Source organism: Lutra lutra, chromosome 6 (assembly GCF_902655055.1).
Source record: "Lutra lutra chromosome 6, mLutLut1.2, whole genome shotgun sequence".
Taxonomy (NCBI): Eukaryota; Metazoa; Chordata; class Mammalia; order Carnivora; family Mustelidae; genus Lutra; species Lutra lutra.
Window position 1 is genome coordinate 81,643 of NC_062283.1, and position 135,773 is coordinate 217,415.

Here is a 135,773-nt window from a genome sequence, read left to right on the forward strand (position 1 = left end):
GTGGCTTCAGATTTTTCTAGGGTATATTTTCCTAGGGTCATGGTTGATATTTTGGACTCTGCTCATTCGCTCACCCATCCTTCTCTGGACAAAATGACTAGAAGGTGTAATTAACAACAAAAGAAGGAATTAGAGGCAATATTCCCTGATACAGAGCTAATCGTTATGGCTATAGGTAAGATATCAGAGATGGAATTCAGTAGTAATTATCAAGTTAATAGATAGGCTTGAAAAAAGCATAAATGACAGTACAGAATCTCTAAGGGTAAAAATAAGATTGAATCATGTTGAAATTTAAAATAATATGAATGAGATGCAGTCTAAATCGGATGCTATAACAGCTAGGGTCAATGAGGCAGAAGAGAGAACAAGTGATCTAGATGACAGGCTGACTGGAAGGAAGAAAGAGGAGGAAAAGAGAAAGACAGCCAATAGCCCATAAAAAAAGGCTTCGAGAATTTAATGATGCCTTGTAAGGAACCAATGTCAGAATTAATGGGAACCCAGAGTGGGTGGAGGGGGGGGGGGCTAGAAGATACATTGGAGCAAAGCATGGCTGAGAATTTCCATAATCTGGGGAAGGGAACAAGCATTCATGTCCAAGTGGCAAGTAGAACCCTCCCAAAATCAATAAAAATAGATCAACAACGGGGGAGCCTGGCGGTGGGTATTATGGAGGGCACATATTGCATGGAGCATTGGGTGTGGTGCATAAACAATGAATTCTGTTTCACTGAAAAGAAATTAAATAATAAACAAATAAATAAATAAATAAATATTTTTTAAATTTAAAAAAAGAAAAATAAAAATTAGGAACCACTGTTTAAAAAAAAAATAGATCAACACCCTGACATGTAATAGTAAAACTTGGAAATATTAGAGAAAAAAAGTTATCCTGAGAACAACTAGGGAGAGGAGGTTTCTTACATATGGAGAGAGGAACACCAGACTACTATCAGGCCTGTCCACAGAAACCAGGCAAGCCAGAAAGGGCTGGCAAGACATATTCAGAGTACTGAATGAAAAGAACGTGCAGCCAAGAATACGTTAGCCAGCAAGGTTCCCATTCAGAATGGAGGAGAGATAAAGAGCTTCCAGAACAGATAAAAACCAAACAAATATGGGACCACCAAGCCAGCCCTACAAGAAATATTAAGGGGGATACTGTAAGTGAAGAGAGACCCCAAGAGTCACAGAGACCAGTAAGAAACATATAATCTACAGAAACAAGGACTTTACAGGAAACACAATGCCAGTAAATTCGTATCTTTCAATAGTTGCATGAATGTAAATGGGCTAAATACTCCAATCAAAAAGCACAGGGTATCAGATTGGATGAAAGAGCAAGAACCATCCATACGCTGTCTATAACAGACTCATTTTGAAACTAAAGACCCTCCAGATGGAAAGTGAGGGGATGGAGAACCATTTACCACACAATGGACCTCAAAAGAAAGCTGGGGTAGTGAACCTCGTATCAGATAAATTAGATTTTAAACCAAATACTGTCATAAGATAGGTAGAGAGACACTATATTATGCTTAAAGGGTCTACCCAACAAGAAGATCTAACAATTGTAAATATCTCTGCCCCCGAAGTGGGAGCAGCCGATTATATAAAACAATTAATACCCAAAATAAAGTAACATGATGATAATAATACATTAATACAAGGAGACCTCAGTATTCCACTCACAGCAATGGATAGATCATGAGACAGAAGATCAAGAAGAAACAAGAGCTTTGAATGACACATTGGACCAGATACACTTTGTAGATATATACAGACTATTCCATCCTAAAACAACAGAAAACTCATTCTTCTCGAGTGCACATGGGACATTCTCCAAAATAGATCCCATGCCGGGTCACAAATCAGGTCACAACCAGTACCAAAAGACTGAGATTGTCCCCTGCATATTTTCACACCACAATGCTTTGAAACTGGAACTCAATCACAAGAGGAAATTTGAAAGGAACACAAACGCTTGGAGGTTAAAGAGCATCCTGCAAAAGAATGAAGGGGTCAACCAGGAAATTAAGGAATTTAAACAATTCACTGAAACCAATGAGAATGAAAATGCATTAGTTCAAAACAGCAAAGGTGGTCCTAAGAGTGAAGTATGTAGCATTACAAGACTCTGAAGAAAATTAGAAAAATCCCAAGTACACAAGCTAACCATACACCTAAGTGATCTGGTGAAAGAACAGCAAATGAAGCCTAAACCCAACAGGAGATGAGAAATAATAAAGATTAAAACAGAAATCAATGAAATAGAGACCAGAAGAACAGGGGAACAGATCAACAAAACTAGAAGGTGGTTCTTTGAAAGAATTGATAAGATTGAAAAACCTCTGGCCAGGCTTATCCAAAAGTAAAGGACACAAATTAATAAAACCATGAAGGAAAGGGGAGAGATCATGACCAACACCAAGGAAATACAGACAAGTATAATAACACATTTGGAGCTAATACATCCCTCCCAAAAACTAGGCATCTGGAAGAAATGAATGCATTCTTAGACATTTATAAACAACAAGAATGAAATTGAAAGAAACAAAAAAACTTGAACAGACCCATAACCAACAAGGAAATTGAAACAGTCATCAAAGATCTCCCAACACACAAGAGTCCAGGGCCAGATGGCTTCCCAGGGGAATTCTACCAAACATTTAAAGAAGAAATAATACCTACTCTTCTGAAGCTGTTTCAAAACATAGAAATGGAAGGAAAACATCCAAACTCATTCTATGAGGCCAGCACCACATGACCCCAAAACCAGACAAAGACTCCACCACAAAGGAGAATTACAGACCAATATCCCTGATGTACATGGATCCAAATATTCTCACCAAAATACTAGCCAACGGGAGGCGCCTGGGTGGCTCAGGGGGTTAAGCATCTGCCTTCGGCTCAGGTCATGATCTCAGGGTCCTGGGATCAAGCCCCGCATCGGGCTCTCTGCTCTGCAGGGAGACTGCTTCCTCCTCTCTCTCTCTCTGCCTGCCTCTCTGCTTACTTGTAATCTCTATCTGCCAAATAAATAAATAAAATATTAAAAAAAAATACTAGCCAAAAGGATCCAACAGTACATAAAAAGGATTATTCACCATGGCGAAATGGGATTCATGCCTGGGCTCCAAGTCTGGTTCAACATCTGCAAATCAATCAGGGTGAGACAATACATGTATAAAAGAAAGGACAAGAATGATATGACCCTTTCAACTGATACAGAAAAAGCATTTGATCAAATACAGCATCCTTTCTCTAAAGATTTTATGTATTTATTTGACAGAGATCACAAGTAGGCAGAGAGGCAGGTAGAGAGAGAGGAAACAGACTCCCCGCTGAGCAGAGAGCCCGATGCGGGGCTTGATCCCAAAACCCTGGGATCATGACCTGAGCCGAAAGCAGGGGCTCTAACCCACTGAGCCACCCAGGCCACCCATACAGTTTACTTTGTTGATTAAAACCCTTCACAATGTAGGGATAGAGGGAACATACCTCAGTATCACAAAAGCCATCTACGAAAACCCCACAGTGAATATCATTCTCAATGGGAAGAGAATGAGAGCTTTGCCCTTAAGGTCAGGAACATGGCAGGGATGTCCCCTATCATCACTGCTATTCAACATAGTACTAAAAGTCCTAGCTTCACCAATCAGACAACAAAAAGAAATAAAAGCCATCTAAATCAGCAAAGATGAAGTCAAACTCTCTCTTTGCAAATGATGTGATACTTTATGTGGAAAACCCAAAAGCGCCACCCCTAAGTTACTAGAACTCATTAGGCAATTCAGCAAAGTAGCAGGATATAAAATCAATACACAGAAATAAGTTGCATTTCTATACATCAACAATGAGACAAAAGAACAGAAATTAAGGAGTCGATCCCATTTACAATTGCACCCAAGACATAAGATACTTTGGAATATACCTAACCAAAGAAGCAAAGGATTTGTACTCAAAAAACTACAGAACACTCATGAAACAAATATGGAAGACACAAGGAAATGGAAAAACATTCCATGCTCATGAATTGGAAGAACAAATACTGATAAAATGTCTATGCTACCCAGAGCAATGTACACATTCAGTACAATCCCTATCAAAATACCATCAGCATTTTTCACAGGGCTGGAACAAACAATCCTAAAACTTGTATGGAACCAGAAAAGACCCTGAATAGCCAAAGAAATGTTGAAAAAGAAAATCTGAGCTGGTGGCATCACAGTTCTGGACTTTAAGCTCTATTACAAAGCTGTGATCATCAAGATGTATGGTACTGGCACAAAAACAGATATATAGATCAATGGAACAGAATAGAAACCCCAGAAGTGGATGGTCAACTAATCTTCAATGAAACAGGAAAGAAGATCCAATGGAAAAAAGATAGTCTCTTCAATATATGGTTTTGGGAAAAATTGGACAGCCACATGCAGAAGAATGAAACTGGACCATTTCCTTCCACCACACATAAAAATAGACTCAAAATAGATGAAAGACCTCAATGTGAGACAAGACTCCATCAAAATCCTAGAGGAGAACTCAGGCAGCAACCTCTTCAACATTGGCCGCAGCACTTTCTTGCTAGACATGTCTCCAAAGGCAAGGGAAACAAAAGCAAAAATGAACTATTGGGACTTCCTCAAGATAAAAAGCTTCTGCACAGCAAAGGAAACAGTTGTCAAAACCAAAAGGCAACCTAAGGAAAAGGAGAAAATATATGCAAATGACATATCAGATAAAGGGCTGATATCCAAAATCTAAAAAGAACTCAAACTCAACACCCAAAGAGTAAATGATCCAGTCATGAAATGGGCAGAAGGCATAAACAAACATTTCTCCTCCAAAAAAGACATCCAAATTGCCAACAGACACATGAAAAAATCATCAACTTCATTCAGCATCAGGGAAAACGAATCAAAACCACAATGCAATCCCACTTCACCCCAGTCAGAATGCCTAACATGAACAAGTCAGGAAATGACAGATGTTGGCAAGGATGGAGAGAAAGGAGAACCCTCCTACACTGTTGGTGGGAATGCAAGCTGGTGCAGCCGCTCTGGAAAATGGTATGGAGGTTCCTCAAGAAGTTGAAAATAGAGCTATTCTATGACCCAGGAATTGCACTACTGGGTATTTACCCCAAAGATATAAATGTAGGGATCCAAAGGAGCACCTGCACCCCAATGTTCATAGCAGCAATGTCCACAATACCCAAACTATGGAAAGACTCCAGATGTCTACCAACAGATGAATGGATAAAGAAGATGTGGTACATACATGCTATGGAAGACTATTCAGTCATCCAAAAAATGAAATCTTGCCATTTGCAATGATATGGACAGAACTAGAGGGTATGATGCCAAGTAAAGTAAGTCAATCAAAGAAAGACTTTATCATATGATCTCAGTGATATGTGGAAGTTAAGAAACAGAACAGAAGATCAGAGGGGAAGGGAAGGAAAAATAAAACAAGATGAAACTAGTGAGAGACAAACCATAAGAGACTCTTACTCATAGGAAACAATCTGAGGGTTGCTGGAGGGCAGGGAGGTAGAAGGATGGAGTAACTGGGTGATGGGCATTAAGGAGGGCATCTGGTATAATGAGCAATGGGTATTACCTAAGACTGATGACGGACACCTGGGTGGCTCAGTCATTAAGTGTCTGCCTTCAGCCCAGGTCATGATCCCAGGGTCCTGGTCAGCGGGAAGCCTGCTTCTCCCTCTCCAGCTCCCCCTGCTTGGGTTCCCTCTCTCGATGTGTCTTTCTTTGTCAAATAAATAAGTAAATAAACTCTTTTAAAAAAAAGACTGATGAGTCACAGGCATGTACCTCTGAAGCCTATAATACATTTTATGTTAATTAATTGAATTTAAATTTTAAAAATGCTTTTGAAAAAGAAGTTTTACTACCATGTCTAAGGGACCATGTGGAGAGGTCCTGAGAGAACAGGTGGGTCAAATGGAATCCAGAAGAACCAAGACTTACGGTTGAACAAACCAAGGTACTAATCATAGGAGTAAAGCTGCCTTTGGCTCTGGAGCAGTCCATTTCCTGGCCAAACCCCTCCAAGTGATCCCAGCTGATGCTACATGAACAAAAGAAACACCAGCCAAACATTGCCTGTGTCTGGCTCACATGATGAGATACCATTAAATAGTTGTTGGCTTAAGTCACCAATTTTGGGGGCAGTTGGTTACGCAGCAGTAGGCAACTTGGAACACTCCCAGGGCAGCCACCGGTGTGAGTAAAGGGAGGGGTAGAAGCAAGAATGTGGAGGGCGAGGAGATCTGACCCACCTGCTCACAGGCCTTGTGCAGCTCTCGGTTCTGCTCGTTTTTGATCTGGGACATGGTATTTCTATCCAACGGTAATTAAAGCTGGAACTCCTGACCTTATCCCTTGATTGGTTTGCTAGAACCCAGCTCATCATGGGCAGTTCCCAACGCCCCCATGGATACTCGCTGTGCCATGTCAGGAGCCCTGTCTCTGCTAAAGCCCAGTAGTGGGCCAGGAGCTATCCCCTAATAGGACACACCTCTTTGCAGGAGACAGCACGGCTCCATTAGGAACATGGGGTGTGTGTCGTGACTCTCTGTTGGGGCCTTACCAGCAGGAACACCACTCTGCATCTTGTCCCACCTCAGCGACCTCTACAGCCTGGGCGTCTCTTGGCTGTGGTGCAGCTACTCCAGAGCCCCGTTCTGTTCTGGGCTCCGGTCAGTCACTGGAAATGGTCTCATGAACGCAAACATGTTGCCTCTGGAATAGAAGGAGGGTGTCCAGACGTTACTGGTGTTACCATTAACTGTGTTAAATATGACAAGGAATAATCTGTTCTTTACCTTAGAGCAATGATCTGGCATGCTCCAGACCACTGGCCCTCTAGAAACTTCAGGGATGTGGAGGGCCTTGAAACATAACAGGGTTTCTCTCCCAATGTCAGGAGCACACTGCCTTACCAATACCACCAACCTATTCACCAATCCTGGCTCATCCTGCTGGTGTAATTATATATCATCAATATGGTGGAACCAAGTGAGGTTCTGTGGCATGTCCATAAGGCCCATACCCGGAGGCCACCCGAGCTGCCTCATATTTTCTCATGAAAGCAGTTAGATTTTCAGGCATTCTGCAAACCAGTTGTTAAAACAGCCACTATTAAAAACAAGTCATTATAAACTTATAAGTTGTATTAAAAGCAGAGATAATATTTTAAAGTGATCATTTCCTAGTTATTTTACTATATTTTGTGATTTTTTTTTGCTTTAATTTGTATTTATTTTATGTAGAATTTACTCCCAGCCCATACACTGTTGCTTCTTCAGTTCTTCTGGGATAGCTTTTTCTTCTGAGCAGCCTCCTCTTCTGCTTCAGGAGCAATCTGCTCTCTCTCAGTAAGGCTCATCTCAGTGTGGCTGGCAGAGCTTATGTGTGGTTGAATCTGACCATGAACCCAGTAAGTTCTGTATCACATCTTGGGGCTTTGTTCACCTGGATGTGCTCAGGGACCAGAGAATCTACTAAACTCTTAAGTTCAGCATTACCCTTTGCATTTTTAAGCATGTGCAGTAAAATCTGGCACTCTTTTTGGGCCACCGGCCCTGTGTCCACCCCTCTGTTTGGCCTGGGCACACCTCCCAATGCCACCATTGTACCCAGGGAGTGGTGCATGCTGCTTCTGCAGTGACGTCCTTCAGATACGTGGTGGCTTTCCAGATATGCATATTTCTGATGGCCTGGGCAGTTTCAGGTGTGATCTTAAAGTGGACACGAAGATTCGAGCTTCTTGATTTGCATGATTTTGTAGGGTTTTCTGGGTCAAGTGAATAGTGAACTATTTTCAGAGATAACCTCAGACTGTTTATGGGACGAGCTATATTTTATGCTAAACTATGCTTATTGACATCTATTGTGTCTGTATGATTAAAAAAATACAATAATACACTGTATGGGGGTGTGTTACTGTGTACAGCTCTCCAAATCTGCATTTTCAGCAAAGTCACACTTTTACTCACAGCTTAAAATCAGATGTGGTAGAAACAGTCACACTACAAGGGCGCCTGGGTGGCTCAGTGGGTTAAGCCTTTGTCTTCAGCTCAGGTCATGATCCCAGGGTTCTGGGATCAAGACCCACATCGGACTCTCTGCTCAGTGGGGAGCCTGCTTCCCCCTCTCTCTCTGCAAACCTCTCTGCCTACTTGTGATCTCTCCCTCTCTGTCAAATAAATAAATAAAAATTTTTTTAAAAATAAAAAAAAAGAAAACAGTCACACTACAGAAATCAGCAAACAGGACAAATCATACTTTTCCACCTGTAGTACCAACACATGCTGTCCACGTCCCTTTGGGCCACATTACGATGCCAGAGTTGATACAGTAACATAAATGTATAGTTGTACACATGTCATGCAGAGGCAAACTGCTCCTCGTCCTCCATCCTGACAGTATTTAAAAACACATTCATCAGTACCCAAGAGCCACATGTCAGAGCCCCAAACTGTGTTTATTAGGCATGACAGCTACTGTTAGGACAACCACCTGTTTGAGTTCCTCATGGCCTACTGTCACCTTCCAGGATCTGGTCTGGTATTTGTAGGGACCAGAGGGGTCAATGAAGGAGACAGGATAGGAACAACCAGCTCCTGCATCCATTTAAGTGGCATCAACCTCCACCATTTCCTTTGGACTGTGATATTGCTCTAGACTTAGTGTCTTTGTGGAGAAGGGGATATAGATTTGGGGCTCCCACTCAGCCTCCTCCTACCATGTCACTTACTCCACTGGTCCAAGAACAAATGTGGTGATTCTGCCAAATACCGGGTGTTCCAACTAGACATTCAGGGACTATAAGAATGACTACTAAGGGGCGCCTGGGTGGCTCAGTTGGTTTGGGTGACTGTCTTTGGCTCAGGTCATGATCCTGGAGTCCTGGGATTGAGTCCCGTATTGGGTTTCCAGCTCCATGGGGAGTCTAATTCTCCCTCTGACCTTCTCCCCTCTCATGCCCTCTCTCTCAAATAAAGAAATAAAATGTTAAAAAAAAAAAAAGAATGACTACTAGGTAGGTCCACAGACTTCACAGAGCCACTGTGATTTGGGCCAGGGTGCCACTGGATCAGCCGATCCCATGATCCCCTACTGCAATGAAGGACAGGCATGTTCATGACTCAGCTACGCTGTATGACCCTTAGACTGTTCCAGCCCTAGGGTTTTGTAGTTCTGTGCTGCTGCAATCAGTCCAACTCAGAAAGAAGTTGATGGGACAGAAGGAAGTTGAGCACTTTAAAAGTAGGATCCTACAGAGTTGGATCAGAGTCTTAGAGGAATAATATCTAGAAGCCTGGGGGAGTCTCTGGAGTGGGAGGGTGGAGACCTCCTTGTTCTTCCTGACAGAAAGAAGCAGTGGGGGACCTCTTTACCCTCCACGGGGATAAATGCTGGTGCAGTTCCTCTAGATAGTCCCCTGCCTCTCTACAATAATCAGGGGCTAATTGTCTTTTGACTATGGGACCCTAGGGTCTTAATAAAATTAATGAGCTCTTTCCCCCATGGGATGGGAGTCATGCAATCTCTCCCTCCAGCACCAGATCAACACTTTCACCTCCTTTGCCCATGAAATAGCCTACCTTCTCCCCAGCCAAGGGAAAAGGCTGTTCACAAGCAGGGGCCTCGGACCTCTGGGGCCTCCCCTTCCCTGCAGAGATGTGGTAGGCTGAGGTTGGCACGCAGCCCCTGCTGCCAGCCCACTTAAGGTTCAGATGTCAGCTCTTGTGCTCACTGATCGGACTGGGGCAAGGGATCTCATCTGTCTCTGCTTCAGACTCTACGTCAAAGGGAGAGGGCGCCCAGAGTCGCTGTGTGGGTGATAAGAGGCGTGCTGGTGTTTGGCAACCAGCTTAGCTGGGGCAGATACAGCCCCCCATTGAAGGGCTGGCCAATTTCTATGGCATAAATATTCCCACAATGGCTAAGCCAAGCTACCAATGGTTTAACTCTCTCTCACAAAAGTCCCCAAAATTTAACAGTCAAGAGCTGTTATGAGCCAGTTCCAGCACATCTCATGTCCGTGTGCCTAGAGAAGTGCCTGCTGGCAAGCATTAGCAACCCTCCATAGGACCAGGGACCCAAGGGCCCATTCCAGGCTACCCACTCCTCTCTGGTACGTCTCCCTCTTCATGTCCACAAGGAGGCACCAGTGGAGAGTTTTGCCATCACAGGCAGCAGAGGAGACTTCTTTTTGCCCTCTTAACATTTTTAATAACAATAAACCACTCAAAAGAAGAGATAATAGAGCTTACACTTTTATATTACAAAAGAATTTCATTTCTTCATCAATATTGGTATTTACATAATAGCCTGGAATTGTAAAATGAAAAATCAAGCCAAAGCAAAACAAAAGAGAAACCATGTTAAAGTAAAAGGCAAAATGGTGATACTTTACATATGAAATAGAAAATGAAATTGATGGGCAGACAAATTCTGATTCTGCAACAGATGAATACAAAGCCTTCTAAGGGATTCACCTCAATCGAACATGTTAATTAATGAAAATAACAGCATTATCTGGAGGCAAAAGTTCTGGACTCAGTAGGTGGAAGTAAGAACCACAAATCAACCAAACATCATCATCAGGACCCTGCTTCCCTTCTACTATCTTTGAAGAAAGATAGTGAAGGAAGTAGTGAAAGAGGTGGTAATCCATCTTCAGGATGGGTAAAAAAGTTCAGGACCCTTAGCAGAAAATGTTGGAAATTCCAAAAGACACTTCACGCCCTTGCTTATTTCTTATTTTGTTACCCTTAGCCTATCCATACAGACAACCAGACTATGCTCCATGGCCTATCAATGAACCTATAAATTACTATATACTGGTGCTATGGATGATAAGTATTATTTGGGATATACAGATACTAATAAGCAGGACTAAACCACAGAATTTATGACAAATCTCTCAGCCTTCCAAAGGCAGTAAGTTTTTAAAACATATTCAGGGTAGTGAACCATGAGAGACTATGGACTCTGAAAAACGATCTGAGAATTTTGAAGGGGTGGGGGGTGGGAGGTTGGGGGCACCAGGTGGTGGGTATTGTAGAGGGCACGGATTGCATGGAGCACTGGGTGTGGTGCAAAAATAATGAATACTGTTATGCTGAAAAAAATAAAAAAATTAAAAAAAAACCATATTCAGGGTAAATATTAAACAAAACAGTTTAATAAAACCATATTCATTTTTATTCCCAGCTAAATTTTATTTCATTTTTTTATTATGTTCAGTTAGCTAACATACAGTACATCATTAGTTTTTGATGTAGTGTTCAATGTTTCATTAGTTGCATGTAATACCCAGTACTCATCACAACACGTGTCCTCCTTATTGCCCGTAACCCAGCTACCCTATCCCTCCACCCACCTCCCCTCCAACAACTCTTTGTTTCCTAGGGGTTAAGAGTCTCTCATGGCTTTTCTCCCTCTCTGATGGCTTCCCGTTCAGTTTTCCCTCCCTTCCCCCATGGTCCTCCATTCTATTCTTTCTGTTCCACATATGAGTGAAACTATACAGTTGTCTTTCTCTGCTTGACTTATTCAACTCAGCATAATAACCTTCCAGTTCCATCCACGTCAATGTAAATGACAAGTATTCATCCTTTCTGATGGCTGAGGAATATCCATTGTATATATGAACCACATCTTCTTTATCCATTCTTCTGTTGAAGGGCATCTCAGCACCTTCCACAATTTGGCTATTGTGGACATTGCTGCTATGAACATTGGGGTGCAGGTGCCCTTTTGAATCAGTACATTTGTATCTTTAGGGTAAATACCTAGTAGTGCAATCCTGGGTCATAGGGTAGCCTATTTTTAACATCCTGAGGAACCTCCATACTGTTTTCCAGAGTTGCTGTACCAGCTCTGTACACTTACCAACAGTGTAAGAGGGTTCCCCTTCTCCATATCCTCACCAACATTTGTTGTTTCCTATCTTGTTAAATTTTGCCATTTCAACTGGTGTAAGGTGATATCTCAATGAGGTTTTGATTTGTCTTTCCCTGACGGCTAGTGATGTGGACGATTTTGTCATGTGTCTGTCGGCCATTTGTATGTCTTCTTTGGAGAAGTGTCTGTTCATGTCTTCTGCCTCTTTCTTGAGTGGATTATCTGTTTTTGGGGTGTTGAGTTTGAGAAGTTCTTTATAGGTCTTGGATACCAGCCCTTTATCTGAAATGTCATTTGCAAATATGTTCTCCCTTTCCATGCGTTGTCTCTTTGTTTTGTTGATTGTTTCCTTTGCTGTGCAGAAGCTTTTTTTAAAAAGATTTTATTTATTTATTTGACAGACAGAGATCACAAGTAGGAACAGAGACAGGCAGAGAGAGAGGAAGGGAAGCAGGCTCCCCACTGAGCAGACAGCCCGATGCAGGGCTTGATCCCAGGACCCTGGGATCGTGACCTGAACTGAAGGCAGAGGCTTTAACCCACTGAGCCACCCAGGTGCCCCTGTGCAGAAGCTTTTTATCTTTTTGTTTCCCTTGCCTTTAGAGATGTGTCTTGCAAGAAGTTGCTGTGGTCAAGGTGGAAGAGGTTGCAACCTGTGTTCTCCTCTAGGATTTTTATGGATGCCTGTCTTACAGGGAGGTCTCTCATCCATTTTGAGTTTATCTATGTGTATGGAGTCCGAGAATGATCCAGTTTCATTCTTCTTTATGTGGCTGTCCAATTTATTTATTTATTGAAGAGACTGTCTTTTTTCCATTGGATATTTTTTCCTGCTTTGTCAAAGATTAGTTGACCATAGAGTTAAGCATCCATTTCTGGGCTCTCTATCCTGTTCCATTGATCTATTTGTCTGTTTTGTGCCAATACCATGCTGTTTGGTGACCACAGCTTTGTAACAAAGCTTGAAGTCAGGCATTGCTATGCCCTTAGCTTTGGTTTTCTTTTTCAGCATTCCCTGGCAATTCAGAGTCTTTTCTGGTTCCATACAAGTTTTAGGATTTTTGGCTCCAGCTCTGGAAAAATGTCAATGGCATTTTGATAGAAATGGCATTGAATATGTAGTTTGCTCTGGGTAGCATAGACATTTTCACAGTGTTTATTCTTCCAACCCATGAACACAGAATATTTTTCAATCTCTTTGTGTCTTCATCAATTTCTTTCATAAGTGTTCTGTAGTTTCTAGATTATAGTATGTTTACCTCTTTGGTTAGGTTTATTCCTAGGTATCTTATGGATTTTTGTGCTATTATAAATGGGATGGATTCATTAATTTCTCTTTCTTCTGTCTTGGTGGTGGTGTACAGAAATGCAACTGATTTCCGTGCATTGCTTGTGTATCCTGCCACATTGCTGAATTGCTGTATGAATTCTAGTAATTTAGGGTTGGAATCTTTAGGGTTTTCTACATAGAGTATCATGTCATCTGGGAAGTGTGAGACTTCTTGACTTCTTCTTTGCTGATTCAGATGCATTTATTTCTTTTTGTTGTCTGATTACTGAGGCTAGGACTTCTAGTACTATGTTGACCAGCAGTGATGATAGTGGACAGCCCTGCCATGTTGCTGACCTTAGGGAAAAGCTATCAGTTTTTCCCCATTGAAGATGATATTTGCTGTGGGTTTGCCATAGATGGCTTTTATGATATTGAGGTATGTACCCCCTACCATACACTGTGAAGAGTTTTGATCAAGAAAGGATGCTGCACTTTGTCAAATGCTTTTTCAGCACCTATGGAGAGTATCATATGGTTCTTGTTCTTTCTTTTACTAATGTATTGCATCACATTGATAGATTTGCAGATGTTGAACCAACTTTGCAGCCCAGGAATAAATCCCACTGTACTGTGGGATCCTATTGGCTAGTATTTTGGTGAGAGTTTTTGCATCCATGTTCATCAAGGATATTGTTCTGTAATTCTCCTTTTTGACGCAGTCTTTGTCTGGTTTGGGGATCAAGGTAATGCTGACCTCATAAAATGAGTTTGGAGGTTTTCCTTCCATGTCTATTTTTTGGAACAGTTTCAGGAGAACAAGTGTTAATTCTTCTTTAAATGTTTGGTAGAATTCCCCTGGGAAACCGTCTGGCCCTGGGCTCTTGTTTCTTGGGAGATTTTTGATGACTGCTTCCATCTCTTTACTGGTTATGGGTCTGTTCAGGTTTTCTATTTCTTCCTGATTTAGTTTTCATAGTTTATATGTCTCTAAGAAGGCATCCATTTCTTCCAGATGGTCAAATTTGCTGGTGTATATTGCTCATAATATGTTTTCATAGTTGTATTCCTTTGGTGTTGGTTGTGATCTCTCCTCTTTCATTCATGATTTTATTTATTTGGGTCCTTTCTCTTTTCTTTTTGATAAGTCTGGCCAGGGGGTTATCAATCTTATTCTTTCAAAGAACTAGCTCCTAGTTTTGTTGATCTGTTCTATTGTTCTTTTGGTTCCTATTTCATTGATTTCTGCTCTGGTCTTTATTATTTCTCTTCTCCTCTGGGCTTCAGCTTTCTTTGCTGTTCTTTCTCCAGCTCCTCTAGGTGTAGGGTTAGGTTGCATACTTGAGATCTTTTTCGTTTCTTGAGAAAGGCTTGTATTGCTATATACTTTCCTCTCAGGACAGTCTTTGCTGCATCCTAAAGGTTTTGAACAGTTGTGTTTTCATTTTTGTTTGTTTCCATGATTTTTTTTGGAAATTTGTTTCGATGATTTTTTTAATTCTTCTTTAATTTCCTGGTTGACCCATTTTTTCTTTAGTAGGATGCTCTTTAATTTCCATGTATTTGAGTTCTTTCCAATTTTGCTCTTGTGGTTGAGTTCTAGTTTCAAAGCATTGTGGTCTGAAAATATACAGAGAATGATCCCAATATTTGGTACCAGTTGAGTCCTGATTTGTAACCCAGGATGTGATCTATTCTGGAGAATGTTCCATGTGCACTAGAGTACAATGTGTATTTTGTTGCTTTGGGATGGAATGCTCTGAATATATCTGTAATGTCCATCTGATCCAATGTGTCATTTGAAGACTTTATTTCCTTGTTGATCTTTTTTTTGAAGATTTTATTTATTTCTTTGAGAGCGAGATCACAACTAGGCAGAGAGGCAGACGGGGGTGGGGGAAGCAGGCTCCTTGCTAAACAGAGAGCCCAATACGGGGCTTGATCCCAGGACCCCAAGACCATGACCTGAGCTGAAGACAGGGGCTTAACCCACTGAGTCACCCAGGCCTCTCTCCTTGTTGATCTTTTAATTAGATGATCTGTCCATTTCAGTGAGGGGAGTGTTAAAGTCTCCTACTATTATTGTATTATTGTTGATGTGTTTCTTTGATTTTGTTATTAATTGGTTTGTATAATTGGCTCCTCCCATATTAGGGTCATAGACATTTAAAATTATTGGTGTCTTCTTGTTGGATAGACCCTTTAAGTATGATATACTGTCCTTCCTCATCTCTTATTATAGTCTTTGGCTTAAAATCTAATTTATCTGATATAAGGATTGCCACCCCAGCATTCTTTTGATGTTCATTAGCATGGTAAATGGTTTTCCACCCCCTTACTTTAAATCCGGAGGTGTCTTTGGGTCTGAAATGGGTTTCTTGCAAACAGCATATTGATTGGCCTTGTTTTTTAATTTAATTTTATATATTTATTTGACAGAGAGAGCAAGAGACACAAGCAGGCAGAGCAGCAGAGGGAGAGGGAGAAGCAGGCTACCCACTGAGCAGGGAGCCCAATGCAGGGCTCAATTCCAGGACCCTGGGATCAGGACCCTGGGATCATGAGCTAAAGGCAGTCATTTAATCAGCTGAGCCACCCAGGTGCCCCTGGGTCTTGGTTTTTTTTATCCATTCTGATACCTCATGTCTTTTGATTGGAGCATTTAACCCATTTACATTCAGGGTAACTACTGAAACGCATTAATTTAGTACCACTATATTGCCTGTAAAGTGACTGTTACTGTGTATTGTCTCGGTTCCTTTCTGTTCTTAGGCTCTCTCTTTGCTAAGAGGACCACTTTCAATATTTCCTTTTGGTGTTTGCAAATTCTTTTCATTTTTGCTTGGCCTGGAAGCTTTTTATTTCTCCTCTGATATTCAATAACAACCTAGCTGGATATATTATTCTTGGCTGCATGTTTTTCTCATTTAATGCTCTGAATATATCATGCCAGTCCTTTCTGGCCTGCCAGGTCTCTATGGACAGGTCTGATTCCAATCTAATATTTGTACCATTGTATGTTACTGACCTCTTGTCCTGAGCTACTTTCAGGATTTTCTCTTTGTCACTGAGACTTGTAAGTTTTACTATTAGATGATGGGGTGTTGACATTTTTATTGATTTTAAGGGGGGTTCTCTGTGCCTCCTGGATTTTGATGCTTGTTTCATTCCCCAAATTAGGGCAGTTATCTGCTATAATTTGCTCCAATATACCTTCTGCCCCTCTCTCTCTTTCTTCTTCTTCTGAGATCCCAATTATTCTAATATTGTTTCATCTTATGGCATCACTTTTCTCTTGAATTCTCCCCTCGTGATCCAGTAGTTGTTTATCTTTCTTTTTCTCAGCTTCTTTATTCTCCTTCATTTGGTCTCCTATATCATTAGTTCTCTCTCTGCCTCATTTATCCTAGCAGTAAGAACCTCCATTTTTTATTGCACCTTCTTAATAGCTTTTTAAATTTCAATTTGGTTAGATTTTAGTTCTTTTATTTCTCCAGAAAGGGATTTTATTTCTTCAGAAAGGAATTCTCTAGTATATTCTATGCTTTTTTCAAGCCCAGCTAGTATCCTTTTTTTTTTTTAAGATTTATTTATTTATTTATTTGACAGACAGAGATCACAAGCAAGCAGAGAGAGGAGGAGGGGAAGCAGGCTCCCTGCCAAGCAGAGAGCCTGATGCTGGGCTCGATCCCAGGACCCTGGGATCATGACCTGAGCCAAAGGCAGAGGCTTTAAACCACTGAGCCACCCAGGCGCCCCCAAGCTAGCATCTTTATAATCCTCATTCTTAAGTCTAGTTCTGACATCTTACAAATGTCCATATTGATTAGGTCCCTAGCAGTCAGTACTCCATCTTGTTTGTTTGTTTTTAAGATTTTATTAATTTATATTCCAGAGAAAGCTCAAGATTACAAGCAGGCTCCCTGCGCTTGTGGGACTTGATGTGGAGGAGCCCAATGTGGGACTCAATCCCACAGCCCTGGGACCATGACCTGAGCTGAAGGCAGATGCTTAACCAACTGAGCCACCCAGGTGTCCCTCTTGTTCTTTTTTTTTTTTTTAGGTGAGTTTTTCCATGTTGTCATTTTGTCCCCAGAAGAATAGATGAATGGGAGAACAAAATGCTAAAATGGTAACAATGACCCCAGAAAAATATACACTAACCAAATCAGAAGAGACTCAAAACTGGGGGCAGAAGAAAGGGGAAGAAAAAAAAATATTTAGGCTGGTGAATAGAACAGAGCCACATGCTTGATTTTGAATGTATTATGGTCTGTTAGAAGAAATTGCCTCCCAAAATTTTAAAGAAAGTAAAACTTAAATATATACAAAAATAAGGGTAAACATGATGAAGGGATAGATTATGACTGTAAAGATGAAAATTAAAAAGATTTTACAGGGGCACCTGGGTGGCTCAGTGGGTTAAAGCCTCTGCCTTTGGCTTGGGGCATGACCCCAGGGTCCTGGGATGGAGCCCTGCATCAGGCTTTCTGCTCAGCAGGGAGCCTGCTTCTTCCTCTCTCTCTGCCTGCCTCTCTGCCTACTTGTGATCTCTGTCTGTAAAATAAATAAATAAAATCTTTTAAAAAAAAGATTTTATAAAAAGAATTGGAAAAGAAGTTGGCTGAAAAAAGAAAAAAAAAGTAGAGATTGTGACCAGGCTAGAGACTAGACCAAAGCCATACACTAGATTTAAGGTATATTTTGGCCTGTTGGAAGAAACTGTATCCCAAAATTTAAAGAAAGAAAAACTTATAGGAATACAAAAAATAAGGTTAAGTACAATGAAGGGATAGACTATGACTATAAAAATGAACATTATAAAAAGTATCGATAAGGGATGCCTGGATGGCTCAGTTGGTTAAGCAACTGCGTACAGCTAGGGTCATGATCCTGGAGTCCTGGGATCGAGTCCTGTATCAGGCTCTCTACTCAGGAGGAAGTCTGCTTCTGCCTTTGACCCTCTCCCCTCTAATGCTCTCTCTCTCACTCTCTCAAGTAAATAAATAAAACGTTTTAAAAAATAAAAAGGTATTGATAAGATAAACTAGTTAAAATAGGAAAGAGGAAAAATTCAAAAAAATTGAAAAAGAAAAGTAAAATTTTTAAAATTTTAACTTTGACAGACTAAAGGATCATGGGGGAATATCCATGAATTCTATGTGTTGCATTCCTGTATCTCTGGAATTCCACCATTTTCATTGATCTGTGAACTTGGTCCTGGCTGGATGTTCTTGCTGATCTTCTGGGGGAGGGCCTGTCACCGTGACTCTCAAATGTCTTTGCAGAACTGCACCGCCCCTGCCAGGGGCCAGGCTAAGCAATTTGTGCGGTTATGGTCTTGGGAGCTTTTGTTCCCTGAGCACTTTCTGTAGAGTTCCGGCGGACAGGAAAGAAAATGGTGGCCTCCCAGTCTCCCACCTGGAGGAGCCAAGAGCTCAGGGCCCCACTCCTCAGTGCGCCCTCAGAGAAAAGCGTTCAATCCCTCCCGTCTCCCTGGTTTCTGGCCACGCTCTGAGCTCACCCGGCATGTAGCCAAGAGTTGCTGTCTCAGGCACATGGCCCTGTTTGGAGTCTCCAGACCCAGCAGATTCCTGCCACGCCCTCCCACGCCACTCCTCCTGGAGAAGGAGGGGGTGTCCCCAGATCTGCCACTTGTGGGGTTCCTGCTCCAAGAGCAGTGGCCGAATGTGCCTTGGATCACAGTTTAAGGTAAGCCCAAGGTGAGAGCCGCCGCCTCGGCTCCATCTCTGCAGCCAGCTTCCCCACTCTGATACCTGAGGGCTCTGTCACACTCAGACACCCCTGGTCTTTCTGTGACCCCACGGGTCCTGAGACCACACTGTCCCCGCAAGGGCTCCGCCCCCACTTAGCCTCTGGGGCCACGTCTCTCAGTGGAGCAGACTTCTAAAAGTTCAGATTTTGTGCTCCGCTGCTCTACCACTTGCTGGGAGCTGGCCCCTCCCCCACCCCGAGGTCTATCTTCCTGTATTCGCTTTGGCTTCACTTCATACATCCTACCTACCAGAAAGGGGTCGTTTTTCTGTTCCTAGAGTTGCTGCTCTTCTCTTCAATCTCTTGTTGAGTTTGTAGGTGTTCAGAGTGGTTGGATAACTATCTAGCTGGATCCGTCGGACCAGATGAAATTTAGGTCTCCTACTCCTCCGCCATCTTGCTCCTCCTCTGAAAAGCTCTCAGCTTTTCCCTGTTGAGAACGATACTTTCTGTGGGCTTTTCATAGATAGCTTTTATGTTATTGAATTTTGTGCCCTCTATCCCAATATTTTGAAGAGTTTTAATCAGGAAAGGATGCTGTATTTGGTCAAATGCCTTTTCTGCATTAATTGAGAGGATCATAAGGTTCTTATATCTTCTTTTGTTAATGTGACCCATCACACTGGCAGAGGGGATTTTAATCTGACTGACGGTGAGTAGAGAATTTGTTCTTTTCCTAGGAGACATCAGCTCCTACCAGCCCCCAACAGTGGAGCACCAGAGTGGAAGTTAACCACCGTCTACACTCCTGGCCCTGGTACCCACTGGCTGAGTCACCTCAGCCATGTCTTAACCTCTGAAACTGTTTACTTCCTGATACAGATGGAGTAAGAGCATCTTGTTTGCAGGGCTGCTGAGAGATCCAGGTGATTGGGCAGCTGTGAGGCATGTAGGGAGCATTCCACACCTCCTGGTTACTAATAGCTCTAGATCATCACAAACTCCTTTGTGTTGGCCCCCTCCCCCCACTGGTGCCCTGGCTCCCAGTACACTGCTGGCTGGTGCTCGTGGAGCCCAGGGAAGGATCAAATGCAGAAACCACTGGATGACTGTGTCAGGGGGAAGAGCCAGGAGCAAAATGGTAAGTGAGAGAGTGGAGAAGACAGAGACAGGGAGAAAAGGTGAGGAGTCACTAAGGAGAGGCCATTCTACAGAGACTCAGGAAGGAGGTAGGGGAGCACCAGGAGAATGAGAAATTCAGAAATGCAAACAAAGTGATTAGGGTGAGAGCTGAGGAATAACAAGAACCATGGGCTGCTGTTTCAGTGATAGTAACTGCATATCACAAAGAAAGCAAAGGAGGGGAGACTGCTTCTTGGCATGAGGTTTTGTTTGGGGGTGATGAGATGTTCTGGAGGCTGATAGTATTGGTTGCACAATAGCGAATATACTAAAACCACTAAATTATACATTTTTAATTGGGTCTATGTAAACTCTATCTCCAGATAGAAAAAGGAATAACAGGAAATGCAGCGTGCTGGTCCCATCTGGGGTGTGCGCACGAGGGAGCACCGAAGATACTTGAAACATGTCCTCGGTTCTTCATGGTCATGCCAGGGGTTGATTTTCTTACTCATTAAACTGTAGAGATGTGCTTTACTTATGCTTTTTTGAATGTATAAAAATATGACAAAAATTTAAAATGTGTCCTATAAGGGAGAAAAGCATGGGAGAAAAAGAACAAACCGAGGAAGATACTGGAGCAGAAATATCTAGGAGAAGGAGATGCAGCGGGATGGGAGCCTGTGTCAGGAGATGCTCAGGCCACCCTGCAGGCTGCCCAGGCACTTCTGCCAGCCGGCCCCACCCCAAGCCCTCCCTGAGGCTGGAGGTCGGCTCTGGCTGGGGAGCTGCCAATGGCCTCAGCCTCCTGCCCCAGCTCTGACTTGGCCTTCTATGCCCAATGTTCCTCCTTTTTTATAGAAAACATACAGTGACCTCCCCCAGGATGCTTTCCCTGATATAGCCAACCAAACTGGTCCTTCGCCGCCTCATAGACCCTATTCCCTCACTCAGTATGCTGGTATCCCAACCTTGAAGGCTCAGGGTCTTTGATAATGTCTCTGTGAACTGCTCAGTGATTTTAATATGCTTGGAGTCATGCCTGCCTCCCACCTGTAAGCGTCTCAGGGCAGTGACTGAACATGTGGGCCAGCCCCCCCAGCCAGACAGCTGGCTCAGCTACTTGAGCAACCAAACTGCTCTATGAATGGGGTCGTTACACACAAAGGGAGAAACTCTCTCACAGACACAACACTGTCTCTAAGGCTCCCCTGCAAAAAAGATGCACAGAATATATGTGGTATAAAGAGCTCCGCAACAGTCACCTGACAGAGAAATGATGAACTCTACGTAGATAGCTTATCATCTGAAAATCCACTTGAAAATACATGACTTTGCTGGCTCTTCCAACAAACATAAGGACAACGAAACACTCAACACTTAGAACAGGACGCAGAGGCGCTCCGTACAGGCGGTGCTGAAGTGCTTCGTCAGCTCGTGCCTGCATGCTTTCCACCAGCCTCCTTTATGCTCAGCCAGCAGCCCAAGGCCACAGCAGACAGTTCTGTCCATCTGTCAGCATGTCCTGCTGCCCTCACGCCTGCTAGACCACAGTGACCAAGAGGGACGGGAAGGAAAGGAGCTGCTGAGGGTGGTGTGCCAGCAAAGGACACTAGTGGGAAGAGGGGAAGAGAAAGGTGCACCTGCTGTGACCTGACCAGTACCAGCTGGGGTCTCAGACGATAGCTCGGAACATCCCTCCAGACTGGGGCAGGAAGAGGTCATGGCCACCCAGAGCTCCCCTGGCGGCTTCCTCCTTCTGGGTTTCTCTGGACGCCCAGGACTTGAAAGAATCCTCTTCGCGGTTGTCCTCCCTTCCTACCTTCTGACTCAGGTGGGCAACACCCTCACCATTCTGCTGTCCATGCAGGACCCCAAGCTCCACTCCCCAATGTACTTTTTCCTCTCTGACCTGTCCTTCTTGGACCTCCACTTCACCAAGAGTTCCATCCTCCAGATGCTGGTCAACCTCTGGGGCCCAAAACCCATCAGCTTCCTTGGCTTCTCTGTTCAGCTCTTCATCTTTCTGTTCCTGGGGACCACTGAGTGCACCCTCCTGACAGTGATGGCCTCCGACTGCTATGTGGCCACCCGCCAGCACCCCCACTACACCACCATCATCCAGCCCTGCCGGTGCCAGCAGCTGGCATCCGTGGCCGGGGTCATCGGGCTGCTGGAGTCAGTAGTCCAGACACCACCCCCTCTCCACCTGCCCCTCTGTCCCCATCGGCAGATGGATGACTTCGTATGTGAGGTCCCAGCTCTAATCACATTGTCCTGTGGGAACACCACCTACAATGAGACCCAGAGGGCTGTGGCCAGCGTCCTCATCCTGGTGGTGCCCCTCAGCCTCATCCCTGTCTCTTACTGTGCCATTGCCCGAGCGGTGCTGAGGATTAACTCCGCGAAAGAGTGGAGGAAGATGTTTGGGACCTTCTCCTCCCATCTCACAGCGGTCACCCTCTGGTACAGTTCAGTCATTGCCGTCTACCTCCAGCCCCAGAGTTCCTATGCTCGCAAACGGGGCAAGTTCTTTGGTCTCTTCTATGCTGTGGGCACTCCAGCACTTACCCTCTCACCTGAGGAACAAGGAAATCAAGAGAGCCTTCAGGAGGTTGCTGGGGAAGGACAGGGACACAAGGCAGAGCTGAGTGCTGGTCCATGAGCTTCCCAGTCCAGAGGAGGTCCTCATGCCATTGGCAGGAAGCCTGGGTTCCCCACGCCGGTGCCCTCCCCCATGGTGCCACGCTAGTGGATGATGGCCACGTGTGTGCATGCAGGTGTGCTTGCATTGCCCTACCTGTAAGGCAGGGACTGGAAGTGGGCTGAGGTGGGGAAGGCACCGATATGTGAAACAGGAGAGATTTCAGATTATCTCCTCTTTGATCTATTTTGTCTTTAATGGTCTTTGCCTTCACCATGATGTGCCTACACCATCGGTCCTAATGGTTTCACACCCATTTCTGATCCCTGCCACACCATTTTGCTTCTCCCTTCAGTTTTTCACACTTCCTTCTGTGTGTTTTGCATTGTTCATTCATTTCATCCTCCCAAATGACAGCAGGAGGGGGAGCTGAGGCCAGGCAAGCTCTGAAACCAGACCAGGAACACAGACTTTAGATCTAAGATCTAAGCCATGCAACCTCTCTTAGGGTACTCAGATGTCCCCGCACCTTCAGCCTGGGAACAGAGCAGCCTCGGGACAGAGAGGGGACAGTCACTTGAGTGCCTGCATTTCACACACACACACCATGGGTCACATCAGCACCTGCATTTTACCCCTCTATCCCCACCTTAGAGGTCACCTCGGCACCAGCATTGCTTTCCCTGGTGTCCATGGGACACCTTGGTGTGGACATTCCTTCCTCCAGCATCCACAGGTCACCTCAGTGTGGACATTCCTTCTCTCAGCGTCCACAGGTCACCTTGGTGCCTCCATTCCTTCCCCTGGCATCCATGGGTCACCTCAGTGTGGACATTCACTCCCCTGGTGTCCACAGGTCCCCTCAGTGTGGACATTCCTTCCCCTGGCATCCACAGGCCACCTTGGTGTGGACATTCCTTCCCCTGGCATCCATGGGTCACCTCAGTGTGGACATTCACTCCCCTGGTGTCCACAGGTCCCCTCAGTGTGCACATTCCTTCCCTTGGTGTCCAAGGGTCACCTTGGTCCCTCCATTCCTTCCCTCAGCACCCACAGGTCACCTTGGCTTCTCCATGCCTTCCCCCAGTGTCCATGGGTCATCTCAGTGCAGGCAATCCTTCCTCCAGCATCCATGGGTCACCTAGATTTCTCCATTCCTTCCCCAGCACCCATGAGTCACCTTGGCATGGACATTCCTTCCCCCCACATGCACAGGTCACCTAGGTGCAGGCGTTTTCCTCTGGGCAGAGGGAAATCTCAGAGCCAGGAGCGCCCCACCATGGGAACTGAGCAGGAACGTGTCCACCAGGTGGACCCACAGGGCTTCTCCTGGAGGTCATCATCAGCCCCGCAGTCTGCTCAGACCGATGGAAACGGAGACATTGTTGTCACTGAGTGTGCACTGATTAGGGCACTTCAGGTACCATTTACGTGATTTACACGTATCGATGCATTTAATCCCTGTCACACCACGAGGTGGATCCTAGCTTTTTCAGAAGCACAGAGTCTTTTTCATAAGACACAGAGCTAAGCAGCAGCTTCAGGTCAGTGATCTGTCCCCAGGAGGCCGACTCAAGTCTCTACGTCCTTAACCCTGTCCTTTGGTAGAAACAGTGCTTCTACTGCCCAGGTAAGAAGTCTCAGCTTCTCAGTAAACTTTGAGAAACTCATCCCAATCTAGAAACATATCTAAACCAATTTTGCATCCAAAGGAAGTTTCCTTCCTGGGAATAAGAATTTATTGAAGGCCTCAAAGCATCCCATGTGATCAAGACACAGTAAGTGGTTGGACATTTTGTTACGGCTCATGGTATGTGTTCCTGGCTTAGATGTCCCAGAAGGCTTCAGACTCCCAGAAGGCAAGGGCCAAAATGTTGTGGAAAATTGGCACCCAATTAATTCTATGAGTGAATGAATGAATGAATGAATGAATCTCTCCAAAGAATGCATATGGCTTTCTGGAGATCCTAATTGCACACATGCTGTCTCTCAGCTTTTCCGCAGCAATGACAACACCAAATTCTCTTTGGTGCATGCTGATGAAATAAGAAAATGGGAAAATCCTACTTTTATTCTAACCCCAACACAAAATGGCTTTGGCAGAACATTTTCTCCCTGCATCAGCACACAACAGCAGACTTAACTCCATGTTCATCCTAAGCCTCCCAGCAAGCCACGGGCAGTAACTTTATTGTCCCCTCATCCTCCTATCAGACCACGTCCTGATCTTAATGTAGATCCCCCAGCTGATATTAATATCCTAATCTCATCCCTGCAAGTACTACTGACCCTGATCTCACTTTTCAGATCATGTCATTTCTTTTTCTCATGACCCTCCACCTTTTCTCACCCACACCTGCTCTTCAGCTCTGGTCGCACAGAAGCCTGTGGGGAACACAACAGAGCCTGACATGAAGCAGTCTGAAAGGAACTGTTTTAATGAAACCTGCCGTGTTGAATAAAGGGCTTAACACAGGCTTTAGAACTAGCATTTCAGTCTGAATTAATTCTCCATGTGACGTTATCTACTCAAAACGTCAGGAGAAAATCTATGCTAAACTTAACAATAACCCTCCAAGTGTGCAGGGAAGACAGAGATGGTCGGAGACAGATTTCCAGTTTATGTAACTGAGTGTGAGGCTGTTAGCCTTACGAGTCAAACCCACCAGTTATCTCACCAGCACGAGATGGGTTTACTCAAGGATTAAAAAAAAAAAATGCAGGGGTGCCTGGGTGGCTCAGTGGGTTAAGTCTCTGCCTTCGGCTCAGGTCATGATCCCAGGGTCTCAGCAGGGAGCCTGCATCCCCCTCTCTCTGCCTGCCTCTCTGCCTACTTGTGATCTCTGTCTCTCAAATAAATAAATAAAGTAAAAAAAAAAAAAAAAAGAATTGTAATCTAGGACAAATGAGATTCAGCAAAATGGTACACAAGTCCAGGAAACACAGGAGAGTTACACTTTTTTCTTCTTAAGGATTAAAGGACTGAGTGGAGAATGCTGTTAGGAACTACCAGTCCATTGCGGTAAGCTGGGGATTCGAAGTGTGGTTGCTTTTCACTGCCTGAGCGGCTCCAGGGGCAGGGCTGAGAAGGCTCCCTCCAACCTGCTGGAATAGTAGAGGGGCGTCCACCCGAGAGCACCCCTCCCTGTCTTCCTGTCAGGTCTGCTTGTCACCAGGAGAGGCGGGGCTGACAACTCGTACTGTTGGCCTCCCAGCCCAGTTGGGGTGAGCTCTCCTATCACCCCTCACAAGAAGCCCAGAACAAAAGAACAAAGTGCATGAGTGCCTGGGTGTGTGGGAAGCAGAGGGTTCTTCCTAGAGGTCTGAACCTCTGCAGAGGGAACAAAATTAATACGAAATATTTGCCAATGCCTCACGTGTAAAGAGCTAAACGGTCTTGTGCATGAGTGACGCAGGAGCAGCAGCCAAGCTGAGGACAAAGCGGGCACTGGCGCCCCACCATCCCCCCACCATGGGTATGTGTGACATCCTCAGGCACTCCAGCGGCCCTAAAGGAAGAACAAATGGTTAGCTTGTAGATCACAGTCCCGCAAGACGAGTCTCCCTCAGTTTACAAATGTCTTAGCGATCCACAAGAACAAAGCATTTCTATCAATGGCTTAGCTTCCAGAAGGAAATGTGGATACAATTAAATGGCCTTGGAACCTGCAGCCCATGACAGATTCATGAAGCAGGCAGAGTGCAATGTTTCTCCAGGAAGCTTCCTACTGTCTTCTTGTTAATGCCTTGCTAGAGGGGAAACAACCTTAACTTGACAATGGCAAGGCCTCCCGGTATCCTGCGAGTCTTCTTTAACACAGGAAAATCCTTTTGAAACCTCCCTTTTCCTTACCTCCCCAACCCCATAGTATATAATCACCAGCCCTCCAAACCCGAAACCCCGGGAGAGCAACACTTTCTGCCCATGGGTCCTGTCCCTGTGCTTGGTACCGGCACAAAAACAGACATGTAGACCCATCATTTTGCACCAAAGACGTCTCAAGAATTCATTCTTGGCTCCAGACCACACTCCAATGAACCCCACCTATATTCCAAAATCCCATCATGAGGCTGGGACGCTGTGGGAGAAGGGTCACCCCAGGGAACCGAATGATTGAGGAGGAAAGTAGGGATTGTGAACTGGATGAAATTGGAAAAAGGGATCCCTCCCCAATGCTTGAAGCCTGTAAGACTTAGGTCCCATGAGGACAGGCACATACCTGCCCACCTAGTAAAGCACTTGAGTTGGAAACCTTTAAGGGATGGCCTTCAAGAACTCGGTTTTAGCTGCCTACTCAAGTAGGGACAGCAGCTTCTTCCAACGGCCTCACTGAATCATGAGTAGACACAGGTGCACAGAGCCCAGCTCGCACTGCACCCCCCGGCCACGGGTGGAGCCAGGCTCCTATTCTCCTATGTAGAGTTAATCATGCACCCCTGGAAGGTACCAAAGGTCACCTCCAAAAGAGGCCTCTTTGGGATGTGGATTATTTTGATCTAAGGCCTGTTGAGGGTTCAATAACAGGCAAAATCTCCCTTTTGCAAAGCAAAATCACATTTCTAAACGTGCCTTCCTCCCTGAACTCCCAGAGGAATCTTCACACCTTCTGTCAATGGGGAAGTCATCAACTTAAATCTGGGTAACAAACTGAACTATGCAACCCCCCTTCACTACTCCTTCACTGACTTCCTTCCTTAGCTGTCCTCAACCACCCTTTCCCTTTGTTTGGCCTAAAGTGGTTAAGCCCCACCAATAACTGGCCGCTAGGGTCCCTCATCACTGGGGCCCCGTGTGTGTGTGTGTGTGTGTGTGTGTGTGTGTGTGAGAGAGATGCAGTGTTCAAGATGTGCTTGACCATAGCATTGAGGGTCCATATCTGGGCTCTCTACTCTGTTCCACTGGTCTATGTGTCTGTTTTTTGTGCCAGTACCATGCTGTCTTGGTGATCACAGCTTTGTAATAGAGCTGAAAATCAGGCAACGTGATGCCCCCAGCTTCAGTTTCTTTTTCGACATTTCCTTAGCAATTCGGGGTCTTTCTGGTTCCTTACAAGTTAGGGTTGCTTGTTCCAGCTCTATGAAAAATGCTGTTGGTATTTTGATCGGGATGGCATTGGAAGTGCACATTGCTCTGGGAAGCATGGACGTTTTCACTGTATGTATTCTTCTGATCCATGAGCATAGGATGCTTTTCCATCTCTTGTGTCTTCCCCCTCCATGTCTTTCATGAGACAGATCCTTTAACTCTTTGGTTAGGTTTATTCCCAGGTATCTTAGCTATTGTAAATGGAATTGATTCTCTAATTTCTCTTTCTACAGTTACATTCTTAGTGTACAGGAAAGCAACTGGTCCCTATACACAATGGAATATTCCTCAGTCATCAAAAAGGATGAATACTCAACTTTTTTATCGACATGGATGGGACTGGAGGAGATCATGCTGAGTGAAATAAGTAAAAGCCTGGAAAAGGGACTCCCGGTCCCTGTGCCCAAGCATGCAGCACCTGCCCAACAGGGCTGCCCGGGGCCTGGGAGCTGATGACTGCCAAGCCCAGCACCCCATGTCGCTCTCCCACCTACCTTGTTTCTGAACTTGACCTGCTTGCACACTTCTTCTGCCTTCCCACATCGAGAACCGGCGTCCCATGAAGCCCAGAGGAGCAGCTGCCCCAGCAGCGTCCCTAGTCAAAACTCACTTATTGAGAAGACAATGAAACCAAGGCAGCACAGAGTGCTCCGAAATGCTGTTAGTGACCGAGTAGGCAGACAGGCTCCAGGTGGCCCCACGTGCACTGCACACTCCCGCTGGCTCCGCAGTCCGAAAACCGGCTGAAGCCTGCCGGCAGCTGAGTCCCCACGGAACAGAGGCAGGGAGGGAGGGTGGCTGGGTGCTGCTCTCACCACCGCCCGCCGCCCCCTGGGGCCTCCGCCAGCCCCCTCCTCTGCGGTTCCGGACTCCTGCTTACAGGGGAGTCCGGCTCCCCAGGCCACAGCAGGACTTCTGATCCCGTGTAATGTACACCCAATCAAGTGCAAAGAAAGCCGGAGGCTATAATTCTGGTCTTCTCGCATCCACCGCGGGGCAGTTCTGAAGTCCATGGTTCACTTTCCAGTTGGCAGGCTTACCTACTCCACAGGCCTCTTGAGAACAGGACACGTGGGAAGAGAGGAACTCATACTACGTCCAGTCAGCCTCAGCCAGAGAGTCCCGGCCCACTGGTTTTCAAGCTCGGGTCTGGTACTTCCTCTGCACGAGGTCTACGGAACTTCAGAAACTGGCTCCTGAACAGGCTGATGAAATGGCAGGACCCACCCAACCCCTCAGCTCTTTGCAAAAATGGGAAAATAGCTTAAGGAAAAAAAAAAAACAAACAAAAAAAAACAGTGCGGAAGAGAAAGAGGAAAGTCCAGGTGCCAAACACCTTTCTCTGCGAGGACACAAGATCGTAAGAGCCTCAGCAAGCTTCCTTCCTTCGATGACCACTCAGTACGCTCTTTCCTAGGACAGTAATCTCCTTCCCAGCTGCTCAGCTCTCCCAGACTTTGCAGGCTGGGAGCGCTCGGGGGCTGTCCCAGGGGCCATCTCCTCCACTGTCCCCAGCAGCACCCATTTTCCTGCTGTTCTTGGTTCTTGGGAGGGAGGGTCCTCACGTCTGAGCAGCCACATGCTCAGGTCCCCCATCAGAGGGCTCATTCAGCAGGAGTGACAGGGGCCAGCACAGCCGAGCACACTCCCGGGGCAAGGACAGTCGGAGCACCAGTCCTCGCACCTGGCGTGGCTGCAATCAGTGGGATGTCTGCTGTTCTCTTCACAAATGAGGCCACGGAGATCAGAGATCAAGAACTTATTCCCACGCAGTGGAGACTGACCCGGGCCAGCGGACCCCACACTTGGAAGCTCTAATGCTGTCACTCACTTGTATCAGCCTAACCCTGTCCTGCGTGGCCCTGCGAGGCCCTCAGTAGACCAACCCAATGCCTCTTTGAACCCCTGCACCCCAGGGCCTTTTTCCTAACCTGGAGACCCCCGAGCCTCCCTCCTTGGACCGAAGCCCATTCTGCTCACAGTAAGGGACGAGCCGCTGAGTCACACGGTTCACTGGTTTATTGAGACTGGGGAGATCCCTCCCCAAGAGACACCTTGGCAGCAAGGGGATGTCCCCTCCTGCCCGGTGATTCCCTCTGTCCCTGACAGCCATCGGGGTTGGGGGAGCCTTCCTGTGGTTGGGATTCTCACCAACTGTCTACTGGAAGCAGCTCCCCAAGCCTGCCCCCATTTCTTCTCCCTCAAGTCCCCCCAGAAAAACACAAAACCAAAGGGAGCAGCCCTGGGAAGGAGGACGGGGAGCGTGGACATAGTGTGTATATGAGCACAAAGGTGGGGTGGGGGTTCAAGCAGAAAGCATGTGAGGGTGTGAGCTGCGGAGAGTGCATAAGGACGTGTAGGGTGCGCGCCTCGGGCTCTGCTAGGAGGATACAATGGTCTTAAGGTGCAAAGGCAAGGTACCCAGGTTCCATGAGCACACACAGGGGGAACACACGGGGAAACACGGATGTGCGCTGGTGGGGAAGGCCTCCGCTCAGCACACGAAGGGCGCAGGGGCCCCGAGTGCAGGAGGGAGGCAAGGACAGGGCACACACGTGAGCGCCAGAGGGAGAGGCACATGTGAGCACACATGCACACGCGCGTGTGTGTTGGGAAGTGTGAGCACGCACAGGGCAGAGGCGGAAAACTCCAGGGGGACGAAGCTGGCAGAGCGGTGAAGGGTGGGCGGGTGGAAGGAGACCAGGCTGCGGCCAGCACTGGCAGGAGGGGAAGGGGCGCAGTGCGGCGGGGCCAGGAAGCTGCAGCCAGGCACAAACCGGACAGCGTGGCGGTCAGAAAACTGCAAGCGCACGAGAGCAAACGCGCCGGGTCTACAGTCCTGGGGACCCAGCCGGTCCCAGACTCACAGAGGAGGCCTTCCTACCAGCCCCTCCCCAATCCCTGGGGCCCTCACTTGTACAGCAAATGAACCCGGCTCCCATCACAGCTGAGCCTGTCAGGGGGCTCATGGGGCCCCCTAGGCAGGCCCCCCGAGGGGTCTGGGGGCGTAGAGGGGTGGCGCCGGGGACGGAGCTGCTGACGAGACCGAAGCTGATGGCGCAGCTCGGAGACTCGCTCCTCTTTCTGCAGGAAGAGAGATTGGGAGAGGTTGGAAGAAGGGGAAGTGAGGCGGGGCCTCGCAGAGAAGAACGTGGGGTGTGAGCGGAGGACGGGGGAGGGACGCCAGGATGGACAGCAGACGCGAACATGAGGCACCAGGAACGATGGAGGAGAGCCAAAGAGCAAAGAGGGGCATCAGGTGAGGAGGGACCAGGGGAATGAGGAGTGGGAGGCGGGGGAGGGGAGAGAGGCCCATGCCCACAGATTTGTGCCAGTGCCCCTCACCCCCCAGCACCCCCACACCTCAGCAATGATCTTCTCCAGCTCACGGTTCTCCTTCTCCAACAGCCGGGACTTCTCCTCCTCGTTGTTGTTGGTGGATGAGCCTGTCTTCATGGTGTCCTGCGCCTCCGACTGCCACTCACCCCGGGTGATCAGCCTGCGCATCTGGGGACCAAGGATTGCACATGAGACGGGGGAGAGGACTGTCCATGACCAGCAGGTGGCGAGGCAAGCGGGGCCCCTCCCAAGGGCAGGAGCAGGAGGAGGCTCCCAGGAAGCAGGGCTGGACTGCGGGGACAGAAGCGGGGACCGCCTCACCTTCGGCACGAAGAGCACGACCAGAGTGATGTAGGAGGAGAACACTATGGCAAGGGACGCAAAGGCGAAGGCTGCATCCTGCTGGCTGGACAGGATCATGGTGACCGGGGCAGTGATGAGGCACAGGACCTGTGGGTGCACCCTGTTTGGGACCTCCAGGCTTTCCTCCCCCAGGAGAGAGCCCATGAGGACAGGTCCTGGGGGAACTTCCCATCGCTAAAGGCTCCAGACCCCAGGCCACCCTCAACTCCAGAGCGGGAAGAATCCCAAACCACGTCCTGCTCCAGGTCAACCCCCCCCTCAAGGCAGACGTGCTGGGATCCTCACACGGGCCCATTCAGAGTCCCTGAGCACTGAGCGTCTGGGAACTCTGGCCGGAAGCTGACTCGGATTCCAGCCAGGGAACCGGAGATAAGGCATCTCACTTCCCCACTCTGCTTCCTCACCTGTGCAGGGGGACAGTAATGTCTGCTTCGTGCACTCACGGGCAGAGCTGTAAAACAGTGTCTGTACAGGGCTTTACCCGCTGGGAAGTGCTTTACAGACCCGAGGCACTAAAAATCTTCTTCAGACTCCCGCCCACTGATCCTAGTCCCGATTCCTCCCCAGCAGCCCTAGGGTCAGCACCAGGTGTCCAAGGCTCACCGCCACATTGTAGATGGCCATGCCCACAGCCCGGTGGTCATTGATCTTCTCCGTAGACACACTCTTGGTCTCGTAAGCAAGAAAGATACCAAGCAGCAGCAGCAGCCCCTTGTAGCCGTAGAAAATGCCTGGAGCGGAGGCCACGGCCACTTGGCAACAAGACCTCCAGGCACCCACTCACCCCCCGGGCCCTCCACGCCCTCCACCTACTGCTGTTCCTGCTTTGAGCTCCACAAGTGAAGGGCCTCCTTTCTGATCGGCCCCTCTGACCTAGCACACCCGTCTCTGTCTGTTCCCCCAACTTGTCCCAACGTCCCGCTTCCTCATGGGACAGAGGAGGAAGACTGCGGACGCTATGTCCCCGCCCCTTACCCTCCAGGCTGAGGGCGGCTTTGCCCTTTCTGATCCTGCACCAGTGTGCAGGCCCTCCCCAGGCCTCCCCGTCCTGCTCTCACTCTAGGCAGCTGGCCAGACAGATGGGGTCAGGCGGTCCCACGGGCCACTCTGCCCCCAGCTCTGCCCCAAGCCTGCTTTATACCCCCGGCTCCTCACGGAAGAAGACCGGCTCTCCCTCCTTCCCAGAAAGGATCAGGGCAAAGCCACCCTCCTCCCTCGGGCCCTTCCGCACCGGCCCTCCCCTGACCCGCGCACCGAGCCACGTGTTCATCTTCCTGGAGCTGCAGTGCTCCAGCTGCGGCAGGATGGACACATCGATGTCTTCCTTCGGCTCCTCCTTGGCGAAAGTCTAAGGGAGAAACGGGGCCCCAGGGAGACACCAGTCACCCTCCCTGCCCTGCCTCTGCTCAGTCCTGATGCCCAGCTTGGCCTCCTCTTTCCCAGGTGGCCCTCAGCACAGATGCCAGGCCCCACTCTAGGCCCAGGAGTGCTTTCACGAGCACCTCGGAAGGGCGTGTTCCCAGCTTTCCATGATGCCTGGGACATCTACACACCCTTCCAGGATCCCCACCACCTGCCTCCCCACCTGCACTGGGCCTCCTTAGGGCACGGAGAGGCGGCTCTCCTCCTGGGTCCCCAGGCATGCAGAGGCCCCGACCCCCAGGGCCTCCTCTCAACGGGTACCTCGATGGTGCGGTGCAAGGGGTCCACGATCTGCCAGATGGCGAGAGTGAGGACGTCCATGCCCACCAGCAGGCCCACGGTGGCGTACAGCTTCCAGGGTTCCAGGGTCTGGGTGGACACAGAGCACAGGCAGGTCGGGGAACCCTCTGAACCCCGAGAGCCAAGGACCTATGGGCCGAGGTGAAGAAGCAGCTCACCTTCCTCCACTCCTTCTTCTCCTCCTTCTTCGTGAAGACCGTGTGGACCCACCAGATCTTAGTGAACATGGAGCCATAGCCCAGACTAAAGCCCAGACCCAGGAGCCAGAGGCGCGCCTAGGACAGGAGAGGGAGCAGGGCACAACCGTGCACAAAGGAGTGCAGTCAGGAGCCACGGGGGTGCACACAGGGCCAGAGAGTGGGTCTCTCTGCCTCCAGCAGCTTCCTCCCACCCACCTCCTCCTCTGCCAGCAGGGCCTCCTTGCTACACCCTCCTGTGCGAATCCCCAGCCCGGGTGTGCGGTGTGGCAGTACACCCTCCACCACACAGCCCCAGCTGGCCCGGCTCCTCGCCCTTTCCTCCCCCCAGGCTCCAGCCACGCCGACGGCTCACCTCATCTACTGGCTGTTCGACCCCCGCAGGCCACCTGAGTGACCGCCCCCCCCGTGCCTCCAGCTGAGGAAGGCCCGCACATCCTTGATACTCCAGTGCCAGTCCAGCTACTCCTGAGCCAGTCCTGAGCGGCCCCCGCCTGCTGCACAGACCTCTCACACATCCCGGAGGTCAGTGTGCCCCCTCCCACTGCTCTCTCATTTCCCTGGGGGCTGACAGCCTCTGGGGAAGTGTGCTTGTGTGTGCCAATGCCACGTGCCCAGCTGCATGGTCAGGACAGGGCCCAGGATGGATGAGTACAGACAGGCAGGGACAGGGGCTGTGTCCCACCAGCATTAACAGAGCTGCACATGTGTGGCCACGGAAGTCAGCCTTTCCCACAGCCCCGGGACCTCCCACACCCCAATACCAAGTGTGTGCCTCATCCCCGCCCCCCCGCCCTCTGCTCTCAGGTCCAGTCCCTGCTTCTACCCTTTCCCCAGGAGCTCACAGTTCCTGGGCTCCATCCTCAGCCCACAGCCAAGATGCCAGTGTTGAAGGGTTCTTTGTGCAGACCCTTCCTGCACCCGAGCGCCCCCCTCCATGAGGCAGGCCATGGCAACCTTGGAACTGGCTAGAGCCACCCAGCAGAGAGGTCTGGAGGGCGGGAAGAAAGGTCGCAGCCCACAGAGACTGGGGGAGCAGGGACAGTGCAGGAAAGGCCGTGCCCGGTGCCTCCAGGAACGGCTCCCAAGCGGGGAGGGCCAGGGTCCATGGCGAGTCTACCCGCCTCCTCCTCACCTGGCAGACGAAGGGGAACTGGCTTCTCCCGATGTGGTAACCATCCAGCCCGAGGGGGAAGACAGCCGCCAGCGCCAGGGAGCAGCCCACAGCAGTCAGATTGTTCAAGTTGGGCTGGGAGTTCTGGATGTAACTAGGGCAGAGGCGGGAGAGGAGGAGGGCGAGGAGCAGAATTAACCTCTTCTTCGGGGAGGCCCTGCTCTCCAGAGCCATGGGGCCTGCCCCAGCTGGTGCAGCCTGGGCCACAGCCCAGCGGGGGCAGGCAGAGGGCTCCCAGCACCCCCACCTGTACACATGGAGCAGAGCCCCCGTGGTGTCCCCCAAGAACTTGGTAGTTGTCGGTGAGCTGGTCTGGAGCTGGGATGGGACTTGCGTCTGGTTTCCCCCTTTGGTGGTCACGGTCACTGGGAATGCCAGAGTGGATGCCTCGCCCCCCCACGACCTGGCAGTTACACCAGTGTCATCTCAGTCCCTGCCAGGGGCATCACGGTCTCCGAGGGGCAGAGAGGAGGAGGACAGCATCCGAAAAGAAACTTACCGGACGTGAGAGTTGTAGATATTAAACGACAGACACACCACAGCCAGGACGATGCCCAGGCTGGACAGCACAGAGACCGAGATGAAGAGTTTCTGGGACATGAAGCGAAATGTCTTGATGACAAGGGTCTGGTCAGCCGGGGGGGCCCCTCCTGCATGGCATTAGGGGTAAGGGGAGGTCTAGTCAGCTGGGGGGGGGACACTCCTGCATGACACATTGGGGAGGGGTCTGGTCAGCTGAGGGGTCCCTCCTGCATGGCCCTGGGGGAGGGGTCTGGTCAGCTGGGGGGCCCCTCCTCGTGGCCCTGGGGGAGGGGTCTGGTCAGCTGGGGTCCCTCCTGCATGGCCCTGGGGGAGAGGTCTGGTCAGCTGAGGGGCCCCTCCTGGGTGGCCCTGGGGGAGGGGTCTGGTCAGCTGAGGGGTCCCTCCTGCATGGCCCTGGGGGAGGGGTCTGGTCAGCTGGGGGGCCCCTCCTCGTGGCCCTGGGGGAGGGGTCTGGTCAGCTGGGGGGCCCCTCCTGCGTGGCCCTGGGGGAGGGGTCTGGTCAGCTGGGGTCCCTCCTGCATGGCCCTGGGGGAGGGGTCTGGTCAGCTGAGGGGCCCCTCCTGGGTGGCCCTGGGGGAGGGGTCTGGTCAGCTGAGGGGCCCCTCCTGGGTGGCCCTGGGGGAGGGGTCTGGTCAGCTGGGGCCCCTCCTGCATGGCCCTGGGGGAGGGGTCTGGTCAGCTGAGGGGCCCCTCCTGTGTGGCCCTGGGGAGGGGTCTGGTCAGCTAGGAGGGGTCCCTCCTGTGTGGCCCTGGAAGGGGGTCTTGTCAGCTGGGGGGGTCCCTCCTGCATGACACTAGGAAGTAGGGGGAGGGGACAAGGAAATGAAGGTGAGGCAGAGAAAGGGGCAAGGGACACCTGTCTCTAGCCCCGAGGACGTGGGCCCCTCGCTGCCCTGAATGCTGAGTGGGGGTGCTGCGGAGCAATGCTGCCCGCAGCCCAGGGTGGCGGGGGTCTCAGGAAGCAGTCGGAAGTGAGAGGAGGGAATGGAGCTGGAGGCCAAGATGTGTCACCAAAGCTGTGGTGTTTCTGGTAGTGTTTGTTCTATGATATGTGTCTTTCTGACAGCAAAGGAAATGGGAGGGAAAGAAGGGAACGACCAAGAGGTGACGTTCGTGAGGTCTCTCAGAACTCAAATCAAAAGCTGCAGATGACAGTTGTAGAATCATAAAGCTAAGAGTTCGAAGGACCCACCTAGCCTCCGAACCCCAGGAAGACACCCGACCTGGGAGCTTCGACCCTGGCAGGGTGATGTTCCCAACAGTGTCTTCTAGCTATTATCAAGAGGAAACTCTGATTTGTCAACGAGTTCACAGCAAAAAAAAAAAAAAAAAAAAAAAAACCTAATTTCAATTTGCTTAGCTTTAAAAAGAGAAGTGTAATTTAGGCCATGAAGCATTTATAGCAGGAGAGAATACTGTCCTAAATTCAAATTATAAAAAAACATGTCAGAGCTCCAGCAGTGCCGGCAACTACCAGCTTCCAGTCGGGAAGGGCAGCTGGCAGCTGCCTCTGTCCCTAACGTGCCCTCTTCACCGGCAGGTCCTTCCTCCTGTCCACCTGGAGCGTCCTTCCCATTGCCTGTCGTTTGGCCCACGAAGCGCATGAGCAACACTTGCTTTTACTTTGCCTCTTTAAAAAGCACATCTGAGGGGAAGACAATCCAGGAGGTTTTGCAACCTCTCCTATAATTTAAGCAACTAGTTTCCTGAGAAAGATGAAGAGGCGACTCCAAGCTCCAGTGGCTGGTTCAGATAGATCAAGGTACCAGAACATCTGGGAGACCTACACGGGGTTTCCACGGCCACCCCCCATGCGCCGCATCTCTGATCCTATTACCTGAGCAGCACATTACTTTTGCTAGTGCATTGCTCCCTCTTCAAATACATACCCCACCCATGTCTTAACCCGGACCCTGGCCCATCTCCTTGGCACATTTCCAGCTGATGGCACCTGCCACCCCAGCCTCGTTCACGTGCACAACACTTGGTCTTGCTTGCTCAGAGGCACCGAGGAATACAGACAGGACCCGCTTACCAATCCACTTGTCCGTTTTGGACCAGGAAAGATCGTCCTTAGTGCTGTCATAGTAGCCGATCTTCTTGTAGCTGCCCCCTGGGCGGGAGACAACGGAAGGCTGAAGAGCCCAGCCCAGGCCCGAGCTTCTCACTCCCCTCAAGTCACTCTCCCTGCTTGCATCTGAGCCCCCAAGGGGTCCCTGGGAGGACAGGAGGGCTCTCGAGTCAGCCACCTGGCTGACAGGAAATGCAAGGTGTCTGCCAAGGCTCATGGGTGTGTGAGAGCATCTCGGGGGTTCGAGGCCTCTGGGGAGAGGGCTCTGAGACGCCACTGCTCAGCCTTGCGCCTCTCCCGCCGATCGTCTCACACTTCAATTCTGGCTTCAGAAGCCTGCGACATCTCTGCTGATTCTCCCTCTCATGACAGACAGAATCACAGGATCTATTTTCCCAGTGGCTTTCATTTTAATTTTAGAAATTTCTCTTCTGTTGGCTTGGGTTCTAATTCCTTGGAAAGTTGCATCTGCCTCTTAGAGCCACGAGGTGGGGGGTAGTTCAGCCATTCCTAAGAATTCCTGTACCAGAACTTTTCCCTCAGAAGCCAAACCACAGCCCTGGGGTTTGGGCTACAAGGAGGATCTGTGGACAGGTGGGAGCGGGGAGAAGGGGAGGGCACGCTCCAGGAGGCTGCGAGCGGCGTGGGGACAGCCCGACCGGCAGAGGCTCGGCAGGTACGTGTGTGCTGACGTTTAAGGAGATACAAGTGAGGAAAGCCAGATTACACAGGAGACCCAAGAATCAGAAAAGCTTGCTTAGACAGCAAGGAAATGCAGTAGGTTTCCTCTAAAAATAGCAGCTCTGCTAGACTCCACTAGCCTGGAGTCCGCAGTCTGCACCTGACAAGGGTTAGCCCCTCAGAGCCAGGCTCCCAAAGGGAAATTTCTGAAATCACAAGGGAAGCCCCTGGAGAAAGGCAGTGTGTCTGCCCCTTCCCAGGTCTGGGCACCCCCCGACCCCCACTGAGCTTTTTACTCTTCTTATTAGATAAATGCTTGAAGAACCAGTTCAAAGAGAAGAGCAGATGGGCACGCACAAGCCACCATCCCGATCTCCTTCCTCGGGCGGTGACACCAGACCTCAGCCCGCACCCCTGGGCTCAACCTGCCACTGCCAGACCCCGTGGCCCCACACCCCTGCGCTCCCCATGCACCGCCCAACCCTGCGGGCCCCCCACACCCCTGCACTCACCCTGCAGCTGCTCAATGAGCGTCCAGGCCATCCGGGAGCCGCTGGCATCAAACACCACGTGACCCTGCGTGCGGGAACATGCGGAGGCGGCAAAGGTGATAAAAGTGGGAGCCAGGAGAGAGCGTCAGGGCCTCTCCGGATCCTTATGTGTTTGATGTCATTGAGCCTCTGAATGAATTCTATTTATGGCCTTTGCCTGCATATAGGACATACCCCAGATGCCCATACCCTAGATTTTAGAAACATTCTTCTTTGGAAAAGAAGCTTCACCCGTGGGATTTGAGTGGGAAGCGTCCTCGGACAGAGCCCCAGGAGCCCCGGCCTCTGGCTGTGTGGCCCAGGCATGGCACCCAGTCCCTCTGGACGCTGTTCTCCCCACTTGGAGAGGGACAGATGACCGCTCAGACTGTCTCCTCTTAAAATCCTGTGATTCTCATCTGACTCATAAATATCTGGACTGAAAATAAATGAGGGAAAGGCTGAAAGAAATGGAATACAGCATCTTCCCCTCTTGCCTCATGGGGGTTTTTCTGGCTTGGGGGTCTGAGACCGATCCCTTCAGGTTAACATGAGCGCAGGAAAGGAGGGCACGCGCCCTCTTGGGGGAGCGCAGGGGAGCATGGGGGAGACTGCTGCCACTCACAGAGACGCCCTCAAAGGACGAGGAGTTCATCGCCCGGTAGATCTGGTCGGTAATGGTCTGGTTGTTATAGTTGAAGTCTTCCAGGCGCACACCGGAGTGGCCACCCCCACCGGACGTCTTGTTCAGGGCCAGCGCCAAGGCCCAGATGGCATCGTAGGCCAGCGGTGCCTCCTGGAAGCCACCAGTCTCCTCGGGGTGTCTCTTAAGCCTCTTGGTCAGTTTCTCCACAAACTCCTGGGATGTCTGCGGAGGGAGGGATGGGGCAGAGGGTTGGAGGGGGCGTGGGGCACACTCCCAACGCGGCTGCAGCCCTGTAATCCAACAGAGGGTGGTGTTTTGCCATCGGAGGGAGCACACAAAACTTTGAAAGCTGGACTTGGAGGGGCTGGACTGGAGCTGGGGTGAGCCGGGCCCAGGAGCCTCAGCACACAGCCGCTGGCCCAGAACTGGAGCCAAAGTTGTAAGGAGTGGACACTGCACAACAGACGGCAGAAGAAAGTAGAGGTGGGCCTGCATGGCGACGTCCTCCCAGGCTCAGACGTTCTCCGTGGGCCGGACCCGGCACCTCACAGCCCCTGTGATTCTAAAGCAGCCTAGAGGGGCCCCGGCCTTCCTCACTGGACCCAAGCAGCGCACTACCTCCCTGAGTGCTCTCCCCTGCTTTCAGCTCCCAGGCCCTGGAAGGTTCGTGGGACACGGGGCCCCAGAGACACTCGTCACGTGATTGAAAGCTGGTATTCAGGCTCTGCCCACCCTCCCCACCCTCTATCTTTGTTCTCCAAGAAAGCTGAAGACAAGGACAGCTCCTGTAACTCTCCCATGAAATGGGTCAAGAGACCTGAATTTCTATACCTGGCAATGACCTCGTTTGGCTAAAAACCACAGGTAAATTGCTCAAGGGTTTGGAAATGTCTACTGTGCAATGGAGAAAAACACACCTGGCCTTTCTGACCTCCCAGAAGCCATACAAGGAAAGGCTCGGTGGCCCCCTCTTCGCAAGGCAGCAGTAACAGAGAGGGCGAGATCTGGGATGTACCAACAGCCTCACCCTCTAAGGAAGGAGGGAGCAGATGAAGAATAAAAAAAAATCTGTTCCCCGTGCCCTGCCCGCTTTTCTCTCTACTGAACTTTCTGAAAACATGGGACAGGGGAGTGCAAGGCACAGACAGTGCGGAAACAGCCTTGGAAAACTAGCCCGGAACCGACCACACCCGCTGCTCCACAAGCGGGAGGCCAGGACCGCGTCCCGTCCCCCTGCACACCTCTGCTCCCGGCACCGTGCCTGGCCCAGGACCGACCACGTCCGCTGCATCACGTCCGCTGCATCACGGCAGGGAGCTACTCTGTGTGGCGCTGTGAGGTGGTCCGTGTGACCGCACACTTGTCTCCCACACGGAAGGCACCGCCCAGACCACGCGCTCCGGGTGGGAGCGCTCTGCAGGGGAGTGCTGCCCATGGCGGACGCCATCCAAGTGTGTGGTCCCGAAGTGCCCTCCGCTCAATTCTGCTGCAAACTCTGATCACGCTAAAAAAGTTTTAAAAATGTCCACTGGGCAGATAAACAGATGCATGGATGGATCCCAGGTCCACCCCATCCACCCGCCCGCTGAGAGACCTCAAACGAGTTATCAAACTGCACTGGGAGGTCATTCAGCTTTAGAATGGGGTGACACTGGCTACCTCGAAGAGCCACTATGGGAAACCACAACATATAGAAAATGCGGGGTATAAAGTCAAGTCGCAGTTTGTCTTTAAAAGTCCCCCTGTCCCTCAGCCTCACATTCGTCATGGTCGCTCAGATCTACAGTCCAGCTTGGCATCTCATGTCCTGTGTCTCCAACTGTCTCTGCAGCATCTGGAGCTATAAGATCAATAATCCAAAATTTAAAATATCTAAGACAAGGCTCCACTTTCCCTCACTCCCCAACACTTCCCAGTACATGAGATTGAAGGCTTGGAATCAGCAAGTCCTCTTAATTCCTCCATTGAAATGTTTCTTTTGGGGTTTTTTGAAGATTTTATTTATTGGGGGGCGTCTGGGTGGCTCAGTGGTTTAAAGCCTCTGCTTTCAGCTCAGGTCATGATCCCAGGGTTCTGGAATCGAGCCCCACATCGGGCTCTCTACTCAGCAGGGAGCCTGCTTTTCTTCCTCTCTCTCTGCCTGCCTCTCTGCCTACTTGTGATTTCTGTCAAATAAATTTTAAAAAAAATTAAAAAAAAAAAAGATTTTATTTATTGGAGCACCTGGGTGGCTCAGGTCATGATCTCAGGGTCCTGGGATTGAGCCCCACATCAGACTCTCTGCTCAGCAGGAAGCCTGCTCCCCCCTCTCTCTGCCTGCCTCTCCGTCTACTTGTGATCTCTGTCTATGTCAGATAAAGAAATAAAAATCTTTTAAAAAATTAAAATTAAGGGGTGCCTGGGTGGCTCAGTGTGTTAAATCCTCTGCCTTCGGCTCAGGTTATGATCCCAGGGTCCTAGGATCGAGCCCCACATCGGGCTCTCTGCTCAGCAGGGAGCCTGCTTCCCCCTCTCTCTCTCTGCCTGCCTCTCTGCCTACTTGTGATCTCTGTCTGTCAAATAAATAAATAAAAATCTTTATTAAAAAAATTAAAATTAAATAAAGATTTTTTTTTTTTTTTTTTTTTTTTTTTTAAGATTTATTTATTTATTTGATAGAGAGATCACAAGCAGGCAGAGAGGCAGGCAGAGAGAGAGAGAGGAGGAAGCAGGCTCCCTGCTGAGCAGAGAGCCCGATGCGGGGCTCGATCCCAGGACTCTGAGATCGTGACCTGAGCCGAAGGCAGCGGCTTAACCCACTGAGCCACCCAGGCGCCCCAAAAATTAAATAAAGATTTTACTTATTTCTTTGACAGAGAGAGACACAGTGAGAGAGGAAACACAAGCAGGGGGAGAGGAGAGGAAGAAGCAGCTTCCCATGCAGCAGGGAGCCCGAACCCTGGGATCACAACCTGAGCCGAAGGCAGATGCTTAACCGACTGAGCCACCTAGGCCCCCTCTTGAAATGTTTCATTAAGACCATCAGTGCCTACACAGAACAGTCTTAATTATAATAATAATAATAACAGGGGCGCCTGGGTGGCTTAGTCATTAGGCATCTGCCTTTGGCTCAGGTCATGATCCTGGGGTCCTGGGATCGAGCCCCATATCGGGCTCCATGCTCAGTGGGAAGCCTGCTTCTCCCTCTCCCACTCCCGCTGCTTGTGGTCTCTCTCTCCCTGTGTCTCTGCCAAATAAATAAATAAAATCTTTTAAAAAAAATAATAATAAGACCTAACATTTATATTTCCTTACAATGTTCCAGGCATTTTTTCATTTTTCTGAGGTGTACGTAGATAGAAACAGGCACATAAAGTTTAACTTGCCGGGAGTGACAATGCGTGGCAGGGCTGGGATTCAAGCCCAGGCAGCCTGGCCTCAATGCCCATACTCTTCCCAGGACCCTCACGTCGCCTTGGCACGCTGACATGCCTCTCTTCCCAAGAGCGCCTGCTCGGCCGCCAGCAGCGGGCTGCCTTCCTGAGTGGTCCTTCACAAGTCTGTCCCATCCCCAGTTCGACGTACACGCTGGGCCACAAGAACCTCCGATGGAAAGGGATTCACGCAGCCTGCACGGTGCTCTCCCCACCCAGACCTTCGACTCTTCCCCGGCTCCAGGCCACTTGACAAACATGCTTACCCCAAAAATCGTTCCCCCTCAGGCCAGCAAAGATACCACTGCAAAATTTTCAGGTGGAAACATTACTAAGCAGCTCAAGAAAAAGTAAACAGCAAAAATTCCACAACCCACAAAAATCAGTAAAGTAATCAAGGGCAGCATTATGACCCTAATTTTCTGGCGGCCTGATGGCCCTGCTGGCTGTGTCTGTGTGAGGGATGCCTGACCTTGACCTCGAGTGTACATCCTGAGGCAGCTTCTGATTTCAGATTCTACCAAGATCTGACGGGACCTCTGCCCCAATCTGTGAGAACTGGAAGAGAATGTCATCTCCAGGTAAGGCCACCTCCCAGCTGCCCCTCTAGCCCAGAGCTATCATAGGTCCCCAAAACCACTCCAACTCAATCTCCCACGCCGGGTTCCTTTCTAAGCCAGGGTTTCTCCATCCCTGCATGACTGACATTCGGATCAGGAGAATGCCTTGCTGTGGGGCACGGACCTCTGCGTTCCAGGCTGCCGGGAAGCATGCCCATTTACCCGCTAGACGCCGATTGTGACAACGAAACTGTCTCTGGACATTGCTCTGGCCAACAGTTCTCAAAATATGGTCTCAAATCAGCAGCATCAACAGCCCTAGGGAACCTGCTGGAAAGGCCCAGACCCACTGCATCAGGACTTGTGAAGGAAGAGCCCAGTAATCTGTCCTAACCAATCCTCCAGGCCAGTAACGTCGGAGAATGAGGGCCCAAATGAAGGGACAGCAGTTCTGCTTCTCTTCTAGACCCAGTCTGCGTCGCTCTGGGTCCCAGGTCCAGCCCCTGCTTCTCATCTCCCTCTCCCTGGGCCTGCCTGATGCATCCACCATCTCTTCCCTGCTCAGTCGTTATGGCTGCTCTGCCCCCTGGAAAATCCTCGCTCTCCCACTGGGCACTTCCAGCGACCACGCAGACCTGCTGTCCCTAGAAGCTCTAGGGCCCCAAAGGCACCACGTTTGTCTAGAGACCCAGAGCCAGAAAGACGACCCTCCAGCGCAGTGAGCTCCAGAGCCCAGATGTCCATCCACACCCCTCCCCCGGTCCCTGCTCCCTGCCAGGGGTTCCTTTAGCTCCCTGCTGTGGGGCAGAAGCCAGGACGTACAGGCCCTGGGCTCGGGGTGCTGAGAAGCCTCTGGGATTTGGGGCAGCTTCTCTACTTCTGAAGGTCTCCAGGATGACTCGCTTCTCAGGTGCTCTACAGGGTGGTGACCCTCCAGAATCTTCCAGGCTATGTTTCAACCATGATACCTGAAACATGAAGTCCCTCGGAACTCCCCAGGACAGTGTCCACAATCAGAGTCCGCGGACACAGTCCACCGCGAGGACAGACGGCCTGAGTCGTCTTCCTCTCCGGCTCAGAAGCTGCCGTCAGCCAGACAGTGTCGCCAGCAAAGGCACAGGCTCTTCTGTCGGGCTTCCCGGTTTCCCATGGCAGCAACACGGCAGAGTGGTTTGGAGTTAGACTCAAACGGGGTCAACTCTGGCTTCCCCACTCAGCAGTTTTGGAGCCTGGGCCCAGTCCCTCAACCTCTCTGCATCAGTTTCCTGGTCCGTAGAATGGACACAAGAAACCTCCAGCCAGCTTGGCTGGGAGGTCACAGATACCAGGTCCCTGATTCCTGGGTTACTGCACAAAAGCAATTATGACTACACCTCTGTTTTCAATGGGGTATTTGGGGCTTTACAACCATGAGCTCGCCCCTAGTGTGCTTCCCAAAACAGGCCTTCCGGGCCTGGGGTACGCCTGGCAAAAATGAGCAGACACGGAGGTTGCCTCATCAGCTCGCCCAAGATCCCCGTCTTCCCCCAGATAGAACCCTGAGCAAGAACGGAGCCTCGGCCTTGTGCCCTGCTCACTCCTGCCCCTCGCCTGCCGGCTGCCCCAGCCTTTCCAGATCAGGCGACATGCCTTCTAGCCCCAGGCCTGTCACCAATCAGCTCCCTGGAACGAACAGATTTCAAAAGTCCCTTGTACATCTAAAACTCTAAAAAAGGATCATTAAAAAAACATCAGGAGCCAAGCTAATTGAGTATCAGTCAGGAGTGAGTATTAAGCAACTGCAAAGGACGCTAAAGTCCCTGAGAAAACAAACTGCGTTCCTGCTCCGGCGGGAACAGCCCTCGTATCAAGGTGTGCGTGTGCACATGCGTCTGTGTTGTCATCAACGCCTCTCCCTCCTTTGACTTCTCACCAACCGCTCCTTGTTGCCATGGTAACAGCCCTTCCTCTCATCAGGGGCCTCGCACACATACCACTCCCGTCCCTCTTTCTGTTCCTGCTCAAGGAAGTCAGAGCAGAGGTGGAAGCCGCAGGAAGCGCTGTGCAGACAAGCCTGTGTGCCCTCCTGGGCCTGCGAGGTCCACTCCCGCTCCCACCCCCCACGAGGCGGCCCTGCCCCCGCGCTCCCCACAGCCCTGGCCAGCGGCCCCGCCCCCGCGCTCACCATGTTGGAGATGCTGCGGGTGTTGGCAGGGTTCAGCATGACAATCTCGGTGGTGATGTGGCCTTCCACGGCCTCGGTCATCTCGTCCACCGTGCAGTTGATGGACGGGTCATAGATCTTGAACCAGTTGTCAGCGTACCACCCGATGAGGAACCAAACGTACTTCTTCCCGAAGAGCCGCTCCTTGTACACCTAGGTGCAGAGAACGAGCAGGGCTGGGGCTCTGTGGCCTTTTCTGGCCTAATTCCCTTGATGCGATCCAGCCCCTCGGGAATCAGAGGAGAGCAGAGAACTGCAGAGAGGACTCTACAAGTCTTGGCCGGCGTAGGAGCCGCTCAGGGACTCCTCCTTCTAAGTTCCTCCCCAGCCAGTCAGGAAAGATGGGGTCCAGGGGATCCTGCGGGAACACTAAGGGGGAGGAAACGGAGACCCGGAGAATGCTCTGGGTGCGAGAAGCCAAGAGACGGAGTCGGAGCTGAGAGACAGGGACGTCATACTGACCATCGCCTCCGACCGCCGGCTACCAACCTGAGCAGAGAGACCCCATCAGACAGCCCCGGGCAGAGCCCACCCAGGCCCCTCCCGCTCCGGAGGCCAACTCTACCTCACAAAACACTTTCCGGGCTTCGGTCTCATAGAAAAGTCCCACGATGATTCGGGCATCCTGGCGCTACAGAGAGAGAGAAACCGCTCCTGAGAGCCACCCGGAAACCCCCAAGCACTTCCACACCTTGGATTCCCTGCCCCGGAGATCTCACTGCAGGGTCTGCTCACGGGGTGCTGGGCAAGTGCCAAGTGGACGATGAGAAGAAACGTGCCAGAACCGGAATTCTGTGACGGAACGGAGCTGCCGGCGCACGTGAGGGCGGCAGTCCCACAGTCGTGCTGCCGCACACCCACGCGTCCCGCCAACGGTTGGCTTACACGGCACCTTCCGTCCACCGTGTGCAAGGCACAGTGCGACTCCTCCCAGGACACGCGGCCTCACACTGTGCATGTGTGTACATGAAAACACCTACCAACGCTTCGCACACCTCAGGCTTATACGATGGTATATGCTAATTATAGCGGGATACAGAAAAACAAAAAACAAACAAACAAATGAAACCCACCTGCCCCTGCCTGGTTCTCCTCTCCCATCCCCCTCCATCCCCCCAACCTGGTCCCTACACAGGCGGAGCCCGCCACTCCCGAGCAGCACACCTTCAGGTTTTTGACCGGCACAGCTGGATCGGAGAAGAAGCTCTGGCGGAAAGTGATCTCGATTCCAGCCTCCTTCACTCGCTCCTCTAGGTCGTCCAGAGTCTTGGGTGGGAATGAGAAGGAAATGGAGAAAATGTGGGGCATGCGATGGAGTCAAGAGCAGAGAACATACTTGGGGACTGCACAGAGCAGGAGGAGGGGCAGCTCTGAACCGTCCTCCCGCCACGCCTGTCCCCGGGGCCGTGGAGGGCGGCAAGGAGAGCGTCTGCAGCCTCGGGATCCACACTCAACCCAGGAAGGTGCACGAGAGCCCCTCCTGCGGGTCTGTGTCCCGGGAGGTCGCCCCACTCACCCCAGTCCCACCAGGCAGCGAGAGCAGGGGAAAGGAGAGAAGACGCAGGGAGAACGAGACAGGTCTGGTGTGCACAGCACAGTCTCAGCTCAAGGGCCAGAAGCGTAGACAGAGGTGTCAGAGGACACCCTGAATCACGGAGGGACTGGGGGAGGCTTAAAGGGGGTGCAGCTGCAGCTCCCTTACACTGAATGTAAGGGAGGATGGGGGGTCCGAAGACTGGGAGAAGTGAGAGGACTGGACTGTCTTCTCCAGCGCCCAGCCCTACATTTCCTCTCCCCACTTCCATGTCTCCTGTCTCTCTGCCTCCCTCCCTTTTCCTTTCTCTCCCTCCTTCTCTGTTCCCTCTCTGTTCCTGCTGTTCCTTCTCTATCTCTCAATCTCTCTCTCTCTCTCTCACCCACACACACACATGCGCACACACACCAAGTGTCTGGAATTTGCTACCTTTCTTGGTTCGTATCTTATATTCCCTCTCTTATCTCAACTTTGGAGTGAACCTACTTTAATGGAAGTGGGTCATTTTGGGTCTATCCACCTGGGAAAGAGAGCATCAAAGGGAAAAAAGTGTCCTAAAACCAAAAACTTGGAAAGGATCCCGAAAACCTAACTCTGTTTATTCCTCTGGCTCCAGAGAGAACATGCACTTAACCCACTCAGAATGAGTTTGCTTTGGTAAAGAAACAGGTTCTTTGGGCACCAGGGTGGCTCAGTCGGTTAAGGGTCTGGCTTCGGCTCAGGTTTCAATCCCAGGATCCAGCCTGGCATCAGGGTCCCTGCTTGGCTGCAAGCCTGCCTCTCCCTCTCCCTGTGACCCTCCCCCTGCTCATGCGCACACACTCTCTCTCTCTCTCTGTGAAATAAATAAACAAAAATATTAGAAAAGAGAAGAGAAGAAAGAAGCAGGCTCTTCTGCCCGGGAGGAACCCTGGCCACTGCCCCGGGCGCGGGGCCGGCCACACAGGCCTGCTCACCGAGGTGAAGACCTCCGTGGTCTGCTGGATGGTGGCGATCCTCCTCCAGCCCCACTTCTCAAAGAGCTTCACGCGCGTGGGGTTGTGCAGCGTGGCCGACGGATGAGTCCGAAAGAATGTGGGAAAACGCTGCCGGTTGGACAGGGCCGGCGAGCTAGAGCCATAGGACAGCTGAAGGACAGGGACACGGTGCGGGACAGGCTCGCCCAGAGCTCCTCTGCGACCCTGCTGGCTGCCCCAAGCCTCCCGCCCACCTCTGCCCTGTGCGCAGCGGCTCACACGCCCGCAGCTCAGGTCCTGCTGAGGAGGAGCAGGGAGCTGCGGCTCTCGGGCTCTCGGGCCACCGCTGGACGAGGCCCCAACGGCCTGAGAGTCCCGGAAGTGGCCCCCCCACGGCCCCCCATTCTCAGCCTTCTGGCCCGGCCTACCACGATGAGGTTCCACATCCTGGCAGCCTCAGCCACCAGCGTGGACACGGAGCTGCAGCCGGGCATAAGGATGATCTTGATGGGGTCATTGTACAGCAGCTCATACAGGTACTTGGTGGCTTGGCCTGGGTCACACTGAAGGGGGAGGGGTAAGCGTCGGGGGTCCTCAGCAGTCCAGTCACTTCTCAAATACCCATCCCCCCTGTCATCAGCACCACGTTCCTCTCCTTCCCATCCAGTCTCTGGCTCCCCTCACATACCAAGCCCGCCCCTCATCTTCCCCTGCACCTTCACCCATGCACACACCTCCACCACGATCGCTGCAAAGACCACCTTTCCTCCCTCCCTCCCCCCGCCTACCTTCCTCTGTCACCTTGTCCCCTTCCCCGTGTTTCTAAGCTCCCAAGGTCTGTGAGTTTTAGGAAAGAGTCTGCAGGAATGTGAATGAACCCCCCCAAGTCCCCAGACAGCGTCCTCAGAGCCAAGCTATGGAAATTCCTCCTTCCGCCTCTGCAAACTCCCTGTCTGTTGGCCCCTGTCGGTCCCCTGCTCCTCTCTTTTCCAGGCTAGTGATAAATAAACACGAGGACAACAGGGAACAAGGTCACTAGGGAGTCCTGCTTGGCTATCCCTCCCCTCCTGCTGGGCCCTGACATTTGACCGGTCCATTAGAAAAAGAGGCGCTTCGAGGGGGTGGCAGTGAGGGAGAAACAGGGGAGGAAGACCTGGGGAGAACAAACAGTGTGAGGTTCTCAACAAACCAGATGCTTTTAGGGGTGCCTGAGGGAGGGGCAGGGAGATGGGGAAAGTAAACAATGCAGAAAGCTGGGGAGGGAAGGGACATGGGAAGGAAGAGCCGCATGGTGTCCCCCTGCCTGTTCCCCTCCTGCTGGAGGATGACATTTCAGAAGCTGCTGGAGCCCCAGAGGAAGTCGAGAAGAAATGGAAGGCCGTGGGGAGCACAGGCAGGCGGCACAGGGGGCTGGGGACGGTGACATGGGGGCAGGCCAAGCAGGAATAAGGAAGGCCCCTAGAGCCTGCTCACTTCCCACTGGGGCCTGACATTTGAGACACCGTGGGAAGCTGGAGGAGGGGAGACCGTGGAGCAGGAAGCAGCCTCTGCGGGCCCCCCACCCCCCGCGAAGGGGTGTTTTTGAAGACTTTGCCTTCCCACCCAGCTTCTAGGAGCATCTCGGCCATTCTTGGACCCCACTGTCCCGTACTGCCCTAGCAGGTTACCCCAGATCCTAGCCCAGTACCCCTGCAGCCTGGGAAAGGGTGGCGGGAACAGGGACACATAAGAGCACATACAACACACACACAGGGCGAGGAGGCAGGCTGACCCAGGGCTGGGTTTGCTCCTTCCTCCCCTACTCTCCCTCTTCCACACTCAGTTCCTCCCTGCAAATTCCCTGATTCTCACCCCCTCCCCAACAGACTTCCTCTCAGCCTGCTCTGTCTTCTGCGAAGGCTCCGGATTTGCAGGCAGGAAACCACACATTCCAGTTTGCCTGCTTTCCGCTCTCCCTCCCTGCTTCTTCCAGTTTCTCTTCCATCTCCCTTTTCCCAGGCCCCCCATCTGCTCCCCAGCACCTCCGGGGAGTCACCTGTCCCAGAGCATGAGTCTGAGCTCACACATGGGGCTATGGGGCTCCCAGGATCCCTGTGACCCCCTCTCCTGACCCTGGCACCCATCCCTCCCACTGCAGGCTCCCACCCTCCAGCAGACCCAACCCTCTGCTCCTCTCCCTGCCTCTCCCCACAACACCTCATTTTTTTTCCTGGTACTGCTGCTCATTGACAAGGACCCTAGGGGCAGCCACTAAGGCACACCAGGACAGGACGAATAATGGTAAAAATGCAGATTCTTGGGATTCATTCCTGACCATGGAGTTCGTCGAATCTGTTTTAAACCCAGTCCTCTGGTGAATCTTGTGTACACAGAAGTTTGGAAATCCCTGCCAAAGTGTCAGGAGGGGTTTGAAGTCCTCTCTCCAAGCTGCTAACAGTGCTTGTGCTCTCTTTTCTCCAGGCACCCCACCTTCAACCCCACTCCGCCCGCTCCTCCCTCACAAACCTATTTCTCGGTGCAGACAGCTGCTCAAAAGAATGAGGACACATCCTGGGTCCACCCAGGAGAAATGACCACAACCTCACCTCTGCCCTCCACTCTCCTCTCCTCCAGCCCTGTGGGAGGCTGGGGGCCGCATGTCAGAGAAGATAAATTTGAGGTCCCAAGTCTCTTTCCTTCCCTGTGCCACGTCCTTCCCCACATTCCCAGTCACTCACAGGGGATAGGGTGGGAAAGTATTATGGGGCCACCCTGTGCCACCCAACCCAGATGTTCTTTCCTTCCCTTTCCTCTCTTCCCCACCACCCTCACCCTACATCCTACTTTCCTCCTCACATCTTGGAGGCCACAATACCGTAAGGAAGATAAACTTAAGACCCAAGTTCCACAGGACGCCCAAGAATTGAGCTCTGTCCCACACTTCCTCATCGCCCCCTCCCCTACTACCATTCTTTCCTGCTCCCTCTCCTGCCTCTGTCCAGACACCCCCCTTTCCCCCACGCAACTGTGAGGGTTCCTGCGTGGACCTCTAATCCGCTCATTTTCCCAGTGCCTCTGCCCAGCCCCGGACCATTCGCTTTTCCAGAACATGATATGCCACATATCCCACAGTCTGGGAATCCTCGGCAGGACAGGGCTCACAGCTACCCCACTGTCTGTTGTGACAAATAAACCAGAGCGCTCTAGTCCCTCAAATTTTTCCTTATTGGGTCCCAACCTGCTGCCAAGATTACCTTGTTACCATGGTAAATCAGAAACCCTCCTCCAGCTCACCCCTGACACCTCCTCCAACCCCGGAACCCATCCCAGGGTTAGTTGACTCCCCGGGACCAAGATCAGCTTGTACCCTAAATCCACCACCAGTCTCCCCAACCCTCCCCCCACTTCCCTGCGTCCTGGGGAGCAGAAGGGTCTGCCTCACAGCCTGATTCACCCTCCTAAGCCCCTAGACCCTCATCTTGAACCTGCAGCCCCTATGACTGTCCCCAGGCTTGCGCACCCCCAGCCCCTCTCCGGCTAGTCACACGTGGGAAGGGTCTGCTTCGCAATCCGGAGTCCCTCGGACCGAGGCGCGCGCGGCTGGCTCCTGCCCCCCAGATCCCCGCCGCCCGCCCGCTCCCACGTCCGGGGCTACCTTGCTGTCGTGGTGGATGAGCTTGAGCTCATAGTCCGGCAGGATGTCCCTGCGGCTGTTCACGTCCTCCAGCGCCATCTCCACCGCGGGCTGGCAGGCCTGGCCCCCGGGCCAGCCCCCGCTCATGGGGAACAGCGCCCCGATGTACACTGCGCGCCGTTCTGAGGAGGGGTGCGGGGGGACCCGCGGGTGAGGCCGCGGGAGATGAGGGGAGTGGGAGGCCCACACCGGAGTCACCCCCGTCGCCATCACCACCAGCAGCGGCAGCGGCCACCGCACCCGGGGAGCGGGGACCCCCGGACCCATGGCCGGGAGGGAGAGGGGCTGTTTGGGGAGGGGGAGGAGCTCAGGGGGGACACTTTTCCTGGGGAGGGCTGCTGAGGGGGAGTCGAGGAGGCGCCTCCATCTCGGCTTGTGTAGGGAGGAGGGGGCGAGGGCCCCAGGGAAGCGGGGAAGGTCGGCTTCCTAGGGCCCCCGCGGCTCCAGCTCCCGCCACGGCCACCGCCACCTCCACCGCGGACTCTCCTCGCGGACTGACTGACCGACCGAGGGGAGGAGGAGGAGGAGGAGATGGCAGGCTGGGAGGGGGCCCTGACGTCACGCGCGGCGCGCGGCAGCTGCGGGGGGGGGGGGGGGGGGGGGGGGAGGGGCGGGGAGGGAGGTGCGCGCCGCCGTGGGAACGACAGGCGGAGGGGAGGGGCGGGGAGGGGAGGAGGACGCGACCCCCCGCGGAAGAGGCCTGGACGGGGAAGCGGGGGTCCCACCTAAGGGGCGGCCGGGGAGGAGCCGAGAGGGGAAGGGGCGTGCCGGGAGGGCGGGGTGGGCCGAAGCTCCGGGGAACCGGGGATGGAGACGCGCAGAACGGCGGTGGGACGCGCGCGTCTCAGTCGGGGGTGTGGATGGATGGGGCGCAGGGCTGAGGGTGCGGGGGACAGGGCGATGGCAGCGGCTTAGGAGAGAGGTGGTTGGGTGGGAAGGGGGTGGCGTGAAGGGGAGTGATGGGGCGGAGGCTGGGAACCGGGGTCTGGGGAGACAGAGCTCGGGAAGGGATGGGAGCTTCGAGAAGGGGAAGGGTGGAGGTGGAGGGAAGGGACGGCCGTGCGGAGGAGCCGAAGCGGGGAGAGTCAGGCCCGGCCGGGGGGAGACGTCAGCGCGGGGCGTCCGGGGTCGCCCGGCGGAAGCCCGCGGGGAGCAGGCGGCGGACGCGCGGGGTCTGCCCGCGCCCCCAGCCGCCGGCCCGGCTCTGCCCTTTGGCCCGAGCGGAGTCTGGGAGGAGGCGGAGCCCGGGGCAGGGCAGCCAAGCGGGGAGTTGGGAGGGACCGCAGCCTCGCAGAAAACCTGCACTGGAGGCAGAAAACAGGTAGGGAAAGAAGGGGCGGCCGCGAACTAGGACGGGGGCGGGTCGGGGGCAGAAGGACGAGACCCCACAGCCTCGGGGCAGGACCCCTGGGGATGGAGGGTGAAGAGTGGGGGGCAAGGGGGTTGCAGTGCGCGAGATGAGGGTTTATGATCTCACCTGAGTGCGGCGTTCGATTCACTGGCAGCAGGAAAGACGGGGATCAGAGAAGAGTTACCACTGGCGCCCAGCTTCCCCGGCCAGATCCCCAGCCCCCTCCCACACCTGTCCAGGCCGGAGAGGACGGGGTAGAGCAGAAGCCTGCGTTTCTGAGGGGAGGGTGCCTGGGGATAAGAGCAAGGTGGGGCTGTGGGTCAGGACCTGCCGGTTTTCTTCTTTTATTTTTCATAGGACAACAGAATTTGAGACAGGAGTGCCAACAGCTAAGACACGGGCAGATCCTGGTTTTGTGGAGCCTAAATATTATTAAATGCAGGGGTCTCTCTTTAAGAGAAAAAAATACAAATACAATTGATTTTAAACCATTGCCTTTAAAATCTTACTTTTGCATTTTTTACGAAAGCTATGACCATGCGAACACATTATATTACAGCACAAGAAGAACCCTGTGTGAATGAGGGTCCCTGACACTTAAACCGCAGTAGCTTCATGGTAAACCCACCCCCGGTTGGGGCTCTCAATTTCCGGAATGGAATGGTAAACTACACGCAGAATAATTACATTAAGGGAGGAAAGCCAGGTCCAGAACCTTGAAAGAGTCTACAAGAGTGGGGGAAGCATGAGGTATGCCTGTATCCCTCAGAGAAGACTACAAAGGGAGAATCTGGGTGCCTAGGAAAGGGGGGATTCTGCAGAACGAAATGCCCAAAAAAGGTGTTGGACACAAGACTGAGTCCCTTGGGAATGATGGGGGTTGTCTGAGAATTCCAGAAAAGGACTGTCCCTTTCCCCTCCCCCATCCCTGGGTGGTCCTTAGTGCTCTGACAGTTCTGCCCCCAATTTTAAGTCTTTTTAATTTTTACCCTGATAATTTTCCACCCCAGATATTCTTTCCAATCTTAACATTTTTTCTAAGTATGACATATGATTTATTTCTGAGTCTTTACAATAATCCAGTTATATAACAAATGGAGAGGAATCAGTTGTAGAGGAGAGTTATGCATAGAAAGCTCTAAGTTTAGAGAAAGGGACTGAGGCTAGGGGAAACTGGAGTATTCAAGCCTTAAGAAAGGTAATAGAGGGTGAGACTCAAAAAGGAAAAGAGAACATGTGAAGATTTGGGAGCAGGGAGGAGATATAAAAAGAGGGAGGTAGAGGAAGGAAGCCCCAGTGTAGGTAAAGTGGGCACTGGGGACTGCAGAAGGGGGCTGGAGACAGGTGGGAGGGGAAGAAGAGTTAGGTTTTCACCTCCAGTCCCCCAAAGCCTCCCATCTTGCACAGCTCCCCATCCTTTCCCGCCCACCCTTCCCACCCTTCTCCCGTCCTCAGCAAGCGCCCTCAGCGGCAAGCAGGCGGCCAGTCCCTCACCCTGGCACTGCGGCTTGGGAGTGCTCCACTGGCCCTGACTACAGATGCTCCTGGAGCTGCCCACAAGATGGAAGTCAGGGTCACATCGGAAATCCACCCGGGCTCCGTCCAGAGCGGGGAGGTCCCCACCCGTGAGGAAAGCCTTCCCGTTCTCCAGGGCCAAATAGGACTTGGAGCAGATTCGGACTGTGGAGAGATACGAAAAATGAGAAAGAGAGGCACGTTGGGGAAGGCTCCTTCCCCTTAAAGAGCAGGGAGGGGCCTCCGATTAGGGCTTGGGGCCTCAAGCGTCCTCCTCTGCAGGAAATCACGGGTGCAAAGGACTTGCCTCTCTAGCTTCCATTCCCGCCTGAAGCCTGCAAGCATCCACACATTACCAACAAGAAAAAGGAAAAAGCCTTTTCGAGGTAGGAACCCGAGATGGAGCTATAAGCACACAGAAAGGGTCTCTTCAAAGTCAGCGTCAGTGGGCGGGTCCCTGGCAGTGGGCGGGTCCCTGGCGGATGGATGTAACTTTAGATGCACAATCAGATTTACCTTCCTTGTTATAGCTGACTTACACTAATGTCAAACTGGGTTTTGCTTTGTGGGTATATGATCTCTGCGTTGGAGACAGAGGTATTCAAAAATGCCACGAAATCATTCTGAGTGTTTTTGCACAATCTGCCACTAATCCTCCTCAAAGAAAAGAACTCACAAGATGAGCATTTTATCACAGGGTCCGTGGCCTAACGCAGGGAGGATGAGATGAAATGAAAGGTGTGCGCTGCTAACTTGACTCCCTCGAAGTGCGCATAGTAAAATCCTTCTCACACAGTGTCTGCTCCATAAACAAATCTGGATTTTGTTGCAATGGATTTAAAGTGCTGACTTGTAAGCAATAATGCTAAGTTTGAGGCAGGAAGAGGAAGGGTCTTGAAGAGAAGAGGGGCTTTCCCAGGCTACTCACCGCATCTGCTGGGCGTGTCCATGTCGGTCCAGGAGCCGTTGGCCAGGCACTTCCGGACCTTGGGCCCCACCACCTCGCGCTCGCCCCGGCACACATACTCAATCTCATAGTCCACGGGCAGGAAGTTGATAGCCTTCACCTGGTCCCGAGTCAGGCCCCTGTACCTGATGCCCCCTTCCCAAGGCGGGTGTATGATCTGGCAACCTGAGGGGTGAGTCCCAGGAGTCAGAGAGGGGTGGGAGGCGGGCAGAGTCAGCTTCGGGAAGCACAGGAGCCTAGGGCGTGGTCAGTGGGCAGGTGGCAGACCAGAGCCCAGGTGGGATGCAGGGGGATGGGTGCAGAACCCTGGGCTAAAAGGACAGAGAGCCCTGAGCAAGGGTTAAGGCCAATGAGAGCTCACAAGTGAGGAGGGAAGCGCGCTGTCTGGGGGTAGTGGGAAGATTGGGAATTCGTGAAAGGGTACAGTGTGCAGTGAGCCTGGTCAAACAGGCTATAGGAGGATTTCTGAGTAAATTAGGAGGAGAGTAAAGGGGGGCTTCTCCTCTACCCAGGCAGCAGTGTGGGCAAGAAGGAGGGGTGGGGTCTAGAAAACAATGCAGGGTCACCGAAAGGTGGCCGATGCAGTGACGTGGGGCAGAGAAGAAGGAGTGCTGGGTCAGAGGCGGGGTGAGGGAAAGGGGGTCAGGGGTGTTGACGTGGGGCCGGGCGGACAGGATGGCCAGGCGGGGATGCTATCTATGTAGGGCTGACGGGATAGTAATGAGGACCAGAAAAGGGGTGCAAGGACAGCGGAGTGGTGGGGGTGCCCGAGGTCGCCGGTGAAGGCGCACCTTCTGAGGTGGCGTTGGGGGTCTGCGCCCCGCTCGCGCCCGGGGGCCGGAGGAAGAGCGGTGGCAGCAACGGCAGCAGCAGCAGCAGCAGCATCTGAGTGACAAGCGGCCGTGAGGACCGGACGGAGCTCCGCCGGTGCGGCCCAACCCGGCGTGCGGGTGGTGGTGGGGGGATGCTGCCGCCCGGCCTCGCTCGCCGGGCCTCGCGGGCTCCGACCCGGCTCCGACCCGGCTCCGCCTGCGGACCAGACGCGCGCCCCGCGGAGGAGGCGGGGGCGGAGCCCGGCGCGGGGAGAGGGGGGAGGAGAGAGCGCCTGTCCCCACCCTCCTCCTGCCTCCCTCGGCCCCCCACCCTCCCGGGACTCCACCTCTAACCACCTCCTCTCCCCCGGCCCCCGCGGCTCTCCGAGCCCCACGTCCCCGCGCGCCCCGGCCGCTGCCCCGCGCGCCCCGGCGCGGCCCTCCCCCGCGCGCCCCTCTCCGAGCCCGGCTCCCGGCCCGGCTCTTACCTCGGCGCGCCGGCCCGGCTTCCCGGCTCTCCCGGCCTCTAGGCCCCAGGCCCGGCCGCTCCTCCCGCTCCCCCTCCTTTCTCCTCAGCCTTCCCCTCCTCCCAGCCCTCCTCCCCGCGAATCCGCGTTCCTGCCCGGCCAGGGTCTCGCTCCCCTCCGCTCCCACAAACCCCACCCCGGTCTCTCCTTCCCGGGGCGGCGGCGGCCGCGGGAGCCGGGAGCGAAGGAGGCGGCGCCGGGGACCGGGGGAGGCTCCGGGCGGAGGGAGGAAGGAGGGTGCGGAGAAGACAGGGCGGGGGGAGGGAGGGGGAGACCGAGGCGAGGGCGCCTCCCACAAGCCGAACCCCGGGAGCCGCCCCGGATCCCGGCCCCGCCCTGGACCGCCCACGGTGGCGGGCGGTGGGGCGGGGGGTTGGCGGCGGCGGGCTGGGGGGGAGGCTGGGGCGCGCACCGGAGCCGGGTGGGGGCGAGGGGCCCCGAGCGGAAGGCGGAGGAGCGGGTGCGGGGCTGGCAATCGGGGCTGCAGGTGGAGAAGGACGGCTGCACGAGGAGGAGGCCGCTCCGGACCGGCGTGAGAGCAGGGAGGCGGGGGCCGGGGCCACGAGGGGAACGAGGCAGGTGGGAGGGAGAGGAGAAGCTGAGGTCAGACCGCGAAGGGCGGAGGAGGCGGGTGAAGGCCGGTTGCCTCGAGCGCCTCCCGCGGCCCAGCCGCTCTGCCTAGCTGCCCTGGGCGGGCAGCTGGGGGGAGGACCGGAGGCGAAAGCCGGGGAGGGGAGCGTCCGCAGAGAAATGGAAGTAGAAGAAGGGGAAAAGGGAGACAAAGGAGCCTGCAGCGGGCTGGAGCCAACCGTGTCTTCCTTCACTCCGGCCGGGCCTGTCAGGATTTCTGGGTAGTGGGGAGCCGGAGCCGGGAGCCTGCGGGGACTTGCAGGCCTCTGGACAGTTCCCTCGGGCTCCTGGCCTTTGTGCGGTGGTAAGGCTGTGCGCGAGTGTGTGTGTTCATGGGAGGGAAGGGCGTGTGTGTTTGTGTGTGTGTGTTCATGGGAGTGAGTCTGGGCTGCTAGAGGAGACAGGGGACTCCTTGGGGGCGGGGGGGGGGGGGAAGCTCACTTCGGGCTGGTCGCAAAAGAGGTGGGGAAAGGCGGATAGCGTGAGGCTGATGGGAACTGAGGGTCTCGGCCTTCAGCCTTCCCAGTGAATCCTTTGTACACTGAATTGAAATTCATAAATGATACAACCTACCTACACACGTAACTAGTAAAGGTCAACATGATTCCCTACCTGTGCCATAAGGGGGCAATGGAAAGCAATAATTTGTACTACGAGAACATGAGCATGAGCCCCATTCTATGGTGTGGGTGTTGAGCCCTGACTACGCTGGAGATCGTAATCAGGAAGGAGGCAGACTCACAGGTGTGCAACTCTGCAGGTGCTGGGCACAGGTGCCCAGCACCTGCAGCGTGCTGCCGTCCGTTATGTGATGTCACAAAATGTTGAACAACTCTTGGTAGCCAAGTCATTCTTCCCTAAATTTACACAGAACTGTAATTGCATTCCTAGAAAGTTCATTGTATATTAATACCATCTTTCAAACAGTATTAATTTCTAGGCTTAGATAATTAAACACAGGTTTTCACCTACATGAAGGCCCTAGGGGACACTTGAGATTCTGGATGGGGGACGATTCACTGTGCAGGCTATGCTCGGAAGAATTTCTTTCCTCAATGGCAACAGTGGCTCCCCTCATCTCTGTAATTACACAAGAAGAGCCCACAGCTTTTTAAAAACATTCCCGAGGGAGTGGTTGAGACCCACTGAACTAGAAAATGGGCAGAAGAGACTAGGGCAGGATTTCTAACCACTCAAAGCAACAGCCACCCTCCTCTGAGTGGCCGGCTGTCCTCTCTGCAGGGCAGGACCAAAAAATGTGTGTGCCAAGGAAAATAAAGTTCTCAGCACCAGGGTGAGAGATTTCCCAGACTTCTCTGAAAAGAAGCCGTTTCCTGCCTGCGCCCAGTCTGGGGCTAGTTCGGCTGTCTGGCCTGGAGAACACCATCTCTCTGGGCTACTGTGTGGTCCTGGCTGCTGGCCCAGAGGATGCCCTTCCCAGACCCAGCATGGCCTTTCTGTTCGGAGGCTCTGCACAGACGCCCTCTCAGGAGCCTGCAAATGAGTTCTCAAGGTCCCGTCTCATCTTCATTCTGGCCACTCGTCTCTGGCCTCCCCCAAGTCCTGGCTGCTTTGCCATGCTGAAGTGAGGGGGTGGGAGGATGGAATGCCCCCTGGCAGAGGAATCTGTGGTTCTGTGAAATGGAATATTATTCTGGTGGTATTTCTGGCCACGCTGCAGTGCTAAAGCAGAAAAGGAAACCACCGTCCCGTCCAAATCACAGAGTATTGGTTTCATACATTGGAACGTATCCATCCAAAGGAAGAGATATGAAAACATGCGTAAGAGAGGAGCTAATGACATGACCAGGGGAAAATACGACAGTTTGAGGAAGGAAAAGCAGAATACAAAATGCGTACAACTGTGGTATATGTGTTTAAAAGCTGGAAGAAAACGCATCAGAATAATAGTAATCGCCCAGCAGGCCGTGCATTATCGGCCTCCTTCCCGGTGGTGGTGTTAGTCAGCTTTTGCTCAGATGTTTTACTAGTGTTACCTTTCTAATCATTTACGTTTTCTTTGTAACTGTCCTAAGCAGTTTGAAACTGCTCACTTTCTCCCACAATAGCTGCCACTTCCTCCTTTGACACTGTTTCCTCCTCAGTGTCCGTTCCCAGACCCAGGCCCACGTCCCTCGTCCCTCGGGACACTCGCTGAAGTCTTCCCTCATCAGTATCCCAACCCCGCACTCCCAGGGCCAATCCACTCCTTGGCCTTCCACACCAAGCAGCAAACACTCTCCTCTGGGAAGGACCCGCTCAATCCCATCCCCTAGTCCTTGTGCCTTGGTGACACGACCTTTTACAGTTTTGGATATGTTTCAGAGATGGTAGCATTCCTGCTCAGATTACCTGAGAACAGGACCCGTCTTCCTGTTCCTTTTATCTCCCAACCTACTTCTTCCTTTCCTGTCTTCTGCCGAACATGTAGAGATTAGAGCCCAGAACTTTAACACCCCACATGCCCTGGTAACATTAACCAAGGTAGCTGAATTAAGGATGCTCTGCTGGGTGCTGGGTGCTGGGTGCTGGGTCCTTTCAGAGGACAGCTCACATCATTCTTACCCAGCCAAGCAAAGTAGATATGAGGTCCTTAGTTTGGAGACCGGTGAGCTGTGATCTGGGAAAACAGTACAAATCAGAGGTCACCCAGCTATGAAACTGACAGAACCAATATTTGAACTCAAGCCCCTTAGTCTGTTTCCAAATTCTTCCCCTGTGTTCCGAGATTGAGTCTCAAGGCCCTTCCCTGACCCAACCCCGAGGCATTCTTGTCAGAGCTCAAGGAGCATCCCGGTGCTTCCCATCCAAATTAGTGAGGAGTGGTCTGTGGTGGGGGGCGTATTCAGGTGAGAGTCACATCTTCAAGGACTCTCTTCTGTCCTACACAGCTCGTGCAGTGGAGAAAACTCGAAGGGACAAAAGCTTAAACTTCAAACATGGAGTTAATTACAAGCCACGCCTCAACTTGGCCTTCTCCTAAAGGCTGGAACCCTTGCTGCCGCACTGCCAGGAGGGAGTCCGGGGGTAAGGGAAACCGTTCTTCGGCAAATGCTCGCAACTGCTCCCCATGCCCAGCTCTAGTCCTGTTGTGTGCTCTCAACTGGGCCCGCCTTGGGGCTTTGTGCTGGGAAGAGGAGCCGGCAGAGTGACTGTCACCCCTAGCGTACCTTCCTGGCACACACAGGGAAACCCAGGGTGCGATCAGAAACCTCAGGGAGATGCAGGAGCCACAGGGCAGTTCCAGCCCTCGTGCCACCTCCCCTCCCACCAGATGCTCCGGTCAGGGGCAGCACCGTCTCCATCGCCGGATTTCAGAGTCGAAGCTTCTGTGACTAACTCCTCTGTAAGGGAGGCCTTCGTGGTAAGGAAGCAAACACAGTGTCCCAAAATGCTAGGCTGGCCTACACAACAGAAAGGAAAAAAGCTTGTCTATCCCTCCTGAAGGGCAGGGGAGGCCAGGGCAACAGATTGAGAAAGGAGTCAGTTCTCACAGACAAATGTCGTGAATATTTCTATTCCTGGAACTACAAGAGGATCGGATTTTTAAGATTTCAAAACCAACCCATCTTATGTTTAGTTAAATACACATAACGAAGTCTCGAGCAGGTATGAATAGTGGCGCCAGCCCACAAACCCTACGGGCCATCAGGCATGTGTGCACTTGGACATCGCGTTTGTAAGGTCTGTGCTTGTGCATTTGGCTGCAACAGATTTCTCTCTCCCTATGTCCAGTTCAAGGAGTGACAGTGAAGGCACCTGGGGCCTCAGTAAGGCGCTGACCTTCGGCTCAGGTCATGATCCCAGGGTCCTGGGATCAAGTCCTGCATCGGGCTCCCTGCTCAACGGGAAGCCTGCTTCTCCCTGTCCCTCTGCCCCACTCCTGGCTTTTGTGCACACGCGCTCTCTCTGTCAAATCAATACAATTTTTCTTTTAAAAAAGATTAAGAACTGATCATGATTTTTCACTTATTCAGACCACACTAGCATGCTAGCCAAATACTCAGAGAAAAAAGACACATCACCACATTTTTCTAGTAGAAACCATGGAATGCTGAGAACTCCACTCTGAGGTGTGTGTATAGGTATGACATCTGTAAGGACACAATCACATTTCTGCAATTTTTTTTAAGCTTATTCATTCATTTGAGAGAGAGCATAAGTGGAAGGGGCAGACGGAGGGGGAGACAACTCAAGCAGATTCTTCCCTGAGTCTGGAGCCCCATGCGGGGCTCAACCTCAGGACCCTGAGCTCGAGACGGGAGCCAAAACCAAGAGTCAGTCACTCGACTGACTGTCACTCAGGCACCCTGAAATACATGATTGTTGACATTAGGTGCAGTTAGCAAAGACTGAAGAACTTCACATCTGGTCTTGCCACCAAATGAGTCAGAAACGACATTTTTGATTTTCAGAGCACTGTGGGTTTTGGAATTACAGAATAGGGTGTGTGGAAATGAGTGTACAAACACAAGCAAAGATTTACGAAGGAGGTTTTAGGAGTCAAGTGAACAAATCTGAGGCAACAGACTAGAGATTCTACTCATGGAAAAGCCATAAAAACACCAGCCCGGATCCCTCATGATGGCCCTGTATGGAAAACTGTGACACTACTGCCGCGTGTGGGGTGGGTCCTGCCCTGTCCAGGGACCCAAATGGACAATCCTAATCTGAGCAGAGAGGAAAGCCTGGGACAGGCGCGAGCAGGTCTAGGTCTAGCGATCTAGAGCAAACCAACACCTGCAGGTTTTAACTCCTCCTTCCCTGTCCCTCTGAAACTCGGAAAGTCAGCATGACTCATACACACCTCCGGATGCTTTCGGCATCTGTGACCCCTCCGTCGGCCCCAAGACACCTTCCCAGTGCGTGACTTAGGAGCCACTCACATCATCCGTCTTAACCCTCCCGGCCTCTCCGGGGCGCTCTGCTATGACTATGATGCATTTTCGGAAGAGGAAGCTGCAGCTCAGAAAGGTGGAAGGACACCCCCAAGGTCACAACGCCCGTGCCTACAGCCTGGAGCTGCAGCCTAGACCTCTGCTCCTCCCTCCTGCTCCTGGTGCTCTAGCCATCCCGGCCAACTGCGTCCTTGCGCCTTGCCCACACCTTGCCCACGCACTGTGGGAGCAGGCAGCCCGGACCGCCCCTGCCGTCTTCTCCCCTCCCAACAGACCCCACCCCACCCCACCCAGCCAGGGTCTCTCCCAGCACAGCCTTCACCATCCAAAACACTCACCTCAGCGGTCATTGCTTTTCAATTCTAGAACCATGTATGTAATACCTGCCTCCTGACCGGGCCTTAAGCTCCGTGGGAGCAGGGACACTGAGCAGGGTTCTCGCGTCCTCCCCACAGCCACGGCACAGCGCCTGCCACCTGGACGGAAGCGTCGTGAGAGACCATGCAACAAAAACATCTTCTGACTCAATAATCAGTTTTCACTGCACAGTGCGGGTCATCTCAGCAGTTTCCAAGCCTGAGGACCTCTTGCTGGTCTGCTGTGTGTGCCATTCCCGAGGCCTTCCTGAGATGCCCTGTCGCTCACTCGCTCCAGGATGTGGGTATGAGGCTCAGACAAGCTAGAGTGCTTGGTAAGCCTGAGACACTGACAACTGCTAGTGCTTAAAATTTTATTCTGGGAGAGAAGTAGATGGAAGACGAACGATGATCCAGTCCTCCAAGAGAGGAAGGGTCTGTGTGTCAGCGGACGAAGGTAGCAGGCACTCACTGAATGTGTGGTCGACTTACAAAGAGAATCCTGGGGTTTTCCCAATTTCCCAGCCCAGGATGCGCACTTCGCCACATCCTCTGCCAGGTGCAACTCGGAACGCCCCAGTGTGGGAAGCAGAAGCTCAGGGAGGCTGTGAACCTCCTGTCCGAGTGCTATACCCGGACTCTCAGATCTTTTCTATCCGGGCACGGCTCCTGCACCCAAGTCCAAACTGGCCAGCAAGTTCCCCAGAAGCTACCTCTCCGAGATTCACACAACACTACTTGGCCCCTCTGTACCCCTCGCCTTCCGCATTCTTAGAGTGGGGACAATAGTGTGTCCCTCCTGCTGGGGTCATAGGGACTGACTGACCAGTCAGCATGTGAGAGTCGCTGGCCCACAGAGGCTCTCTGAAACAGGGAGCTGCCGGCAGGCCCCTAACTTCACCCTGGGCGCGTCTCAGCTCAGACGCTTCACAGTGGACCCAGAAGAGACGGCCTGGGGGCCCCTCGCTGGCTAGGTTGGAGGAACCAGTGATCCTTGATCTCAGGGTCATGAATTTGAGCCCCACGTGGGGGGCAGGGATGACTTAAATATAGTCTCCACTGCGTGGGGGTCTCATAGTTTACCTAATCAGTCCACGTTCAATAGACCCTAAGACGTTTGTGATCTGCAATTACAAACACACTGCATTGAATCACTTCAGGGGCACCTGGGTGGCTCAGTTGGTTGAGTGTGTGCCTTCAGATCAGATCATGATCTCAGGGTCTGGGATCGAGTCCCACCTCAGGCTCCCGGCTCAGCGGGGAGTCTGCTTCTCCCTCTCCTGCTCTCCCTGCTTGTGCTTTCTCTCTCTGACAAATGAATAAATAATTTAAAAAAAAAAAAATCTGTTTGAGGGGCTCCTGGGTGGCTCAGTGGGTTAAGCCTCTGCCTTCGGCTCTGGTCATGATCTCAGGGTCCTGGGATCGAGCCCCGCATTGGGCTCCCTGCTCAGCAGGGAGACTGCTTCCCCCCTCCTCTCTGCCTGCCTCTCTGCCTACTTGTGATCTATCTCTCTCTGTCAAATAAATAAAAAATAAAATAAAATAAAAAAGTTTTTAAAAAATCTGTTTGAATAACCTTATACATACCTCATTTCCCACGTGTGGAGTCTGCTTCTCCCTCTGCCCCTCCCCACTGCTTGTGCTCACTCATGTGCTCGCGCTGTCTCTCTCTCTCTCTCAAATAAATAAAATCTTTAAAATATGTTCAATTGGGGCGCCTGGGTGGCTCAGTGCATTAAAACCTCTGCCTTCGGTTCAGGTCATGATCCCAGGGTCCTGAAATCGAGCCCCGCATCGGGCTATCTGCTCAGCAGGGAGCCTGCTTCCTCCTCTCTCTCTGCCTGTCCCTCCGCCTGCTTGTGATCTCTGTCAAATAAATAAAAAAAAATCTTTTAAAAAATTAAAAAAAATAAAATATATTCAATTAATAACAGAAATGAATTGTGCATAAATTTAGCTTTGTTGCTAAAAATCACATCTCCAAACAGAGTTCAAGCTGGGGCAAGAAATAAGAAGATATAGAAACCACAACAAAAGATAAAGAAATGGTGGAGGAAGGCTAGGGAACCACTAGGTCATGGTTCCCGACGAAACACCAGGAATAAAGCAAGCCTGTGCCCCTCTGCCCCACCCAGCTCGCATGCCTGGCAGAGGGCCCGTCGGCACCTGCAGCTCGGGCTGCTGGGTCTGGCCCACCTTGGGCTCCTCTCAGCTCTGCTGGCCTCAGTATCCTCCTCCCAGTACAACTATTGGATCCACTTATTGATTGCACCTTACTGTAAGGGACAGGGACAACCATAGAAAGCCGTTTTGAGGACGTTAAAAACCACATGAGGGCAAAACAGTATTTCCTCCCCCGACTGGCACTTGATTCAGGATGTTACACAGCAGAGGGTCCTCGAACAAGACTTCATCGGTGGGTCAATAGGCCAGTAAGTGTAAGTCGTGGGCAAACTTCAGGGACGGCCCCTGCGCGGTCTCACCTGCCACTGATCTTCAGGCAGGTCGGGGGACCCTGCGCCGGCCACGGTCCCTCGTCGGAGCAGTAAGTCAGTGTAACCAGTAGATGGCGCCAGTGACCAGGCAAGCCTTCGGTCCCGTCCAAAATCGAGCATTTCCCCTAAGAAGCAGGTCCCTGCTGGTAACTCAAAAAAAAAAAAAAAATTACAAAGACCATTTTTAAAAAGTAGAACCAGGGGCGCCTGGGTGGCTCAGTGGATTAAGCCTTCGGCTCAGGTCATGATCTCAGGGTCCTGGGATCGAGTCCCGCATCGGGCTCTCTGCTCAGCAGGGAGCCTGCTTCCCTCTTTCTCTCTCTCTCTCTCTCTGCCTGCCTCTGTGTCTACTTGTGATCTCTCTCTGTCAAATAAATAAATAAATAAATAAATAAATAAATAAATAAATAAAAAGTAGAACCATAGCAACCCAAAGCTATTGCGTCCACATCCCCCCCCCACCCCGCCCCCAGACACACACACATCCACATTCAATTCCACACTCACCCGTCCCCATCAGCTCTTACTGGCTTCTTAAGAAGCAGGATCCCGGTGAAGGAAATGACAGTAGCTGGCTAACTGAGCTGCTTAGGCTTGTGGGGTGCCAGCAAGTCAGTAACTGAATCAACAGCTTCAAGAAGCATATTAAAAATCTTACAAACATATTAACATAATTGCCCGCCCCCAACACACAGACACACAGAGTAGTTTTTCTGGGGTAAAACCATAAGTACGTTTGCCTTCTTTATGGGGTAACTTAGTAAGACCATTTCCCCTGCTGCTGAGAATCAGCCGCAAATGGGAACCAAGTCCCTGGTCGGTCAAAATGGCTGTCAAACGGTTTGTTCAAACCAATAATACATTATATGTTAATTAACTGAATTTACATTTTTAAATAGGGAAAAAGGAAAACAAATACACAAAAATAAACATTTTTCAGGTTTAGAAACTAAACATTCCACATTTCTTTGAAAATAAAGTTATTACTATGTTCGGGCGCCTGGGTGGCTCAGTGGATTAAGCCGCTGCCTTCGGCTCAGGTCATGATCTCAGGGTCCTGGGATCGAGTCCCGCATCGGGCTCTCTGCTCAGCAGGGTGCCTGCTTCCCTCTCTCTCTCTCTCTGCCTGCCTCTCCGTCTACTTGTGATCTCTCTCTGTCAAATAAATAAATAAAATCTTAAAAAAAAAAAAAGTTATTACTATGTTCAAAAGAAGGTTCAACAAAAGGACTCAGTTTAGTTCAATTTGATTTGGCTCAAGTTTTTATTTTTATTTTTTTAAAGATGTACTCATTTATTTGAGAGAGAAGGGGTGGAGAGGAGCAGAGGGAGAAAGAGAGAGAGAGAGAATCTGGGGACAAATCTCCACTCAGGGCAGAGCCCAACACGGGACTGATTTCAGGACCCTGAGACCAGGACCTGAACCGAAATGAAGAGTCAGAGGTGCCCCTGGCTTGGTTCAGGTTTTAAAATGTGGACTTCAGCTTCCTAATTTGCACTCAAAGGATCCCCAAGTGGTCGCCAGGTTTGTTCACTGTCCCCATGTACACCCTGGCCTAGAGGCAGAGACCTGTGTCCTTTGGGGAGCAGGGGCGTGGATGGTGCACAGGACTGACACTTTTCCTGGATCTATGAGTCCAGCTAGTAACAGGGAGAGAAGGGGCAGGGAGGGGAGGGAGGGGACGCTGGCCCCAGTGATCTACCTTTGTGTCTGGCCCTGAAAAGCAGCAAAGCCACTCCCTGTCCATTCAAGACAGCCACCCCCCACCCCAGGCCAGCCTGGACCCTGAAGGGCCTCATCAGCACACAAGCCCTTGATCCAGAGTTCAGAACCACTGATGTCTGAGTCAGCAGATTGGCGTGATCTAGATCAAGTTCAAGTGTGAGTACTGATCTCTGAGTCTAGAGTGCAGGAAGCTGCCCACAGCCTGACCGGGAGGAGCACACAGAGGCTGGGGTGCACTCCGCCCCTCGCTCCTCCAGCACACTTCCTCTATTACGTACCCGCCTAGGAGACAAAGTCCTGCTCCCCGGCCCCACTTTTTGTGCACAGCGGCGGCTGGGATGGTCCCAAAGGGTGCAGGGGCAGGACGGGCACGGCCGAGCACCACGTGCCCCGGGTCTCCTTTACTGCGCACGTCAAGCCCACGGGGTGGGGGTGGGGAGACAGACCCCGGGCCACAGTTAGCGAAACCGAGGCTGGAATTTTAATCCGACGCTCAGGTGCAAGCTTCTATGCACCGTCCGGGTGTGGACGCAGGGTCGTCCAGTTGCCGGACCGGGACTCCCGGGCCAGAGCTGCAAGAGGACGACGGTCCCCCACGCAGTGTTCTCTGCTGGGAAAGACTGTAACTGCCAGGCAGCGACAGGACAGGCAGAAGGACCGCTGCCCGGTTCCAAAATGTTCCACAGCGTCGCGCAGTCCCGTGGAGACCGGCGGGCCCGGGGTTAGGGGCTGCTGCCCGGTGGGTGCGCGGCGTCCTGGCCGAGACGCGGCGGGGAGACCGGGAGGGGGTGCCGACCTGGACCGGACCCCGCGCGGCTCTCACCTGCGAATGCGCCGCTTCTCCTCCGCCCCCAGAGGCTCGGCAGCCGGTTCTCAGCCGGGGGACTTGACGTCACCGTTGCCGGGCAAACCCCAGACAAGCTCCGGCCTCCGCCTGCGGATGCTGCCGCCTCTTCTTCGCCCCCGGCTCAGGCAGCCAATTGTCGGCGGCGCATTCATGACGTCACTGTTGCCGGGCAAACGGTGGGTGCGGATGCTGCCGCCTCTTCTCCGCCCCCGGAGGCTCCGGCAGCCAATTCTCGGCGGTGGAGTCATGACGTCACTGTTGCCGGGCGAACCGGGGCGCGCTGGGGCCTCCACCTGTGGATCCTGACTGCTTGTGCGCGAGCAGCGAAGACGAAAAGGAGGCGAACTGGACCGGGGGAGAAAGATGGGGAGACGAATTCTATTCCTGCAGGCTCGTACAGCTGGGAATAGGGGTTACCTGGCCTAACGTCCTGATGGGCGTCGGCCTGACGGTCCAGCAACCGGAAGGATGGGAGGCCCGGCGGGTGCGTGGGTCTGCACGGGCCTCTCGGGGCCTGCACCTGACCGCTCTGCCCCACCGGGACCTACAGAACCGCTCGCTGACGCTTCCGCGGAGCAACCCATTTCGCCGAAGTGCCTGGCTCCCCTTAGAACAAGGTGGATGCTTTTTTTTTTGTAAAAGAGGAAAGTACTGTTGAATTTCAAAATAGTAACAGGGAAGACCCGAAACTGGGGGAAATGTTGACAGGTACGATGTAAGCCTTCGGCGGAACACTGTTGCCCCTCTTCCTTTGCCCTGTGGGTGTCTCTTAGGTAAACCCAGCAGTGTGCACAAAGGCCCCTGACCACTGCGACACGCAAGCTCCCAGCTCGTCACCTGCGACGGGTTGATTCGGGCCCGCCCACCTATGGAACACCTGGTCAAACGGATGGAAATCAGACCCTGTACAGCCCCTCAGTCACTGGGCCTCCGGGACTGTCCAGACCAACTTAAACACACATGCTACAGAAATAGAGCCACGAAAGTGGAGAGTGGAAAAAGTCAAATTCCTCTTGATAGTTAAACCGCGAGAGGCAGTCCCAGAAGAAAAATCAAGGAGGGGGGGGGGTGGGGGCGTGAACACAGCCCCGAGTGTTCTCTGTGCAGGATCACAGCTCACGGGGAGCCACGCCTCTGACTCTCAGCACTGGAACAAAGGGTACACCTTGGTGCACGGCAATTCATCGGGACTTACTAATATGACAGATGTACATGCTCCTGGGACTAGCTACTCCCCTCATGTGGAAGGCAGTGAACCTCCTGGGCACTGGTCCAGGACAGACACCACCCTCTGCTTAGGACGAGGAGGAGCCAGGCACTGTGGTGCTGTGGTGTCGAGCTTCTCATGCTGTGTTGTCACCTTGAAATTCTCAGCCATCTCACCTTCCAGTGTGTGCTTTGTAAGTGAGTCTGGAGAGACTGCCCCAGCGCCTCGGAGCCCAGGCTCAAGCTTGGTCTCGCTGGTCAAGCTTCCCCCATCTGCGGGACTGGTTTTCAGCTGCCTCCCACTGCCCCCAGGAGAGGCCGCCCCCCTCTGCACTGTGTTTTCCCAGGAGGGGTCAGGGCAGAGGGAAAGGAAGGGTCAGGCATGCACCCCTGTCTAGACAAGCCGAGGGCAAGTATCGGTGTCCCTGAAGGAATGTGACATTAAATAGCAAAAACGAGAACGTGCCACCAAGACAGGGCACGAGCGAACCCACACAAGAAAGGAAAGGCTTCTTTCATGCTGTTTGGACGAGGGGCCTCAGAGTTTCACCTAGTACCAGGCCCCTCACATTGTATAACCGACCCGAGCAGACCAATACTCATTAGCAAATTATATGGAAGAGCAAAAGGTTGAAAATGGTGGCCTGACACTCTGTGACTTGTGCCCTTAGGCGACACATAACTAGAATATCTCTCTTCCGGCTCAGGTCATGATCTCAGGGTGCTGCTATCAAGCCCCCCCATCGGGCAGGAGGGCCCCCCCACTCCCTGCTGGGGGGGGTGTCTGCTTCTCTCTCTCTCCCTCCACTCCTGCCCCCCACCCCACTTCTGCTCTTTCTCCCTCTCAAATAAATAGATAAAATCTTTTTTAAGAAAGTATATAACTGCAATGTAATTGGAATATAATTTACACGAAGGCAAGAATCTATACGTGTTCCTGAAACTTTAACTATCAAAGCCTAATACAAAGCTTAACACATAAGATTTCTTTGAAATATGTATTCATTTAAATTAATTAAATACATTTTCATTTAAGCCGGTAGAACAGACACTTAAAAAATGGAAACAACCTAAATGTTCTTGTTAAGTAAGTTAAGTAAGTTTGATACATTCATGGAATAAAATACTGTGTCGCTGTATAAAATAATGAGTATGTCCATTAGGTACTAATAAGGAACTAATTAGGTACTAATAAGGAATTCTCTAAGATGAATTATTACCATTTATGGGGCACCTGGCTGCCGCAGTGGGTCAAGCAGGTGCTGTTGATCTTGGGGTTGTGAGTTCAAGCCCCATGTTGGGTGTAGGGCTTACTTTAAAAAGAAAAATTATTACCATTTGTGTTTTTAAAACTGCAAGGTGAGGGGAATGATTTCTCCTGGAGCCTCCTCTAGTGGCCAATACGTGGAAAGATTCAGAGAAAGAAGGCGCTGGATGGCTGGGAGGGAGGTTTTCAAGGGACATTATTTTATGCCTTTCAGATTTTGAAACAAAGCATATGAATAACCACAAAAATTAATTTTTTGGAAGTGCAAGGGAGCTACATTATGTGTTATTGTGGAAAGACGCCTTGTTAAGTGGACACAAGAAGCGGAACAGGGTGTGTGTCTCCTTGGTGTGAGATGAGAGCCGTACGCAGTGTCCAGAGGGCTCACACGGTACTCTGACCGCGTAACCCCCCGAGTGGCTGTCTCTTCCTGCGTGCTTCCTACCAGCACAAGGACAGCAGGTCAGGAGCCCACGGTCGCTGTGTACAGCATCCCGTTCCACCTGCATGACTGGGGGCCTGGGCTGCCATCAGCCGTGGTGGGTGAGAGGTGCAGATAAAACAGAGATGACCGAGGAGAGAAGTGCACAAAGAACAACCCAAGAAGGCCTGTGCGATCACGTCGCCTGCTGCACAAAGTCAGGTAAAGCCATACTCAAGCACTGAGGGAAATGCCCAGCTCTGAACAACGCAGGGCAGCTTCACCCCATCCGCTCATCTACCTCCTCTCCACACTGCAAAAACCAACGCTCCAGCACCCGGAATTCTGTAAATGGTGATGTCACTGGCTTCTTTTACCTGGTGGCCCCCTCCTCTTGTTCACATCGCCTTTGTGCGGAGACCACGTCATCCCTGGGACAGCTCCTCCAGCTCCAGGGGCCACCCGCTTTCCAGAGACCTGAGGCAGGGGAGGACCCGAAGGTGAGTGTGGTGCGGGACTGGTGTGGTCCCCACAGGTGGCCACAGGTGCCAGACTGGGGAGGGAAAACCTGCTCAAATTCCATCCCTGCCGCTCTGTGGTGGTGTGACCTGCGGCACGTGACTTCATTCGTGTCCTTCTGTTTCCTCATCTATAACATAAGAATGGAAATAGTTTAACATTGGTTTCACTGTTGTAGGATTAAATGAATAAATACAAGCAAATTGCTTAGGACGGCACCACAGGGAAGCAACCAGTAAGGTGTTTCTTTGGTGTTTGTTTTCAGAGACACTGTGAGTTCTCCAAAGTGGCTTTGATTGGCTAACTTCTTTTTTTTTTTTAATATTTTATTTATTTACTCAACAGAAGGAGAGAGAACAAGCAGGGGGAGCAGCAGCAGAAGCAGAGGGAGAAGCAGGCTCCTCACTGAGCAGGGAGCCCGATGCGGAGCTCAATCCCAGGACCCTGAGATCATGACCTGAAACAAAGGCAGAGGTTTAACTGACTGAGTGCCCCAGGTGCCCCCAATCGGCCAGCTCTTGGCCCTCTGTTCTCCCAGCCCTGCACCCCACCTGTCTCCCATCCAGCTTTGACAACTGGATGACAACTGGACGACTTCCAGCCCTGCCCAGGGAAGTATCTTGCCTCTGGGGAGACACTCAGGCAAGCATAGAGCCTGCCCTCCCACCTGATTGACCCCTCCCGACCTTGGCGGTCACCCTCACGGCTCCAGAGTGGCCAGCCTGCGTGTGCCCAACTCCAGCCGCCTTGCGGGAAGGAGGGACAAGCCATTCCAGGCTCAGCTGACCAGTCTGTTCTCCCAGCTCCTCGGGCTCATCTCAGACAAAAGCAGAAAATGTACACCCCGGGGGAGTTCCTGGCCCTTGAACAGTGCCGCCCAGTGTAGGTTCTTGCAATGACGACAATGGCCCCTGTGTGTGCCATCCCGTGTGTTAACCGCTAGCTGCGTGTGCTGCTGAGCATTTGAAACACGGCTGGTGATCAAGGAACTGAACTTCAAATTTTATTTAATTTTAATCTGAACGACCACTAGTGATGGTTGTGTTGGATGACACGGTTTTAAACTGTCCATCCTGACCCTTTTTTCTTACTTGTGAGTCAGCCTTACTTTAACATTGGCAAATGCGGGGGCACCTGGCTGGCTCAGTGCGTTGAGCCTCTGCCTTCAGCTCAGGTCATGATCCCACAGTCCTGGGATCGAGCCCCGCATCAGGTTGTCTGCTCAGTGGGGAGCCTGCTTCCTCCTCTCTCTCTGCCTGCCTCTCTGACTACTTGTGATCTCTGTCTGTCAAATAAATAAATAAAATCTTAAAAAAAAAAAAAGATTGGCAAATGCGCTTTTCAAATTTGGTGACTGATGTGAAAATGTTAGGGCTCAAGAGCAAACAGCCAAGAAAGAATTCTTGAGACATTTTTGGTGCAAGAGGGTGCTTTATTGAAGCAGGGGGACAGGATCTGTGGGCAGAGAGAGCTGCACCGGGGTCAGGAGGAGTGCCCCTTATATACTTCCAAGTTGTGAGGGGTCCAAGAGAGCATAAGTCACTAAGGAATTTGGAAGCAAGGTTTCCAGGACCTTGGGGGGGCTCGCTATTGTTGGGAAGGGTCATTTATTACCGTCCAATAGAACTGAGTCGTGACACCCTTCAGATGTGTATCGGTGGGCCATATGCTGGGGGCCGATTGCCAGCTCGAATCCTGGGAGTTTTGGAGATAAAGGAAATTTCTGAAGGAATTTTTATATGTTAAAGTAGACCAACAGGATCCTGGGGGTCAGGATGATGTTAAGCTAAGGTCGCCCTCTGCTCTTAGCAGGGTATTAGCGTCGGGGCAGCTGAGCTTCCTGAGGAACATCACCGCCCGTTCCAAGGACTTGTCAGTGGACTGTAGGCTGTAAGGAAGTTTAATTTTTTTTTCCTTTGCCCTTGTTCTCCCCGTCAGCAACGCCGCTGGTCTTACTCTTCATGGAGCTACTGAGTCTACGGGCAGGAAAAAGGTCCTATTTCCATTCCAGGTCTCACTTTTCCCTGTGACAGTGAGGAAGTCAGAGCATGATGCCAAGGCCGGGAGATGGGCCCTGCCGGAGCCTCCCTCCTCCACGCTGGCCTCTCGGAGTACAGGCAACACTCAGCTCACGCCCTTCCCAAATGTATTCTCTGGGAACAGGCCCAAGCGATCCAGCACACATCAGAACGGAAGGAAGGCAGTTCGGCCGTGTGTCAGAGAGAGGGCAGTTAGAGGTCAGGGAGAATGCCCGCCTTCCCCTTCCTAAAACCCACAATAATTCTTCCTCCTTGGCAGACAGCAGGAAGAGAGGGCTTGAAGGAACCTCACAGACCATAGGACAGCCCTTCCTGAGGCTCAACGAGGGGTCACCCCCAGAAGCCCCAGGAATGCTGGGCTGCAGGAGGGGCTGGGGGGAGCCAGTACCAGGCGTTCTCTGCTCCAGGCCCTGGTCATCCCCTGGGTCAGTAGCCCTTTTGTTTAAGTGCCTGGTGGGGCTGACTCGGCCGTTCCTGGGAGCACAGCTGTGGCACAGCCTGGAGGAGGCCGGCCTCCCAGATCCTCACTCAGGCTTCGTCAGAGGCAGGGGACATGCACCCCAAGGGCCTCTGCTTGGCCTGACCCTGCTGCAGGGACGCTCTGTCCCCAGTCCTCGCGGAGATGGCTAGTTTGTGGAGGTCCTGCTTGCCCGGCTGCCTCCCCTCCCTCGTCCTCCTCCTCCAGCTGTCCTGCAGCTCCGCAGGTAAGACAGATCTTTATTTCTGCCTTGAGGCGACCCTGGGTTCGCCTTCAATTTATCCTCAAGGTGCGTCGCACATTATCTGTCCAAAACCTGGGTGTGCTGACGGGCTCTCTGCGCGCTTCAGAATCGGGCCCAAGCTCCATAACGCATCCATAACGCAGCCCCAAACCAGGTCTCCTTGAGCTTATCCTGACCAACCTTTTCCGCATTGCCTTCTCAGACTAATGACTGCTGATTGGAGCTGTCGTCAGGGTGGAACGGGATGAGGTTGTGCCTGTTCCCTGATAAGTCGTGATCAATGCTGAATGGCAGCATCCCGTCACGTCTGAGAGCTCTCTCCCACAGGATCAGGCGCTCAGAGTTTTCAGAGGAGCCCTGCTGTCATGTGCTGTCAGGTGCTGGGGGGAAATAAAGGAAAAACAACCAGAAGACAGATTCTCTGCCTCAGGGAGATTCTCCCCTCCCAATGGGGGAGGCCCAGCCCCACTTACCCCTTGAGAAATCCTAGCAGGTGTCATGGGAAACCAGTCTTCCCTTCTAGGAGCTCTGAGTCTGGCTGACAGACACACTCCATGTGGCGAAAAGTTTGGGAGCCTGGGCTGAAGGCACAGAGCAGAGGAGGCAGTAGAGTAGAGCCAGCCCCAGTGGGGGACATTTAGGGAACAGGGTGTGAACAAGGACAAAAGCAAACCCACCAGGGGAAAGTAGGGAGCGGCTTGGTTAGGTTCAGACAGGGCCCACCCCACCTCCCGTCCCAAAAATTAAACTGCAAGACGCCAGGACCACGTCCCGTGATGGGACCTAACAGCTGGGCTAGAGAGTCAGCGTTGGAGACAGCCGGCAGGAGCAGCTCTGCTGGGTGACCACATACTAGAACGTTCCTCCCATCCAGGGCACTTGCACCTCTGTAACCAGGGATCTCCCCTCCTCGGTTCAAGAACTCCGTATACAAATCAGTGTCTTCTTCCTTGGCTCTAGGACACAGCCCTTCCCAGGACGTGCTTCTGTGTCGAGGTCCCGTGACTCGGTTTCTTTGGTGTCTTGGACAGGTCAATTCAGGGTCATAGGACCAGGCCACGCCATCCGGGCGCTAGTGGGGGATGAGGCTGAGCTGCCATGTCGCATCTACCCTGGGAAGAACGCCACAGGCATGGAGGTGGGTTGGTACCGGCCACCCTTCTCCAGGGTGGTCCATCTCTACCGAAACGGCAAGGACCAGGATGCAGAGCAGGCGCCCGAATATCGGGGACGGACCGAACTGCTGAAAGAAGCCATGGGCGAGGGGAAGGTGACCCTCAGGATCCGCAACGTGCGGTTTTCCGACGAAGGAGGGTTCACCTGCTTCTTCCGAGATCATTCCTACCAGGAGGAGGCGGCCATGGAACTGAGAGTGGAAGGTGAGTGTCTGCGGGGGCGCGACCTCCCTCAGAGACTGGACCCCTCTCTCAAGGAGACGCCACCCTACAACTCACACCCCCCGCTGTGGGACAGGGGGATGGGGAAGAAGCCGGGCCTGAGTCAGGGCGAGGAGAGGGGAAATGGCCTGGACCCCGGAATTGCGTGAGGGCCGTGCCTCCGGCTGGGGGCTCTGTGTGACCGGCTGCTGGAGGTAGGGACCAAGCACACACTTCACGGTCCTGGCCGCAGGTTTAGCAGATACGGAGAGGAGACTATGAGAGGGTCCCATAGGACAGTTAAGTGAGTGCAAGTACACACAGAGACAAACATTTTTAAAAAATAAAGAAACCGAGAAACAGAGGCAGCACAACCCAGAATCGTCCATTCCTGGTTGTTTTTTTGCCGCTAGAGGGGATGCAAATAACCTGAGAGTGAATTCCAGGGTCAAGCGGACTTCCTTCATTCCAAGTCTAGCTCTGGAATGTCTTCCTGTTTGTTGATTCTAAACAGAGGCATGATTCCAAAGGAGCCAGATGACCCAAACCCACCACAGAGGCTCCCCCGGTGGGTGTGGTTGTTTTACTGGACGAGAAATATCCCCGGAAAACGTGCTCCAAGTAACTACACAAACAAGCAAACGTGTGAAAGAGAGACGCTACCTTCCTTGGGAGCCTTTTTATGACGGGGGTTTGGGCATTTGTTGTTCGGTCCCCTCACAGGCGAGGCGGAGGGAGGGAGCCCTTACTGCCCACTGCTGTTGACTGAAGAGCAGTGTCTCAGGGTCCTTCCGCGGCTCCACACACGCTCATCAGACAATCCGTCGCTTCTGTGTGTCGCGGCCAGAAGATGGCATTGTGTGCACGATAACAAAGCCCTGTGTCTGGAGGAGGGCGTCCGGGATGTGAAAATGGCTTTGTGCGCCCTGGAATGTTGTGCGCACAGCTGGCTCTGCTGGGGGCTTGGACGTGTGCGGACCTGTGCTCGCGAGGACGGTCAGCGGGCGGCGTTCCCGCCTTCCCATTCCAAGTCTGCCTCCCCCAGCACAACCCCCATCCCCAAAGACAGAAGGAAGAGGGAGCAAGGGAGGGAAAGAGAAAGGAAGAAAGGAAGGAAGGAAAAGAGAGAGAAAGAGAGAAGGAAAGGAAAGAAAAGGCAAGGCAAGGAGGAAGGAAGTGGGAGGAAGGAAAAGAAAAGAAAAAAGATAAAAGGGAAGGAAGGAAGAAAGGAAAAGGAAAGAAAAGGAAAAGGAACAGAAAGGAAAGAAAGGGAAAGGGAAAAGGAAAGGAAAGAAAAGGAAGGAAGGAAGAAGAAAAGAAAGAGAGGGAGAAACAAAATAAAACCGCCTCAGGGGACAACGTTTTTCTTTGGGTTGATTTTCAACGTTCCAACCCTGTTCCTCCCAGCTCAAAGTCTGCGTGCCTAAGAGTCTAAGGACAGTGTTTTACAAGTAAACAAGGGACCGCCCCCCTCGCCTGGGGAGCAGGAATCCAAGCCAGATCGAGGACTGAAATGCAGTGACTGTTAGAGCAGATAATTACCTCCCTGCCTTCTCTCCAGAGTCTTTTCTCTTTCTTTCCAACTTTTTTTCTTGCATTTTTGTGATTTTACTACCTATTTTCTCTAATCCTCTCTTCCTATGCTTCATTATGAAACTTAAAAGCAGAAGTCTCACAGTCTCACAGAAGCAGAGAGACTATCACCTGGAGCCGCGAGGGTCCCACCCCCTTTCTGCGGCAGTCACCCAGGCCGACAGACAGACCGCCAGTTCCCCTGACCCGCTTGTCTCCACCCTCCCCCACTGAATTACCAGGGCAAATCCTACACATTATTGTCATTAAATCACTAAATGTGAAAGAATGGGTCACTTAAGGGCACCTGGCTGACTCAATCCGTGGAGCACATGACTCATGGTCTCAAGGTCATCTGGGGTGATCTCAGTGACTCTTGATCTCAAGGTCACAATGGGGGGTGAGTTTACTTGGAAAACAAACAAACAAAAAGAATGTACCACTTCTTTTAAAAGGGAAGAACTCTTTTAAAAACCATAAACACAATACTGTCAATGGGACTTTTAAAATTAACAAAAATTTCCTAATATCCTCAATGCCCACTCTCTGTTCAAATTCCCCTGCTCGCTCCCCAAATATATTTCTAGAGCTGTTCAGTTTGAGTCAGGTCTAACCGAGATCCACACCCTGCTGTTTGTCCTGTGGAGTTTCCCACCGTCTAGCTTTGCTGGTTCCATTCCCATTCTGTTCTACACAGTGCCCCATCCTTGTATTTCTTGTAAACTGAGAGAGAAGTACAACCAGGTTTAACTTATTTTTCCAAGCATTCGTAGGTGATGCTGTCTCCTGTTACTTTCCATCAGCAGTCCCCTAATGGCTCCTTCTCTCCTGTTTTGTGATTCTAGCACTTTGTGAAGGTATACAAGTGTGCAAGTCTGTACCTGCCTAGTCACACTGCTGCAGGGAACTTGGGATAAGAACTTGGAGAGCAGAATTGGCTACATTTTCTTCTGGGGAACATAACAGATAAGAGCCTTAACCTGCAGCTCAAAGGATTTGGTTCCTACCTAAGAAACCCTCTCAGTCCAGTTGCGTGCTGTCCCTTGCTGTCTCTTGGTCCGTGCCCTTGATGGCCCTGTCTTTATCTGTCCCCAGGATAGGAGAGAACAAGATGAGGTGGGCTGAGCCAGCCGGACACACTGAGCTTAGACAGGCAGAGCTCTTGGGCGCGGATGAACAAGATTCTGGAATGGCAAGTTCCAGGTGGGAGCAGAGCCAGAGCCGGAGACCATCCCCCATCAGTGGTCCCATGCCACATCCCCTCAGTCATCAAACCACCACAGGAGGGGTTCATAACTGCATTGGGGAAGTCAACGGACCCCTGTGCTCTCTCTTTTTTTAGGTAAACTCTCTTCCCAATGTGGGGCTTGAACTCACAACCCTGAGATGGAGACTCCTGTTCTCTACTGAGGAGCCAGCCAGGAGCCTCCACCCACAACCCCCCCTCCGCCCTTCTTTTTTTACCCTTCCCGGATGGATCTTTCAAATGCATTAAATAAAACACATTTGTACTGAAACACAGCTATCAAAATGTTACAAGATACGAAGTGGCCCTGAGAACTACTGTAATTTCAAAGTAGTGATGAACCAAAGTGATATATTTTGAGGTTTCTGCAAACCACTCTAACGTGATATGAAAATATTTGTGGTTTTTCTTGATGACAAAGTCAGATTCTCTTCATACTATTGTGGCACATTGCCCACAGACCTGCTAATGAGAAGAAATGCTAAATTTCAGTTCAAAGATGACTAAAAATAACTCCACTTGGTTTTCCCCTCTAACTGCACAGATCCTGACTCCCTAACCCCCATCCCGTCCCTGCTCAGGCTCAGGCCCTGCTCTAGTCTAGTGGGACTGTGGCCCCCTCCTCCAGAGGGGTGGTCATGGGTCAGTGCAGTCATCACCTGCCCCCCTACCCCAGCCCGGTGCCCTGTGAGGACCTGACCTAAGTCTCTTAGCTGTTTCCTTAACGCTGTAAGACGGGCTTCGCGGGGAGCCCTTCCCGGAAGCAGACCCACTTCTCCCTCAGGCTGTGTCACGGTCTCAGGATCAGTGCGGGGCCGGGGCTGCAGTGCTCCTTCTGCCTTTCAGACCCCTTCTACTGGATCAACCCCGGCGTGCTGGTCCTTCTCGCCGTGCTCCCGGTGCTGCTGCTGCAGATCGCCGCGGGCCTCGTCTACCTCTGCCTGCAGCACAGACTGAGAGGTAAGGGCTGGAGGGCGGACAGCCGCCCCCCACCCCCGGGAACACGCTCGGAGCTGGGCTGCCTGCTGCTGGGTTCCGAGGGGCATCGGGTCAAAGCTGCGGAAGCCGAGTCTTACACCTTACCGAGCGCTTTCACTTCTGCAACGGGTCCCCGCGTTCCCTGCGCGGCGGGGCCGACCTGCAACAGCCCCGTTTCACCGCGGGCCTCCCCTCCAGGAGGGCGAGGGTCAGCATTTCCGCGAGCGGACACACCTGCCAGGGGCGGGGCGCGGGGCTGTCCCCGCGGCCTCGGGACCGCACCTGGCCGCTTCACGCCGCGCGAGAGTGAGCGCAGGGCATCGTCCCGCCCCTTCTCTCCCAGCTGTTCCGAGCCACGGCTCCCGGGCCCTGAGGGTCTTCTCTCCCCCGCCCACGCCCCCCGCCCGGTCCTGAGAGCAGAAACCACAGGGAGGGCTGGGGTGTGCGAGCTGGCGTCGGGGTCCTCCCCGCCTTGAACCGGCCCCGGGTCCCGGCGCCGTACTCCGCCCGCGGGAGAAAGGCTGTCAGTCCCCCTGGCTGAGCGGAGGGGACGCGGGACGGTTGGAACCCCCGTCTCGCGGGGGCAGCTCGCTCCCCGCTGTCGGGGAGGGGGTGTTGTTACGTCCCGAGTCTCGGCAGCCCCGTCTCCTCCCGCATCCCCACGTTCGCGGCTTTACAGGTACTAAGTGCAGCCCGGGGGGGGGGGGGGGGCGCCAAGGGAACGTAGACTCTGAGGCGGAGGCACAGAGCGGCCGCAGTTCAGGTGAGGGCACCTGAAGCAGGTCGGGGCACTGCTGCCCGCCCCCCACCCCGGCTCCCTGCGTTCTGTATTCCTGTGCTTCCTGCCACCCGCAGCTCGGAGCCTGTGCTCCTCCGTCCACCCGCTGCCTGCTCAAGGCCCGGGCTCTGCAGTCCACCCCACTGCCAGCGCAAGGCCCGGGGCGCCGGCTGTGGGAGGGACCCCATCACCGGCCAGGGCTGGACTAACAGTGCTGCCTTTCTCTACTATAGGAAAGCTTCGAGCGGAGATCGGTGAGTTTCCGTCGCCCTCCCTCCGCGTTCCCTGCTTCCCCTTCGGCATCTCCGACACGGTTCTCGGTCATGACCATCTCCGCCTGTGTCCCCACGCCCCGCGCTTCCTTCCGACGGAACTCCGCTAGTATTTCGGACCCCGCGCGGCCAGCCAGGAGCTGTGGCCAGACTCCTTCCTCTGCCGCAGTCGGGGCAGAGTCCAGCAGCTCCCCTTCCTCCATGGGTGTCCTTCACTCCTGAGTTTTAAGTGACCCAATCGCAGAGGCTCCGAGGGGAAGGGGTCTCCTCCGAGTGCCCCACTGAGTCCCTCCCTGTGTTCCCTTTCAGAGAACCTGCACAGGACGTTTGGTAAGTGCCAGGACCCGGTCAGTCCGGTGTCCGTGGGACCCAGTCAGCGGGGAAATAAGAACCCTTGCTCCCAGTTGGCCTCCTGCCTCTTCCCTTCCCTTCCCTTTTCCTTTTTGAATAAATCACAGTGAGATGTTGCCAGCAAGCACTCCTGTGACGCCTCTCCGTGCCAGGCACTGTACCGGTAGCCAGGCCAGTCGACCCCTGCAGCAAGGAGACCAAGGTGTCTGTGTGCAGAGATTATGGAGGGGAGGTACCCAGGCCCTCCCAGGCATGCTGGCCATCCAGTTGGGGACATGACACCAATGTCTCGGAGGACCGACTACTTATGCATCACTGATGAAACCCACATGGTAGAAGTGTCCTCAGGAGCACAGAACAAGTGACTCTATGGGACTGATCAGGGAAGGCTTCCTGGAGGAAGACACACCAAGCCCCTTTACAATGTTGGCCCTTCAAGACTACAATCCCTGTCCTTTTTGTTCACTGCAGAGTCCCCAGTGCTGAAGGACAGTGCCTGCAACAGAGGGGCACCCACATCCCCGCTGGATGGATGTTGCAGAAATTCTAAGATGCCTTAACGCAGAGCACAGAGGGTCGGTCGCTGCCCTGAGCAGCCTTCCTGAACAAGGGGCACCTCCCTAGCACTTAGGACTCCCATCAGCGTGCAGAGCACACACCCTGCAAAGGGAGGAAAGTGATCTCTATTTGGTGGATTCAAAGCGAAGGTACCATCTTTCGGTACCATGAATCTCCTGGGCATTCTGGTGAAACCTAATGGACCCTTCTCCAGAATAATGTTTTTAAAAGGGTCACAGATAACACGTACAGTTGCTGAAAAATCCACTGAAGTACAGGCATCAAAATATATACCCATTTGTCATATAGTGACAAATACTTCTTTAAACAACAAAAACGCACTAAATAACAACGTAGCAGCAGGTCCAATAATTTTGTCCAAATATTAATAGATATTTGCAGATTTCAGCAACAAATCCAGTGGGAATGAAAGTTTATCTGTGGTGTCTGTTGGTAATAGGGTCATAGGTACTGCTGACAACTGGTTTATGGCCTCCATTTTTAATGGAAGAAATGCTAAATTCAATTAAAGGTTGGTGAGAACCGGGATCCGGCACCGTTGTCACCGGAGTTCCCCAGATGCCTGAACTCTGCACAGAGCTGTGTGTTCTTGGGCCCGTTAAGCCGGTTAAGAAGCCCAACAATACGCAGACTTGGGGGAGGGGGCAGGGGACACCCTCTAACCCAGTTTGTTCTGTGGCCACGGCTCAGACCCCGACTTCCTGAGGGTGCCCTGCTGGAAGATAACCCTGTTTGTGCTGGTGCCAGTGCTCGGACCCCTGCTGGCCTTGGTCATCTGCTACAACTGGCTGCACCGGCGACTTGCAGGTGTGGGGGCGGCGGGCGGGGGGGGGGGGGTGTGTGGGGACGGACTCTGGGTGGTGAGGGACGAGGTTCCTTCCTCCTCCGTCCCCAAGGCCAACTCCAGGGTCCTTGGAGAACCCCTCTCTGAGCTTCGTGGGGCCGCTACAGATCAGGAGCAGGGTGGGGGCTGCGTGGGGAGGGGGCTGGTCATCTTCCACCAGTCATGGATTTTTTTTTTTTTTTCCAGGGCAGTTTCTTGAGGAGCTAAGTAAGTTTTCTTCTCCCTTTATAAGCTGAGAAGGGAACACCAGGAAGGCAGGAAGGCAGTAAGGAGGGGGTGTTGTGGTCAGGGTGGCTGTCCCTCCTCATCCCTGCCACCTGCAGGGCCTACCTCCTGCCAGCCAGAGGACTTGCGGAGGGCCTAGAGGCGAGGGGATTCCTGGGGTACTTTCCTCTCCGTGGATCAAGGCTTGGTATACACAGATATGTCAGGGTGTTTCCTCTTCCTTCCAGGAAACCCCTTCTGAGAGATGCTGCATCCTGGCCAGCATGGAGGGCAGCCTGGTCGGCCCTCGCGTGGGCTCTCAGGGTGTGGCATCCACTCGCCGCACACTCACTGGCCTCCTCGCCACAGGGACATCCAATCTGCATTTCCAGGAAGGCTGAGTCCTCTTCTCCCATCCACCTTTCCTCCCCCACCCCGTCTGGCTGCCCACCCCGGCCACTCTCCTCGCCCTCCATCTGGAAGCCGCCTCTGGCTGTGGCCAAGCAGGCACTCCTCTCTCTGACAGAGGACACCTGTGCTGCTTAGTAACACAGGCAGGACTGAGACCAGCCGCCTCCCTGCCGCTGATTCCGGTCCGCCAACATCGCCGATGGTGGTTGTTTCTTCCCCAGCGTCAATCCTGAGGGGCAGAGCTGAGGGGTGTGGAGGCTGCGGGGGGGGGGGGGGGACCCTGGAGCCCCTCATCTGCCCCCACCCCCGCCCCGCATGCAGCAGCAAGGGCAGCATCCGAACACCAGCCTGGACTTCCCATCTTGCATGGATGGGACCCTTGACCCCCCCCACACCTCCTTTCACTCCCATCTTATCCCTATCACAGCCGCCACTGTCTTCTCAACAATTACCACTTGACAGTCTATCAGACACAAAGAAAATGGCAGGTGCTAATTAACAGTAACAGGAGTTTCCGTGTGCCACTTCTCATCCAGTCTTTTCAGCATTTCCCTTGTCACTCCTCCCCTCTCCTCCTGCGGGGGGGCCCCCTGACCCTGCAGGTGCATCAGTAGGAGAAACAAGGAGACCTCGGTCAGCAAGGCCTGGGCTCATCTGCTCTCCCCCGTCCGGTGTCCCCTCCCCACCCTTCGCGCCCTCTCCTGGGAGCCTGAGTCCCGGGGCAAGTCCATCTCCTTCCCTGACAAAAGGGGGGCATCATGAAAGAAGCTAAGCCACTGGCTCAGGATGGCCCAGCACACCTGAAGGTTGCCCAGACACAGGTCCCAGCTTTTGGAGTCCCCCCAATGACCCAGGAGGCTGTCCCTGTCCCCAAAGCAGACATCACACACTGGGCAACGGTAGGTCTTCTGCCTCCAGTGTGTCTGCTGGTGTCTGACCAGCGCCAATGATGAGCTAAAGGACTTGCCACAGCGGAAGCAGCTGCGGGGCTGCCCTGACACATGGGCCTGCTGGTGGCTGGAGAGACATGCTTTCTTGCCGAAAGTCAAAGGACAATGGGGGCAAGAGAACACCTTGAGTCTTGAGGGCTTTGCTGGGGGGCCGTGGGGCCTGGGGTCCAGGCAGGGGGCTCTCGGGTTGGGCGTGTGCATCCTGGTCCCAGGTCCCGGGGCTGCACTGGCTGCTGCCCACAGTCTCACAGTGGTCACGGGCTTCCTGTCAACCCCTGGCTGCATCTTGGCCACAGGACCCTGGGTTCCAGTCGTGGCTTCTCGGGCCCTGGCCACCAGGGCGTGAGTCACAGCCACAAGCTCCTGGCTGGACCCCTGGCTCTCGTCGGTGTGCTCCTGAGCTCCAGTGCCTGGGATGGTCCCAATGGGCTTCTGATCTCCAGCCACCCGATCCTGGTTCTGGTGTGTCTTCTGGTGGCGTCTGAGCTCTGACCGGTCCCGGAAGCACTTCCCACAGCAGGGGCAGGAATGGGGCCGGTAACCCAGATGGACGCGGCGGTGGCGACTCAGCCCTGATGCGTCGCAGTAGGTCTTGTCACAGAGTGGGCAGCAGAAGGGCCTGTCCCCGAGGTGTGTGCGCCTGTGGTAGCCGAGCTCCCTCGGGTTTCGGAAGCACTTCCCACACTGGCCGCAGCTGCTGGTCGTGTGGGGACTGTGCACGAACTGGTGGCTGAGCAGGCTGGCACGCTTGCTGAAACTCCGGCCACACGGCTGGCACTGGAAGGGCGGCCCGGCCTGAGGTGCAGGCAGTTCGGGGGTCCTAGGTGCGGACGCCGGGGCCACAGAGGCTGGGCCTGTCCCTCCACAGGCCAGGGCCTCCTTGTCGTCTGGTGGCCTCTGCATCTCTTCCTCAAGTGCCTTCCTCCCACTGCCTGCGGTGGAGGAGGGACAGGGACTTGCCACATCAGCCCCGTCCCCCCAGCGCCCATTTGCACCTCCCCCAACACGCTGGCTCTCCCTAGAGCACCTCAGGTGGCAGGCAGGACAGACCTCCGTGGTTCCCAGTTAAAAGTTAATCAACATTTAATGTGGAAAGTCTCAGCGAGAGCGGAGACAACTTTGGCCTATAACCCCATTTCTTGAAATCCATTTCCTCTCACTTTCAGTATCTCCCGCTCCCATGACACCCACAGGGGACCTCCTAGGTCATACAAATGGGGACACCTAAGGGAAGGGCAGTGCCTTAAATCACGCGGCTAGAACGGGAAGTGGTGCCCGTGGTCAGCCCCACCGGAAACCTCTCTCCTTCCTGTTCCAGCTCAGGAACAGGTCTCTACTGGGGCTCAGCATAAGCTCATGTCCCTTCCTCTTCCATTCTCCTGAAGGGGACATAGGCAACCTAGAGGCACCCCAATCCCTGCGGTTGCAGACATCGGCTTGTCCTCAACAATTACACATTCCCACAGGGCCAAGGGACGCGAGCACATGGTCTCAAGCCCTCCTGTGGCTCCAAGTGAGCCCGGTGTGAAGGATGCAGGCTGGGTGAGGACGTGCTCGGCCCCGGGGCTCCGAGGCAGCCTTCTACCCGCCCAGGGCCTGACTTGGGCCCTTACCTGCCCCCCTCCTTGGCCATGCTTACCTGAAGGGAGGCCTTCTCCACTTGGGGGACGGAGCGGGAGCTCGGCTCTCCACTGCTTTTCTTCTTGCTCAAGCTTGATGATCAAATCTGGGGTAGACAGAAAGATTCTGACGGGAGCGGAAAGGAGACAGAGTGAGAGTCCAGGCTTGGCTACCTTCTCCCACAGCCTTGTTTTAAGGACTTAACATGGGACACTCGGGAGCAGGGAGGAACCCTCCTAACGGAGTCCCTGGCTCCCGGTCGGGGCAGTGCAGTGAGCACTGCTGCATGAAGAGGTACAATTTTAATGTATCCTCACGTGCCAAGTATTATCTTTGCCTTTGTGCGGGCTTACATTTCTTCTCCTTTTACCCTGAGCTTAGTGACCTAGATGCTTCACAGCTGGAAGGCAGAGGAAGTACAGGGTCAGGAAAGCGAGCTGTGAGCCAATCTACCTGCTCAGGGAAGCCGGCCGTCCCAGGGTCCTGGGGAGTGTCCTGGGCAGGGGGCATGCTGAGGGAACCCCGGCCTCTTACCCACGGACAGCAGGTTTCTGAAGGTCTCGGCCATGACGTTCTGGTACAGGAGCCTCTGACTGGTGTCTAGACACACCCACTCTTCCTGCGTGAAATTCACAGCCACATCGTCAAAGGTGACTGGCTCCTGGGAGAGCAGGGGGGACTCGGAGTTATCCAAGCACACGGTTTAGAAAACCGACTGAAAAATAACACCATGGAAGGAGGGAAGGAACAGGAAAGGACAGGCACAAAGCCAGGGACATTATCTACAAAAAGGAGAGGAAGGAAGACAAGAGGTGAGGGGGTGTGTGCATGAGTAAGGGGGATCACTCCACAGAGGGCTGCAGGGTGGGGTGGAGGTGGGGGCTGAGAAAAGCCTAGGCCACCCCTGCTCTCAGGGGGGCTGTTCAGCCTGGAAACGGCTGAAACCCCATGTGACCACGGGCCAGACCGAGGACAGAGGACGGAGCTCCGGAGCCTGGGAGCTGGTCCGCCCTCGCTCTGGCCGGCTCTGCTCACCTGCAGCCACGTCTCCCACCAGCACGCTCTCTCCGTGGCTGCCCGCTCAGCCTGCTCAGCCACCCGCAGGAGCAGCTTCTCCTCCGCACTGTCTGCTTCCGGCTTTGTCCACGGCCCGCCTGGCCCCCAGGGCTGACAGGACCCCTTCCTGGGGCTCTCTGGGTTCCGGTCACTGTGCAGATGGAGAGGCCATGCAGAGGCCTCGGGGAGGTTTGGCATGGCTTCCTGGGACGGATGTACCTGCTCTTCCTGGTTTGGTTCTATGGTCACCCTCTGGTCCCTCAAAGGGCAGGCTATAGGGTTCAGGGACTCGTCACCAGGGCTCCGCAGCCGGTGTGGGGCTACGAAGACATGTGCCTTCTGCCCGCCCTGCCTCAGCCCCTGGACGGTGCCCACCGCTCCCAACCTGAGGTCAGAGAGAAACAAAATGCGTCACCAGGCAGGAAGAGAGCGGCACGGCTCCCTTAGGGAGTCAGGGACACCAAGAATGATGGAGGCCCTGCTGTGTGTCGGCACGGCCCGGAAGGTCGGAGTAACTGACCCCACTTCATGGAACTTCAAGTGCGGAGACACCAAGAAGCTTGTCCACAGCAGAGTCAGTGTCAAAGCCCAGGCTCTACCCCTGAGGACAGGACAGACATGTCCCCGGCACTCCCTCGGGCAGCCATGCAGAATTCTGCACAGACAGTGCAAACCCCCTTGTTCAAGCTGCATCATTCCAACTGTGTCTTACAAGAAAACAGGAAAGGAAACAATCCCTTGACCCCATCTAGTGCCGAAAACCATGGAATTCTACGGACTTTCACACGCGCTCCTGTGAAGGAATCAGAAAGGTCCTCGGGAAGACTGACAGGATAAGCAGCCCACAGCGAACACCGAACACCGAGGCTCCAGTGAGCCCCGCTCTGGGGCCACTCAGGGAGCTCCTGCCGAACCCCATCTCCTTGGGGGACAGCTCTCACCTCACGTCTCCTTCTCAAGGTGCAGTCCCTTGAACAGCACAGAAAACCCACTGGCCGTTTTTCTTTCACTTTCCCTGGACTGGTGGTGAAACAGAGAAGGGGCATTAGACGCTGGCGTTAGCTGGATTGCTGAAAAGGAGGCACAGCCGCTGCGTGAGATGTCAGGTGGGGACCATCCCCTACCCTCAGCCTGCTGGTCCCCCACACAGCATTGCTGGGGTGCTAGGGAGAGGCCCTGGTCCAGATTGTTAAGCCACCGTCTGGTCTGGGGACGGAAGTGCCGCAGCCGCAGGCTCCTGGAACCTCCCAGCGCTCTTGGCACTCCCACACCCCTCAGCGGGGAAGGTGGTGGCCCTGGCGACCCGCCCTTCCCAAATGCGAATGCCCCGAGGGAGCCTGTCGCCATCTTCCCGTCCTCATGGAGCACCCAGTGTCTGGGACCCAAATCCAGCGTCCGCAGCTCCCCACAGCAGTCCTGGGACCAAGAGCCCCAATGCCCCTGCCAGGCTTTGTGGAGCAGCCAGCAGCCTGGGCTCCCACTGCCGGCGTCTGGGGCCCTCCGGCCAGGCCAGTGAGGCATCCCACAGGCAGGCAGGAGCAGAACTGTGCACCGTCGCGGGGACGGTTCACTCCCGCGGGCTGGGGCCCAGGGGTTCCCATCCACGGGGCAGGGGCTGTGGAGGCCTGAAGCCCCTTGGCCCCGAAACGTCTCCTCTGGGATCCCCACTTTCTCAACACCGGCCAGAGGCCCCCCACAGTGGCCAGAGAGGTGGGTACCCCGGGCCACACCGCGGACACCCAGGTTTTCCCCCAATTCAATGCCCGCCGGCCTGCTTCAGGCTTGGGCAATGCAGGACAAATACCCTGCATTTGCCTCTGTCCCTGCAAGCTCGACACCCAGCTGTCCCACTCACCCGCGGTGCACTGAGAACAGGGACGGTGGGGTGGGAGGGCAGTGCCCACGTGCCCAGCGCCGGCAGCCCCGCTCTCCCAGCCAGGTTTCACAGTCGCTCTCCCTGCCCGGAGGCCCAGCCACGGCTGTAGACCCACCAAGGTCAAAAGGGTTCCGTCCGAGCAGTCAGAAAGGAAGAGAGCCCCACCCCCTCACCAGCCCACCCTCCTACCCATAGCAACCGCAGGTCCCACCTAGCGCCGGGATCTGGATTTACTCCCAATCGTAATTTGCTCTGGAAAAAAGAGGATTATCTCCGATTAAAACTCACAACCTCCAATCACAGCATCTAGAGCCAAAACAAGACCCTCGGGGCCCCAGAGGGGAGGTGGAGGCACGCAGCATCTTAGAAAGCGAAGGCAAGGGGGAGATTCCACCCCTTGACCGAAATGCTGCAGGTAAGGGAGCGCGGGGAGGGCCCGGCCCCTTACCCTCACTCAGTTCAACCTGGCTCAGTGATTTTTTTTTTTAAATTTTATTTATTTGACATGGGGTGGGGAACAGAGCGCGCACACGCCGGTGGAGCAGCAGGCAGAGGCCGACGCAGACACCTTACTGAGCTGGAGCCCGACGTGGGGCTCCGTCCCAGAACCCCGGATCATGACTGAGCCGAAGGCAGCAGCTTCCCCAATGAGCCCAGGCTCCGTGATGTACATCGATCTTTAATCAGTCCAATGGGTATCACGTTTATTGTTTTCCATGTAATTTGCAGTTGATGTGAGAAACAAAAGAAAAAAAACTAAATTTCCTTACTGCGTACAGCCCAGTGACCTGACCTTGAAACAGGCAAGGGAGCTTCCTCTGGGACACTTTGCTAAGGGTAAAAGGCAGCCTTAGCCCGACCCCAGGATCCTGTGAGTCTACTTTAAACATACGGAAATTCCTTTGGTAAGTTCCTTTATCTCTCCTCCCAAAATGTATGGTAGCCATCATCCCCCAAGCCTGTGGGCCCTGATAGACATCTGAAGGATCTCATGATGGAGTTTTTACTAAACAGTAATAAACGCCCTTTCCTGACAATAGCTAGCTCCCTCAGAGTCCTGGAAAACTTGCTTCGGAATCACCTTGGAGGCTTGTGGCTGTCCCTGACCCCCTCCCAACTTGAAAATATGTGATGGGCCACTGTCCCAGTATAGCTCTTTCTGCCCACGGGTCCTGTCCCCGGGCTTTAATAAAATCACTTTTTTTGCATGACGACGTCTCAAGAATTCTCTCCTGGCCATTGGCTCCAAACCCCAGCATTCCCAGCTCAGGACTTACCCACATTCCACTTTGTGTTATGATCACCCTTTATGTTTCACAATGGCATGGGGTTTTACAATTTACAAAATAGGTTTGCAAACATGCCCTATGTTGAGACTTGTTATTCTCTCTGTGCAAGTAGGAAACAGTCCCTGGGATGCTGAGCCTTCCCAATCCAGGTCTGGAACTTAGCAACAACCAGGGCACCATTTTGGCAGTCGTCTTTGAGGATTTAATGGAAGCCATGTTTACAAAGTATTTCCTCCCTCCCTCCCTCTTTCCTTCCTTCCTTTCTCTTTCATTAAGACTTTATTTATCCATTTGGCAGAGAGAGAGAGAGACCACAAGCAGGGGGAGTGGCAGGCCGAGGGAGAAGCAGGCTCCATGAGTGGGAAGCCCAACGCAGGTCTCCATCCCAGCACCCTGAGATCATGACCTGATCTCAGGCAAAGGCAGACACCCAACCAACGGAGCCACCCAGGTGCTCCAACGAAAGTATTTTGTGAATTGTAAAACCCCTGCCAGTTTCCTGGTCCTTGATCTAGAACCATTGCCCCAAGTCTTTCTCGTTCAGAGGCTACAAAATAGAAGACCCCTGCTCCATTGTAATTGTGGTAAGTGTGCCAGGCTGTGGCAAGCACTTGGTCACTGGGGCTACCGTTGGAAGAGCTCATCTAGAGGACATGACCACCCGCTAACCCAAGAACAGGCCCCTGGCGGTCCTCCTCCCTCCCTCCCTGTCCTTGGAGTATACCCTGCACCCACCATTTTCACAGTGGGAGGTGTTTCAAGGACACGGTCTTGAGAGAGTAAGCTGTTGTGGAGACCCTCTGGATTGAACACCTAACTCAACCCAGTCAAGGCCTCTCCATAAACTTTTAGGATTGTGGTGGGCAGGTGCAGACACCTGTCTCATGACCACCCACAGCAAGGGTAATACGTGAGCTTCCTTGCTTATTAAAACTGCCACGTACCAATCAGGAGTGGTCTGCCTTTCTCTTGAGTCTCTCCTTGCCCTCCACGTATGGGCCAGTTTGGGGTTTCCCATGGGGCATCTCCTGCAGTTCCAAAGTAGCAGCTGCAAGTGGCTGCGGTGGCTGGTTTTGACGGAGGGAGGCAGCCTGAGCTCACTGGCACCCTCGGTTCTAGACCCACCGCCTTCCTGAAACGGATGCTGGGTGTCTTTGGAAAGCAGCTTTAGCTTGTTCCTGGGCTCCCGACCCAACGAAGCCTTCGGACATTCTGGCCACACAGCCACAGTGGAGGGTGGGTCAGCTTGGACTCAACATTTCACAAAGTGGGGAGGAGCCAACAGGCCTTGCTTGTGACATGAAAAGGGCACCCTTAAGGATGCAGCTGGCCCCGGCATCTCGGTTCACATGGAGAAGTGGCAGCTATCCCTTTGGGGACGGTGTTAACCCCCACTTTGCCATCTGGAGCAAAGCTGCTTGTTCAGCCGGGCTCCCTGGGCCCTGGTCCTGGATCACTGCGAGCCAGCAGGCTGAGTGTTGTCTCAGGTCCAAGCCAACACACAGTCCCAGAGGCCGCTGTTCAGAACCAAAAATGGAGGCTTCCATGATCTTCACTGGGCAGAACCCAGGGCGGTTTTCACGGCTATCCCCAACCCTCCCCTTGATCAACCTTTCTGTCATTTTATGGACTCCCGGGCTGTCCCAGCTGTTTGGTCTCCACTTGGAAAACTAGACTGCACAGACACCTCTCTCTGGAGCTGCAAACTGTGGAAATAAACCCAGCTGCTGACCTGCCCTCTGTCCCTTGGGTGGATGCCTCTCAAAGCAGCCTGCTCTCCGACGAGCCAGATGGGAGCCAGTCTGCTGAGGGAGCCTGCTTTGGGCAGGTTCCCTCTCCACCACCTGGCTCCATCATCATCCCGGACCTGGCAGGATGTTCACCATCACAGACTGGCACCCAAGGAAGGGTTTGGTCTCTGATCTGGACTCCCGACCTGCTTGTAGTACAGGGAGGGAAGCCCCATAGCAAGCGGCCCCGGGCACGCCTGCTCAGGTGGGCAGGTGCATGGGACCTCCCACACTCTCTAGGACCTGTGAGTGCTGACACTTTTAGGGCACAGTGCGGCTATGCTGGTCCAATCAGCCGACCCCACAGTAGCATGGTGGCCCTGGAAACTAATCTGTGCGGTGCTTCTGGCTTTCCAGACCGTTCTGGTCTGACAATGGCCTGCCTTCCGTTGCAAAGCCTGTCAACAATGGGCTGACAGTCAAGGTAATTACTGGATCGTTCATGCTTCCTACCACCATTCAGAGACTGAACAGCCCACACACCTTTGTGAGGCAGACTGGCTGCCCTTGGATGCTACCACTGCCCTCCCCCGCAAGGATCATCTCTTGGCTACCTCCTAATGATCGGGATAGCAGGTCATATGGACCTATTTTGGAAATTCCTGGACATAGTGTTTCTTTCTTTTCCCTAATAGCCTAATAATACCCCCAGGCTGGCCTGGCTGGTACCTCCTGTTGGGAGCCATCCAGCCAAAATGGGAGGGGGGCAGTGGTAAGAAAGTCGAACTTAATTCGGGCCCAGCTACCTGGATTCCCAGATTTACTCAGTCCTAGATTATAAGAGGAATGACCACCTGATTAAGGACACTGCCCACTAAGTCCCAAGTCCCACGCAGCCCAAAGCAGGGTATATAATGGCTTTCTGTGTATTTTGTAAAAACGTTTTTGTCCCTGCTGTTGAAACAGGGAAGGATTCTGATCGGTGTCATGGGACACACATACCAACCACCAGCTACACTGATGTCCATCACTGTGCCAAGAAGATAGGGTGTTATGATTGTCTGTGACTTGGGGGGCTAGCAATTCTCTAAGGGAGGAGGGTGGGCATTCGCTTGCCAGAAAGAGACCTTGGGCAAACAAAGAGCTAGACCCCCAATTTATAGAACACAACTTTACATCTACAAAAGAGAGATATAAACAGAAAAGAATATCTGGGTATGTGACATGCACATCACAGAAAGTTTGAGAAAATTATTGGCTAAATTGCTTATTCCTCTCAACAAAATGTTTTGTCTATATGGGAAGCTTTAGACAGTTCATTCTCTACTGAGTCAGGATATACTGATTGCCCTGGAATCAAGACGTACCGATGACACAAAGAAGAAGTTAATTATATCTGATGCATGGCAGACACTTAATATGTTTTATTTTCTCCCTCTACACAACCATCCTTCTACTCTGCTAGGAGCTTACGAACAAAAATATGATTTATGACAGATGAGGTACAGTTGATTCACTACCTGAATGGACAGTAGGTAGCAGGTGAATTTTAGAAAGCCTACGCTGTCACGGCATTGCTGACCCTGGTCACCCTTATTCTAATTTGTGAGGCTAATCCAGGGGAAGGCTGTATAATTAGATCTACATAAAACCACGCACCAGTCTTGTAACTGTACATCCCCGAGGCTCCATTTCCAAGCATTTCAACTTTCATGGTTAAAGATACTATCAGACACGCTTTAATGAGTTCAAAGTCCTGTTTCACATACCTGACTCAGCATGAGGGATAGAGTAATTGTCTGCTCTGTCTCCTGCTTCTGTTTTGGGCTTTTCTTCACTCTCGGCTGGCAGCTGCCCGTCCCTAGTGAAGCCCAAGTCAGCGGGTCAGTCTTGTGCATCTTTCTACTCCTGCTCCAGTCTTTTATCCTGAGTGTTCTGTTTGCTGCTTTTGTACCCTCGGTGCCCTGCTGCTGTTCCTTGAATGGGCTCCATCAGTTCCCTATCCATCAGCGCTACCAATGTCCTTGCCCTCCTGTTTTCCAGGGACCGGATTCCTACCCTCCAGCTGTCCAAGTCTCTTTTATGCTGCTGCCCATGTGCCACATGCCTGTCAGGTTCTGCCTTGCTCCATTCTACCCTTAAAGTCCATTGGATTTAGCTGCATGGAGCTCTCTGACAACCCAGTGAAAGGGGGTTTGGGGGACTGATGGGCACTGGGGCCAGAAGGCAGGCAGCTTCTACAGACCTCCTAGGAGATCTGGCTTGGAAGGAGTGCAAAGGAATAGCACGGTCGCATGTTTAGCTGGGAGAGACTGGAGGACACTTACAGTTCAATAGGAGCGAACTCTTCCAGTTGAAGCCGTTGGGTGGAGAGGAGAGAGAACAGCCATTGGCACAGGGTTCTGAGAAGGTGGAGAGGTGCCCTTCCCCACTATAAGAGCACAGAGGGAATGGGAGTGAGCAGACACAAGGAAAGATGCGGAAACGAGAGTGAGGAGGGTGTACTACTGCCTTGGTTCCGATCTCCTGTGAGGCCCACTACATAAAATATTTTCAGATACTTTCTACTGATTTTCTTTTTTTCTTTATACTCACCCAAGCAAGTTTCTAAGGCTTGCAAACAAGAAATTTGACCATGACGTTGCTACATTTCAACTCATCTCATTTCCCAGCATTATTTTTTTTTAAATGTGAGCGTAGCTGCCCCGCGACATTCCGGCAGTCTCAGGGCACAGCGGTCATCTGACAAATAACCCAATGGTCCGGCAGGCAGCGCGGTGCTCACCGCAGAGGTAGCTACGCTGTCCCCACACCATGCTATCCCGATACCCTCGACTGGACTCCCTGTGCTTTCATCCCCGTGACCAACATTATCCCTGTGGGGCAGGCTCTTGCCTGGAGTCTGTTATAAGAAATTCCAGATCCCTAGTCCATTTGGAACCCACTACTCAAGACTTGTCTTCCCTCTACCTCTAAACAGATGACCTGGCCTCCTGCTACCCACAGAAAGTAAGCCACAGGAAGGAAATTCCTTCCCTCAGTATCTATGTATTTTCCCTTGTACCTTAGTGCCTGGAAGTTTCTGCTACATTCACATGGGAACGCTCTACTGTGGGAACGCAGTATCAGCCGGTGTGCTCCTGCCACAAGTTTCCCGGTTTTCTTATCTTCTCGAGCTACACCTTACCAATACGCGTGATGGTTTGTGAGGCATGTCTCGTTTGGGACAGAACTTACCACTGTAAAAACATGATCAAAGAGAAAACCAACCGCGCCGCACACAGCCCCCAGCTCGCTGCCTGCGTTAAACCTACCCAAATACTGAAGGAGGCTGACGCGCACAACTGTCCTCTCTCGGCAATGCTTACAAACTCGGAATTTGGTCGAGTGCGGCTACCCACGGCTGCCACCTCACGATTTCACTGCACCCGGCGGCCTCGCGCCCCAGAAAAAAGGCAGGTGTCTCTGCTTTCGGAGAGTTTGCGTCAGCCCACTGCACACGTACAGAAGACCTGTTAGCATGGCTGGAGCTTCTCTTGTAAGAGCGAAAATCCTCTGCAGATGTCCTTCTGTTAGGAAAAGCAGGTAGTCATGTGAGTTGGCGCAGAAACGAAGTGGGGCGGCAGGTGCGTTTGGGAAATGGGTTGGGCTTTGGTGGATGTCCTGTGGGCTCACGCTAGGTTTCACAGGAACGGTCTTCCTTCAGAGAGCGGGTAGGGAGGCCTGTGCTCTGCATAAGAGCAGGGTAGAGTGAACATCAATCTGTGGGGGTCACCCACAAGTCCAGCGGCATGGGGTGCTGCGGACAGGGCTGCACGGGCTGGCGGTCAGCCGCACATTCCATTAGGCGGGGCTGGTCACCGCGGACACCTTTCCGAATACAGCCCTACAGATTTCTTTAGGCTCCAGCCCATTTTCTGGCGACTTGTTTGAACAGTTCTGGCTGGATGAGAGCTACAGTCACACCTTCGGAACTAGGGGCTTTATACTTTGTGGTGTTTCTTGATCCATTTTCACCTTCTACAAACTCCGCTTCTCAGCTCAGCAGGGGAAGAAAACCAGTAGAAGGCCATTTCGTGATATTACAGCCTTCTATGCTACAAAGCCTCTCATTTATCTACTGGAACAACTGGTGAGGAAACTTTTGTTGTCTCCGTTCTAGACCCAAACTTACCTTCCTCACGCCAGCTGATATGTGGCCATGCTCAGGCCCGAACAAACCCCACAACTCTACACTCTGTGGGGCTAAGTCATAGTGCGCTCAGGGCTGACAACCTACTCTCCATCAGCAGGTAACAGAAATATCACAGCCGCCTCACCTAGCGTCCCTGCAGACCTTCGCTCCCCGACCTCCTCCTCTGGGAACCCTTTTATTCAGACTTGAATGACACTTTAATTTATGATGCTGCCAGGTGCCTTGAGAGGAAGGCACAGGGTGACGTGTCCGGAAGGCACCAGAGAAAGTTCTAGAAAGGGGATGCATCATGAATTTTACTGAGGGGTATCAGAAGACAAGTAAGTAAACAAAGATATATCAGTGCCTCCACTTAAATACAAGAACAAAGAAAGGCTGACTGTGCACACGGGAGGTAAGAAGTGAGTGTGTACTGAGTTTGCAGTGAGTTTGCAGTGAGTTTGCAGTGAGTTTGCAGTGAGTTTGCAGTGAGTTTGCAGTGAGTTTGCAGTGAGTTTGCACTCCGGGGGCAGGCTCTCCTGGACACTGCTCTGCTTCCAGCAGTCAGCAAACGTCCTTCCTCCTTTCAACAGACCTCACAGAATGGGCTCGCGGCACACAACCACGGCGCCCTGAGAACTGCACAAGCTTCGGGCTCACCTGACCTTCAGCTCAGTTCGTGGTCCCAGGGGCCTGGGGTTGAGTCCCACGTCGGGCTCCCTGCAGGGGGCCTGTTTCTCCCTCTCCCTCTGCCGCTCCCCCTGCTTGTGCTCGCTCTCTCTCAAGTAAGTAAATAAAATCTTAAAAGAATACAAGACAAAAGAAAAGCGTCAAGCGTGACTCATGCTTTAAGGGTGCTTGGCTTGGGGTAATTACGGTGTTGCTCATACACGGTCTGGGAGATAAAGGGTGAACTGTGCGTCAGGCAGAGATGATGGAATCAGGTTTAGCTGAACTGAGCCAAAAGCCCCAGACTTTTACTCCTAGCCGTATGAGCTGGGAAACTGCCTTGCAATCACCAGTTGCTTTTCTACTAGATTTGGAGGAGAAAGAGGGAGCGGCTGACCTCACTAGTGTGTCCAGCACTGAAAATGCTCGTGGTAAACAATCACTTAAGTTGTATCCACACCCAGTGCAGGACTCGAACTCAGGACCCTGAGAGGAAGTGTCTCGGGCATCCCCAATTATGTGGGACTTATCCTTGCCCTGCTGATTTGGGTTTCCACATCCCCTGCCCCTTGCACTCAGGCGATACAACCGTGCAGGGCAGAAGATCTCCCACGGGACATGGAAACATAAGGCCAGAGAGACACAGTCTGCAGCAGGCACAGCGAGTGGAGGGCGAACACAGAAGAGCCCCATCACCGAGGAACGTTCCGAGGCACACTGCCGAGGTCGCAAGTGAACTGCTGGTCTGGGGGTGGGCGTGGGGACCACGACTGATGGAGAATGCTCTTTAGGCAGCCCCCACTCCTTATTCTCTACGCACCAACGCTCACCCCTACCTTCCCAATGTTTTGCTATCTGGTAAGAAAATGAACCGGAAATGAAATGAAATCCATAAATTTCATTCTGCTTGGGATGAAAACTCTCGCTCAGTGCACACGTTTGTCTTCTGAGTTGTCAGTGAGGGTTGGGGCACATTTGCTTGAGAGGTTGAGTCCAGTTTGCATCTGAGCGGACCCAAACCTCGGGAAGACACTGCTTACATGGGCTGTGTGTCCTGTGGCTGCCCTCCTCACTCTGCCGGGCTGGGCTCGGGGTCCCTCCTTGGCACAGCTCCGCACAGGCCTCCATCCTAACCCTGAGCACACTCTGTGTTTGGGGCGATCTATGCCATTACTTGTGGCCCAGTCAAGGACCGGGACCTCTCATTCACTCACAAAACCTGGCCCACAGGAGGCTCTCAAAGTCCCTCACACAGAACTGTAGGGCGCAAGCCAGACATGGAAGACCTGGTCAGCAGTCTTGAGAAACGTACAAACAGGAACTGAAAGACCACAGACTGACCTACGACAACCTCAAGTCAGACATAGTGGGCTGGGAGCGGGGCCTGAGCAGCAGCGGATCCCAGTTCCTTCCTCACCATCATTGCCCAACCACATTCCAGCTGATGACACCGGACGTCAAGGATTCGCCAGGTGCACGAACACAAGGGAACTAAGACAGCTCCGCCAAGTTTCTAGCCCAGAGCTATCCGATATTCCATATCTGATGCAGACACTCTGGGGACAGTTGGGAACTAGTACTAAAAACAAGAGTTCACTTAAGACACAGGGTTTTATTCTCAAAGCACTGAAACTTTACTAGTCTTTTATTTTTCCTATTTGGCTTCTCAGAAAGGGTGGCATGGTTAAGAATTTTCTTTGATGTGGTTTTATGATGGCAGGCACTTCTTCTCTATTCTTTTCCATAAGGATATTCACTTTAATCCGGCTTCTACCGCGTGGCTGGAAAAGGGGATAAGCAGTCACACTTTCAAGCTCTTTGATCTCTCTCCTTGCTCTCCCACGCCTCTCTCGTGTCGGCAGCTGGCTCTGGGTTTTCCTCAAGACTCTCTCCTTGCGCCTTTGCTCCGTGAGCTCTCTCCCCCGAAGCATGCGTTCCTGGTGACCTTGGATTTGCATCTGTTCCCTCTCGCTTACCTGCTTTCTTCTCTGGGCACTCAGGACACCATGCTCTTCTGGCACAATTTTGGGGAACGTTGTCTCACTAGGGGGCCGTGGTAATTGTTTACCTGGTTTGTTCTTAGACTCTCTGACCCGACCCGCTCTCTGAATGTGCCTTTCTATGTGTTTCACCTCTCTCTCCGGAACCAAGTAATACTGCTTTGGTCTCTCTAGCCTGTGGGTCGTCTTCCCCTCCAATCTCTTCTTGACTTCATGGCCTGTCTCTTGCTCCTTCATCATGTCCATTATTCTCTTATTATAATAAGACTCCGCTTTGGCCAGCCAGTGGTCAAGAGAAAGAGCTTGCTCCCTGCACAATGTTTCATATTCCTCATGGTATTTCCGAGTTATCAGCTGTCTTGCCGCTGCTGTATGCATGCCACCCAGATTCTGTCAAAGTGAGGCAAAGAATTTTATAAGGTGACCGTCTTTTTTTTTTTTTTTTTAAGATTTTACTTATTTATTTGACAGAGAGAGATCACAAGTAGATGGAGAGGAAGGCAGAGAGAGAGAGAGAGAGAGAGAGGGAAGCAGGCTTCTTGGTGAGCAGAGAGCCCGATGTGGGACTCGATCCCAGGACCCTGAGATCATGACCTGAGCCGAAGGCAGCAGCTTAACCCACTGAGCCACCCAGGCGCCCCAAGGTGACCGTCTTTTTAAACACATTTAAACAGGAGCTTCACCTCATCAGTGACACTGAGAAGATTTGCAGTCTCTTGTTTACTTTGGTGTTTAACAATTGTGATTTTTATTCCCATCACCCCAGGTGAAACTCTGAGCTCTCAGAGTTGAACTACCCACCACCATCAGTAACTACTTTTAAAAAAAGAGAGTATTGGGCATTTTGAACATAATACTCTGTTTTGCAACTATGGATATAGCTAAACACATGTGCCAGGGTAGACCCCTCTGGGGACGGGTCACCTGGGCAGGATTTTAAGCCTAAGGCCCCTTCTCCTAGTAGCTCCAAACTGTACAACGTGAAGATTATTTACCAAGATTTTTTTCTCCAGTGGGGACTGCTGACCTACGGCAATCCTAGGGTCTGTAGAGGTTTTCGCCCAGGCCAGACTGGAAGACAGAGAAAACAGAGGTAGATTAGAGTGTGGGAGGTGTCAGAAACTATCTACTCACATGCCGACTGAACCAGGGTAACCAACTGTTTTGGTCAACGCCAAGGGCATGTCCCCTCGGAAAGAGAGATCCTGCTGCGAGGATCTCTTCCTCCAGGGAATTTAACAATAGCATCTAATCCTTTCACAGAAAGTAGGCACGCACATCTCCCGTGGACTCAAGAGGAACCATTCTGAATCTGGAATCTGGGCCTGGGAGAGGGAAGACGCAGGCTCCTGGGTGTGGCGCTGGGCAAGCTCAGCTGGGCTGGACTGCTCTGTCTCCCGGCCTCCTCTGTCTTCCGAGAGACTTCCAGAGTGCAGTGCTCTCGGTCCCTCCTCTCTCTGCAGCTTCTTGACCCGGGCCCTCTCCGCCTCTATCAGCACATACAGCATCTCTGCCTTCCAATGTTTGGTTCTGAAATTGTTACGTGATCACCCGCCCCTCTGCTTTCCTGCCTTATACTGCCACTTATCCTTCATCCTAAATCCATTGTGAAACTGTTCCCTGCTCAGCACCTGAGGGTGGGAATTTGTGGTTATCCTTTTTTTTTTTTTTTAATGGGCCAGGCTGATGGCAACACAAGTGAAGACTGCCAACTTTTTATGTGTCATCCCTGGTCTAATCTGAGTTTACTGTGAGGTCGTGTTAAGCCACTGGGGATGCCTGGTATTTCATCTCTGTGCCTTTTGTACTGTTTATGGCAAAGAGCATCGGCTTTGAAGCCTGACAGGGCTACGTCTGAATCCTAATCGAATGGCCTCTGAGGTGTGTGACTCCGGGCAAGTAACAATCTCAGTCAGCTTCCTCATCTATAAAATGGACACAGAAAACAAACATCTGCTTCCCAGGGTAATAAAGAACAAATGTACATTAGATGAAAGCGCCTGGCACAACGCTTGACATGTGGTAAGTTCTCAGTAAATGGCAGATAATTCCCCCCACAAGTCAAGCTCCTATCAAGTCTTTCTGAAACAGTCTGTGTAACAATGATTTCTGTCTTCTTCTGAACACTTTTAACCATTACCTCTAAAACTGACTGGAAAATAATCAGGGTTTACACTGGTATACCTGTATTCCTCTATCATCTTTAATATTTTCACAGTGAAATTTAGACTCTAAAAGGGTGTAACTTAAAATTTACATCTACAAATTTATTAGAATGAATCTGATACCAAATATTGGACCTCACAGACTTCTTAGACACATTCTTATTTGTCTATGTAAATCTATTTTGATATTTAAAAAATACAACCATCTTACTTTTCTCAGTATGTAAAACCTAGCACAGTACTGAACATTAGAGTACGTGACCCAAGTTCTCAAAGTTCATGATTTGCTGATTACCCTTATCACAAATCTGAGCATCTCTCTGCTACATTCCCCATAACGCTGTATCCATCTATTTTTTTTTAAGATTTTATTTATTTATTTGAGAGAGAGACAGTGAGAGAGAGCATGAGCGAGGAGGTCAGAGGGAGAAGCAGACTCCCTGTGGAGCCGGGAGCCCGATGCGGGACTCGATCCCGGGACTCCGGGACCATGACCTGAGCCGAAGGCAGTCGTCCAACCAACTGAGCCACCCAGGCGTCCCCTGTATCCATCTTTTTGCTGAAACATTTGCCATTCACTCCGGAGGCACAGAGTTTCTTTCCCGGGCCTGTCCTGGGCTCCCACACTTGGTCCGACTGGTGCACTCTCACTGCATTCTCATCGTTTGGTCTCCTTAAGGTCCCCTAACATTTTTCAACTTTGCAGCCCCAGCCTCAGCTTAATAAATACAGCTGGACTGAGTCTGTGCTAAGTGGCCACGCCTTACAGCAGGCGGCACAGGAGGGCCGAAGTCAACCCAGGGTGGACAGTCTCTGGATGCCTGTCCAAATGAAGTTAGAGAGGGAAACAAGCTCATTTCAACTTCCATTTTCAAAGGAGACACACAGGATAAAAACTGACTGCCTCGTGGGCCGAACAGCAGACCTCCCTTTCTCACAGACACAATGACACCCGCGAAGGGAAATCGTGGGACTTCTCAGGAGCTTGCTGGCAGCTCCAACCCCATCACTATGGTCTGTCCATCACTGCAGAAAAGGCAGAGCGGGGCCTAAGCCCAGCAGAAGCCACAGCTTGTCTTTGAGGAGGGGCAGGGACGGCTCCAGAACCTTCCCCTGCAGGGAGCGGCTTCGCACAGCTCCCCGGTCGGCCGGCGCTGGCGGGGCCAGCACGGAACTGGGAAACTCGGGGACAAGGGTCTACTCCAGCTGTAAGTCACGGACGAACGACAACAGTATGATTTTCTGAAGATACTGGCCCTCGTGTTTTGTAACTCTTGGATTAGGGAAACGTCAAGTCACCACGTGACGCAAGACGACCAGAATTCACTGACCGCTGCGCCAGAGCCGGGGGACGAGGCGGAGGTGGATCCGCGAGCCAAAAGCCGAGCCGGGTCCCGGGGAAATGCACCAGGGCTGCCCCCCCGACGGACGCCGGTCTGCCCGCCCTGTCCTCGACCCAGTCCCGAGCCTCCTCCCGGGAGTGGAGCTCCAGGCCCGGCCCGTCCTCCACCTCCGCCCGCCCCGCCTCCTCCCCCGAGAAGGTCCCGATGGGCCCCGCCCCCGGAGCACGCGAGGCCCTGAGAGGAGGCGGAGAGCCCCTGCTCGGCCTCGGAGGCCCCGGGGCGCCGCCCCCGACAGAACCCCGCTCCGGGACTCGGGAAGGGCCGCAGGATTTATAGGGCCAACGCCCCCGCGGCTGAGGGAACATTAACGCTCCAGGAGAGAGCTCCTCCCGGAGGGGCAGCACCCGAGGCCACGCGCCCATTACCGTCCTCCCCGGCCGGCCTCCGCCGCCACCACAGGCAGCGCTCTCCCACCCACGAGGCTCCGCGGCACGCGGCGACAGACTATGACGTCACGGCCAATGGCGAGCCGGCGCGGCGGACGCTCTGGCTCGCCCCGCGCGGAGCCGGTGCGCTCGTCTGCTCTGGAGGACCGCACACGGCCTGCGGGTCTGGACACCGAGCACCGCGCGTGCAGGGAGGGGGGCTCGCGCTGCAGCCGCTCCCTCGGTCCGGCGGAGGGGCCGCTCTCCGTCCCTCCGCACCCCGTACGGCATGGACGGCGCGCGCTCCGGCTCCAGGTTCCAGTCGGACCTGGACTTCTGTCCGGATTGCGGCTCCGTCCTGCCGCTGCCCGGGGCGCAGGACACGGTCACCTGTGTTCGCTGCGGCTTCCGCGTCCCGGTGCGAGGTGAGCGACCCCGGGCGGTGGCGGGGGCGGCGGGGGACCTGACGCCGGGGGCCCCGGGTGGGAGCCTGCGGGGAGGACGGCGCAGGTGCCCACAGCCGTGCTTCCCGCCCGCGCAGACTTCGAGGGGAAGGTCGTGAACACCTGCGTCGTGTTCAACAAGCCGGGGACGGCCGCGCCTGTGCCGGCGGAGGAAGGGCCCGAGTTCCAGGGACCCGTGGTGAGCTAATGACCCCTTTGGGAGGGCGGCGAGGACGTGCAGTGGTGATTGCCGAGGTCTGGCGGGAAGCAGCCGGATGGAGTGTGACGTGTGATTCCCGCAGGCAGCCCGGGGTAGGGATGGGACGGGACCTCCCTGACACGGCCTCCCCGCGCCTGTTCCTGGCCAGGTTGACAGGCGCTGCTCTCGATGTGGCCACGAAGGAATGGCCTACCACACCCGACAGATGCGCTCGGCCGACGAGGGGCAGACGGTCTTCTACACCTGTACCCACTGCAGGTGCACACCCTTCCCCGTGTCCCCGCCCTTTGTGAGCTGCTGGTTCACTGAGCGTCTCCACTGATTTCCTCCGCGTACCGAAGAAACGGGTATTTCCTTTGGCCCCATCCCTCTCCACAGTTCCCCGAACAGGGAGGTTTGGGGCCTGTAAAATGAACAGTTTTCTTAATCTGTTTATAGCCAGTGAACTAAGCCTTTTAAAGTGTTTGAAAGGAAATGAAAACATACAGAAGGCAAGTACTGCTCAGTGGTCAGCCTGTTATGGTTGGAATCTCTCACTGGTTCAAGGTAGTCTTTCTTTCCTGAGAATTAATCACATGTCACTTCAAGAACCGGGCAGCTCCAAATGGGTTTAAGAACGCTTTGTCTTGGGGCACCTGGGGGGCTCAGTCGGTTAAGCCTCTGCCTTCAGCTCAGGTCCTGATCGGGGGTCCCGGGACCCAGCCCCTCCTCAGGCTTCCTGATCAGCGGGAAGCCTGTCCTTTTTCTCTATCCCTCTCCCCACTTGTTCTCTCTCAAATAGATAAAATCTTAAAAGTAAATAAATAAATTCGTCCTTTTATTTTTTTTTTTTAAAGTAGGCTCCACATGGCACCTACTCAGGACCCTGAGATCAAGACCTGAGCTGAGGTCAAGAGTCAGATGCTTAACCTACCGAACCACCCAGGCACCCTCTTCCTTTTATTCTTAAAATATGTATTACATTTAAGTATATTAAATAAGAGTATTTATATTCTATGTTTGATAATTCTGATACCCATAGTTGTGGGTCTGATGCTGCTATTTGTTGTTCCTGGTAACTGACTCATGGTGCTTTTTTTCTTTTTACTTATTTACTTCTTTAGTCATTATTTGTTGACTTATGTATGTCTGTATGTAATCTCTACACTGAATAGTTCTGTTTGGTTTTTTTTTTTAAGATTGATTTATTTGAGAGAGTGGGGGTGGGCAGGGTACAGACAGGAGAGAGAGATCTCTCCCTGCTGAGCATGGAGCCTGATTATCTCACGACCCCGAGAACATGACCTGAGCTGAAATCAAGATTAGGCAGCTTAACCTGCTGGGCTACCCAGGTGTCCCAACTTTTTTTTTTTAATGAACAGAAGTTTTTAATTTTTATGAGGTCCAGTTTATCCCTTTTCTTTTTTCATTCTTTGTCTAATGGCATGTGGCTCTTTGTGTCCTAAGATATCATTTGCATATACTTTATATTTCATTAGATATATTTTGGAATGCTTATATATATTTTTACTTTTTATTTAAATTCAATTAATGAACGTATAGTGTATTTTTAGTTTCACAGGTAGAGCTCAGTGATTCATCAGTCATTGACCAGTCCTGATTACCTCACATGCCCTCCTTAATGTCCATCACCCAGTTCCCCCATCCCTCCCATCCCCCTCCCCTCCAGCAGCCCTCGGTTTGTTTCCTGTAGTTAAGAGTCTCTTATGGTTTGTGTACCTCTCTGTTTTCATCTCATTTTGTTTTTCCTTCCCTTCCCATATGTTCATGTCTTGTTTCTTATATTTCACATATGAGTGAAATTGTATGGTATTTGTGTTTCTCTGCTTGACTTATTTCACTCAGCATAATCCCCTCCAGTTCCATCCCTGTCGATGCAAATGGTGGGTATTCATCCTTTCTGATGGCTGAGTAGTAGTTCTATGTATATATGAACTACATCTTCTTTATCCATTCATCTGTTGAAGGACATCTCAGCCAGCATCTGTCGTTTTCTGACTTGTTAATTCTAGCCATTCTGACTGGTATAAGGTGGTATTTCATTATGGTTCATTAGATATATTTTTAATACAGCATTTTTAGTTGTCTTGAATATGAAGGATTGTTTAGGGGAGCTAGTCTTCCACAATGTCATAAATAAAACTCCCTCCTTGATTCTTCAAATGAATGTCTTGTCTTACACGGCTAGAACCTCTATGCTTATTTAAATATAATGAGTCCTTTCTTTCTCTGTAGGTTCCAGGAGAAGGAAGACTCTTGATTTTTTTTCCAGGCAACGCAACAATTCTCCCTCGGATGGTGAGGGATATTGGGTTCTTAAGATCCTTTGTCCATCCTAGTTGCAATGTTTTGCTCCCATAGAAGGAAGTTATCATGTGGGGATTACCATTGTCCCTAGACTACACCTACTCTAGTTGAGTTTCTTATCAAAGTTCTATTTTTCTATATATGCCAGACATATGTATATTATTTATAATCTGTCTTGTTCCAAAAGGAACTTAAATGAATTTACAGAGATATATTTGTTCTTTCAATAAGTATATCAGCTACAAAAAATATATATAAATTAGTATATGAGAAGGAAAAAGAAAAAGAAGTATAAAAAAATGGAGGCAGGAATGAGACTAATAGAAAAAGTAATTTTAAGTATTCCACCACTAAATCTATTTGGTTCCTGAGTTTAGAGAAACAAAATGTAGGAATCTGGATAGTGGGAGATTGAACAAATAATTTAACCAGATCTCTTTGATGTGAGCTTAGACAACAAAAAATCTGATACTAAGGGATACCAGTATGTGCTTACTACAGTTGGACATTTTGGAAAAAAAAATTTTTTATTGCTGTTGAGATAAATGTAATATATATTCATTGTAATAGATTCATATGTAGAAAGATGGGGGGGGAGAGTAAAAAATACAAGGAATCCCACTTCAGAGAGATACTTGTTTTTTTTAATGGGTTTTACTATACATGCTGAGGTGTATCTTGCTTTTTATCAGTTTGCCCAAAAACTTGAAAGGGAAACACTTTGTAATCTGGGCACAATAAACATACTCAGATGTACTCTGGGAGTTTGTGTTTTTGCATTCCTTGCTTCATTGTGATGCCCTTGACATGTTCAGAGCTCTCAGACTCACCGTGTGGGCTTTGGCCCCCGGCCACGGGGACGGGTGGGCAGGCGGGACTCTGCCGCCGCTGGATTTGGGGTCCGAAATCCGGAACAAAGCTGCGCGTGTGTCCAGCGCACTTCCAGCCTTCCCCGGTCAGCCGCCTCGGCAGCCAGTGGCTCTGCCGGCCCCCAGCACCCACCCCCACCTTGCTTCTGGGACACTGGCAGGTGCTCCTGTGAGAGCACAGTGCCCTGTGGTCATGGACCCACGTCCCATCGCCACCCGACGAAGTGGGCAATACAGTGTCCTGTCCGCCAGGCGCCGGCAGACCGGGTGGGGGCTCCTAGGCGAGGTCTGGGGACAGCCCGAGCAGAAGGCTTAAAAGCACCCGCCCCGGCGCCGCAGACCCGCGCGGGACCAGAGCCCTCCCCGGATCAAGTGCGTGCACCTGCTGCTGGGGTCGGAGCCCCATTCCCACGAGAAGCCGGGAAACCGAAGCAGGCGCTGCGTGTGTCTCACAGCAGCAGCGGGGCGCGGTGCGTGGAACACGCGCCCAGCCCGATCCCTGCAGCCCCGCCCACGTGCCGCGCCTCGCCTGCAGTCCCTCCGGACCGCCCCCTCCCGCAGCGCCTCCGCTGCGCGTGCGCGTGCGCCTGTTGCCGACGCTCCACAGCCGCAGTGCCGCCGCTTCCGCCAAGTCTGGGGCTGCCTCTTGCGACGCCTGCGCACCGTCACGTGACAGCGGAACTACTCTGACGACGCGTGCGCTTAGACGCCTTTAGTACCCGGGAAGGGAAAAGGGGACCGACAGAGTGCGTCACACCCGGAAGCAGAGAGCCGGAAGTGGGGTTGGACAGGTTATCCCCTGGGGTGGGGAAGCGAAGGCCCAGGAGGAGGGGGTAAAAAGAAGGTGGAGGATCCTGGCTGCTACTCTGAACCCGATCCCGATTGTCTTAGACCCCAGAGACCCAGAGAAAGGGAAGGGCGTCTCCTCCCCCTTCCTCCCCTCCTCCCTCTCCTCAGCCTTAGCCATGGCCGAGGCAGGGGCCGGGCTGAGTGAGACCGTCACTGAGACAACGGTTACCGTGACAACCGAGCCCGTGAGAAAAGCGGGGGGGCGGTGCTCCTCGGGGTCTTCGGGAGAGGCCGGGAGGGAGCGGCTGGGGCTCTGGGAGGAGCGGGCTGACCCCTGGGGTCGGGAGACGTGCACGGTGTGCGGGACTTGCGCAGTGGCCGGGATGGTGCAGGAGACCGGCCAGGCGGCGTGGAATAGGGTCGGAGTAGGGATGCGGGGGATGCTGCCCGGGGCGGGGACCCGGAGCAGGACCAGACTGGGGGTGCGGGGGATGCTGCCCAGTGTGGGGACAGGGAATAAGGAGTCAGAGAGGGGACATGGAGCAGGGTCAGAGTGGGGATGCGGGGGATGCTGTCCGGGCAGACGACATAGAGTAGGGTCCGAGTGGGATGTGGATGATGCTGCCCAGGGTGGGGACATGGAGCAGGGTCCGAGTGGGGATGCGGGGGATGCTGCCCAGGGTGGTGGTGAGACCCAAGCATGGGACGTGGGGGACTGAGGAGCAAGGGAGGTGCTGGGGGACGATGAAGGGTTCTGTGAGAAAGCATGGCTGGAGGCCCGCTGGAGGGCAGTTTGCCCAGAAGCACACTTGTCAATAAGTATTTGTTGAATGGTGACTCTAAAAGGAAATAGAAGAAAGGAGCGAACAAGACGGAGGAGGTGGAGATAGTATTTTGAGAAATCAGAAGAGATGAAAATAGAGAAAGGAGTAGCATTTTTGCAAAAAACAGGTTAAGTTGCTTTCAAAGGGCGGAGGTGTCTTGGGCTTCAGAGCCCCCTGGGTTAAGGGTGTTTTGAATGATAGAGATGCCAGGGTGCTAGGGAGTAGGTGGGCAGGAAGCGGGGGGCGCAGACTTGAGAAAGGTCTGGAAAAAGGGAGATCAAGAGTGGGTATGGGGGACTGAGTGAATAATGTTCAAGTATTAAGACCACCAAGGATGATTTGGGGAGGAAGACAGAGAAACAAGGAGGATTATGTTTTTGTTTGAAGAGTTGCTGGGACCTTCCTTAGGTTAGGAATTGTGTCTTCTCTGTGTCTGAGCAGTCATGGAGAACATTCGATTCCCCAGGGATTCCTGGAGGGCAAAGACCTGTCGTGTTCTGTCCCCTCCCAGCATGCAGCTCCTCTGCTGCCATGTCTGTGCCTCTGCTTGAACTGGGGCCTGGAAGAGAGGAGGCCCCCGGGAGGGAGTGGGAAAGATCAGCCCCTGGGAACTAGATAGGTATGCCCATCCCTCTTCACCTTCCAGGAGAACCGGAGCCTGACCATCAAGCTTCGGAAACGGAAGCCAGAGAAAAAGGTAGAATGGACAAGTGACACTGTGGACAACGAACACATGGGCCGCCGCTCATCAAAATGTGAGTGATCTTTGGCCACCAGCAGCCACAGTGCTCTGGCGCGGCCTGCGGTCCTGTCCCTGGCTTCAGGGAGACGAGGTTCAAGTAGAGGGAGTGAGGTGGGAATATGCCAAGGCCTGAAGGCAAGAGGTATCAGAGTCAGGGAGAAGTGGAGCGTTGGGTTCCTGGCAGAAAGGACAGGGGTTTGGGTGCCTCAGCCCCAGGGGGGGTGCCTGGGGAAGCTGGATCCTGGAAGGGAGAAGGAGCCAATGGTGGAAGTAGGAGTTTTTACTGAGATCCATGGGAGTGGAAGCAACTGTACATCCATCCTAACTTTTACTCCTTTTTTACCGGGCTCCTCCTTCCAAATCCAGGCTGCTGTATTTACGAGAAACCTCGGGCCTTTGGCGAGAGCTCCACGGAGAGTGATGAGGAGGAAGAGGAGGGCTGTGGTCATACACACTGTGTACGGGGCCACCGCAAAGGACGGCGTCGTGCAACCCCAGGACCGAGCCCCAGCACCCCTCCCCAGCCTCCTGACCCCTCCCAGCCCCCTCCAGGGCCAATGCAGCACTAAATTCCTCTGTCCCCCACCATTCCTGTGTCTGTCTGGCCCTGAATGTATTCATGTGGCTACCTGGGGATTAAACCCATGGTTTGATCCCTCCTCCAGCCCCCTCCTCCCCTCTCCTCTGCCTGATGGAGGGAAGGGGGAGAGGAGGGTAGACAGAGATCCTGGAATTCTGACTTGCTGCTACTCCAGAACCCAGACTTCTGGGTTCCCCCAGCACTCATTTCTCCTTCCAGTACTCATCCTCTGTTCTCCAGGGATCCAGGCACCTTGGTCCCAGTCTGTCCCCGTTGTTCTCACTGCCAAACTGTCTGTCCTGGGATGCAGTTATCTTGGCCCCTTGCATTCTCCCCTTGAGTCCCAAACACTTAACTTGGGTTTTCAGCAGCCCTAGCTTTCACTGCCAGGGGTCCCAGTCAGATTGGGGGCAGTCTTGTCCCAGCTATGCTTGTTAATCCTGGCTCTGAGCTCTTCCAGGAATGGACTTGTATAATCGGAACTTCTAGTCCTTGCTTGTGGGATGGGAGGCCTCGTGGGAGACCTCAGCGCTCTCAGGGAGCTCCCAGCCCTTCCCTTCTTCTGCCCTCCGGAGGAGTTGGGAAAGGGGTCTTTGCTTTCTCCCTGTTAATGGGACATGGAAAAGGAAACAGTCATGGCCTCTTCTCATCCTTCTCATAGGATACAGGATTTCCGACAAAGCCATCTTGAAGACTGGTCACTTAGAGCCCACTGTCTCCTCCGTCTTCTGGCTTCAGAGACCGATCCAGCAGTGTCAGGGCCCTGGGTCCCTAGGAGAGGAAGGAAAAGAGAGGGAGCAAAGAGATGGGGATATGTCCCCTATACTATACTCTTACCCTTCCTTCCTGGGCTTTGATGTTTCTGCCAGCCCAGATGTCCAGCTCTCAGCCCTCCCCACTCCTTACTGGGATCTTGCCATCATTTTCTCGGTTTCTTGCCATGCACAGTTACAAAGATGAGTCAAAAACGTACCACCACTGAGATCTCATTTATTGCCACAGATGCACAAAATAAATAACCCAGCATCACAAAACGTGTTAAATATGGGCCCATTTATATATATGGAGAAAGATATGAAGCCATAGATGAGGAGCAGCTTGGGTGTCTGGGCCATTCCCAGGTAGAGGAGAGAGCATTAGCACCACTGGTTCCTTATGGGTGGGGGGTCTTGAGAAGGTTCCAAAGGGGAAACGTGGAAAGCAGGCCTCATGGAGTAGAGCTGCCTGCCCCCTGCTCAGAAAGCTTAGTAAGCCTCCTAGGAGGCCCTGGGACCCAGGCCAGAGTCTTGAAGAGGGAGCTCAGATTGGACAGGACAGGGAAGCCTGAGGCTTCGAGCTGTGGAGAAGGACTGTGCGTTTCCTCCAGACGGGGAGAGGCCTGAGCAGGCATTAAGGCCCTTTGTATCCATCTTGCCGGAGCGTCCCGGTGTGGACGAACATAAGGCGGGAGGGGAGAGGTGAGGCAGGAAGTAGCCCGAGGTGGCGTGGCACCGCGTCCGAACTCGGCTCCGGGTGTGGATGTGGACACACAGGCCGTGTGGATGAGCGCGGATGGCCTGGCGCCTAGGAGGCCGCTGGCGGCAGGTGTGGGTGGGACTCAGCCTTCGGCTGGCACGATGCGGAGCGGGGCGCGGGCGTCACGAGTGCAGAGCAGCGGGAAGACACGCTCCCCCAGGGGCCCGGGCGCCTGGAAGGCGAAGAGCAGGTCCAGCGAGCGGCCGTCGTAGAAGGCCACGCGGCCGCGTTCCCAATCCAAGTCCACGCGGATGCGGCGCGGCGGGGGCCCGGTGCCGCCCAGTGGAGTGGGCTCGGGAGCCGTGAGGGCCCACAGGCGGCCGCCGCGGCCCTCCACGGCCCACACGGCCCCCGCGGGGCATAGCCCCACGCGGCCCTTGCGACGCACCGACTCTCCGGCCGCACCCACGGCGTAGCGGCTCTCTCTGTCGTCCTCGTCCTCCCCGGAGGAGTCCGAGCCAGAGGCCGCCTCAGCGGTCTCCACCTCCCAGCAGTGCCGGCCGGCCCCAAAGCCCTGTGCGCCCAGCACCGCGGGGAGCTGATCGAAGCGCGCGGGGCCGTCGGGGGGTGCGGGTGTCCCTGGGGGGGCCAGTCGGACGCTGCGGCGGTCCGCCGAGATGAGCAGGCGGCGGTGGGCGGTGCCAGGGTCCAGGGTCAGGTCGGCTGCGTGGGGAAAGGCAGGAAAGGAGGGCTTGAGGGGCTTTCCGACTCAGAGGTGGGAGGAGAAAGACGGTGTGCAGCAGAGGGCACCAAGGAGGCCTCACGGCAGCGCCCAAGGCCACAGAAGCCTAAGTGGGGCAAGGTCTAGAAAAGGGAGGGCGTGGGCAGCTCTCAACCTGCACCCACACTCTGCTTGTGTCGATCTGGGTTTGGACAAGGACTGTGGTGACCGTGGGGGTGGGTACAGTGCAAAGGTGGAAGGAGAGCTTGCCTCTCCTTTGTGTGTGGGGTGGGGGTAAGCCGAGCCAGTCCAACTTGCAGGGAGGCCTAAGGACTGGTACCTCCCTCTGCTCTATCTGGGGTGGGCCTGGAGCTGCGTCTGCGGGGTGGGGAAGGTGGCTGGGAAGGGAAGGACGGACAGACACTGGGACCCCAAGGGCAGGTGGGAATGGACTAGCTTGTTGCTTTGGGAAGATGGGACAGAAGAGGAAAGGGACAGTGATGATAGCCAGAGGGACTGGAGTATTCGTGGCCGTGTGTGGGGTTTGCTTTTGAGGAAAGGACTGGGGGTGCTAGAAGCAATCTGTGTTGGGGGAGATGGTGGGTGATCAAGATGGTGGAGTGTCTTTGGCAGGTTTTTTTGTTGATTTTTAAGATTTTATGTTTAAATCATCCCGACATCCAGCATGGGGCTTGAACTCACAGCCCTGCGATCAAGAGACACAGGCTCCACAGATGGAGCCAGACAGGCGACCCTCTGGCAGCTGAAAAAAGGCAGAGGGCAGCTTTGGTAGTGGGCAGAGAGGGAACTCCCCAGGAGCTTCAGAGAGATGGGAAGTCTTCTGGGGAGGAGTAATGCGACAGGGCAGAAGCGGCTGATGCTTTGTTTGTTGAGAGAGTAGGATGCTGGGCTGTGGGTACTGAGGACATCGTTATGTGCCCAGTTGTGTTCCCCCCGGAAGGTGTGTTGCAGTCTCCCAGTACTTCACAATGTGAATTTCGTTGGAAATAGGGTCTTTACAGAGGTAATTAAGTTAAAATGAGGTCATTAGGGGAGGCCCTAGTCCAATATGACTGCAGTCTTTATAAGATGAGGAAATTTGGGCCCAGAGACAAATGAGTACTGGGAGAAACCATGTAAAGATGACACAGGAAGAAGGCCATCTTTGGGCCACGGAACCCCTGAGGCTCCCAGATGCTAGGAGGGAGGCAGAGAACAGATTCACCCTCGAGGCCTTCAAAGGAAGCAGTTCCGCCAACTTCTCCTCCCAAAACCACAACAGCAAGTTTCTGATGTTTAAGCCACTCGGTATGTGGTGCTCTGCTAAGTGGCCCTAGGACACTAATACAGACATCAGAAAACACCTGAGCAGGTTTGAGAGCGAAAAGGGAGCAAGCCTGAGACAGACTGTCCCTGGGTGGGGTCCCTTCTGCCCTCCTCACCCGTCAGTCTGTGGAGCATGTTTTTCACCACTGGGTAATCTTCTGGGAGATCGTCCTCTGGGTTAGATGACTTGGGTCTTGGAGCATCGAGTCTGGACAGATGAGGGAGAAAGGTCACAAAATCAGGTGACACCCTCTGCCGTCTGTTGCCCTCCCCTCACCCCACTCACATCTCTGGAGCAAGAAACCTGTCTGTGAGTGGGGCTGTGAGCCCATGGAAAAGGTGATGGATGTGGTGGCCAGTAGTGGAAAGGAAGGGACAGTAAGATGGAACTCACCTTCTCCATGTCTTCCTTATATCCTGGGATGGGCAGAAGAAAACACGATGTGAGCCCTGGGCTTTGTCCTCAGGACCCCTCCCCCTCTTCCCCTTCCCCAGGCAGCTGGATCTCCCTTGGTGAGCTCCCTGTCACCTCTCAAAGTGATCTCGCTGCCTCTTTGTCCCCTTTCATGGCCCATCCTTCCCTTCCATCATCATCTACTGCCCTCCTTCTCCCTCCTCCTTCCCCCCCCCTTTCCCTTCCCCAGCCTGGTCCAGGCCTTGTTTCTGCCCCCACTTAGCTTCCAGAGTCCTTACCTTTCCTGATGCATCCCTCAGCCTCATTCTGTCTCTTTCAGTGGTCCCCTGTCCTTGTCTACCTTCCAGAGGGTGTCCTCCTCCCGTCCATCAATCCATCACACAGACCACTCAGAGCCTGGGGCTAAGAGTTGGTACATAAAAGCCTTCTAACAAAGCTGCTTCCCCTGTTGCCATAAAAGCCCGGTGGCGTTTATTGGGCCCTTTGCTTTGTGTCCATCACGCTGGCCAAAGAGGCAGCTGGACTTGGATGTGTCCCAGAGGGCCTGCGGATCTGCAGGACACCATGGGAACCAGGAGGAGCAGTGCATGGCCCCCCTCCAAATACCAGGGTCCACCTGCCCCCGTCACTGTCCCTTGGGGACGACTGGAGCAGACCCGGGTGGTGGTGAAGGGAAGAGAGGAAAGGCAATTTGCCCAATTATGCCAATTACACCTGGACTAATTAGGTCTGTGTAGACTTCAAAGTGTGGAAGCAACACCCGAGACAGGCTGGGCTGCTGGGGAGAAGCCGCTCAGGAATCCGGGACGCCTAGGGGGCCGGGCAAGGGAATGGGGCTGGTTGATGGCCAAGGGGTCGGGGCCAAGAGGGGCGCGGGGGTGGGGGTGCGGGATGGGATGAGGGGCGGGAGCCAGAGGTCCCCGTGGCGCGTGGACCAGGCCTCCACCGGTCGCCGCCCCCGCCGGGGGCCCTGGGAGGAGCGGAGGACGGCAATAACAACTAGCGCCCGGCACGGCTCGGGCGGGAGCCCGCGGCTGACCCCTCTGCGCTCCCGGGGTGTTTGGATCTGCTTTCCCTCCCTCGCGCCCTCCTCTGACAGACCCTTCTTCCCTGCCCCTGCACTCCGGCTGGTTCTCGCCCTGCCCTCGCTGGTTCTGACCCCGCTGTCCTCGCAGGCCCTCCGCCCCCCCGCGCCCACCCGGACTCCCTCCGGGTCCCCACCTCCCCCGCGCGCAGCGGCGTCCCTCCGCGTCCCCCGCAGCTCTCGCGCACTGCTGAGGAGCTCCGGAGGCCCTGTGTGCCGTCCAGCCCTCCGACCTCTGGGTAGAGTGTAAAACTCCTTCTCCTTGTCCTTCCTGGAAACTCTCGCGGCCCGCGCCCCCTCGTTCTTTGCTTTTTTCAGATCCATTTTTTGCCTAAACTTCCATAAGGGCCCCGCCCCCGGAAGCCCCTGTCTCCCCCTTCCATCAGCGGCAGCGGATCCGAGATGCGCGATCCTGCCTTACCTCTCCGTGCGGATCCAGGCAGCCCATGGTGGGGATGCGGCCCCCTCTGCGCCTCCCCGCGCGGGCCCCAGGCTCAGCCAGCTTCTCCCGCAGCCCCCGGCTGATGCGCACCTCCACCGCCAGCCGCACGTTGGACCTCAGGCTGCGGCGGGGACACGGCTGGCCGCAGCAGGGGCAGGCGGTGGGGGGCGCCGGGGCGCCGGCGGCCGGCGGGGCGCCCCAGCAGCGGGCCAGGCACGCGCGGCAGAAGCTGTGCTCGCACGCCAGCAGCACCGGGTCCTCGAAGGGGCCCCCGCACAGCGGGCACGTCGCCAGCTGCTCCAGACGCTCCACCAACCCCGGGCCCAGCTCGGGCGCCTCCATGGGGAGCTCGCGTCCGGACGCCCACCCTTCCGCGACCCCCGCGGCCGCCCCCCAGCGCGCGCTCGGCGAACCACGCCTGCTGCTGGCGGATTGGGGGACCCTCTCTCCGGCCCGCGCATGAACTTTCGGACGCTGCCCTGACGCCCTCCAGGGACAGCCTCGCTTCCCTCCACCAGGCTCGAGCTCCGCCGCTCTCCCCGCCGCGTCGGGCTTTATAGGGAGGAGGAGGCCCCCGCGGCGGGTAAACAGGCCTTGCGTAACAGCTCATCTGGTTCTCCGGCTTCCCGGGTAAGGTTTGGGGGAGGAGGGCGGGAGGAAAGGACTCGTGGGCCCTCGAGGCCGGGGGGGGGGGGGGGGGGGGGGGGTGTCGGGAGGGGGCGCTCCCGGGGCAAGGCGAGGCCCGGTGGGGGAGGGCAGCCCCTCGTCATCCCTCCGGGGCCTGAATCTCCCCCTTCCCCCCGGGCCTGTGCTGTGCCGGTGGGCAAGGGGCCCAGGCTCGCTGTTGGCATGGGTGCCCGCATCGCCAGGGTGTGAGTCATAACAGGTGGCCGGCACACCTACATCTGGGGACTGGGGGCAGACGCAGGGATCCTGGCTCCTGTGGCTTCGCAGGCCTCTGAGTGCTGGTGTGTGCTGTCATCGCAGGCGGCTCTCTCCGTCTTCCTGCCTTCCCTATTAAGGGCTTAGGAACAGTCTGAAGCTTTGGGGTAAGGGGTGGGGAGCAGGCGCCCACACTCCTGCCTCTGGCTGGCTCCCAGCGGGGCTCTTAGAACTCTCTTCCTATGTCTCTCTTTCTAGTTCTTTCTTCCCATTTTTCCTGGTGTATGTTTTCATTTCCACGGGTCTCTCTCTCTCTCTCCGTCTTTGGGACGTACCCAGGGGTTATCTGTTTCAAATCTCTTGGTAAACAGCAGTGGGGAGAGATGGCCTGGCCAAGCTCCCACAGCAAGGGAGTAAGCAGGAGTGCAGCCAGACCAGATCTGATCTGTGCCCTTGCTGTGACTCCGCCCTCTGCCTCTTCCATTCCAGATGCTTTCTCAGTGTTTTGCCGGCCCCTCACCTCCATCTCTCCCCTCTCCCTAGTTCCTCGCCCAGGCCCGCCTCACGCTAGGCCTCTCTGTGAGGATCCCCTGGAGGCCTTGTGAAGAAGTAAACATGGAGATGCCCACAACTGCGATCGTGGGCGCTGCTGAGCAAACGCGCCCGTGCACATTCCCCACGGCGCCCACGCTTACGGACAGAGGCACTCCCACGATGCCGGCGCCACAGATGTGCCCAGATACTCCTGTGCATGCTGAATGTCACCGGGACGGACAGCCAGTATTACTCAGGGACAGAGAGACGTACTTAAAGAAAACACGCAAAGAGACAGCCTGTCATTAGCTTTCTTGTCAATGAGAACAACAGTCCAGCCGCAGTAAGCCTTTATGGGGCAGCCGCATGGAGATAAATGTCATAAAGATAAAACACAATAAAGATCAGGCAGCCCTCAGGCATCCTTGCCCTGCCCTCCGCTCCATACTTACTGGGGAGACACTCAAATTGGACACCCTGATAACCCAACACAAATAAACCCATGTATCCTTATCCCAGAACGAACCTCCCAGCCCAGCGCTCATAAAACCCACAGCTACACAAGCAAAACACAGCAAACAGGACCCAAACCTATGGGCTAAATGGCTTTCATGTTGTGCTAGCCAGAGTTCCGGTCCCCCAAAGACGTCCACTTCTTAATTCCTGGAACCTGTGAATGCGTTCCTTCTCAGAGCAGAGAGGAATAAAGCTTGCCCGTGGCATTTGGGCTGCTGATCTGCTGAGTCTGGAATCGTGAGATTATCCAAGTGGGTCCGGCGTGATCACAAGCACCCCTGAAGGGGAGGATAGCAGGGAAGAGAAGTGTGGTAGGTCCTCAGTCCGCCGGTGGGCTTGGAGGGCTGAGGGGGGGCCGTGAACACAGGGAGTGGGTGGTCTCCAGAAGCTGGAGGAGGAAGGCAGTGTTTTCTGGGAGGAGCCCAGGCCTGCCCACATCTTGACTTCAGCACAGTGGGACCCATCTTAGACTTCGAAGTTCAGACACAAGTCTGTGATCATGCTGTAGCCACAAGCAGCAAAGGAATACAAGTGCTTTCCCTTTTCCCTCCAGCTCTCATCCTTTGGGACCGTCTGCTTCATCACGTTTTCTGGATTTCCCTGGTCCCTTCTCTTTGTTTCTCTTCCTTTGGATTGCTTTATTTTCTTGGTTCCGTCCCCAACTCAAGTCTTGTTATACATTGGGTCCTTTCTAGATCCGGCCTGGAGCACTGGGGGAAGGCTCCAGGTGTCCGCAGATACCCACACTGTCGGGGGGTCCCCGGGCTTTTCTGTGGTACCTGTTCTGGGCCGTGTAGTAGCATGGTCTGGGGAACTTTTCAACTCCCCGTGTCCAGGACACACCTCAGATCAATTAAACAGAATCTCAGGATGTGTGAGGCATCGGGAGTTGTTTTTGTTTTAAAGATTTTATTTATTTATTTGACAGACAGATCACAAGCAGGCAGAGAGGCAGGCGGGGTCGGGGGGGGGAGTTGGGGAAGCAGGCTCCCCACTGAGCAGAGACCCTATGTGGGGCTCGACGTGGGGCTCAATCCCAGGACCCTGGGATCATGACCTGAGCCAAAGGCAGAGGCTTCAACCCATTGAGCCACCAGGTGCCCTAGCATTGGAAGTTTTAAAAGCTTTCCAGGTGGTTCCAGTGTTCACCCGTGGGGCAGGTGGACCTGCCCTCCCCATCTCACTGGGCTTGCTGGGACGTCTTCTGTTTTTGGTGCTTGAGCATAGAAGGCTGATGTCACAGCCGGGCCTTTGCTCTTGTAGCTGCTTCTGGGGGGCCCCTCTTGGCTCCAGAGCTGGGCGTGACTGGGTCCATCTCATCCTTCAGGGCTCAGCCCAGACGGGACATAGCCACCAGAGGATGTCTTTCAGTACTGTATCTCCAGTAGTTTTCTCAAAGGCACTCACTATCTCTTTACCCGGATTTACTCTCTTTGTGGATTTTCTCACCATCTGAAATGATCTGTTTCTACGTTTTGAGCTGTTTCTATCCACCAGTAGGTAGTTTTGTGGGAACAGGAATCTGGCTTCCCGTTGCTGGCCTGAACCTAGAACAGTGCCTTGCACATGGCAGGTCCCGATGAACACGTGCCCGGTCGCTGAACTGCCGCCACCCCTTGGGCAAGGAGAGAGGCTCTTCTGACAGACTGTGCTTAAACTTTCAAATGTGCCCGAGCTTCTTACCCTCCTCAATCACAGTCCTTCCTCACTGGCAGAGGCCAGAGTGGGGCGGGGGACACTCCTGTGTGATGGGACCCAGCCTTCAGCCTGGCTTGGGCCCGTGGTCTGGTTGTCCCCCCACCCCTGCTACAAACACGTGTCGCAGCTTGCGGCAGCCTTTCTGCGGTGTTTACTGCAGGACACGGAGCACAGCGGGGAACAGGAGGGGTGGACACGGCCAGGAAATGTTCCCTTCTCAAGGCCATCACTCCCCCTCACCAGAAGCCCTAACAACTCTGCCCCTGACCTTCTCATCCCTGTTTGGGGCTCCTCCTGTCCCAGAGAGCAGGGTGGGGGGAGGTGACTGCTGGTGTGTGGGCTTGGCTTGCCGCTGCCCGTGCCTGGATCCTGCCTCCGTTGGCGCCACGCCGATGCAGGTTTCTCCTGTACACCTGTCCCCAGCCCTTCAGGATGTCTCCTCAGGGTGCTGGGTGCTGGGGGAGTGCCTACCCAGGCACAGACTGGGGCGTGCTGGGCGTGCGGCCTCGGCCTAGTACTGGGCTCTTTCCTCCTCTTCCGGCTTCTTTCTATTTTTGTTTATCCTTCAGTCTGTCTCTCCTCCATTTCAGTGACACCCCCATCCTTTCAGAGTCTACAGGTCTTCAGGAGCCTTCGAGGGGGAGAGATAGGTACAAAGAGGTGTTTGAGAGACTGGGGGACAGGGCAGCCATGGTCTTTGCCCTTAGGGAGTGTGACAAGGCAGGTACAGAATCCACCACAACTGAATTAGGGAGTGTGGTCATGCACACAGGTGCGCCCATCATCGCCCGAGGTCTGTCATTACCTCCTCTTAAAGGCTCGTTGAGTGGGGAAGAGTGGGTTGAGGATTATGTTGACAGATTGGAGAAAGAGTGCAAATGATTTCAGGAAGGCTTCCTGGAGGAGGTGACTTGTAAATGCAGTGGGAAAGAAAGGGAAGAGCCTGCACAAAAAATGTGAAGCACCTTTGGGGAGGGAACTGGACGTGGGAAAAGAAAGCTCAGGGTATGATAAGAAGCATGAGTGAAGGAGACCATGCCCCTTTCTCGGTTCCCACTCCCCATGCCCCTTTCCCAAAGATGGTCTTCAACCTTGGCTGCTTCTCTGAAGACTCATTTTTCTTAAAAAAAAAAAAAAAGACTGCTGCCTGTGCTGTGTCCTTCCAGTCCCGTCCCGCCAGCTCCTCCGGGAGCCCCGTTCGCCCCGCGCCCACTCCCTGAAGGTCTCCTGTGCTGAGCCCTGCGGTAGGAGCTGGCGGTGACCAACCTGGCAAATTAGATTCTGCTGGGAAAGATTAACCATAAGCAGGTAAACAGGTACATGGACAAGGTAATTACAGATGCGTAAGCGCTCCGCAGCGGTGAAGTGGCTAATATGAGGGGAATGAAGAGGAGGAGGGGCGCACCACCTTTACAGGGTTAGCAAACACTTCTCGGAGGAGGGGAGGTTTGAGCAGAGCTCCCCCCCAGCGTGGGGAGCAGATCTTGCTGAAGAGGGACGAGGACCGTGGTCCCCTGTGAGGTGGCCGGGTACCAAGCGGGCCAGGTGCTGGCTTCTGTGGCCCAGTCGGGGCGGCCAGACCCCTGCTCGGCCCCAGCAGCCCTCGCCTCCTTCCCTGCGGCGAGTCCGGTCCTTCTCTGCCTGCGCGCGTGCCAGGAGAACACCCGTGTCCATGGGCACCGGCCCATCAGGGAGAGCGAGCCTTCCAGAGCGAGCCTCTGTTACCCTGGGCAGCACGCTGGACGCAGCTCTCTGGGTGCCGGTCCCACTCGCACCACCACGTTTGAGTACCGTGGGTTTGCAGAACGTGAGAGGCGAGAGGGACATTCCCACCATATGGTGGAACAGGAACCTTCACGTGGCAGATGGAAAACTGAGGTCCGCGGGGGACCAAGCTGGTCCCAGGAGCGTGCGTGGGCGTGGGGCCACCCTCCTGGTCCTCGTCCCCACGCAGCCACGGGCTGCTTCTTGTCCCTTGCACGGCCGCAGTTACGGCCGGCACGCTGCGCCCTCGTGTGTGAGCGGACGGAGGCCCTGTCTGACCCGGAGCAGCAGCCGCGGACGGTGACGCCCAGGCACACCAGCGCTGAGCCCAGCCGCGGGCAGCGAGGACACAGACCGGTCCCCGGCCTATCCACGCGGTGGATGGTGGGGGGGTTGCTGGGAACCGAAGCCCCAGGCCCCAGGGGGGAGTCAGACTCCGCCTTCAGGGCACAGGCAGTGAGGATTTCCTGCAGGGAACGGTGACACAAGCACCACTGCGAGGCCTGGACCATGAGAGCGCACGAGCTTCTAACCCGGCCCTCAGCCTCAAGGGCCGTCATCGGAGCCATTGCTCCCACATACCCCTCCCGGGACGGGAAGAGAGCCTCGCCTCTCGGATCTCGTATGAATTCTACCCTGCAGAACCCTAGCTGAGAAGGAGAGGTTCCTCTCGTCTCCAGCCTCTCCAGCGAGCAGGGAATGAAGCCAACCACAGTGTAGGCTCCTCAGATAAAACACAGGACACTCAGTCAAACCTGAGGTTCAGATAAACAGTAAGTATAATATCCCCCAAGTGTTGTATGGGGAATATCCATGCAAAAGAGGGTTCATTCTCTGTCCGGGATTCAGATTTAAGGAGCTGTCTTGTGTTTTTATTTGCTGAGGCTGGCCACCCCACAAGGGTCCAGCACTGGGCCCTAGTGTGGACGGGGGCCTTGAGGGAGGCCAGCGCGGTGCCCTAGTACAGATAGGGGCCTTGAGGAAGGGCTCTCTGGGTAGGCCACGTTTAATGAATATTTATCAGGCACAGCAGGGAGGGAAGGGCATTCCAGTCCGAGGGAACAGCATTGACTCACAAGAAAGGAAGAGTTTGGGCCTACGTACAGACAGCTGGGGCATGGTGAGTAGGAAGTCGAGGGTGTCAGCAGAGACCGGGTCACACAGGGTCTCCAGTGAGAAGCAGCATGGCCCAGGGGTGTCCCCCAGACTCAGGCAGGCTCTGCTGCCATGGGTCAGGGGACAGGCGATGACAGCCGGTCAAGTTGGAGAGGAGCAGGCTGGCTCCAGGTCCACTTTGTAGATGGGAGGCCACCCACAGGGTCCCTGGGCAGAGGCAGACATCCAGGGTGAGTCCGAGCTCCCAGAATGGACTGGGCTCCTGCAAAGCCCTTGAGGAACACTGGGTGTTAGTCTGGGACCACAGGGGAGGAGGTAAGGACAATGTGACATCCCCATCAGCAGGACAGCAGTCTCTGCCTCTCGGTGGGCCACCCCCTGCCCTGCACTCACCTGCTGGCTCCTTCTCTCCCTGCCTCCTCAGCTGCATCTCCGCCAGGCTTACCCCCCCGTGGCTCTGTCCTTGTCCCATTTCCTGCGGTCAGAACCTCAGCCATGTGGTGGTGCGGTGTGTGGACTGGACTCCCGTGGTGGTGTGGTCTGCAGTCTCCCAGAGGACCCAGGAACCATCAGTCCCCTCCTCGTCCCAGGGAGGGCTGAGGCTGGAGGAGGGAGCAGCAAGGGGGAACCTCATTGTACATCCTTGCCCCAGGTGACTAAACCAGGTAAGAACCTGCCCAGAATGAAGGAACGCACACCCTACTCAGGATTTCCAAGATTTGACTCAACTCTTGTTGGCTTTGTGACTACAGAGTGGGAACATGTATACTTGTGTCAAAGACTTGTTGAGTGGCCAGAGGAGATGTTTACATGCATTTACTCAGCAGACACGACGAGGCCCCTGCTATGTGCCAGATACTCTGCTGGGAGCTGGCGGCCCTGAGGGGGGAGGAAGCAGACAGGAATCCGCCCCCATGGGAATCACATTCTCCTGAGGGGACAGAGACATAAAATGGGAGCAGATGGCAGGTTCCATGGACATGCCGGAGCTGGAGCATGGGGTAGGTGGGTCAGTGTGACAGTGTCAGCAGGTGACACCTGAGCCAGGACGTGAAGAAGGGGAAGGCAGCTGTGGTCCGACTGAGGGAGAGGGCTGAGGTTAAGAGCCCTGAGAGGGGGCAGCAGAGTGGGCGGGGTCTGCAGGGACCGGAGGGCTCTGGTTCCACCGAGGGGTCTGGTCCAGGGGTGGGGGCCCTGCTGTGGGATGCAGGCGGCAAGGAGAGGTGGGCTGTGGGACGCAGGACCATGGGGAACTGAAGGCCTGCTGCCCTCCGGGCTGGCCCTGGGTGGGATGTGAGCAAAGCAGGGGCTCCAGGGAGGGAGGGTAAGATGAGGGGTGAGTTTGGTGGGGAGGGAGGGCCTGTCCGACACTCCGACAGTCCGACGGTCCATTACCCTGCAGCTCCGAGAACTGTACAGCCCCAGGAGAGCCTGGGCCCCCAGCAAGCACTGTCCTTGTGTTCCTGTGTGTGTAGCGACCGACCATCGTCAGAGCCCCTTCGTGGATCTTCTGCCTTTCACTCACCAGTCCAGAACAGTGCACAGCCTGGTGAACAGTGCACAGCCTGGTGACAGGGAGAGGCTGGGCCTGGCCTGCTTGTCGGGGTCAGAGGCTGCAGGGGCAGAGTTGGGTGGGGACGCCAATGCTTTGTGCCGCCCCCCCCCCCCGCCCCACTCCCCTCAGGGCCACCGAGGCACAAAGACAGTCGGGGGCAAGGACTGTGAGTCAGAGAAACCCAGGCAGGAACATGAAAGGAAGCTGGGGCAGAACAGGGAGCCTGTGAAGCCACAGCAGAGACTGACCTAGAAAAGCCTCCTGAGCTGGAGGTGAGCTGAGAGGAGCCCGCGAGCTTCTCAGCCCGTCCTTCCTCCCTCCCTTCCTCTTCCCCAGTGACCTGTCGCCCAAACATCACAGGCATGCTGCTGGCATCCGGCCTGACAATTAGCCGGGGAGCCTCTCCCTCCGACTTCCTCCCGAGCCCGGGCGGCACCCCTACGGCACCGCACGCGGTCCTGCAGCCGCAGCCCCGCCCCGTGAGCCGCGGGCCCCGCGCCTCCTACCTGCGGTGTCTGAGCACCTGCGTGCGCGCTTGAAACCGGGGCTGGGAAGAGGCACCCCGGACCACACCTGGGCTGCTGTGCTGCCCTGAGAGATGCGGGTGCAGAGAAGTGGACACTGCCGAGGACACGGGGAGAACAGGGCCCACCGCGCTGGATGGAGGGGCTCTGGGACACCTCTGGGGGGGGGGGTGCGCAGCTAGGAGAGCGGCTTCGAGTACAGTGAGGCCTCACGCAGGTACAAGGACTTGGGAAAAGATGGCGTCGGGGCGGGTTTGCAGACGGTCTAGGAATACTTGCCACAGTCTTCAAAAAGATTTTATTTATTGATTTGAGAGAGAGTGGGTCAGGGGCAGAGGAAGAAGCAGACTCCCCGCTGAGCAGGGCACCTGGCTCTAGAGATCCCAGGGTCCCGAGATGATGACCTGAGCCCCCCAGGTGCCCCGATACTCGTTACATTTTTTGTGCACCTTCGTACATTTTAACATTACTGTGAAGTAGGAATTTTAGAGTAAGAAACTGAGGCCCAGAGAGGTGGCGGGAAGTGACCCAGAGCATGAATGTTCTGCTTTCTCATAACACACCTGCAGCTGCCTCTGTTGGTAACATGTGAGGTGGAAGAGAGGGTCCATCTGTGGGCAGTTAAAGTTTTGTCCGACAGACGTACATGGGGCAGTTTTGCTCTTCCTCATGGTGTGCTGAGCACTGACAGTGTTAGGACCAGCCGAGCCTCTGACAGGGGTGACGTGAGCACAGGGACAGCACAGGGAGGGGAACCAGAGGGCGGAGGGCTCAGTTCTGGGGGAGGGCAGCTTTCACTCGGGAAGTGACCGGTCTGGTCTTGGAGGAAGGAGCTACTTCTCCCGTGCATGGCAGGGCTTTGGGGAGCGTGGGAGAGTTCTGCTGGATGGCAGACAGGAACACTGGTCATGTCAGCTATGGCGGGACAGAGGACAAGGACACCGAGCATGTCATCTATGTGGGATGGGGACAGGGACACCAGTGTGTCCTCTACCACTGGACGGGGGACAGGGACACCAGGCATGTCACATACAGTGGGATAGAGGACAGGGACACCAGGAGTGTCCTCTACCTCTGGACAGGGGACAAGGACACCAGACATGTCATGTGGGATGGGGGACAGGGGCACCAAGCATGTCCTCTACCACTGCCTGGGGGACAGGGACACTGAGTGTGTCATCTATGCCGGGATGGGGGACACTGAACTTGTCATCTACTGAGAAGTGTTCTGCGTGTCCCCCATTATGTTGGAGTGGTAGGGACTGAAGTGAAGCAGACAAACGTGGAGCGTTCCCACGTGCCAGGTGCCAGGCAAGTGCTCTTACAGACAGTATGGAATTTAGTTGCTGTAGCAGTTACAAAGAACGAAGAAAAAAAAAAAAAGCGAAGAAGACCTATTTGGGTTGACATGAAAAATCTCTGAGACCCAATTTTTTTTAAGATTATTTATTTATTTATTTGACAGAGAGAGATCACAAGTAGGCAGAGAGGCAGGCAGAGAGAGAGGAGGAAGCAGGCTCTCCATGGAGCAGAGAGCCCGATGTGGGACTCGATCCCAGGACCCCGAGATCATGACCCGAGCCTAAGGCAGAGGCCCAACCCACTGAGCCACCCAGGTGCCCCATCTGAGACCCATGTTTAAAAGAAGAAGCAATTGCAGAATTATTTTGTGCTGTGAGTTCTGATCCACATTAAAGAAACCCACACACAGTGAGGGTTTCGTCAGAGGAAAAAGGAGCAAGGTGTGTCTGGAGAGTGACAGGCCACTGAGCAGCCTGGGGACTCAGAAGTCGGGGGTCCCAGGTGCGGTGGGGATGGTGGTGGAGCCCTGCCTGGGGACCCTGGGTGTGCTGGGGGTGGCAGGGTCCTGCCTGGAGCTGGAGCTGAGGGGATCCCAGGTGTGGTGGGGACCCGGGGGTCCTCCCTCGGGCTGGCTGTTCTTAGGACTTCATGCTAACCCTGCTCTGGGAGGCAGCGAGGCTCAGAGAGCTTGTAAGTGGGAAGAGACACTCTCTACTGAACTCGTTCCACAGGTGGTCCTGGCTGCAGGGGTGGGAGGGACGGGAGGCAGAGGGAGCCCACGGCAGTGTCCTGGGAAAGGAGAGGAGGAGGGGGACATGTGGGGAACTGGGCTGCGGAAGGAGTGGGCAGCTGATGGGAAGAAGGGAACTCAGAGCCCCGGTTATTTTTCAGGATTGCAGTCGGTTCTACACATGTGCTCGTAGAAAGGCAGTGAGACAGGTGGAGGAGAAGCACTCGCAGCTCCAGCCTGGCCTCCGCCTCTTCTTTGACGACTTGCTGATAGTGTTGGGCCTCCGTTGCAAACACCACTACTGCGCGCTCTCGCACCCTTAGGCCCGCCTGCTGGCCGGCTTTGCTTGGTAGCCGCAGACCCCTTCACCACCCCCCTCACGGCACAACGGTTTCGCAAACATGTACACACACCCGTTTGCACACATGTAGTTGCGCGTGTGCATAAACAGCCATGTAAACACGCACAGATGTCCTGGGGGACTCCGTCAGATTAGGGCTCAGGGGGAGGTTCATTCTACCTGTCCGCTTTACATTCTTCACCAGGGAATGCACGTGCTAATTACTCAGCAGCGAACAAACCAAAACAGAGAGCTCATCTGCGGGACCACAGCAAGAGATAATGACCATCACCCACGGTTGACAGATGCCCAGCCTGAAGCCCAGAGACGTAAGTAACTTGTCTGAGGTCTACAGGTGAGCCCAGAAGGCAGAACCCAGACAAACAGACAGGGAAGGCCGGCGTTGGGGGTGGGGCTGGAGCGAGAAACTGGGATGGGAGGGAAGCCGCCTCTGGCAGAGGGACTGTGCAGACCGAGGGTGGGAGGATGGATTTGGAGGCAGGGGTAGGGGCCGTGGGTGCAGAAGGGGACTCATGGACAGACAGAAGCACTGGGCTGAGGAGGAAAGGTCATGGCCCCATGTCCTTAGAAAGCATCCCCAGGGAATTCAGGTGCCAGGCATCTACCGTGAGTCACTGGATCCCAGAAACTGATGGCAGGGGTGAGGTCATCACCCCAAAAGGCAGGGAGCAGAGACAACAAGGCCCCTGGGGTCCAGAGAGCTGAACCTGTCCAGTCAGAGGTCACTGTCACAAAGCCAACAAAGAATTAGTATCTAATAGGTTTTCCTCGGGGCTCAAATGAGTAGCTCTGGAGTCCCTGGGAGGCTGTGATACCGGGGAGGGTGACAAACAGAAACAGCCCCGCCAGGACCGCAGGCTGCAGAGCTTCTGCCCCGGGAGGAGGGGGGCTGTCTGCGGAAGCCCAGAGGGAGGGGCTTGCGGCTGAGGCCACCCAAGGCATCTTCCCCACTGCCCAGGGTCACCGCCCCTGCCATGACTGAGGGGGTGGTGACCACGAGGGCTGAAAGCGCCAGGGAGACCCCGACTGTATGGCCGCTGGGGGTTGGGCACTGGGAGGTTAACCTGAGAGTTGCTCTATTGGAGAAGGCGTTTACACTGAACTGGTTTCTACGCAGACAACACGCCCCAACCCCTTATTCATCCTTTTCCCAGTTACCCCCACCCTCCAAGAACGGAAGAGCAGCCTCTGATGACCAGAAGCTGCCCTGACAAATCCTAGCCACGCCCAAACCCTGTAACCCCTCCCAGGACCTTCCTCTGCCCGTCAAGGTCCCACCGGCTGGACTAAGAATTGAATCGACAGGAGACAGATTAACAGGAGAAAACCAAATGTAACAGCTAAGGCACGGGGGTCCGTGCAGACCTGGAAATCCCAAAGGCAATGAGACCACAGGGGGCTCGTAGGAGCCATGGAGAAGGGAGGGTCTGAGGCCACAAAGGGAAGGAGGGCCATCGGCAGGAAAGTGAGAGGAGGTGTTTTGAAACAAAGGTGGCCCATTAAGCAGGTACGTTTCTTAGGTCAAGGGGAGTCTCTGTTAACAGCTTTCCTCCGGGCACAGCCTTTCCTTTCCAATGTAAATTTAGGCAGGGAGGACCTGGAAGACAGTTTTTCCTGCATCTGCTGCATTTTGATTACTTTTAATTCAAAATAAAGCTCCCTGTCTTGGGGTTAGCCCTGAACTGATTTTTTGCGGCTCTCTTGCAGTGCCCAATCGCTCTTGCTGCCGGGCCTGCACTGTTCTTGTCTTCCTTCCGACCCTCTGGACCCACGTTGAGGCCCTGGACCCAGGCTGTGTGGGCACAGATGGCACCAAGGCCGGGGAGCCAGCAGGAGGCCCGGAACCAGTTGCGGATTCATCCAACAAATATTTATTGGCCACCCACACACGCCAGCTTGTCACAGGGGCCAAGGATAATCGGCAAATGAAGTGGGATCCCTGATTTGGGGGGAAGCTGTCCATTGGGGGCCAGAGTGGGAAGACACATAAAACAGGTGGTCATGAGTCACGGAAGTACATGGTGGTTGAGGCCTGGCCTGGGGGCAGCTCACGGAGGATGCTCAGGAACACAGGTGGGATGTCTGGAATGGGGACAGTCCCATGAGAAGGGACCAGAGCTGGCTGGAGAGAGCGCACAGCATGGGGAGAGGGGCCACTCACAGCCTTGGATCTTCCTGGAGAAAAAAACAGGAAGCTGGCTGGGGGAGGGGTCAGGCTGGGGCACCTGCAGGTCCGCTTGGAGTCCAGCTTCACACTTCAGCAAGAAGAAGCCTGGAGCAGCTATCTGTTCAAAGACTCTGGCTGATTACCTTCTTTTTATTCTTCTTGTTGTTGACAAGATTTGCTGTTTATTGGAAAAAGCTTGAACATTTTTTAAGATTTTATTTGTTTATTTGGTAGAGATCACAGGTAGGCAGAGAGGCAGGCAGAGAAAAGGGAAGAAGCAGGCTCCCCGCTGAGCAGAGAGCTCGAGGACGTGGGGCTCAATCCAGGACCTGAGCCGGAGGCAGAGGCTTAACCCACTGAGCCACCCAGGCGCCCCTCGAACATTTTATTTTTAAAAATTTTTTAGAATGTTTAGTTACCCGACATATAGTACATTAGTTTTTGATGTGGTGCAGATTATCTTTTAAAAGATCATTGGAGGGGCGCCTGGGTGGCTCAGTGGGTTAAGCCTCTGCCTTTGGCTCAGGTCATGATCTCAGGGTTCTGGGATCGAGCCCCACACTGGGCTCCCTGCTCAGCGGGAAGTCTGCTTCCCCTCTCTCTCTCTGCCTGCCTCTCTGCCTACTTGTGATCTCTCTCTCTGTGTGTCAAATAAATAAGTAAAATATTTTTTTAAAAAGATCACTTGAGGGGTGCCTGGGTGGTTCCGTCATTAAGCATCTGACTCTTGATTTTGGCTCAGGGTCATGATGATGAAGTTCTTGAACCTAGGTGAGGTTTGGTGGGGTGAGATTCGGAGCCAATGGCTAAGAAAGAATTCTTAAGACGTCTTTGGTGCAAAAAGGTGGTTTATTAGAGCACGGGCACAGGACCCTTGGGCACACGGAGATGCTGCCCCGGGGATGTGAGGAGTGGCTGATTATATACACAGAAGTTGGGTGGGTGAGGACAAAGGGGTGTTCAGAAGGGCTATGGGGTAAAGAAGACTGTCAGGATATTGAAGGCCTGGTTACTATCAAGCCAAGGCCGCTTTCCCTCTAATGAGGCACTAACATGAAGACAATTGGGAGTCTCCTGGTAGAATGTCACAATCCTGCTATCAAGCGTCCTTGTTAGTGAGATTTAGGTTTAGAAGAAATTTAACTTTATTTACTTTTCCTTCTACCTCAGCCTCCTTCAGTTTTGTTTATGGAGGGGAGGGTGATGTTAGGGCTTGAGGAACTGAGTTATGTGCCTCTGGAAATTGGGCTATTGATAAGGTAACTTCTTTGTTGTAAATCTCAAGGACATTTGTAAACCAAGGGAGACTCCTGCCTTGCAGGATTGTGATCTCTACAAGTTAACTATTTGTTTCTCATTTATGGCAGTCAGGGGTGCCTGAGGAATGTCACACATATGAGGGGAGTGGGTGGAGAGGGGGTGCAAGGTACCAGCTCTTGCTTTGTCCTCAGCCAGTCTCCTGCTCTCTCATCAATGAGATGGAGCCAGGCCTTGGCCTTAGCCTCTGTGCTCACCATGGATCCTGTTAAGACTCTCTCTGCTCTCCCTCTCCCTGTGCCCCTCCCCACCTGTTCTCTCTCTCTAAAAAAAAGGGGGGGGGGCATCTGGGTGGCTCAGTGGGTTAAGCCTCTGCCTCTGCCCAGGGTCCTGGGATCAAGCCCCACATTGGGCTCTCTGCTCAGCGGGGAGCCTGCTTCCCACCCCCCTCTCTGCCTGCTTCTGCCTACTTGTGATCTCTGTCTGTCAAATAAATAAATAAAATCTTAAAAAAAAAAAGAGGTTTAAAACATCATTTGTCTGCAGCTCACTTTAGAATGCGTAAAATCACAAGATGGACTGATGGATGGAGACATGGAAAAACAAGGACAGCTGACAGGGCAGTTCTAATCCAATGGTGATGGGTCTGTGCGTGGTCTCCAGAAAGCCCTTTGATCTCTCTGTCAGAAGATGTGGGGGACACTGTGACCTTGGCTTTAGTCACAGAGGAGGGATTGGGCCTGGGGTGAGGCTGGTGCAGATGAGGGCAGAGGGCCTGCTTCGGGCAATGGCGGGATGGTGGCCTGGGCCAGGTGTCTAGAGGGTGGGGGGGCTGTGTGGATCCCTGCGGCAGGCACCCCCCTCCCAGCTTGGACAAGACCCAGACAGGGCAGTGCAATGGCACAGATCTGGGGGTGGGGTGGGGCACAAGAGGACCAGATGAACTTGAACCATCATCAGGAACATGCCTTGAGGGATGCCCCTCCTCAGCACTTGGTCCCTCCCTCATACTTACCCAGCTTTCTCCGGGCTTCCCCAAGCCTGGGGAGCTCTTGCTCACTCTCCCTCCCTCTCCGGAGAGGGGCCCTTCAGCCCCGGGGTGCTGTGTGGACCCCCAGGATGCTGCTTCCTCTTCCAGTGTTTGAAGACCATGCCTGTCCTCCCTCCAGTCCCCTCATCTGGGCCTCCAACCCTGGCTCTTCCTGGGGAAGGCATCCTCTGTCCCCAAGCTTTGTCATCCCTCATCTCAGCATCCTACAAATCTTGGCTTTGGCCCTCTTTCCAAGGCCATCATCTCCCTCCTGTTCATAGGACACTTTCCAGAGGATGGCAGGTGGAGTCACGGGCTGGATTGTGTGTGCTGGAAAGCTGTGCTGAGGTCCTGACCTCCGGCGCCTCCGACTGTGTCCCCGTTTGGCAGTAGGGCCTTCCGGAGCAAGGGTTCCAGGAGACTGGACACGAATGCAGTGCAGCTGGGCTCTGGAGAAGAAGAGACAACCCTGGACACACGGACACAGGAGCAGGCCCTCTGAAGCTGCAGGTGTAGACCGCTGGGGCACACTGCATGGGGAGAAGCCCCCAAACTACCAGCAAGCACCAGCAAGCAGAGGATGCAAGGGAGGGTCTGCTGCCAGGCCCTCCGGAGGGAGCGTGGAGCTCCAGGGCTCGTGACATGCGTTTCTCTGAGAAAGTGGCTGCGGGGGGTGGAGGCGGACGCAGCGCTGTGGAAGCAGGGACTGTCCCTTACAGCTGTTCTGTCGTGCATTGTAGGGCGATCTCCTGTCTTCAAGACGGCATCGGTGTCCTATCTGGGATGTTGGAATTGAGGAAACTGTGTAGGAGAGGGCCGAGGTCTGTCGACAAGTTGTTAGCAGGAACTACCCTGGACCGAGGAGGGACATCCAGGCCTTGGTCCCGCTGACCAGCTAACCTCCCCGCCATCCTCTGCGGATTGGCCGGGACCCTCTACAGCTCTGTCAGCTTCTGAAAAGCAACCTAGCGGCGGGGGCTCAGGGATGTCGGAGGGAATGGTTAGAGCTCCGGCCCCACCCGGTGGAAGACCCTCCCCTCCCTCAGACTGAAACCCTCCTCCTCAGCCTAGAGCTCTGGAGGGCAGTGGTAAGTGAACCGGGGCAGTAAATCCTGCTTCTGTCTCGGGTTGCACACAGTGCGGTCAGTGCGGACGCCCCGCAACATCTTTGGGAGTGGGCATCCTCCCGACAGGAACACCCAGGAAGCCTGCCTGGAGGAGGCGTCCTGGAGGAGGTGGGCTGAAGGTGGTCCACAAAATTTGAGTGAGATTTCCAAGACATTAGTCCTTTGCGGGAAAGAGACACTGGGGGTTGGCTTCAATTTAGTAAATCAGTCAACCACCCCGTTCTAGAGTCTGCGCCAAGTGTCAGGGGTTAGGACAGGGGGAGACCGTCCAGGATAGCCTGGGGCAGTGAAACAGCAAGGTCAACAAGAGGGGCATTTAGACTGGGGAACGATTCTGAATGAGAGTGCACAGGGGTGCGTGTCCCCAGTCCTCACCTATGTCCCTATGGGCAGGGGAGGGCGCTGACATAATGGGCGCGGCCTGGCGCGCTGCGAGGGGAGCCTGCCCAGGCGACCGCGCTCTGGGGTCTGCGCATGCTCCGGCGGGCTCTGCACGCAGGACCTACCGCCGCCCGGACCCCCCACCTCTGCGGGAACCCCCACCAACCCCCGGACCTCCCACCTCCGTGGGCCTCCCCAACCCCGCGGGACACCCACCTTCGCGGGAATCCCGACCGTCGCGGGACCCCCCATCTCCGCGGAGCACCACCTACCTCTGCAGGACCCCCCACGGCCGCCGCCTAACAACCGCGGGCCACCACACCCCCGCCCCGGCGGCGGGGACCTGCTGCCCAGGAGGGCTCCACCTAGGCGCGCAGCAGGTCGGCGCCTCCCCGGGGCGGCGCGGGGCGGCTCGATAAATGGAGATTTTTGCTGTGGGTGGCGGTGAGGGTTCCTGGGGAAGATGCGTCCGGACCTGAGATTCATTTCGGTTTCTGAGTATGAGGAAGTAGAACGAGCAGACGGGTTTGTTTTTGAATGGGGAACGACATGCACCCCCACTCCAGGTTAAACCAGTCTTAGGTGAGACTCGGAATCCTTCCAGCACCTTCTTTCATCACCTGCGGAAGAATGTCCGGATTTTGAGTCAGGTTCACTTCCAAATATTGACCACACTTGGGAGACCACACTTGGAGAATGTTTTCACTTTTTTAAAAGTGTCAACTGTTTTCTTAAGCAAAATGACAAACAGAATTTTATGGTGAACTCTCCTACATCCAATACCCCCTTCAGCGGTGATCATGGACTCAAGACCATTTTTTTGGTAAGATTTTATTTATTTATTTGAGAGAGAGAATGAGAGAGAAGGAGCATGAAAGGGGGGAGGATGAGAGGGAGAGGCAAGCTCCCCGATGAGCAGGAAGCCCCGTATGGGACTCTGTCCCAGGGCTCCAAGATCATGACCTTAGCTGAAGGCAGTCGTTAAACCAACTGAGCCACCCAGGGACCCACCAATTTTGTTTTTTATTACCAAGATGATAAATGAAAAAAATGTTTTATTTGCAATTCTCTTTGAATATATCTCACTAATTTTAATATTTGTTTTTGAAGATTTTATTCATTTGAGAGATTGAGAGAGCATGAGCAGGGGGAGGGGCGGTGGGATTGGGGAAGGGCAGAGGGGAGGGACTAGCAGACTTCCTGCTGAGGAGGGCTCAGTCCCAGGACCCTGATATCAAGACTTGAACTGAAGCCAGACCCTTAACCCTCCTAGCCACCCAGGCACCCCTACTGCATTTTATTTATTTTATTTTATTATTTTTTTTCCCCTACTGCATTTTAAAGTCACTTTTAAGTAATGCCTCTCTGGGTGTTTAAGTTACCAATTACATACACAGGTTCGATTTGTCTTGTTTTATTTTATTTTGTAATGATGTAAAACATTACATGTTTCCAAACTCAAAGCTACAAGACAGGCACACAGAAAAGACCAATTTCCGTCTCTTCCACCTGGTTTTCCTCTCCCCATAGGTAACTGTTTTTGTTAGCCTTTTGTTTATACTTCCACTTATAAAACTGTAAGTAAGCAAATATGTATTTTACATTTCTCTGATGTGTCTGTTCCCCACCTTGTTGTTTTCCTTTTTCCCCCCTTTTTTAAGTTAATAGATCCTGGAGGACATCCTATACTCCTCATCTGCAAAATGGAGGCGAGGGGCGGGCCTGGCTGAGTCTCTTGGAGAACCAATGTCCAAGGTGACGTTTTTCAGATCCTCAGGAAGGATGAGATCCAGATGGGCCAAGGCTGCATCCAGTGTCCGCTGGGGTGCTGGGGTCCTGGGGAAAGGAGGTGAGGGAGGAGAAAGGGGTGGCCCGGTGCTGCTGTCCCTCCTCTGTGTCTGCGCGCCAAGAGGACGCAGCTAGGTACTTCCCAATGCAGTGTTTCCATCACAACCTGCTCGCTCTGTGTCCAGTCTGGTCTGTCCTATTGCACGTTGTGCGGAAATGAACAGCCGTGTGCGGAGTCTGTTCCCGTATTTCGGGCATCCTGGTGGACACAGGCTTGGTGGGGAGAAGGAGACCGGAAGAAAGAAGGGACATTTAGGGCGGAGTCAGAGACTTCGCGCCTGGCCTAGGAAGCACTTAGAGGTGGCCCTTTTTCTTTTTTTCTTTTTTTTTTTAAGATTTTATTTATTTATTTAACAGATAGAGATCACAAGTAGGCAGAGAGGCAGGCAGAGACAGAGAGGAGGAGGCAGGTTCCCTGCTGAGCAGAGAGCCCGATGTGGGGCTCGATCCCAGGACACTGGGACCATGACCTGAGCCGAAGGCAGAGGCTTTAACCCACTGAGCCACCCAGGCGCCCCAGAGGTGACCTTTTTCAACGGGTCCTGGACGCCTCCCTTCAACGATGCCAGCGTCAGCACAACCCAAAGTGAGGGGACAACGGGGAGGAGGCGGAGAGGAAGGCAAAGGAACAATTCCAGGGCTCAGGACCGTCTGAGCGACGTGAAACAGGCACCTGCAAAAGGGAAGGAGGCATGGACGGTGTAGCGGCGGTTGCTGGTGGTGGTCGTGGAAGACTGCATCCCGCACTTGCGATCCTCGCGGACGCACCGGGGCACACCCCGGAGCGCGGTCCCGGCCGGCACCCGGCCTTGCAGCCCGCCGGACTCCTCGCCCTGACTCTGCTCGAGGCCACGCCTACCAGCCAGGTCCTGCCCCAGGCCCCGCGGAGCTCCGCCTACCAGGCGTGGAGCCTGCAGAGAGGCTTAGGGAACCCCCGCTCACCATACCGCCCCACACGCGCGCTGGATCTGTCGGTGCGTCCGAGCCGCCCGGAGGAGAGACGTCCAGAGCTAGTGTCTTCAGACCCGGGGAAATGACGAGGTCCGGGTGGGCCGAGGCCTCTTCCAGAGTCCTGGGGGCTGCGGGAAGATGGGGAGGAAGGGGAAGCCCCGGGTCAGGCAGTCCAGCCCCCTACCTCTGATCTCCACGCCGGATAATGCCGGACGGAGGCTTTCTCTTTCCAGTCACGCCCTCCTTGTCCCCAGAGATGTCCTAGCCTCCTCGTAATTGATCCCTAAATCTCACCACATGCTGCTGTGTGGGTGCAGAGCGGGAGCGCCTCACGGGTGGAGGGGTCTCCTCTTCCTTCCCCCTTTCCTGGGGTCCCTGATTCTCATATCTAAAGCAAGATTCGGGGCGGACGTAAAAGAGGTGTCGAGGCTCAGACTTTCTGAACGCGGGTAATTTTCCAGCGGAGCCCCGCAAAGACAGGGATGCGTGGACCGTTATTTGGGTTTGAGTCCTAGTCTACCCAGACTAGAGGGGCCCTCCCCCGACCCGACGGCAGCGGTGGTTCCAGGCTCTGTTGAACACTTAGGACTGGGGCCTCGCTGTCTCCTGGTTATGGCACACCCCCTCACTCTGAGGCTTGTGAGGGGCTGGGGGAGATGGAGGAGGAGGGTGTGAGGAAGCCGCCTGATCGGGTTAGGGGTGGGCTAGTCCAGGGTTTACTCATCTCGGGCCCCCTCGCCGGGCGAAAGTGCTGCCTCGGCAAATAGCAAAAAAGGAAAGAACGGGACACGGAGGCCTAGGCTCTCAGGGCGCACTTTACCCACGAGCGCGCACCCGCCGTCCAGTCAGGAGCCGAGTATGGGGCGGAGCGCTGGGCGCCCCGGCTCCTCCTTCCCGGCGGTGCCGGGCACACCCGCGTCCCTTCTGCGTGTCTTCACGGCCCCCGCCCGGCCCCCGCCCCGCGACGCCGCGCTCATTGGTTCACACGCCGCCCCCGCTCCCCCCAACGCGCTGCACCCCTCCGCTCGTTCCACCCCCCACTACGGGCCTCACCCATCCGCCATCCATCCCCCCCACCGCCCCTCTACCCGCAGTTCTCCTCGGCGGGTTCCCCTTCCGCCAGGCCTGCGCTCTCAGAGCTGCTGGGTTTAGGGAAACCTTCCCTAGGAGCAACGTTGGAGGGTGGTTTTCCCAGCCTGGGAGGCCCGCAGTAGGGGGGCACCGGGAAGCTGAGAGGCGGGGCTTGGTGACACAGGTGTAGTCGTTCTGTCTTCTTTGAGGGAGGGCAGGAGACAAGAGCAAAGCCGCGGAAATCCCGCCAGAAAGCGCTGCTGAGCGCGGGACAGAGCAGGATGGGTGGAGGCGAGACTGAACAGGATGGGAGCGCTGCCGGGAGGCGGGCGTGGAACTGCCCGCGGGAGGAAGAGCGGCGGGGGCGGCCGAGAGGCCGCATCCCCTCGGCCTCTGTGCGGATCTGAGTACCGCATGTGGACGGTGCCGCCCGTCCTTCCCTCTTCCCACCCCCAGGCCCTCTACGGCCTCTCGGTTCACCCCTGGGCCCTTCCACCGAGAAACAGAAGCAGAGCTCATTTCCCGGAAGACAGGCCACAGGACCCAGCGGAGCTGCCTGCCCTGCACGCTGTCGGTCTGCACCCTGCGGCCTGCCTCGCGCCCTGTCCGAGGCCTCACGCCCCAGGCTGCCCCGAGCTCTCCCCGCTGCAGAGATGCCCCTCCCGCACGCCTTCACGGACAGACGCAGACAGCTGTTGCTGCCGCCCGGGCGTGGTGTGTGCCTTAACCTGTGGCTTCTGCTTTCAAGGCGACAAGGGGTGTTCTCTCCCCAGGTGTTGCCTGTCGGAGAAGAACAAACGCTAAAAGGAACAGAACTGATGGAGAGTTGGGCCCCTAGCTGACTGAGCCCCCTAGGCATCCCCAGAATTCACCTTTTAGACAGGTTTTGCTTGACTGGCTTGGTGATTTAAAAAATAATGGCAATGTAAATGCCTTTGGAGACAGTGGCTACCATCTCCACTGCTCCCTGTTACCTCTTGTCTGCCCAGCCCCTGGAGGCGCTGGACCTTTTCCTTCCCCAGCTTTATTGAGAGATAACGTACGTGGGACATCGCGAAGGTTTATGGCGCACAACGTGATGATTTGATGCGCCTCCATGCTGTGAAATGTCTACTATGGTGAGATCAGTAAACACATCCTTCACCCCAC

General features: G+C 53.8%; 8 protein-coding genes and 4 long non-coding RNA genes across 29 annotated transcripts; 5 read left to right on the forward strand and 7 right to left on the reverse strand.

Annotated features, from left to right (window-relative positions):
• The first annotated feature begins 21,775 nt into the window (after window positions 1–21,775).
• LOC125102976 (olfactory receptor 2H1) lies at window positions 21,776–22,703 on the forward strand. The gene is given in 2 exon segments (XM_047734677.1): window positions 21,776–22,623; window positions 22,625–22,703. Coding segments are annotated over 2 exon segments (927 nt in total).
• Window positions 22,704–29,786: 7,083 nt separating this feature from the next.
• Window positions 29,787–56,790, reverse strand: GABBR1 (gamma-aminobutyric acid type B receptor subunit 1). Of its 2 annotated transcripts, XM_047732882.1 has the most exons (23): window positions 56,521–56,790; window positions 56,012–56,105; window positions 55,182–55,385; window positions 54,233–54,418; window positions 52,865–52,885; window positions 51,349–51,509; window positions 48,143–48,277; window positions 47,715–47,885; window positions 46,389–46,490; window positions 45,790–45,855; window positions 45,186–45,377; window positions 39,028–39,270; window positions 38,385–38,448; window positions 37,156–37,233; window positions 35,077–35,227; window positions 34,539–34,671; window positions 33,365–33,481; window positions 33,168–33,275; window positions 32,739–32,832; window positions 32,088–32,215; window positions 31,443–31,571; window positions 31,146–31,289; window positions 29,787–30,866 (listed from the first exon to the last, which is right to left on the reverse strand). In XM_047732882.1, the coding sequence occupies exons 2-23, from the start codon at window positions 56,103–56,105 to the stop codon at window positions 30,693–30,695; spliced, it is 2,895 nt and encodes a 964-aa protein (XP_047588838.1). In that variant the 5' UTR covers window positions 56,521–56,790; the 3' UTR covers window positions 29,787–30,692. The 2 variants fall into 2 exon arrangements, with proteins under 2 accessions (XP_047588838.1, XP_047588839.1); XM_047732883.1 differs by lacking the exon at window positions 54,233–54,418.
• LOC125102132 (uncharacterized) lies at window positions 56,791–63,259 on the forward strand. Its single transcript, XR_007128059.1, has 4 exons — window positions 56,791–57,091; window positions 60,081–60,216; window positions 61,167–61,274; window positions 61,977–63,259. It is a non-coding gene; the product is annotated as an uncharacterized LOC125102132 (long non-coding RNA).
• Window positions 63,260–64,347: 1,088 nt separating this feature from the next.
• LOC125102133 (uncharacterized) lies at window positions 64,348–68,103 on the reverse strand. 2 transcript variants are annotated; one of them, XR_007128060.1, is made up of 3 exons: window positions 66,943–68,103; window positions 65,446–65,557; window positions 64,348–65,088 (listed from the first exon to the last, which is right to left on the reverse strand). It is a non-coding gene; the product is annotated as an uncharacterized LOC125102133 (long non-coding RNA). The 2 variants fall into 2 exon arrangements; XR_007128061.1 differs by lacking the exon at window positions 65,446–65,557 and having other exon boundaries at window positions 67,488–68,103.
• Window positions 68,104–69,591: 1,488 nt separating this feature from the next.
• LOC125101933 (uncharacterized) lies at window positions 69,592–71,096 on the reverse strand. Its single transcript, XR_007127980.1, has 2 exons — window positions 70,974–71,096; window positions 69,592–70,882 (listed from the first exon to the last, which is right to left on the reverse strand). It is a non-coding gene; the product is annotated as an uncharacterized LOC125101933 (long non-coding RNA).
• A 1,891-nt stretch (window positions 71,097–72,987) lies between these two features.
• On the forward strand, window positions 72,988–82,270 carry MOG (myelin oligodendrocyte glycoprotein). Of its 3 annotated transcripts, XM_047732538.1 has the most exons (9): window positions 72,992–73,135; window positions 73,223–73,667; window positions 74,717–75,064; window positions 78,726–78,839; window positions 79,869–79,889; window positions 80,217–80,237; window positions 81,528–81,644; window positions 81,873–81,888; window positions 82,134–82,239. In XM_047732538.1, the coding sequence occupies exons 2-8, from the start codon at window positions 73,586–73,588 to the stop codon at window positions 81,878–81,880; spliced, it is 711 nt and encodes a 236-aa protein (XP_047588494.1). In that variant the 5' UTR covers window positions 72,992–73,135; window positions 73,223–73,585; the 3' UTR covers window positions 81,881–81,888; window positions 82,134–82,239. The 3 variants fall into 3 exon arrangements, with proteins under 3 accessions (XP_047588493.1, XP_047588494.1, XP_047588495.1); XM_047732539.1 differs by lacking the exon at window positions 72,992–73,135 and having other exon boundaries at window positions 73,547–73,667; window positions 81,868–81,888; window positions 82,134–82,270; XM_047732537.1 differs by lacking the exons at window positions 81,528–81,644; window positions 81,873–81,888; window positions 82,134–82,239 and having other exon boundaries at window positions 72,988–73,135; window positions 80,217–81,087.
• Window positions 82,271–82,946: 676 nt separating this feature from the next.
• Window positions 82,947–87,467, reverse strand: ZFP57 (ZFP57 zinc finger protein). 2 transcript variants are annotated; one of them, XM_047732532.1, is made up of 5 exons: window positions 87,047–87,467; window positions 85,902–86,942; window positions 85,401–85,527; window positions 84,886–84,972; window positions 82,947–84,178 (listed from the first exon to the last, which is right to left on the reverse strand). In XM_047732532.1, exons 2-5 carry the CDS (start codon window positions 86,118–86,120, stop codon window positions 82,947–82,949), a joined length of 1,665 nt encoding a protein of 554 aa, XP_047588488.1. In that variant the 5' UTR covers window positions 86,121–86,942; window positions 87,047–87,467. The 2 variants fall into 2 exon arrangements, with proteins under 2 accessions (XP_047588488.1, XP_047588489.1); XM_047732533.1 differs by having other exon boundaries at window positions 85,902–86,307; window positions 86,864–87,467.
• Window positions 87,468–97,252: 9,785 nt separating this feature from the next.
• On the reverse strand, window positions 97,253–101,657 carry LOC125101928 (putative uncharacterized protein ZNRD1-AS1). 7 transcript variants are annotated; one of them, XM_047732536.1, is made up of 4 exons: window positions 98,939–99,225; window positions 98,656–98,731; window positions 97,793–98,050; window positions 97,253–97,441 (listed from the first exon to the last, which is right to left on the reverse strand). In XM_047732536.1, the coding sequence occupies exons 1-4, from the start codon at window positions 99,166–99,168 to the stop codon at window positions 97,298–97,300; spliced, it is 708 nt and encodes a 235-aa protein (XP_047588492.1). In that variant the 5' UTR covers window positions 99,169–99,225; the 3' UTR covers window positions 97,253–97,297. The 7 variants fall into 7 exon arrangements, 2 of the variants coding, with proteins under 2 accessions (XP_047588492.1, XP_047588491.1); XR_007127975.1 differs by lacking the exon at window positions 98,939–99,225 and adding an exon at window positions 101,594–101,657 and having other exon boundaries at window positions 97,253–98,050; XR_007127976.1 differs by lacking the exon at window positions 98,939–99,225 and adding an exon at window positions 101,573–101,656 and having other exon boundaries at window positions 97,253–98,050.
• Window positions 101,658–101,736: 79 nt separating this feature from the next.
• On the forward strand, window positions 101,737–105,319 carry POLR1H (RNA polymerase I subunit H). 3 transcript variants are annotated; one of them, XM_047732545.1, is made up of 4 exons: window positions 101,737–102,018; window positions 102,135–102,235; window positions 102,405–102,603; window positions 104,492–105,319. In XM_047732545.1, exons 1-3 carry the CDS (start codon window positions 101,883–101,885, stop codon window positions 102,576–102,578), a joined length of 411 nt encoding a protein of 136 aa, XP_047588501.1. In that variant the 5' UTR covers window positions 101,737–101,882; the 3' UTR covers window positions 102,579–102,603; window positions 104,492–105,319. The 3 variants fall into 3 exon arrangements, with proteins under 3 accessions (XP_047588501.1, XP_047588502.1, XP_047588503.1); XM_047732546.1 differs by having other exon boundaries at window positions 102,405–102,514; XM_047732547.1 differs by lacking the exon at window positions 102,405–102,603.
• A 910-nt stretch (window positions 105,320–106,229) lies between these two features.
• On the forward strand, window positions 106,230–109,401 carry PPP1R11 (protein phosphatase 1 regulatory inhibitor subunit 11). 4 transcript variants are annotated; one of them, XM_047732540.1, is made up of 5 exons: window positions 106,230–106,466; window positions 107,433–107,578; window positions 107,692–107,800; window positions 108,154–108,245; window positions 109,218–109,401. In XM_047732540.1, exons 2-5 carry the CDS (start codon window positions 107,489–107,491, stop codon window positions 109,347–109,349), a joined length of 423 nt encoding a protein of 140 aa, XP_047588496.1. In that variant the 5' UTR covers window positions 106,230–106,466; window positions 107,433–107,488; the 3' UTR covers window positions 109,350–109,401. The 4 variants fall into 4 exon arrangements, with proteins under 4 accessions (XP_047588496.1, XP_047588497.1, XP_047588498.1 ...); XM_047732541.1 differs by having other exon boundaries at window positions 108,154–109,401; XM_047732542.1 differs by lacking the exon at window positions 107,433–107,578.
• On the reverse strand, window positions 109,338–114,418 carry RNF39 (ring finger protein 39). The gene is made up of 4 exons (XM_047732534.1): window positions 113,790–114,418; window positions 112,264–112,286; window positions 111,986–112,077; window positions 109,338–110,545 (listed from the first exon to the last, which is right to left on the reverse strand). The coding sequence occupies exons 1-4, from the start codon at window positions 114,150–114,152 to the stop codon at window positions 109,965–109,967; spliced, it is 1,059 nt and encodes a 352-aa protein (XP_047588490.1). The 5' UTR covers window positions 114,153–114,418; the 3' UTR covers window positions 109,338–109,964.
• Window positions 114,419–120,251: 5,833 nt separating this feature from the next.
• On the reverse strand, window positions 120,252–122,245 carry LOC125103303 (uncharacterized). Of its 2 annotated transcripts, none has more exons than XR_007128348.1 (3): window positions 122,124–122,245; window positions 120,766–120,922; window positions 120,252–120,527 (listed from the first exon to the last, which is right to left on the reverse strand). It is a non-coding gene; the product is annotated as an uncharacterized LOC125103303 (long non-coding RNA). The 2 variants fall into 2 exon arrangements; XR_007128349.1 differs by lacking the exon at window positions 122,124–122,245 and adding an exon at window positions 121,804–121,928.
• Between the last annotated feature and the right edge of the window lie 13,528 nt (window positions 122,246–135,773).

What these genes read in the sequence shown, in the direction of transcription:
- POLR1H (XM_047732545.1), top strand. Translation starts at nt 101,883, where the DNA reads ATGGACGGCGCGCGCTCCGGCTCCAGGTTCCAGTCGGACCTGGACTTC. An exon ending in CTTCCGCGTCCCGGTGCGAG is followed by an intron (nt 102,019 to 102,134) that starts GTGAGCGACCCC and finishes CCGCCCGCGCAG; the next exon opens with ACTTCGAGGGGAAGGTCGTG. An exon ending in CCGAGTTCCAGGGACCCGTG is followed by an intron (nt 102,236 to 102,404) that starts GTGAGCTAATGA and finishes GTTCCTGGCCAG; the next exon opens with GTTGACAGGCGCTGCTCTCG.
- GABBR1 (XM_047732882.1), bottom strand. Translation starts at nt 56,105, where the DNA reads ATGCTGCTGCTGCTGCTGCTGCCGTTGCTGCCACCGCTCTTCCTCCGG. An exon ending in TCCCAAGCCGCAGTGCCAGG is followed by an intron (nt 52,886 to 54,232) that starts GTGAGGGACTGG and finishes TCCTGCTGCCAG; the next exon opens with TGAATCGAACGCCGCACTCA. An exon ending in TCATCCACCACGACAGCAAG is followed by an intron (nt 48,278 to 51,348) that starts GTAGCCCCGGAC and finishes CTCCCCCTTCAG; the next exon opens with TGTGACCCAGGCCAAGCCAC.
- LOC125101928 (XM_047732535.1), bottom strand. Translation starts at nt 99,168, where the DNA reads ATGCTGTATGTGCTGATAGAGGCGGAGAGGGCCCGGGTCAAGAAGCTG. An exon ending in CTCTTGAGTCCACGGGAGAT is followed by an intron (nt 98,732 to 98,938) that starts GTGCGTGCCTAC and finishes TCTGTCTTCCAG; the next exon opens with TCTGGCCTGGGCGAAAACCT. An exon ending in CACTGGAGAAAAAAATCTTG is followed by an intron (nt 98,051 to 98,655) that starts GTAAATAATCTT and finishes TCACTTTGACAG; the next exon opens with AATCTGGGTGGCATGCATAC.
- RNF39 (XM_047732534.1), bottom strand. Translation starts at nt 114,152, where the DNA reads ATGGAGGCGCCCGAGCTGGGCCCGGGGTTGGTGGAGCGTCTGGAGCAG. An exon ending in ATAAGGAAGACATGGAGAAG is followed by an intron (nt 112,078 to 112,263) that starts GTGAGTTCCATC and finishes TCATCTGTCCAG; the next exon opens with ACTCGATGCTCCAAGACCCA. An exon ending in CATGCTCCACAGACTGACGG is followed by an intron (nt 110,546 to 111,985) that starts GTGAGGAGGGCA and finishes TTCCCCACGCAG; the next exon opens with CCGACCTGACCCTGGACCCT.
- PPP1R11 (XM_047732540.1), top strand. Translation starts at nt 107,489, where the DNA reads ATGGAGAACATTCGATTCCCCAGGGATTCCTGGAGGGCAAAGACCTGT. An exon ending in GGGCCGCCGCTCATCAAAAT is followed by an intron (nt 107,801 to 108,153) that starts GTGAGTGATCTT and finishes TTCCAAATCCAG; the next exon opens with GCTGCTGTATTTACGAGAAA. An exon ending in GCTGTGGTCATACACACTGT is followed by an intron (nt 108,246 to 109,217) that starts GTACGGGGCCAC and finishes CTTCCTTCCTGG; the next exon opens with GCTTTGATGTTTCTGCCAGC.
- ZFP57 (XM_047732532.1), bottom strand. Translation starts at nt 86,120, where the DNA reads ATGCCAAACCTCCCCGAGGCCTCTGCATGGCCTCTCCATCTGCACAGT. An exon ending in GGTGGGAGACGTGGCTGCAG is followed by an intron (nt 85,528 to 85,901) that starts GTGAGCAGAGCC and finishes CTGCTCTCCCAG; the next exon opens with GAGCCAGTCACCTTTGACGA. An exon ending in TGGAGAAGGCCTCCCTTCAG is followed by an intron (nt 84,179 to 84,885) that starts GTAAGCATGGCC and finishes CCTCCACCGCAG; the next exon opens with GCAGTGGGAGGAAGGCACTT.
- MOG (XM_047732539.1), top strand. Translation starts at nt 73,586, where the DNA reads ATGGCTAGTTTGTGGAGGTCCTGCTTGCCCGGCTGCCTCCCCTCCCTC. An exon ending in CCTGCAGCACAGACTGAGAG is followed by an intron (nt 78,840 to 79,868) that starts GTAAGGGCTGGA and finishes TCTCTACTATAG; the next exon opens with GAAAGCTTCGAGCGGAGATC. An exon ending in GCTGCACCGGCGACTTGCAG is followed by an intron (nt 81,645 to 81,867) that starts GTGTGGGGGCGG and finishes TTTTTTTTCCAG; the next exon opens with GGCAGTTTCTTGAGGAGCTA.